This window comes from Bradysia coprophila, unplaced genomic scaffold (assembly GCF_014529535.1).
Source record: "Bradysia coprophila strain Holo2 unplaced genomic scaffold, BU_Bcop_v1 contig_24, whole genome shotgun sequence".
In the NCBI taxonomy this organism is placed as follows: domain Eukaryota; kingdom Metazoa; phylum Arthropoda; class Insecta; order Diptera; family Sciaridae; genus Bradysia; species Bradysia coprophila.
This window is the reverse complement of record NW_023503501.1, coordinates 3,607,281-3,729,162: the sequence shown is the minus strand read 5'-3', so window position 1 is coordinate 3,729,162 and position 121,882 is coordinate 3,607,281. Positions and strand designations below refer to the sequence as shown.

Below are 121,882 nucleotides of genomic sequence, written 5' to 3'. Positions count from 1 at the left end.
ACTAACTTGATACAGCCAGAAGATATCTCATAGAATTTTTTTTGTAGAGGGTAGACTGACGAAACGAACCAAAATTCTAAAATTTTACCTCATCAATTATTTGAAAATAGTAAATCGACCTCAAAATTGTTTTCCTGATTAGTTCCTGTTTCACCAACTCACATATATGTAAAACAAATTGCAGTTCTCAATATAAATCGATATAGTGCCTGGATGCAATGTATCGAGAAATTCCAATTTATATAATCACGTATTTTGGTTAGACAGAATTGATATAATAGGACGAACCTTTATCGGGTAGATCAGGAAAACAATTTTCCACTTCGGAGAAATATTTTCTAAGGGCCATGACAGCCCAACAAATTTTTCGGGAAAAAAATTGTTCCACGATACTCCCAGAATTGAACGACGATTCATTTGAGCCATACCTCGATCGGATCGTCGTCGGCTGCAATCCCGACTGTTCGAAGTTTTGGTGAATTCACTCTTATGCAATGCAGAAAATCGAATAAACCGAAGATAATTTTGGTGTGACTTCAGTAACACGTGGCTTTTATCGCACTAGTGCCCTATCTGTTGTGGTAAGACTAACATTATACGACCTGGAGAGGGAGTTTGAGTTTATCTTTGCATAGACACATAAAAAATGATCCTATGTCCAAATGTTTATTTTGACGCCTTTTGGCGCCTTCGTTCGGCTTAGGATCACAATCATCAACTCGTCAAAATAAACATTTGGACACAGGTGCATAATACTATTTCTGTTGACGGTTGTCAAAATAAGTGAGATGTACAAAATATACGAGATGCACAACGAAATATTCGAAATATATTGAGTATATTTCAGCATCGTGATTACCCTTAAGATATTCGTGTATACAGCCGAGACGTGGAATAATTTTAAATAATTAATTTGGTAACACATTACCATAATAGACGACAATAATGTCACAGTTATGTCGATCCTATAATTATATCTATCGATAAAAGAAAAAAACGCATCGTTTTTCTTTTGTTCCATTAATAATCTCTTTGTTAAACGGCCTCTTTCTATCTAATTATTTGTCAAATGCATTTTAAATTTCAATAGAACAAAAGAAAACCGAGTTCCGTAGTAAAATTGTAATTTACCTAATGCAACAGTCGGTCTCGTTATTGGTAGGGTGTTATTGGATCACAAAAGCGTAATCGTAATCACCCTTTTCTGACCGTTTGTTACTCAGTATATATATAATCAACGTTTATATCGGCTCAAGGATGCATTCCATTCGAATTCATAAAGTGATTGACGAAATGATATCGTTATTTTGTCGTATGGGCATCTGGCATGGGCAAGACGCTGCTACAGTTAGTCAACAGAGATTGAAGCCAGTTTACTTCATCTATTACGTGTCCTTTTTCGCTTCATTTTCGATTGGAGCGCTTACAAAGGAGTCCCTGGATGAAAGCATTTTCTTAGCGGAAGTGGCTATCCTTATTACGGTTTTGATGACTAAACTTTGGATGTTATTTTGGAAACAGAAGGAAATTATGGGATTGCTGAATCGAACGTGTGTCTTTTCAATTCGAGATGATGAAGAGTTGGCATTTTTCAATGACAAAGTGGAAAAATTAATCAAACTTGTGCTTGCATCCGGCTATGCTACTGTCATTGCTATTACTGGAAATTCAATTTTCCCATTTATTGGAAAAGAGAAACGACTGATTGTGGATATTGCGTTTCCGTTGGATTGGAAAAATAGTGAAATCGGATTCTGGCTGGCGTACTTTTTCTTTCTTACAGAAAATATTCTGTCATTCGCGGCGATGGTTATTGGGACCGCCATAATTTGGTACTTATTGCTGCATTGCTCTTTAAGATATAAAATTCTAGGGACGGATATAAGGAACATGAAACGAATCGCGGGTAAGCTAAAAATGACGGAAAAGGAACGACAGACCATTTTTCATCGGGACTTACTGGAAGCGATTGAGGGTCACCTTCACTTAAGAGAGTATGTGTACGTATATTACATGCTGTCGTGCCTGTTGAAAAGTCTTTCAATTTTTTAAAGAATAATCGACGAATTGGAATCCTTTTTATCAAAATTATTTCTGTTACAATTTGCCATCAGCGCCATCTGTATTTGCAGTGAAATTTATTGCTTGGCATTCGTATGACCACCATCAATTCCTACAACTTTGAACTAATTCGAGTTTATCTTTCAGGATATCAGTGTCAACTTTTTGCAACTATCTGTGCAGGTTTATACGCTTATGTACATCATTGCTGAACTGTTTATGATAACGTACTTCGGGAATGAGATTAAGCTGTACAGCAGCCATCTTACTTACAGTTTATTCGAATCCAACTGGGTCGACCAACCACTGGCAACCCAGAAATGCATACTCGTTTTTGGTGAATATTTGAAGCCATCGCATGAGGTGCTAATCGGCAAATTGTATCCACTAACTTTGGAGACATTTGTTAGAGTATGGTTTTGTTGGTTGCAAATTTTTTCGGTTTGGTGACGTTTTTCTTGCAGATTTTAAACTCATCTTACACCTTGTTCAACGTTTTACAAAACCTTAAAGAATAGCGATTGACGCAATAGTTTGATTGAGGATGTAGCCTGACACTAAACAGCTTTACCACTATACCGCGTAGAAATAGTCAAAAATGTACATTAGTGTTCACCATAAAGACTCGTTTACAATATCTAAATGGTCTTGGCACGTTTTTGATTCATTGAGGTTTCTTCGAGTTTCCATGGTAAAAGTACATTCATACATTGTATCCAATCCATGCATGTTCGACCTCATTGCAAAACTGATACTAATAACTACAAGGTAGACGGATTTTTTATCATTTAGTTTTTTTTTTGTCGACGCTGCGGAGCTATTCTAAAAGGTCACCGAAGTAGTCAGATCTCCCTATTTTTCAATAATTGAAGCTTTGTTGTTTTTGGGCTCTTCATTTCGAACGTGACGCAAGTCCACTATTACAAATATAAATCCAAAAATGTTTTTAGGAACTAAGGTAGTTGGTAGTTGATAGTTGAAGTAATAATGAGACTCAAATCGAAATTTCAACGTCTTAACGAATGAACTGAGGAACATATATACAACTTTTCGACTCCATTCCCTTGTCCCCCCAATAAATTTGAATATTCGGCATCCGCACGAGTTCATCAAGCTATCACGTCAAAATCGGTCAAGATTTGGACTCGATATTGAATTTTAAAGGATTTTCTGGGATTTTTCATTTTTTTTCGAGGGGTTCCGTTCTGGACATTTGGGATCATTCAGGTGGTGGTAGATTGATTTCTAAAAAAAATCTATGGCTCATTCGAGAACTCAAGGACTTTTAAGGTTTCTGAGGATTTGGGTGCTTCGATTCCGTTCTGGTAAACAAAAGAATGACGGACAGGATTAGGTGTTGCCTAGTAAAATATCTATAATTTCTTTGATCAACCCAAAAACTTACAAAATAACTAATATCTCAAAACCAATGAAGCTCGATTCAAAGCAAACTCCGTACGTGAATCAGGTGCTTTGCTCAATGCATTACCATCTCCGCAGCTTGGAACATATCAAACAAATGATGAGTAACGTGTTGCATTGTCAATACGACTTGGTGCAACAATCGTTCAGCCTCATGTCTGTATTTGTGGAGCCAAAGTCAATAAATATGATGGGTACCATGGTTTATCGTGCAGCAAAGCGAGTGATACGAATCCACGGCATGCGATTGGAAATAACATCAACGAATTAGCATCGATTTTGGGAACTATTCCGTCTTCGAAGGACTTAAGCGAATTATTCTATTTGTAATTTCGGATGATTATTAACATATCTCAAATGGTGATATGAACACAATGAACTAAATCCCATACAAGTAACGAACTTTCGATAATGTTTTAAACATTCCAATTTATTCCACAAGAATCGTACGCCATTTCACCACTGATAGTCCAGTCAATCAAATAATTTATTAATCGATAACAATTGAAGTACAAATTATGCGGCCACTTTCAAACTATTAATGATATCAATGCCATGATTTGTGTTATGGATCTTGGTGTCGTATGTGACGATCTCAGTTCTAGCAGTTGGGACAATGACTCTGCTGACTCTATTGTACAATGAGGGATGTGACCTACCCCTAACTAAAGGTGTTATCGTAAAGTTCCTCAAAAGTGATTGCTGTCGCACTAATTTGTTTTACCGGAAACTTATACACATTTAAGCTAAAGCGTTTCCGCAAAAACGTAATTTTTAAGATTACCGCCGACATTTTATTTCTACTGGGTCATCTCTTTTGAACTTCAGCATCACACCAAACGACAATATTGTTGTTTGTTTACATGATTGGTCAATGTAAATTTTTCGTAATTTCGGTGGTTTTGACGAATATTTTAAGTCAACCGTTGATTGCACTGTTAAAAAAACACAAGAAGCACATTTCCGCACAAAATCTGAATTAAATCACATCGAAATCACCGAAATTATTACACTTTTCACAGTCGACACTAAATTTTTGTGTTGGTGATTTGACGTTTCAAAAACAATACTCATGTTAAGATTAACGACTGTGACGACGATTTTCTTCGTTAAGCCATATTTGACTAAGTTCAGAGTGGATGTGATTTGGGTGTGAAATTGAGTGGGAAGTGCTATTTTCATCGATTTTCTTTTTGTAAAATCTTTTAAATGAGACAATATTTTGAGAATGCCCGATGTACCAGTTTCTTATTTTTCGTATTTCTACTGATATGTGACAAAAAATCGCGAAAAAAATCGATCCGTCCCTCCCTTATTGTACAGTGTCTTTCAATAAAACAGTTTCGACTTAAAGAATTCGTGAAGAGTTCGCAAAAGTGCAGTGAAGCCTGTTAAGAAGGTGAAAAGTTTTAAAACCAAAAAAAAACAGTTTCGATCTTTTACTTTTGAGGTTATGGCGGTAAGCAGACGGTAAGGGCAAAGTGTTTGCCTATGTTCATAGATAACGAATCCGCAATAAAAATTTTGTCTGTCCGTCTGTCCGTCTGTCACGTCGATATCTTGAGTAAATCAAATCCGATTTCAAAATTTTTTTTTCCCTGAAAGATAGTCAAAATAGTGAGGCTAAGTTCGAAGATGGGCATATTTGGGTCGGCCCTTCGTGAGTTAGGGCCGCCTAAGTGCTTTAAGGTCTTTTGGGGTTATTTACGGCAAAAAAAACGATGGAAATGCAAATGAAACGGCAAAAGATAGGTATTGTCGATACCGATCCAGGAAAAAAAGTGTATTAAAATCGGGTGAATGGACCGTGAGTTAGGGCCCTAGAAGTGAAAGGCTACTCGGCCCTAAGTGTATTTTGCATATAACTCGAGTAAATTTCATCCTTTTTTCCTAATTTTTGTTTCATTTGAAAGGTAATCGAAGCCCGAATATAATGTGGCGAAAAACGTTTTAAATTTGGGTCCTTGGACTGAGGCCGCTCCTCGGCCCTAAGTGTTTTTTGCGTATAGATCGAGTAAATATCATCCAATTTTGCTAGTTTTTGTCTTATATGAAAGGTAATTGAATACCGAATAGAATGTGGTGAGAAAAATGTTTGAAATTTGGGTCCTTGGACTGAGGCCGCTCCTCGGCCCTAAGTGTATTTTGCGTATAGATCGAGTAAATATCATCCAATTTTGCTAGTTTTTGTCTTATATGAAAGGTAATTGAATACCGAATAGAATGTGGTGAGAAAAATGTTTGAAATTTGGGTTCTTGGACTGAGGCCGCTCCTCGGCCCTAAGTGTATTTTGCATATAACTCGAGTAAATTTCATCCCTTTTTCCTAATTTTTGTTTCATTTAAAATGTAATTGAACACAGAATAGAATGTTGTGGAAAAAAATTTAAAATTTGGGTCCTTGGATTAAGGCCGCTCCACGGCCCTAAGTGTGTTTTGCATATAACTCGAGTAAATTTGATCCGATTTTCCTAATTTATTTTTCATTTGAAAGGTAATCGAACACTGAATAGAATGTTGTTGAAAAAATAAATAAATTTGGGTCCTGGGACTAAGGCCGCTACTCGGCCCTAAGTGTATTTTGCATATAACTCGAGTAAATTTCATCCGATTTTCCTAATTTTTTTTTTCATTTAAAAGGTAGTTGAACACCGAATAGAATGTTGTTGAAAAAAATCAAAATTTGGGTCGTGATCCGATTTATTGGTAATCAATTTATTGAAAAACATTAAATCAATCAAACAAACTAAACTATGTTCGAGATATTTGGTCATTTTTAGTGAAGAATAGGTCCTAGAATACGAAATTAACATCAAAGAGTCACGACTTATATCCATCTTAACTTTCAACGTTAAATAAATGAACTAAAGTACCTACTCACATGAAAATTGCACTAGTGCGATAAAACCCCTATCTGTTGTGGTAAGACTAACATTATACATCAGGTCGGAGAGGGAGTTTGAGTTTATCTTTGCATAGACACATAAAAAATGATCCTATGTCCAAATGTTTATTTTGACGCCTTTTGTCGCCTTCGGCTTAGGATCACAATCATCAACTCGTCAAAATAAACATTTGGACACAGGTGCATAATACTATTTCTGTTGACGGTTGTCAAAATAAGTGAGATATACAAAATATACGAGATGCACAACGAAATATTCGAAATATATTGAGTATATTTCAGCATCGTGATTTCCCTTCTATGTATATTCGAGTATACAGCCGAGACGTGGAAAATTTTAAATAAATAATTTGGTAACACATTACCATAATAGACGACAATAATGTCACAGTTATGTCGATCCTATAATTATATCTATCGATAAAAGAAAAAAACGCATCGTTTTTCTTTTGTTCCATTAATATTCTATTTGCTAAACGGCCTCTTTCTATCTAACTAGGCCCCACCTTTTGGGTGGGTCAGGTCCCTTGACTGACTGATATTTTCTCAATAGATTTTTGTAACTGTAACAAAAATATCATAGATTGATCTTGCTCAAAGTAGCTCTTTGTCCTGTATTGTCTTGTCATAAATTGTTCAATCCTTTTATTTTATTGAAAATCAATTTTCAGAATAACAAAAGGAACTTATTTCTTCATTTTTAAACAAAAGATGCGTCAGTATTATTGTCTGCTAACTAACGCTGCAAAGAGAACGTGTTTCTTGCCTACCTCTTCAATAAAAATTAAACTCGTGTGCATACGGCCCTCGCTTCACTCTGGCCTTAAAGGTCACACTCGCTGAAAGGATCTAGATTATAAGACTTTTTTAGGAAACAAATCTACTGAAAATTGGCCCCCTTTGCTCATGAATAAGGTAAGCAACTCGTGTGATTACGGCCCTCGCTTCGCTCTGGCCGCAAAGTTCACACTCGTTGAAAGGTTCTAGATTATAGGACTTTTTTAGTAAATAAATCTACTGAAAATTGACCCCTCTTATTCATGAATAAGGTATGCAACTCGTTTGATTATGGCCCTCGCTTCGCTCTGGCCGCAAAATTGACACTCGTTGATTTTTTTCTAGCTGTTTGAAAAGTTTTTGGAAAGCTGTCGAAAATTGCTCCATGTGATAAGGAGACTATAGATAGATAATCTATATAATTTTTGGAAATTATCAAGCGACGAGACAAACATTCTTTTGGGAATATCTCTAAGATCACTCGTTCGTAATAGCCCATCTTCGAACTTAACACGGGCCTGACACTATTCACGCTATTCTTCATTTTTTCAAATTCTGCTATTCGTAGAGTGTCCAGCCCGTGGAACTTAACCTCAGGAATTTATTTCTTCGTCGAATAAAAAAAAAAATTGGAAATCCGTTGAGAATTGCTCGAGTTATCGTGTTATCAAGCGACGAGACAAAAATTCTTTTGGGAATATCTCAGAAACCACTCGTCCGTTATAACTCATCTTCGAACTTAACCTGAAGAATTTAATTCCCCGTCGAATAAAAAATAATAATTGGAAATCCGTTGGGAATTGCTCGAGTTATCGTGTTATCAAACTACGAGACGAAAATTGTTTTGGGAATATCTCAGAGATCACTCGTCCTTTATAGCCCATCCTCGAACTTAACCTCAGGAATTTAATTCCCCGTCGAATAAAAAAAAGTTTTTGTAAATCCGTTGAGAATTACTCAAGTTATCGTGTTATCAAGAAATGAACAAAGTGTGATAAAAATTTTCGAGTGTTTATCATCCGTAAGACCCTTGACTTTCAGTCAAGGGAATTTTGTCAAATGCATTTTAAATTTCAATAGAACAAAAGAAAACCGAGGTTCATAGTAAAATTGTAATTTTCCTAATGCAACAGTCGGTCTCGTTATTGGTAGGGTGTAATCACCCTTTTCTGACCGTTTGCTTCTCAGTATATAATCAACGTTTATATCGGCTCAAGAATGCATTCCATTCGAATTCATAAAGTGATTGACGAAATGATTTCGTTGTTTCGTCGTATCGGCATCTGGCATGGGCAAGACGCTGCTACAGTTAGTCAACAGAGATTGAAGCCAGTTTACTTCATCTATTACGTGTCCTTTTTCGCTTCATTTTCGATTGGAGCGCTTACAAAGGAGTCCCTGGATGAAAGCATTTTCTTAGCGGAAGTGGCTATCCTTATTACGGTTTTGATGACTAAACTTTGGCTGTTATTTTGGAAACAGAAGGAAATTATGGGATTGCTGAATCGAACGTGTGTCTTTTCAATTCGAGATGATGAAGAGTTGGCATTTTTCAATGACAAAGTGGACAAATTAATGAACTTGATGGTTGGATTCGGCTATGCTGCTGTCATTGCTATTACTGGAAATTCAATTTTCCCATTTATTGGAAAAGAGAAACGATTGATTGTGGATATTGCGTTTCCGTTGGATTGTAAAAATAGTGAAATCGGATTCTGGCTGGCGTACATTTTCTTTCTTACCGAAAATATTCTGTCATTGGCGGCGATGGTTATTGTAACCGCCATAATTTGGTACTTATTGCTGCATTGCTCCTTGAGATATAAAATTCTAGGGACGGATATAAGGAACATGGGACGAATCAAGGGTAAGGTAAAAACGACGGAAAAGGAACGACAGACCATTTTTCATCGGGACTTACTGGAGGCGATTAAGGGCCACCTTCACTTAAGAGAGTATGTGCACGTATATTACATGCTGTCGTGCTTGTTGAAAGCTTTCTCAATTTTTTAAAGAATAATCGACGAAGTGGAATCCTTTTTATCAAAATTATTTCTGTTACAATTCGCCATCAGCGCCATTTGTATTTGCAGTGGAATTTATTGCTTGGCATTCGTATGACCACCATCAATTCGTACAGCTTTGAACTCATTCGATTTAATCTTTCAGGATATCAGTGTCAACTTTTTGCAACTCTCTGTGCACGTTTATACGCTTATGTACATCATTGCTGAACTGTTTCTGATAACGTACTTCGGGAATGAGATTAAGCTGTACAGCAGCCATCTTACTTACAGTTTATTCGAATCCAACTGGGTCGACCAACTACTGGCAACCAAGAAATGCATACTCGTTTTTGGTGAATATTTGAAGCCATCGCATGAGGTGCTGATTGGTAAATTGTATCCACTAACTTTGGAGACATTTGTTAGGGTACGGTCATTGTTGCATGTACATTTTGTCGGTTTGGTGACGTTTTTCTTGCAGATTTTAAACTCATCTTACACCTTGTTCAACGTTTTACAAAACCTTAAAGAATAGCGATTGACGCAATAGTTTGATTGAGGATGTAGCCTGACACTAAACAGCTTTAGGAATCACTATACCGCGTAGAGATAGTCAAAAATGTACATTAGTGTTCACCATAAAGACTCGCTTACAATATCTAAAAGGTGTTGGCACGTTTTTGATTCATTGTGGATTTCTACGAGTTTGCTTAGTAAAAGTACATTCCTTCATTGTATCCATGTATCTTCGACCTCATTGCAAAACTGATGCTAGTAACTACAAGGTAGACGGGTTTTTTATGGTCAGATCTTCCTATTTTTCAATAACTAAAGCGTTGTTGTTTTTGGGCTCTTCATTTCGAAGTCCACCATGTCCAAAAGTCCAAAAATGTTTTGAGGAACGAAGGTAGTTGAAAGTTGAAGTAATAACGAGTGAACTGAGGAACATATATACAACTTTTTGACTTCATTCCCTTGTCCCACAATAAATTTGAATATTCGGATTCCGTACGAGTTCAACAAGCTGTCACGTCAAAATCGGTCAAGATTTGGACTCGATATTGAATTTTAAAGGATTTTCTGAGAATTTTCATTTTTTTTCGAGGGGTTCCGTTCTGGACATTTGGGATCATTCAAGTGGTGGTAGATTGATTTCTAAAAAAAATCTATGGCTCATTCGAGAACTCAAGGACTTTTAAGGTTTCTGAGGATTTGGGTGCTTCGATTCCGTTCTGGTAAACAAAAGAATGACGGACAGGATTAGGTGTTGCCTAGTAAAATATCTATAATTTCTTTGATCAACCCAAAAACTTACAAAATAACTAATATCTCAAAACCAATGAAGCTCGATTCAAAGCAAACTCCGTACGTGAATCAGGTGCTTTGCTCAATGCATTACCATCTCCGCAGCTTGGAACATATTAAATAAACAGTGAGTAACGTGTTGCATTGTCATTACGACTTGGTGCAACAATCGTTCAGCCTCATGTCTGTATTTTTGGAGCCAAAGTCAATAAATATGGGTACCATGGTTCATCGTGTAGTACCAGGGCTTATTATTGAGAATTTTTTAAGAATTTTTTAAGAATTTTTAAGAATTTTTCAGAATTTTTAGGAATTTTTCAGAATTTTTAAAGAATTTTTTAAGATTTTTTTTTGTTTTTGCTGTAAAAAAAATTCATGCAATTCATTTGCTAATTACGGTTATAAAATCGAACAATTCAAAATTTAATTTTATTGGATGAAGTTGTGTCTGATACGACCATTAATTTATGTGAAGACTCTTAGGTGGGTAAGGTCGCTTGACTGATGACTGAATAAGTTTTCCAATAATTGCAGTCCCAGTTTTCTTACCATTTTTAAATAAGCTGGTGTTTTTAAGAACACAAAATTAAAGACAGATGAAAAAGCGATACAAGAATGGTCTATTTGCTACATCATTAATTGTGTATCTCTTTTATTGCCACTGGCCGTTTGGAAAACTCAAAATTAATTTAATTTTCTGAAGAAACAAAGTGAGCTGTGAGTTGAAGGTTCAGAATGATATCAGAATGTATCACCTTACATGTGAACTTCATTAAATGAGTCTATAACCACCTTATTTGATATTGGATATTGGACTGGATAAACTTTATTTCCGTTAAAATTGGAAACAAAAAAACTGCCTCAAAAATCTTTCGAGTAAGTCGACTTACTCACATATTTGTCATCGTAAGGAATGCAAGCCAGATAGCGAATAGGGCAAGTATGGTATTTTTGGAAAGGTGCGGTTTCAGACTATGAGATGTAGTAGCAACTGAAGGTTTTCCCATCAGTGGATGAGCTAGACATGACCAGAAAGCTTCCCGATGGTGAAAAAATTAGTGAAAGTTGTCCACATTCACAACTTTCCACACATTTCCATTAAAAAATCTGAGAAATGTGGGCACCCAGAAGAAAGTTTTTTAAGATTTTTTGAAAAAATTGAAAAACCCACTCTCAGTTTTTTGATATGTTAAATGGGATGTGCTAGCCTTCATTTTAAGCCAATAAAATGAAAAATCGGTTGGGGTGCTCATTGACAAAACCATAAAATTGGACTTTGTTGCCTCACACTTACTCACAGCTACAACCTTTCGACCCGACGATACTTTTATTAGAATCGTCTGTCAATTATCTACAAACTACCATTAGATAAACCATCGGGGTAAAATTTTCTGAAATAGTCATGATTTTGAAATTTTGAAATTTTCTTAGAGTCGCCCCGAGCCGGAGAGGTTGTTTAAAAAAAACATCTTCAACGAAATGATCACTTTGAAATTCCCTATCGATAGCACCATAAACGTCCGGAAACAAAAATGGTGTGTCCGATTCCAAAAATTTTTCACCATATACGAACCTAACCTCATGATTTCATTCTCCATCGATTAAAACCAAAATTTTGAAAATCAGTAGGTAAAGAATTACTTGAGTTATCGCGGTAACAAGTGTACGGATGTTTTCTGTATTTAACGTTTTAAGCCAATGTAGAACATTTTCAAAATCATATTGAACTTGTCGTTACGGACATTTAAGGTTATTTTGCATAAACCCTGACTTTCAGTCAAGGGAGTAAACGAAAAATTTAATCATATTACAGTCGAAGAAATATAAGAAACTGGCAATACAATCCAATCAATACTATTTATCCCACATTCATTACCAATGTTACGATATTTATGTATGTATATGTATTATAACTTGTAAATCTCATGTGGATTAAATAACATCGTTGAAAAAACCGAAATCTATTTTTCTTCGACTGTAAATGCAAAATATTTTTTAAGAATTTTTTGAATTTTGAGAACTGAAATTCCCAATATAAGCCCTGTCGTGTAGCAAAGCGAGTGATACGAATCCACGGCATGCTATTGGAAATAACATCCTACAACGTGCACTGACAGCCGATGGAGAAAAAACTGAACGGATTAACACTAATACCGTGGGCGAGAGGAAAATCGTTGCTGTGGGATTTTACGTTCTTACTTGAATTCGTCGTCACGAAATGCTGGTTCTAAGAAGAGCTGAGTCTAAAAAGATAGATCATTACTCTCACTTGGCTTCGTCGCCACTGAGACGTCTGGTGTTTTCTGAAAATTGGGATTGGAATTGATCAAGATAAAAGCAAAATCACGTACCTCATTCAACGAATTAGCATCGCTATCCCGGTAAAAGGGGAATGTAGCATCGATTTTGGGAACTATTCCGCCTTCGAAGGACTTAAGCGAAATATTCTATTTGTAATTTCGGATGATTATTAAATAAAAGCATATCTCAAATGGTGATATGAACACAATGAACTAAATCCCATACAAGTAACGAACTTTCGATAATGTTTTAAACATTCCAATTTATTCCACAAGAATCGTACGCCATTTCACCACTGATAGTCCAGTCAATCAAATAATTTATTAATCGATAACAATTGAAGTACAAATTATGCGGCCACTTTCAAACTATTAATGACATCAATGCCATGATTTGTGTTATGGATCTTGGTGTCGTTTGTGACGATCTCCGTTCTAGCAGTTGGGACAATGACTCTGCTGACTCTATTGTACAATTGTACAGTGTCTTTCAATAAAACAGTTTAGACTTAAAGAATTCGTGAAGAGTTCGCAAAAGGGCAGTGAAGCCTGTTAAGAAGGTGAAACGTTTTAAAACCAAAAAAAAACAGTTTCGATCTTTTACTTTTGAGGTTTTCGTTGTAGCCATTCTTTAAACTTAGGATTTACTTTTTTCAGTCCCATAAGCAGCAAGGGACCGTCCAGATATTAATTTGTTGGTGTTGACCAAATAGTTCAGATTTTAAGTATAAACTTAAGTATAAACTTGGGTTCAAGAGTAGATAATAATTGCAACTGTTTCTGTGGGTTATATATATTATGCACCTGTTGCCAAGATTGATATTTTGACGTGTGGGACATTATTGCCCTAGCCGAAGGCGTAAGCTATAATGTCTACACGTCAAAATAACAGTCTGGCAATAGGTGCATATCATATTTTATCTGTCGAGAACAGATATATCGAGATAAACAAAAACTCCCTAGAGGGATAAGCTCGAGATTATCGTTCTAGGCAGATAATAAATATTATGCACGTATGACAAAGCGGTCGAGGCTTGCCGAGACGGCTTGTCATACGTGCATATTCTTTTTTATTGCATTCGCGGTGTCATTCCCCGAAAAATTACTTATCTAGAGCGCTAATCCATACATTAATAGGTTGCTGTCAAAACAGTCATATGTTGTTGTCTCGTTTTCGCTCATGCAATAAAGCATTGTATTTCATCCTGCTTCATATGAAATAAAGTACTATTATCGCATAAGCGAAAACGAGACAACAAGATATGCGAATGACACTTTGACAATTTACAGAAGTATAATGTTTATTTATATATCCTAGGTGAATAATTTTTTCGGGGAATCACACCGCGTATGCGATAATATATATTACACACTTGTCACGAAGAAGTCGAGGCTTGCAGAGACTGATAGTGACAAGTGTGTACTCTATTTTATCACATAAGCGAAAACGAGACAACAACATAGAACTGAAGTGTAATTTTTGAATTAAACTTCTTAATTTTGACATCCGAACACCGCGCGTATGGGATAAAAAGTTTTATCGCATACGCGGTGTGATTCCCCGAAAAAATTATTCACCTAGGATATGTAAACAAACATTATACTTCTGTAAATTGTCAAAGTGTCATTCGCATATCTTGTTGTCTCGTTTTCGCTTATGCGATAAAAAAGAATATGCACGTATGACAAGCCGTCTCGGCAAGCCTCGACCGCCTTGTCATACGTGCATAATATTTATTAACTCTTTCGGTATACGTAACATATGGACGCTCCCCAAGCATTAGCATTGATTACATAAACGTGTAACAAATTCAAAATGTAAATGTTCATATTGTTGTAAATATAAGTGGCGAGTGCGAGCCGTTTCAATAATCGATATTGTTGCTACTCAATATTTATATCAACTCAAGGATGCATTCCATTCGAATTCATAAAGTGATCGACGAAATGATTTCTCTATTTCGTCGTATCGGCATCTGGCATGGGCAAGACGCTGCTACAGTTAGTCAACAGAGACTAAAGTCATTTTACTTCATCTATTACCTCTCCTTTTTCGCTTCATTTTCGATTGGAGCGGTTAAAAAGGAGTCCCTAGATGAAAGCATTTTCTTAGCGGAAGTGGCCATCATTATTACAGTTTTGACGACTAAAATTTGGATGCTGCTTTGGAAACAGAAGGAAATTATGGAATTGCTGAATCGAACGTGTGTCTTCTTAATTCGAGATGATGAAGAGTTAGCATTTTTCAATGACAAAGTGGAAAAATTAATCAAAATTGTGGTTCTATTCGGCTATGTTACTGCTGTTGCTATTTCGGGAAATTCAATTTTTCCCTTTATTGGGAAACAGAAACGACTGATTGTGGATATTGCGTTTCCGTTGGATTGTAAAAATAGTGAAATCGGATTCTGGCTGGCGTACTTTTTCTTTCTTACCGAAAATATTCTGTCATTCCCGGCGATAGTTATTGTGACCGCCATAATTTGGTACTTATTGCTGCATTGCTCCTTGAGATATAAAATTCTAGGGACGGATATAAGGAACATGGGACGAATCAAGGGTAAGGTAAATACGATGGAAAAGGAACGACAGACCATTTTTTATCAGGACTTACTGAAGACGATTAAGGACCAGCTTCATTTAAAAGAGTATGTCCACCAAGTATATATCAAACACTGTCGTGCCTGCTGAAAAGTCTTTCAATTTTTTAGAATAATCGACGAAGTGGAATCATTTTTATCGAAACTTTTTCTGTTACAATTCTCCACCAGCGCCGTCTGTATTTGCAGTGCAATTTATTGTTTGGCATTCGTATAATCTCCACCAATTTCTACAACTTCGAACTAATTCGAGTCTATCTTTCAGGATATCAGTGTCAACTTTGTTCAACGCTTAGTGCATGTCTATTCGCTTATTTACAGCATTGCTGAACTGTTTATGATAACGTACTTCGGGAATGAGATTAAGCTGTACAGCAGCCGTCTTACCTACAGTTTATTCGAATCGAACTGGGTCGACCAACCACTGGCAACCAAGAAATGCATAATAGTTTTTGGTGAATATTTGAAGCGATCGGATGAGATGCTAATCGGCAAATTGTATCCACTAACTTTGGAGACATTTGTTAGAGTACGGTTTTCTTTGTTGCACATTGTTTCGGTTTGGTGATGGCCACTTTTTTATTGCAGATTTTAAACTCGTCGTACACCTTGTTCCACCTTTTAAAAAACCTTAAACAATAGTGATGGATGCTGCATTGCTGCAAAGACTTAGGACTATGTTTTCCATGTATGCTGGAGCTGTGTCACAGCCGCTAACCCAAAGAGGTCATATCCAAAAATCCCTCAACATATTGTCGAAATTACATTTTCAAATAAATTAACTTGATTTAGTTAGAGGAGAGATAATTCCAGAAAAATTTGCTTGATCTGGATCGATTCACAACATATTGTCGAAATCATGGCCCTACGTTAGTGAAGTACCGTGACGCAAGTCCGGTTCCACTGAAAAATTTGACCAAAAAAGTTTTTCGTAGGACTGAGGATCATATATAAAACACTTTTTTGACTTTTCCCCCTTTGCTCCTACTACCCCCAAAGTATTTTATTCGTAATCTGGGCGTCCATACGAGTTCAACGAGCCTCATAAGGATAAGATTTGGTCGAGATATTAAATTTCAAAACTTGGAAATTTGTAGAAATTTGTATGAAGAAATGGATTTGTCAAGGACGTAATTCTGAGACACTAATTTGAGGGAATTTTCATAAAAGCTTATAATTTCGGAGCTATGAGAGTGTTAAGCTATGGGACCTATAACTCACATTCTAGCTATGAGCGTTTTAAGTGCGTCAAATTTTTGATTTTCGTCAAAGTTTTGATTTCCGTCAAAGTTTTGATTTTCGTCAAATTTTCGATTTTCATCAAATTTTCGAATTTCGTCAAATTTTCGATTTTTGTTAAATGAAAGCTGAGAGAAGGGCTGGAAGGTTCAGATCAAAGAGAAAGTAACTTTATTACAAATCATTCTACATAACCAATGAACCATACATAAGAAACGATAAAAAAAAAATAAAAGGAAAAGCAACAACTATTGAAGTAAATGAACTTCGTCCAGCTTGGTACTCTTTGGGATGCTAGAAATGACACACATAGCATTGCCGCGCTGTATGGATAAAGAAAACCTCTGAAACAGATAATAAAAGAGAAACTTATACAGTTTCGTAAGAGATTTTTTTCTTTCAAACTTCACAATATGATTGTCTATTATCTGCGACCAAATTCTAAAAAATCACAACTTTCAAAAGAGCTGATATCGCGCAAAACCACTTACAGTGACCAACTTATCATTTCTCTGGGTGTAGTGGAATTAAATTTTCTTTCCACGTCTCTATGACTGTTTGAAAATCACGTCTTTTCAACTTTAGCATGTCTCTGCCGGCTTCACTTGCACTTAGGGTGCCAACTTTTTGTACAATTGTTATTATATTTTCAGGCACTTTCGATTGAAACCACAACCAGTTTTCCACCACTCTCTCTGTATACAGGATGGGCTATGCACCAATGTCACTGACGGTACGGATGAAAGTCCAAAATTTTTGTGGAACCTTGTTCAGGGCTCCGAGTTGACTAATAATATCCAAAAATATCAAAAGTGCATCGAAATGCTCAGTTAAAATTCATTCAACCGTGGATAGGTTCTTCAAATGAAACAAATTTTCCTTGTCTTTTCTATAGAATTTATTTTCCATTTTTTTTCAACATTTTCAATTTTTTTATACAAAGTTAATGAGTGTTACGTTTTTGATATTAGAGATTTTTTTTAAAGTGAATTCGGTTTGTTTGGATTAATTTAATCATTTGACTGATTTTTGCTATGCAATTTCTGTATATAACTATTGAGATTTTAAGTTGATGGTGACAAGAATAAATATAACGACAAAGTGTAGTGTGGTGCTCGAAAAAATATATTTTTGTTTGTTTACGGAAGTCGTCGCTTTGATATATAAATTGCACTATTATAGACTATAATAATCAACAATCGTGTATTGCTCAATTCTCATATTGCTGTGGTTGATTTGGTTTTTGTTGTAAAAATGGTTTAAAAAAAATTCTTCAAAGAATTTACCATTCTACAACGGAAGAAATCGCTGCGGCATCTCTGTTCTTGTAGTTGTAAATAATATTTTTCTATTTGAAAGAAGAAAAAAAACGAAATCTTTGTCTTTCGTTCGCAATAGGTCTAGGACGAGAGTTTGTTTTCTTTTCAGATTTTGTAAATTAAAAATTTTATTGTAAAATAAAAATTATCGTTTAAGATTAGCACACGTTATATTTAGTACGGTTAGTTTTGGTTTTATACTTTGAGAGCATTTTTCGTATTTTATAATATTTCGCCTAAAATTAAATATCTATAACAAAGTCGGTTCGTGGAAAGATTTTTGATACTTCACTTGGAATGTCGCTAATTCACACATTGCACCGACGTTTCGACCAGGAGTGAATTTCCTTTTATTAAATATTGCTTTTATTTTGCCATAAATAACTCTGGGCAAAATAAAATCTTTTGCGAAACACATTTCTATATCGAAAAGAGTAACTTTCTACGATAAATGAAGTTGAAAGCATCATCTGCAGGGGTATGAGAGTTTTTAGAAGTAACACTGAGATATTTGTCATATTCGTAAGATGTTGGGTTTTTTATAAGTGGAACCGTTGTGTGTTCATTTTCTCTACACAGAAATTCGAGCCCCCATGTATCATGTGCAACATCACTAAATGGGGTATCTCCGAAATCTCAGGAACTACTGAACCGATTTTGATAAACTTTTTTTTTCCCTGCGGAGACACTGTAGAGAAACTGATAAAAATCAGGTTGTTTCAAAATGTTTTTGTAGGTTAGAGACATTGAAATTTCAGCATGAATCTGCTTCAGATGTTTTACAGCTGATTCACGCACACAATCAAAACTGTTTAAGTGTCCTGTTTTTCAGTGTCACCAGCAGATGGAAATCATTAATAACTCTATCTAATTTCGCTGAAATTTATGTCGGTCGGGCTCCAAATTCATTACTTTTTACTACCTTTCAGGGAAAGAAAAGTTTATCAGAATCGTTTCAGTAGTTCCGGATATATCGAACATACGCCCATTAGTGATGCTGCCTACGATATATAGCGTATTCTCTTAGATCCAAGGCTGCTCAAGGTGTACAATAAGGCCTTTATATTTTTGATAAAATGTGAAAAAGTGGCTATATGGGCATCCTTCGAAAAAGGCTTAAAGACAGCTTCTGGCTCGGGCTATTCAAAAGAACGAATTTCCAAGCAAATAACGTAATGGACTATTTTGAAGTTACTTCACTTTCAACTTTTGCACTTTCGATCTCGGTTGGTAAATTTTGGTAAACTCAGTAAATTTTTCACTCCACTGACCGATGCGGTCTGACATATAGCAAAACTCATGTTCGAAAAATTGAAGTAAAATATTTGAAATCAATCTATTGAAACTTCGATCAAAAGAAGTACTAGATCCGATAGTATAGAATGATATGCTTGCCATCTGTTAAAGTATTTAAAATGAACCAGTGACAACAGTTTTTTTCTATTTCAACCGAGAAAGCAATTGGCTGTTCGTAGCAAAAGATATGAAGTAAAAAACATTTCTGAATTTTAGTCATGCCGAGCAGACAATTTTTCTTTTTTTAAATTTTTTACTCGAATCTTGAGACGACTGGTGTAAACTTTCGCAGTAAATGATTGTTACGCGACCTAATATTTCACGTTTTTTTTACAACTCACTACATTGGGGTAGCTGACCCTATTTTTGGGAAATAAATTTCTAGAAATATGTTTTTTCGTGCATCAAGTAAATTTTCAAAAATCTTTCCATTCATCGGACACTAACAATTGCTTTTTTTGCTTTTTTCGCATATATAATTTAACATTTTCAAAACGAAGCCTATCTACGACATATTTATTATATCAAAAAAACAAAAATTAAAAAGTAAAAACAAAACACACAAAATATATAAATTAATTCTCATGGCTTTTCTATCAATAAAAATCGCATCTGATATATATACCCTGAATGTAAAGTTTTGGACGATCAATTTGATGTTTGTTTGTTTGTTTATTTTGTGACATTCATTTCGTTCTATCGGTTCAAATCTTCTCCTAACACTCTGGCGCTACTTACAATCGATAAGTACACCGGAAACAAAAAATACAAAAAAATATTTTCAATTTTTTCACATACAACCATGTCTCCCCGTCCACCCCGAGAAACGATTTTCCCTCTCTACTTCCCCTTAGCACCAGAAAATTTAGTCGAACTGGCTGTGGTTGGACGCATAAAATTGCTAACCCGTTGAATCTTACCGTTTCCGATCTGTGACGACTGTGTCGGCGTTGATAAACGTGACGTTACTTTAGCGGCTGCGTTACTAATTTGACTTGATATGGGCGGCGATGTTAGTCGATTTGGTGTGACCGATAAACTTCTTCCGATGCTTTTGCCTGGTTTGTTGGCTGTTTGATTTTCTTTGAAACTGGTGCTTACGGACGATGATGATGTGTTCTTGGCTGGCGGTCGCCGGACGGTAGGGCCAATGCTTGATCCACTAGAGCTACTGCGACTCGGCGTACGTGATGTGATCCGGCCGATTGTGGAATTGTTTTGTAGCACCAATGGTTTCTTGTATACGCTTTTGTCAATGGTAACGGGTGATCGTTGCGACTTTAATGGCATATTTTTAACGGTATTTGTTGAAGCGGCACTGTTCAATGACGATCGTGAACTTCGTAGACTAGTCCTGGAGCTGCTTCTTTCAACGTCTCGTCTATTCTGATTTGTAACGCTGCTTTGTGAGTCGGTCTTTCGTAGCGAGTTTGTTCGTTTAACCAGAGCGCTTCGGATGGGTGTGGGTGCAGCTGCGATGCGTAATGATCGGCTTCTTTCCAAACTTTGTCGATTCCGTTCGAGCAGACTTTGCACGTACGGTTTCGTTATTGTCTTCTTCCTGGACGTATCGCTACTCGTCGTCGCTGCACTATCCGACGAGGTCATGCGCAATGGGCGAATACGTTTACCGTCGGTTGGTTCGTTATTCGACGATGTGCTGTCTTTTCCATGGGACGGTGTGTCAGAGACGAGCGATTGTGTCTCTTCGAAGCCTTCGTCGTTCAGCTCGTGATGATTTAATGATTTGGTTGGAATGGTTTTGTCTTTAAGTATGTCACGCGGTGGCGACCAGACCCGTTCAGGAGTCTCCGTTGGTGACTTCAGATTTCTAATCGCTTCACGAACATCTTCTTGGTTGATCGAGCTGATATTTCTGCCAACCTTTCCGACTCTGGACAAAACCTGAATGGGGCTCAGCTTTGGATTATCTTCTTTATCCAAACTTTTCAGTCTTTCTTGCCACCGTTTCAGGCGCGCATCTTTATCCTCAATTTTCGGCAGAGTAATTTTGTCCAAGTCATCCTCCAACTTCGATTTGCTGGAGTATTTGTTGGTGTCCTTTTCGGCACTAGCATCTGGCGTTCCGTCGCCACGTTCCTCATTGCCACTACTATAGTCAGTTGGACGCTTGTACCGTCGTGTTCTACGTGCTATCGAATGTCTGTCGAATTGTCCAAGCGGTTCTGCTTCGGTGATAACCTTAGCATTGTCCAACTCTTCTTCTTCACGTCGTTTCGAATTTTCTTCAACTGTTTGCCGGTGTAGTGGTCTCGGGCTCTGTAATTTTCGACAAGGATTACTTGACGCCTTGTTTTCAGTGCTGATATTCCTTCTGGTCGATGGTGGTGTTTCGATATTTTCGGAATCGATTTCAATTTTATCCTCCGCACCGCTCGACGTCAGTCTTCTCACTCGCCGTGGTGCATTCGGCGTATCCAGCACCGATGTGGGCTGTGTCGTAATGGGCGGAATGTCGTTTGTAGGACGAATATAGATCGAATGATGATCGCTTGTCACTGCATCACTACCACTCGATATACTGAGAGATTTTGAATCCACCTCCGGTGAATCAGACGGACGACGAATGTAGATTTGTAATTTATCACTAGCTGGACGTTCTCCCAATTGCTGTATGACGTTCTTCCGGCGATCTTCTTCTATAATCGATTGTAATGGACTGTTTGCTGCTGAACTGATGCCTTCGCGTGAACGCTGTCGAGACAAGCGCAAAAATGAGTCGGTATTTTCGGAACTGTTCGGTACGTTAAGATTCGATTTTCTCCATGCCGATTTGTCGCGCGGTGTGCGTGGTTGAGCATCTTCTATCGCCTCGATGGTTCCGACTACATCAAGGGTTGTAGACGGCTTCCAATCCGGATAGACACGCTTGTATGTGTCATGCGCAGCGAAAGAAGATGTTGGTGTCGGTGCCGCTTTCTCTTCGGGCAAGGGATCGAGCTTGCTTCGTTCGGTTTCTGAAATGAAATTGAATTTGCAGGAATGTGGCATGGTGGCGAGTGATGGTCGATTGTGTTACCTGAATCGTTTTCAAAAGATCGCCTGTTCGTAGCAAGTCGTCTAGCCCTGCGACGATACTCTTCGTTTTGTTTTTCGTCTTGTTCGTTGGCCTGTAGCCATGATTCGATCTTTTGGCGCCATTCTCTGGAAATTCTGGTTAGCAAATCGGAAGAGAAATTTGTTGGCGAGTTAGTTTGGTGTGTTGTGTGTAAACTTGTGTTTTTCCGGAAGCAAATGATTGCGAGCGAGTTATGGGAATGACAACTGACTTGTATTGTAGGGGAAGATTTACTTTTGATAGAATTTGAAGCAAAAAAGTTTGAGGCCGGAAAGGTCTGGACTTAAGGACATTACTGCCCGAAGAAAAGTATGAAGTGAAAGTCGGAACAAAGAGGCAGAAGTGTTCTTTTGGTTGTTAGTACTGATTGTTGTCACATACCTCGGTTTAGCTTCTTCCGCTGGCAGTTGCTTTGTTTCAACCAACGGAGACGGGGAATTCGGCCCTGGAACCAGAAATAATTTTTTTAACTAAAATCTTATAAAACAATCTTTATCTTTCATTACGTTCTCGATCTGCACCAAAGTCTATGTTCAGCAAATCCGGACGCTTTTTATTCCCACTGCCCGACCGAGCCCGTCTAGCCCAAGATCGATCTGAAAAAATGTTCCGTTAGAATCTCTCCCTATTTTCGTTTCGAAATCGTCCCGTTACCTAAACTGCCATACGACGACGGTTTACGTTCTCTGGCACCATTATCGTGACCCGACGACCGCAAAAAGTCCATCAGACTTCCATCATCTTCTTCCGATAAGACTCGACTTCTGCGTCGCCGGAGACTACCTGTTGGGGTTATGTCCGGTGATGCTGTATCTTCGCGCAGCAACGAATCACCGGTACTGTTGAACGATCCCATTCGTCGGCGTGTCATTGCTGGACTGCCACGCATATCGAATTGCGATGGATCAAGTAATAAACTGTTTTCGGAGTCGGACACTGGGGTTCCGGCTTGACTAGCTGTATAGGAAGAGAAAATTGTGTGAGGAAAATAGCATCGACATCCGTCGTCCCAACAACTTACTTCTAGCTCTTTTGGCCAATTGCTCTTCTCGTTGCTTTCGTCGTATTGTTGCTTGCTCCTTTAATTAGTGGGAAATGAATGAAAGTTAGCGGAGAAACGATATTGAATGGAAGATTGACTGCAAAAGTACCTCTTGCATGCGTCGTCTTTCGTTTTCGTTGACAGCCTGTTTGAATTTCTCACAAAAATTATGGAATATTTTGAAGCATTCTTCCAGTTTAAAGCTGCTAGGATCTTCACAGAAGAATTCGGAGAGTTGTATTCGCAGTGCTTCAACTTCTTTCATACCACGTTGTAGCATGGATACTTCACGTTCGGCGACCTTTACGAAATCAAAATTATTTTCTCAAAATTGGTTTCTTTCAATGAACATTTTTCTGCTTCGATTCTCACCTGCAAAAATTCGGTCATTTGACTTTTCACGTCCTGCTCCGTCGTTGGCAGTTCGATTTGTTTTTTAATATTTTTAATTCTTGTGTCCAGTGCGGTTATTTCATTGTTTATTTGGTCGACAGTCGTCCTAATGAGCAAACAAAATTTGTATTAGACGACTGATCGGCAAAGTATCCCCGGTGCAACAACTCACTTGGAAGCATTTTCCAGTGTCGTCAGTTTCTCGGGAAACGTTAGCAGCTCTCGATTTTTCTTTCCCGCCTGCAGCGCAACAAAATGAATCAGATTCATTCCCGGCTTATTCGCTCTGATATCGGTAAGCTTTTGCAACGAGGACAATTTCACACCAACAGCATTGCCAGCATATCCGCCAGCGTTGAGGAAATTTCCCGCCACTACAACCATGTACAGGACCTCTCGCAGTAGAGTGTTGGTGGTAAGATCTGAGTGATTTGAGAGGATTATAATGGGCAAATTGATTGCGGACAATAAACTGTACCTTCCCCGGCGAATAACATTGCATTGATGCATGGCTCTAAGTAGCTCATATTTGTGGCGAATTCTTCCTTCAGCAGCATTCCCTCAATGCGTAGCTTGTAGCTGAAAGAGAATTTGTTAGCATGAAAGGGAAAGGCAAATTTTCATTGATGCTGTTCTCACTTGGTCACTTGAAGCAGTTGCAGTAGAAATTTCTCAGCATTACCCAACCGTTGAATGTCTCCATCAAATGATTTCAGCAAGGCCAACTCATCAACTTCGGGCAGAATTTTCAGGAAGCCTCTCAACTTCTCAGCCCCAATATCGTCATGATCGCCGTCTTTGATTAGTTGGATGATTTCTTCGTTGGATCTGCAGTAACATAAAATTTTGGATTCGTTTTCACTTATCCAGAACTAACTTTCCAATATTGACTTACGTTCTAAATTGCTTCAAGAAGATGTTAACGTTCAGACTTCGTTTGCCATCCAGTAATGTAATCTCCGAATTCTCCTTCCTAGCCTTTCGCTCTGGCGTATCCACATTATCTCGTCCCAGCTTCGGTGAGCCTTGAGTATTGGTTGCTTGCTGACAAAATAGTCCCTCCATTTCGCCCCAGTCCAAATCAGTCATCGGACTATCCTGATGCGAATCAGCCACAATTGTCCATATGTTGTGCTTGCCAACAACTTTATTGGGTGGAATTTTGTTCCAGTTGATTGTCTTCATTTTCGCTTTAGGCAATGGTGTCTCTTGTTGTGGCAGCAATTTTGCTGGATCGATACTCGGTTCCGGGGTTTTTGGTCGATTCGTTAGCGAACTATTTGCGCTGCTGTTCGGTGTTAACAGGCTTGGTGCTGGTGGAGGAATTGGTGCTGTTGAATTGTTGCTATTTGACATTGGTGGAGGCGGTGGAGGGATACAAGGTAATGGCGGCGGAATTGGCGGTGCTGATGGTGCATCAATGTTACTGTGTGGTGGTGGTATTGGAGGTGGAATCGGAATTCCCGTATTTGGTGCAATAGACTGTTTCCGACTCGGACTAGACGCTTCGCCGCGACAATGTGGACACGAAAATTTCTGCACACTTGGCGCTCGTAGCAAACGCGTCGAATCTTCCCGATTCTCCAGCAGTGTGGCACGATGCACTAACGTTTCGGTTGTGTCCCATATAATGTCACTGATGGCCTCTTTCGGATCGATGCGTAGCAAATGCTGTAAAATACTAAGAAATGGTATCTCCTGCGGAGTGTCCGCCACTTGACGCAATATGGCATAAAATACATCAAGATGGGAATTTAGATTGATTCCGTCCGGTCCCTGTAGACTTTGCGCTTCGTCGCATTCTCGTTGTTCGTCAAATACGTCAAGCTGTACGGCAATATCAGCAATTGTTCCCGACAAGCGTCTGAAAAATTATTTAAGTGTAAACAAAATGTGAAACTGTTATGGAAGTGAGCAATTAACGAGTTCAGTAGTATACACATAGAGGAATGCACAACTGACTGTCGACCTAATGTTCTCATAATGTTACGTTCAGTTCAATTCGCTCAATCACTCAACAACATGGTAACCAAAATATTCGCTTATGCATCGATCGAAAAACAAATCGAGCTTAACTCCTATACCACCTGACCTACATTAATAATTTCTCAGTTACGTGTTCCACCATACAACCGTTGTTGTTAATTGAATCGTTGTGCTCTACGTTTCTATGAATTCTTTAACATTTTTGGTCGAAATATGAGAACCCCAACACCAGTCTCGTCTTAATAATAATTCTTTCGTCAACTAACCTCAAACGAAAAGATCAATTTATGCAAAACAACTTGTCCAGAATTGAACACGGTGACAGCTTTTCCATAACGAAAATTCAATTCGTAATAAAATGTAGTCGTGTTTTAGCACAATAAATTAGTTCCACCCGGAAGAACAACAATTGGAAAATTCGGTGTGTGTAACGCAACAAAAGGTAAAATAAAAATGCCGATTCATTGGCCTAAACAGCCACAATTATTGATCTCTGTCACTATTATTATTATTAGCCCCATTTGACGCATTATGGAAAACACTTTATAAATTCACCACCGAACTGAATACCAAACTGTAATTAACAACCATACACAGCAGTAATTCAACCACTTCTTTGTTGCTTTTTTTCGAAACTTTATTGGCTGACTGAATTTGTATCCCGTGTCCCGAACAAAAAATATTCACGGAACGTTAACCAGTTCTTTTATCGAAATAATTTTTTTTTTAAGAGTTAAGTTTCATGTACAGAAATTAGAGAAAGAATTTTTCCAAATGAAAATGCAGCAATCGTGTTTTCCGAACAATATATAATGGAACTTCAATTCCGTATGTATAAGAGGCGAGATTATCATCGAAAGAGAGAGCATACACTGAAAATGAAAACAGTGCGGATAGGGGAACATGTCCAATAAAATGTTGGAAAAATTGAGAGTAAAATTCTGTTGACGGAAATCTAGCTGTTTTACACGTGCTGCGTGCGCACTATTACAGCTATGCATACGGATCTTAACACAAGGCCTTTCCTCGTTCGTGCAGTCGGTGAATTAATGTACATAGAATGGCTGAGCTGTTTCAGTGGCAGGACAGAAAAAGAGAATTTATTTATGTGGAATGGGGCGTCAGTCTGCCTCATAGTTTTGTGTTCGTCTGTCCCTATGATAGTAGACGATAGTTAATTTGAACATTAAAAAATTTATGGCAATTGCTTTCAGACAGCCAACTGCCAAGAGCCAATTACGTACGGATAGCTCAACCTTTTTAGAAATTCTGTTTGAACTGCTCGGTAGCTATAACAATATGTTTGGCGACATTTTTGATCAATAGAATAGAATGTCCTAAAACAGTGTAAAATCCAAGATATCACAATATATCGATTAAATCAGTTACTTCTTTTGTTTCAAGTGTCGCTTAGCGTTTTTGTTATCAAATCTTTTACTTCTTTAGTGTAGCAGTGCGTTTCATTATATATATGTGTATATCAGTCGAAGGACACCGTGTATTATTTGTGTCATCTTTGCCGATAACAGGTGTGCTTTCTAAGTTTTTGATCTCTTTAACCAAGGTTACATTTGAGAGATTATAGGAAAGAGATGTCGTTAACGTTGTGGTACATCGACGAATAGTTTGCAAAATCAAAAGTCTAAACCATAATGATCGAACTCAAGTGTAACCGATGCACTTGCATAATTCTTTCACGCATTCCATCGCAATTAATACCATTGAGGTGCGCATCACAATCTAAATTACGAAATTATTTCAAGCTGTAACCAAATTCTGAAACACAGAGTGAAGTAACTATGTCCGCTAAAATGCCACCAACAATATTTATCGTCACTCCGAAAACCTATCACCTTTTCTCGCAATCACATTGGGGTGTGTCTCGAGCATTCGCAAATTTTGTCGAGGTGAGGTCTGTGAATATGATCGCTAAATCGCGAAAAATGAACATGCAAAAAAAGAGCTAGGTTGTGTATGATAACAGCATTTAAATAAGTTATTTTTGCTATCAATAAATCAACTTCACTTAACATAAAGTGCTTAACATTTTATTTGTTGCTCTACACGGTGTGTCGGTCTGTAGAGCAACAGTATTTGCGTGTGTACCACAGTACCACATTGTCGAAATACCTATCTATATGCGCGGTGCATATAATACCGAGTTGTGTGTGCCTTTTTTTTCCTCTCTTAATTAATCATGCGTTAAAAATTGAAATGTTTGCAATAAAACTTTAAGTACATTCTTCGATACATACCTGAGATTACTTAAAACTGGTAAAAGATTTAAACCTGCAAAAGATAAAAGACATTTTCAATAAAAATTAACATGTTACCAAACAGTTGCATACATTTTTCTTGGTTATTATATGCATAGCATGGCATTATGCATATTATTATATTATATTCAGACTCACAGAACGAAAACGCTAATTGAACGTCATGGCGTGTAAATATATATTGTGAATGGTCAGTGTCGTTCGTCACAAGTGTACGTATAAAATAATTCAATTTATATTGATATTTCAATGTCCTTGCCTTCTCGATATGCATCAAAACCTCAATCTTGCTGTCAAGATAACCGTGTGTCCTAGGGCTGTCGATATTTTGACAATAATGAGTTTAGTTATTCTGTCGTCAACTGTAAGGTCATGGGAGAGATTTTTTCAATCTGTGTCGATCAATTCCCGAAGTCTTAACATGTTTTGCATGCTTCGATGAAAAAGAAATCTATTGATCACAGCTCATTGGTCAAAAATGCTAGAAACCGATAACAAATTGATAGTTCATCATTTAGCGCATTAGTCTTGCGGTGTTATACGATCTGCTTTACGAATAAAAATAGATCTAAAACAAATTCTGAAGACATACTACACCATTAAAGCGTCTCGATTGAAACTAAATCTTTTACTTCATTTGTCTTAACATTTTCCTCTCATTGGTTACTTCTTTCTTTTAGCCAACTGTAAAGGGCTTATGCAGCATGTTGTGCTTACATTGTGATTATGCATATAATGTGGACGATTTACCTTCCAGTAAACGGATTCACAGCTAATAGTTGATGGTTGAATAAAGCTTGTTAACTACTACACTACGTACGTGGCCAATGAGATACTAAAGTATGAAATCTCTCATCCCTCAATCCATGTTTCATTTAATGTTTTGGTGGGTATTCCAATTGAAACGAAACACATAAAGTGGATAAAGTCAGTGGAAAACAAATGAATTACCAGAAATCTGAAAGGACTAACGAAATTGCTGAACTCAGGGAAAATAGTCCAAGATCATTACTAATGCTCGGGACAGTCAAAACGGTCAATTTTATGTCTTTCTAAAAATTAAATCAATCAGACCTTCAATTGCCTTTTTAAGATGGTAACGAGACGAGATGGTAGCCGTCTGACAGTTGATGCAAATTACATTGTTGTTTATCAGTATCATTGGCTTTCCGTTGCATATACATCTATGCAACCGTAAGTTCATATGAATAGTTAAGTGCAAAAAGGCGACGTGCCGTATAATCGAATTATAAGAAAAATGAAAATTTAATATTTTTACTTCTTTTACATAGGTACGTCATGTGAGAAAAATGAGTTTGGTATTATATTATTGATAGAAAAGGAAAAAAGTACTTGCTCCGACAGCACAACTTTCAATTTTATTATAATTCGCTAATGCTGCATGTACCCTTTCTATTTGATTATTCATATGTAAACTTGAAAACCTGTAGACTTTGCAGAAGCCCAGTAAATCCTAATTTTTAATTTAAACTGCCGTCTAACAACCATGTCATTTACATTGACTGTAAGGCTTTTTATTAAACGATTGAATTATTCTTATACGATCTGTAATGGATCTTTTCCAAGCAACAGATACAATACAATTATCAGCCAGAATGCAACGTTGCTACGACAATTCGCTGGTAGCAATTTTTCGAACTTCGAGCTTCACAAAACTTGTACGCGTGAAATTAATGTAATAGTATTTTCGATTAATGTTTCAGATAAGTATAATACGGAGACCGACTTAATAGGATACTCCTTTCATGCCGCAGATATTATATTTGCAACGAATGATTGCAAACATTACAATGCGAAATATGTTAATATCTCGGTTAATATTTTCTTGTTTTCTCAGTCAGTCGCCGAGAATGGATTTCAGTTTTGAATAATGTGAGATACGAAAATGCCGGTCAATGTTTTGTTTACGATGCTAGCCTTGTAGGTGGTGTGTGCCTATTTTACTATACTAAATAAAAAGTTTTCTGTCGATAATTTATATTTTAGCAGATTGTCTTCACTTTAGAGATTTAAATAAATTAAAAAAACAAAACAGAAAAAATTTCCATTTTAATTGGTTTTCTATTCCAAGAAACGATATAATTCGTGTAGAATGTACACAGACAAGAGAGAGAGAGAGAGGCTGTGGTTCGTTTAGTTTGAAATTAGTGACTTATTAGATGCAAATCTTTATTGTTTTTGTGAATAAACATGACACGTTTTAAGCGTTCGATTATATTCTCTTACTGGCTTCGTATGGTCGAACATGGAAAAAATAATGTTTTACAATGATGTCCGATCAATAATTAAATTTTATTGGAATCTCTTTCAGCCGACCACCATTAGACAGAAACACCAATACAATTTAATTGCTGGATTCAATCTTTGTACATGCAAAATGTCATTGCGCTATAGACACTGCATAGAGTGCACATGCACAGAAATTATAATCTCGTTTACAGATATGAAAGCCGCTAAAAGGATCTTCGGCGGAAGCTAGTCGTTATAATAGTCGTTTGTGTTGCTCATCATGTCAGAACCGGCAGGGTTTCACAAAACATAATCATTAAATCTATAACTTCGTTTGTTGCAAAGTAACTCCTTGATACTAAATCTACTACTTCAATATTTTCATCATTTCGTTATATGTAAAAGAACAGGATTCAGAGCTAATCGCTTATTAACCTATCGTTGGACTCGTTGGACTTCGTTGGACTTCGTTGGGCTCGAAACTGCCATTAGGGCGTTGTATGAAGAAAATTCTTGAAAATTCCTTCATTGCTTTCCTTCATATAAAAATTAAAAGCCGGACCTGTTCGTTATTGATAACAGATGACTATGACAATTTCGATAACATTTGTTAAGAATATCTACTGCTTTATTGGGGACTGAGGTTTGACAGGATACAAAACCGGATGTACAGGTCGAGTACTACGTTCGGCTAGAGGGTACACAACACTGTTTCTATCATTATAGCAACACTCACCTATAAATTCGTTACGTATTCGTAGTCTATCCTGAAGACTTGGCGCTGAGATTATAATACAATTGATGAATGCTAACAACGCTGACTGATATTCGGGTGACGTAGCCTTTTCTAATTCTAAAACGATTAGCTTCAGCCGGTATCGGTCACTTTTGATATTCTGTTTGGAAAATTGGGTAAAAAAAATGGTTAAATCGATGAGCAGATCTTTCAATATCTTCTGCCATGCTTACCTTGTAATGGTCTAATGTTTCCAAAGCTCTGGCATAGCCGTCTGCAGAATATGCACACAATGCAGATAGTAGTTCAAATACTTGTTTCTTAACGGTAATATTATTCGTATCCAAAGCGGTTCCCAATTTGCCGACATATTCGCGATTCTCGACTATGTAATCCAAGCCAATGCGTGAGTCCATTTTTGGGCAGTCATTTATTTTCAGCGGAGTTTTTTATTCGTTTGATTTGTTTTCGTCTCTTGCCCCTCGTTCGTTATTCGCTTGGGAGCAAATTGGTATTTAAAAAAAAAATGTTCCGATGTGGAGGCGTTATGGTAAATCTGGAAATTAAAAATGTAAAAGAAACAAAACAAAAATTAATTTAGAGCCAACAGCAAAATGTGAATCGGAGATAATTTCTTCGATTTTTTATTTCATTTAGTTTCAGAAAATTAAAATGTATCCCAAAAAAATGGTAAATTGATTTCAACGATGGCCATTTGTTACATTGCAAAATGATATCGTTGTTGATGCACAAAATGTTGTAGGATTTTAGGTAAACGAACTTTGCGATGAAATGAAATGCTTTGCGTGCATAGGTAGGTCATAGATGCTTTTCCAGCAATAGGAAAAATAATGAAGTTGTAAGCCACTAAAGTGTACCATGTAATTTCACATGTTCAGACCAGACAAGGTGATGCGATTAGAGTAAAAATTACTCTATTTGACATAGGCAATATTCCCCTATTATCTGTAGGTGCTTTGCTAACAATCATTAGTACTACACAATCATATCAAAAGGGGTCATGCAATAACGACAACCACATTTTTCAGTGGTGTCATTAAATTTAAATCATCAATAACTCGACGAATATTTAGTTTATGACATCAAATGTGTGTTTTACCCGCCTAATTAGGAAGTAAGGTCACATCTGACTGCATAGACTGCAGTTTGGCGGTTAATAGATGATTTAAATTTACTGGCATCACTGAAAAATTTTGACGTCATTATTACACGACCCTGAGGGTTAATAAACCACGACCGAAACTTTTCTATTTTCTGTTCTTCTATTTTTAATCGATGCAATTCTTCATTGTGAGCAATGTGCCTAGAAAATGTAGCGTTTTTATATCGCTCCTCAAAGTCTAGTCCTTCAACACTAAAATCTTCAAATTTCCAACATTTGTTCTTTTAAAATTTAAATCTGAGCAAAAAATTGTTCAACGATTTTGCTATTTTTTTACCTTTGACGGAAAAGGGGCCTGTAGCTGTAGGAGGGCTAGTTCACTTTATTAAAATCGAACCTTATCTAGGTTGATTAATCTAAATATAAAAGCCAAATTAGGTACGGCAACAATGAAGATATAGTTAAGATTAAAAATTGGTCATAACAAAAGACGTCGAATCTTTATGATTCTTCATCTAACTATAACTTTCCCGCAGGAGCCAATATTCCAAAGAAAATCGAGAAAATTTTGGAAAATTGAGGATATCTAGGAAATTGGTCAAAAAACACTAGAGACTGAGGTTGACGCATTCTGCGCCTGAACGCAAAAGTCTTGTCAACAAAAAATTGACCCAAAATTTTTTAGAAATTGTACAAAAAAATGCGTCAGAAAGTGGCAGATGATTTGGTTTTCTTCCCCAAATATTTGGGGGTCGTTGGAGTCAAGGGGTGAAGTCAAAAAGGTGCTGTAAATATGTTCCTTCGTCCCTAAAAAAAATTTTTGGAAAATTTTGTGGTAGAGGACTTGCGTCACGCCAGCTTACAAATGTGCTGGTATGTTTTGAATGGTTTTCCTGAATTATCTTATTATCGAGAAAATTCACAAGGATTGGAAAAATTTGGAAAAATTCGAGAAAATCAGGAAAAAATTGAAAGATATGCAGTGCTAAAACCTGTGACGAAAAGACTCCAAAGTGCAAATAGGAAACATAAAAATAAATAATGAAGTGTCCTAGTATTTTGAACAGTTTTAAAATCAACAATGTCAAACAGCTGTTTGAAGAATTTCAGGAAAATTTTAAGTAGAACAATTGTTTCGAACGAAAGAAGTATGGACTGATGCAACTGTCTCGCTCTAATGAAAGTGTCTGCACATTTAAAAGAATTCCTTGCTCCTGGAAACAATTTTAAAATTATTCGAAAGTTGTTTTGGTTTATTTGACTTTGGTATTATCTAAAATCAACGTGAATTCATCTCACACAATCTTCATTTCTAAACGCTAAACGTTTTATCAATGAATAGAAATACTCAAGTACTTGTGTTTAAGTATCACCGTACCGCCTATGAACTGAACATTATACTTAACAAACACCATCGTACCAACCAAACTACACCCAACTATTTCATTCACAATTATACAGTCAGCGTACCGTTTATAGTATATGATGGTGTACACTCAATACACATCAACGTTTGTACACATCTTCGATTTCGTGTTGAAATGTTAAATGAATCACAATATGACGTCATAACTGTGAGCATTTCGTACTGAAATACAAACGAAGTATTAAGTTAAATGTGTTTGTGAATGTGTAGTACATTTAGCGCATTGGATACGTATGTCAGAATGGCCGAGTGGTCTAAGGCGCTGGTTTCAGGTACCAGTCTCATTCGAGGCGTGGGTTCGAATCCCACTTCTGACAATATTTTTTTTTTTATTTGTTCAGGTCAGGCTCACTTGTTTCACTTGTTCTCCGATAAAATTTTCATTTTATTCGTTTAAATAGAGTCGCTATCGCCACTTGGATAAATATTATCTAAGACAATTTGTATAGGATGGAATGTCATATTGTATCGTTTTCTTTGACTTTTTTTAATTGGATCTACCATCTAAAATTGTAATCTATTCCTGTATAGTAAAAACGATTTCAAATGAGTGACGAATTGAAGGAAATGTGTGGCTTGTCGCGTTCCTCAATAATGATTAATAATGGCTCGTCATATAAAAAAAATGGTTATATGCATAGCATAAGGTGAGGTTGCTGGTAAAAATAACAAAACAAAACAAAAAATGATTAACGAAAGCAAACCATTTGCCGTCTGTCTGTATTTAACACTCTAAACATTTTGTCTTGTCCACAATGAGTATTATATATGGGCTGTGTAAACAGTGTGAGACACACATAAGACTTTTTTTTTATTTCGAAGACACATTTCTCTGATGAATGAACGATATTATATAGGATTTAGTGATCACCCGAAATGAATGCGAGAGTGCGAATGACATGTTTTCCTGCTACACACATTCAACATTGTATTGTACCTTTATGAACAATTTTAACTCCTTATTTTACTATGAAGGATTTTGTAAGCCATGCAGCGTATCAGATCAGGTAATATATTATTATACGGTTGTTACGGTTGATAATGTGATTCAAAATGATGATGAAGAGAATCTACGAAAATGATGGTGAATAGTCTACGAAAATCTATAGTTTGTGGAATGGGGACATCATGCTATTCGACTCTTGTGATATATATTTATGCGATGTGTTTGTTTTAACATGAAACGAATAACTGGATGCAGGGCCTATTTTTATGAATATTATTTTGAAAAGTTCTGAAAATTCCAAAAAATTCGGAAAATTTAAAATAAATGCAAAAAGTTCTGAAAAATTTGAAAATTCCAAAAATTTGAAAAAAATTTTAAAATTCGGAAAATTCGGAAAATTTTGAAAATTTATAAAAATCTGGAAAATGCCGGAAAATTGTGAAATTTTCGACAAATTGGAAAAAGTTCAAAAAAATCCAGATTTTTCGAAATTTTCATAATTTTTTAGAAAATAAATTTTAAAAAATAGGCTCTTTCAGGAAATGAACAAAATTTGTGTTCTTGGCACTAATTTCAAAATTAGAATGGCTAGGAATGATTCAGTTTCAATTCAACTATTGACAACTTTTCGCTTAGTATCCAAATTCTTATGAACAGAGGAATTTATCCTCCATTGAATAACATAAAATGAAATATTTAGCAGAAAAACAAAGAGAGAAAAACTAATCGTCTCTCTACTCCTCTTATATCATCATAAAATGTTCAATTGACCCTAACAAAAACCACCATTACCGATCGGTAATACCATTCAAAGTAAAAACTAGACCTTACGGAATATTTTTTTAAGGAAATCTAACATTGAAGGATTATTGACATTTCAGATATCGCTGGCGTTTTTTTTTCTTCTCTGTTTCAATATTGAGGACATCCATGAAAAGCCATTTACAATTTCTATTGACAAATGTACGAAAAAAAAACGAATTATGGTCGTCCTTCTCAAAGTTCAATGCATTTAAAACAGAAATTTTTGTTGATTTTATTGAGAAATCTGCATGTCCATATTTAATATAATCTTTTTAGTTAACTCTACTCTTTGCGACTTAAAATACGTTGGTCGCTATGTCTATTATTTTTATGTAACATGATTAACTACTGTTCTTTAGTTCATTAAAAATATTTGATCTTGAAATAAAAAAAAGTTTTGCACATAACAGCACGTAAGATATAATACGACATACAATATGCAGCAACAGCAACGAATTATATAGTACACATACTACACGTTTTTTTGTAGCTCGCCACACATCGATCTACCTATATCGACAGGCTAACAGGTAGCTTATATCTTACTATACAGCGCGTGATATGAATTTCATTCCGTTGTTGTTATGTATGTTCGAACAAAGTGTGTGGATATGTACCAGGTACTTAAGGTTACAAGATTGTTATTAAAAACTAATGTGAATTGTCAAACAAAATCAGATAATTATTAAATTCCAATTTTTATAATTACACAATTAATTACATTGGTTGTTAATGTGACAAACTATATGAACAATAAACGACTATGTATATCTGAGGTGTGCTCTTTGATACGTAACAACTTAATTCACTCATCTTGTGTCAGCTTCAAAAAGAATTTCACTAAAATTAGTAAAGAAGCGGATGGAAAGAGACTCGAGCAAATTAAGTTTACTTAAAAATAACATTAATCAACGATAAAATTTGCAAAAAATCGATATCAATTGAACGTTTTATCAATAATCGATTATGTAATTTTCAATCGAATATTCATCAGTCGACATTTGTGGAAATATTAGTCGATATTTATCGATTATCGATTGTTTAGAAAATAATTGATATTTATCGATTGTCAGTCGATATTTATCTATTGTCAGTCGATATTTATCGATTGTCAGTCGATATATATCGATTGTCAGTCGATATATATCGATTGTCAGTCGATATTTATCGATTGTTAGTCGATATTTATCGATTATCGATTTAAAAAAAAATCGATATTTTATGAATCGATTGAATTATCGAGTATACCTAGAGCAAATACTGGGTAAGTAGAATATGTCTCGGTTTGAGAACTGAAGGTAGTTTATGCAGTACCTTTTGAGAATTTTAATTATGAAAAATACATAAAAAACTTTGTAAATTTTCAAAAATTGGCACTGCATGAACTCCCAAAAAAGCCTTGTGTTTACAGTGGAGACAGAATATTATAGTGTAGAAAATCAAAATTGTTGTCAAAATGAAGGTATTGTGCATGAAATTGGAAAAAATGTAAGGCCTGCCGTGCCTGACGGTTTAAAATTTCGGATTTTTAGCTTGACTGGCACGATAGAACTTTGAACAATTTCATTCGCCATTTGGAACCAATACCTTTACATATTGGAATTTTTTGGTATAACGACCCGAGGGTATATCTAGGTCTCTTTTTAGATCAAAAATTAAAATCGTGCAACAAATGTTTCTAGTATCGCAGGTTGTGCAACAATATGACAATATGACAACCGTAGCCATACGAGGAATTCAAAGTGTGACATCGCTTTTTGTGTTTGTGTTCTATATTTGACATGTGGAAATATATTGTCGCTGCTAGAGAGTGCTACAGTTTTACGGTAGTTGTAGCTTATGTGAGTAAAATTTTACTCTCCTTACAAAAGTCTGCACCTGATAAAGAACCGTGTTTTATGACTTCAATTTTGAGAGGTACACAGCACCTGCTAAGCTAAGTGAAATCTTTCCATGGAACTAGATTGGAAGTCGAACTAAATCGCACATATCGCAACTCATTACAATGTCAGTTTAGACAAATTAATTTAAAATATTTTATCTCTGGCAATTAGAATGCAAAATGTATGCAATTACACAGATTTCAATGATCATTTCTTCCTTATGAATGCAAATGATTATTAAGAAACAATCAAACAAACAAACAAGAAAACCAATCATCTTATCTCATGACAGGCTCTCCGTTAAATAATTCCAATAATTTCAATATAATATTGAGAATGCATTACACTGCAGCTTATGATATTATTGCGAGAATGAACCATCAAGTACACATATTTCATTAATTACAAATTTGATTAGTAAATTACATAGTTATTTCTTCGTGTTTCGTTTTGTATAATTATTAGCGCAAAATTAATTGAACCGCACAGTTCGTTCTACGCTGTTTTACGCTGTTTTATTGAGAAGAACACGGATTATTAACACAAGTACTGCTGATGGTTATTGTTAGTATCAATAGCTCTCGGTGCCATAAAGTGGCTAACATATATTCTGCACACATAAACGGTTTAGTCGCTCGTTCTACCATTATGAATTAGGGTGGGTCGATTTTTCACCTTTTTTTTAAACGCCTGAGTCCTGGTTTTATGCAGAATGGTCCAGAGAAAATGTTTTGTCCTTTGTCACACAAAAATGGTCAAAAGTAGCCCAAGTTTGTAGAAATCGTCACGTTTTCTAGAAGGTCCTGACGTCATTTGTGAAGCGACTGATAATAAAGTCTAAAAATCATGACATATAATATCGTGCTAGGTATGCCTGGTTTCCAGGAACATTCTTGTGAAGACATTTGTCCATATTTCTTGAATTCTCCCACGTTTTCACACATTTTGCCAAAAAAATGTTTTCCGGGAAATATCCATGCTGGTTTCATCTCACACATGTCAGAGATATTATACAGCCTTCTATGCAATTTCACTCTTCTAAGCTAATGAAATTCTAAAACTATTTTCTCTCTGGTCAATTCTGCGTTCAGACGTTTAAAAGCATCAAAGTGAAAATTTGAACCACCCTATATGAATACTGATACACACATGTGGGATCGGTTTTTCGTTTTTGTTTTTCAAAACGAAATTGCCCATAAAATTATTTATTGTTTTGTGATGCAACAATATCACTGGCTGGGTAAACCAATGCATAAAGTAATAAAAACAATTAGCATTTACAGTGACTCTCTGTGCGCCTCGTTTTCGCCGCGAGGGAACAAATTAATTAACGTCAAAAAATATTTCGAATAATTTTTAATGTTTATCTCGTCGGCTCTAACGAAATCATACACACAGTCACACAGGCTGTGATACACAAAATTAAAATGAATTTTCCAGTTGATCGAATTGGGTACTTGAATGTTAATTCATTCAAAACTTTATTTAAATTGTTCATCAATTAACATTTTCCGATAAAAATTGATTTAAATTAAGTGATTTGATTTGACGCTTTAGTTAAATATTGAATGGAATTCGAATTCAAACGAGGGATATAAAATATTGTGTAAGTGCTCTCTGTGAAATGATTGACGACTAGTGATGCATTTATATTAATATTTAAATGGTGATGTTAATTGACGCGGTGGCTGAATGTTAAAGAGGAATATGAACTCTGATTGACACACTCCAGTTTAATATATTGAATGAGACTTTTCACTGTAAAGCGACGGAAACAATTATCTTCTCAGCTTCGTTTCTATTAAGTAAACTGAAGCTTCGGAATGTTGGATCTCATTCGCATTTTATACCTTTTGAAGAAATGGTTAGGATTTTGCGTTTCCCTGTATATGTGAGTGTTAATGTGCTGAATATCTTCAGTCGTCAGTTGCTGGATAACTGTGATGGTAAGCACTTTACAGCGGGACACATTTTAACGGAATTCAATTCCCTAAAATTCCTCAATTTTTTTAGGCGTTTCGCTGACTTATTCACTTCTTATGATTTACGAGCAATTTTAAGGAAATCTAAGGAAATTAGGAAATCATGGCCCTACGTTAGTGAAGGGCCGTGACGCAAGTTCGTTCACACTGAAAAATTTGACCAAATATATACACGAACTTTTGGACTTTTCCCCCTTTGCTCCTACTACCCCCAAAGTAATTTTATTCGTATTCAGGGCGTCCATACGAGTTCAACGAGCTATCACACGTCTCATAAGGTTAAGATTTGACCGAGATATTAAATTTCAAAACTTGGAAATTTGTAGTTTGATTTTCATACATTTTGAAATTGATGAATTTTACCAACCTTTGTCACTCTGTTACTTTGTTGTTCAAACGAAACTTTTGAATTTACCGGTGAATTTGGCTGAAATTTTCAGGGTATGTACAGTGAACGACATCTCAAATGTCTCACTGTCAAATTTTTCTGAGAATTTTATTGTATCATTGCAAATTCACAATGACATTCTCTGAAAAAAATGACAATGAGACATTTGAGATGTCGTTCACTGTAAAGGACGTAATTCTTAAAAACAAATTTGAAGGAATTTTTATAAAAGCTTATAATTTCGGAGCAATGAGCGTGTTAAGCTATTGAGCTATGGGACCTATAACTCGGAAAATATGGCAGATAGAAAGTAAACGAACAAATTTGCGTCACAAGTGGCAGATGTTGAGGAAGCAAAATTTTTATAATTGTGAAATATATTTCTTTAAAGAATGGAATTCAAACTGAAGAAAGCCGAATCATCTGCCACTTTTTGACGTAATTTTTTTTTGTTATAATTTTCATCTTAAAATTTTTCGGGTAAACTTTTTGTTGATAAAATTTTCGCTTACTTTTCTCATCAGCTGCCATTTGTGACGCATATCTTTTTGCGTGTAGACTCTGTAAGCGTCACCTACACCGATATCAGTTCTTTTATAAGTGGATAACAGGACTTGCGTCACACCTCCACTGTAAGTGGAGGGGTTTTGGGCGATTTAATTTCCAATTTTGTCACTCATTCAAACTCGTGCAATCACTCCTTCGGCTTCGGGTAGAACCCTCCACTCGAAGATAAACAAAACAAATACAAAGAGGCAACGCTGCGTGTATTTTGGGGACTTTGGGAACGGATAGAGTAGATGATTTTTATGTTTTGTAACCTTTGATTTTTGAAAAGATCGTTTTTTTACGGGCTGCATCATTGTGAGCAGCCTTTTTTTTCGCATATTTAAATAAAGAGAAAAAAAATCTTCTCACGTAATGCGAAATGTATGTTATGGCTCACTAAATGGCCTTTCAGAAACGGTTGGTCGTCTGTTGTCGACAGCTACGACACAAATAAACGACTAGCTCTTTTAAATTTATCGAACACTAGGTGATACTTTAAACAGAAGAAGTAATAGATTTAAAATGGAAATACACCACTACCACGTCTGGACCGGTGTTATATCCTTTACATTTACATTATATTTCCAAAATTAAACCAAGAGACAAACGAGAATATTTTTTTCGATTCAAAAACATATTTCGTAATAGATTGGCGACTTGATTATTAGTTTTGTGCTTAACCTTATAACGATTAAATTGGAACTCTCTCATTCATAACAGAAAATTAATGAAAAAAAGCATTAAAAGTCTTTTAAATTTTTTTTATTAATTTATATATCCTCCACGAACAACAGTGAACAACAGCAGTCAAAGTAGCGAGCAACAGCAAATTGTATATGCGTTGTCTTTAGTTTCGATTATTTTTTCTCAAACTTGACTTGCAAAAGCATTACCTATTTTGGCGTTCATGAGGTCAAATCATTGATGAGTAAGTGAGAATGTTTATTTTCGATTATTTTTTTTTCCCATTCGAACTTCATTCAGAAGTAGAGTCAACAATATGGAACTTTAGAAGAAAAAAAACATGAAATTTTTATTATACGGTCCATGTAAACATGGTTAATTACATGGAATGGGTGAAAAAATAGCTTTTATGTTCGGTAAATGGTGTTTTGGAAATGTAAAAAAAATAATCTTCGGATCAAATTATCCAATTAACGGGCAAAGTAAATTGATTTCTCGATGGAATTCATTTTTTATTTTTTATCTGCAACGGCAGCTGCCGATTTTTATTTGGAAATTAAAATCAATAACAAATATGCAACTACACCTCTCAAAGTATTACACAGCAAAAAAAATAGCATTCGCTCGAACACTAACACGCCTTATGTTTCATAAAATGCCTCGGCCGCCCTCACAAATATACAATGATCTCTGCGGCGCGTATTAACAACACTGTAATAACCAAGAGATGTTTTGCTATTAATGATGATGATGACGATCGACGACGATGATTTGTTAATAAAATATTGAAATGGAATTTTGTTATGTTGGTTGGATTGTTATGTTAAATAATAAAATGTAATAAAACGCTGCGAGAGAAGAATAGGTCAAGGTTACTTCACTTTACAATTTATTTTACTTTTTAATTTATAGTCATGATAATTCAATATAATTCCAAACCGATCAACGAACATATGTACGTTTTGTGATCGGTTGTGTACACTCACGTTCGGAAAGGCCTGGTACTTTGGAGCCGTATATTTAATTAATTAATTAACACCTTGTCTAGGATAGTTATATCTCAATGTTTGATCTACGTATATAAAGTAACACAAGAGTTGCATCAAATTTGTATGTTTAGCGAATGGTGATTCTGAAATATCGTTTTTACGATGTGCTGATGGCTTAATGTTTCACACTTTTGTGGAGTTGCACCTGATAGTATATTTAAGTAATGCGTGGGATTTGTTAGTTGTACTAGTATATTATAACTATATTCAAAGGTGCCGTAAGAAAGGTATCTTTTCTTTGTTGATCGGGGACATCCAAGTCGAGCGTATAATCTTATAATCTTACCAAAAGAATATTGTTTTTAAACGTGGGTCTGCGTCTATTCTATACAAAAAAGAATCAATTCGTGATGCAATACATCCGAAACGAAAGTAACTTTGACGAAAATGTTCTGATTCGAAGATTCTTGCGTCTCCACTGTGAGGTATTAATAGATTAAGATTGGCTCGCCCAGTTCGTGTTTACTACGTAAGTTTCACGGAATTTGAGGGGGTAGAAGGGTCAGAACGAGGACACCTAGTTGGAATTCTATTTTGTCACACACTTTTTTCACATTGCCGGTTATTGCGACTTGTCCGGCACACCGGAAAGTGCTAAGGGAGTCGAGGAATACCTCCAAATAAATTTCTAAAAATCAAAAATTTGACTTTCGATTTTTAGAAATTTATTTGGAGAAGTAAAGTGCGACTTTTTGTACTTGAATCAATACTTGATATAATTTGAAGTTATATGTGAAGGTAGAGCAGGTCGGTGTATTTGAACATCATTTATCAACCATTAGGGTCGGTCAAATCAGTTACTTTATGTGAAAGCATTGCTGTTAATAAATCTCTTATCTTGAAGCTTTATCAAAGTAGCTAGCTCTAATACACATTTTATTGCCTGCCCCACGCCAAAGTGGACCAATACATAGCAGTTTGTGCTTTGCGAAAATGATCCATTACATGATGAATATTTTCTGTTCATTGGGTCAATTGGATGCTGCGAAAGTAATTCATTAAAACGGACACAACACAGACTCACTCGTGTCTTTTTGGAGCTACTTGCTTCGGTAACTGTTTTTCGACAGTTGCAAATGTAAACCTCGCTTTCGACTCGGATATACCAACTCTACAGATGAAATGTAATGAATTATTTTCGCAGCATCCCGCTATTACTATACATACATGAGAACATTACGCATCGCTCATTGTTTTTTTGCTCATTCTGTTTAATTCAGATAAATCTACTACTTCGTTTAAAAGGTTCATGTAAATAGTATACAGCCTATAACTACATTTTGTGTACACCATGGTTCAAATAATATCAAATTTAACATTAAACCAAATGCCCACACTCACAAAAACTTTTAATCGCAACTCTTTAACTATCATCAAAATTAATGTTCAATTAATGAACAGACAACAGATAATTACGATCAGCTGCTGAGTGAATGGCGCTATAAACACAATGCTTTACCGGATTCTTCGCGCCGAGGTATTTATACGATCAAATAACATGAAGTAAATCAATCAACAAACTCCGCAATAAAATACCAGTTCACATCGCGCTCATCCATCCAATAATATTTTCTTATTATTATTTTCTCATCGCACCACAACAATATTTTGCTATCAATTAAATTAGCAGCATAAAAACGCCATGTTAAATAAATCATAAAACAATATTTCGTTTAAATGAATGAAAAACGTTTAATGTGCAATCAAAAACCATAAACTAATAAAAATAATTGTAATAACAATTGTAAGTCAATGAAAATGACGAAAAAGCAACAAAAAAATGAAACGAAGGAAAAAATATAAGAAGAATTACATTAAACGAGGTCAGTACCAGCAGAGTGTTCATTGTACGAATGTTCACGTTACACATTATATTATACAATATTGGAGGAGTATCCCCGGCCTTACTCGGGATTACTAAAACGAACCAATATTTAAATATTTTCATGTGTCAAAGCTAAATTTTCCCCAGAAACAACATTTTCTTGACTCGTAAATTTTTTGTCTGCGCCAAAATTAAATTTTAATATGTGCACGCGTCAAAATGTTCACGCGTTAAAATGTTGACGCATCCAAAATTTTCACGCATTACAAAAACGAGAATTCGCTTAAATAATGCATCCACGACATAAACAGGCAACACATATTCACTCGTCATAAATATTTTCACGCATCGCAAGGTAATTTTTTTAAAAAATATTTTTACGCATTGAAATGTTACCGCGTCAAAATTCTAACGCATTGTTACGCGTTACAAAAATTTCAACAAAAAAAAACATTCACGCGTCAAATAACGCATGAAAATTAAACATTTTTTCAAATGTTCGTCCTAACATGTCTTCAGTTGGTATGTTTGTCACTAGAATTGTTTACCTGGGATCATTGTAGAGATACAAACAAAGCAACAAACATTAAACTTTATATTATAGATTGGTGTGGTGGATTTATGTTTTGTTGTTCTTTTTCTCAAGCTTCATAGTTGATAGTTTTTATATGCCATTTGGAAGCCTCGTAGTCGGTCAGTAATAAAACAAGTAGTCAATACCTATCAATATGAATTTTTTTCCTTGTATTATAATCCAATCGAATGCGCAACTTGATCAGCGGTCGTCGCTGGCTCATTGAATTTTATGATAGATTTTAATCATGCGGAATAATGCAATATGATTTTTCGTGTTTTTTTTTATTCTCAATATTATCTCTTTGCGTGTACTTTACTACCACAGAACACTGTAGCGTAGCACATGGCTTGTCGTTTTAATTTTTTTTTGTTCGGTTTACTTTCGATTTCAATATAAGTCTCTATAATGTTCCATTTTGACTGCTTAATGCTTTTCGATTCAATGGGTTTTTATGTGTGTTGTGAGCGCACAATGCTCGTTGAGAATTTAATGCGTTAATTTGATGTTTTGTTTTGGATTGATTGATTTAAGATTTACGCCGTTTTTTTTTCGTTCGTTCGTTCGTTGTCCAATAAAAAAACTTGTTTTCATTGTTTTTGTTTTCGTTAAGTACACATTCAACTTTTAAGTGATTATTATGCACGATAAGAGTTCATTTTGACTAAATAATATACACGTAATTCGACACACATTTCAAATGCTCGGAATGGATGCTTTTATCTTATACACCAATCTCGTTGACTATTTGCCAATAGTTTCACAGGTCGGTTGTTATTCTTCTCTAACACCTGTTTCTCATGTATACCTGCTACAATGTCTTTAAATGCTTTAAATGAGGCTATGGTGGATTATGGACTGTATTATGAATTTTGGTTTTATTTCGATCGTTTCTTTTAAAGTACGTAACGAGGGTGTTCACTGAGCTCGCTATTAGGTCAGCATGCGGAGGTCTCATTAACAATCCTTTAACTTTGACGCATTTTTAGAGGATATTTGAAGATATGAACTACTGAATATTGTGTCACACAAAATATTAGTGACTTATTCACAGGAACTATTTTCAAACCGTTTTCCCACAATTTCCCAGATTTTTCCAAATAAAAAAAATAGAAAAACTTCAAAAAATTTGTCAGCTTTTAAGAAAAGGTCGGAAAATATGGAAAATCCCTGCTTGCTTATCCCACAACACTACTAATTATTGAAAAAATATAAACACAAACCTTAAAAAACATCGCTCCCTTTCTGATCCAATCATGTGAGGATCGAAATCGAAAGCTGTTGATGATCGTTTTCCGTCAAGCCCAACATCGTTATGGTACGCCTATCGCATAAGTTTGTCAAAGATTGTAGTCAAAATCTACACTTTCAAATTGGCCTAAGTCAGAGGCTCGCCCATACGACCTTGCCTTAAGCTTGACTACGACTTTGACCCATACGACCAAAACGAAAGTCGGTGTCTCGGGCCCAAGTTGAATATATAGATATGTTAGTAGAAGCCAGTGACAACATTGAAAAAAACGTTTTCCCATTTTACCCAATTTTCCCATATTTTTCCCAAAAATCATTTTTAATAAAGACGAAGAGCGGTGAAAGGGCGATTTCTGCTCTAGGGTGTAGACTGTACAATTCCTTACCGAATGAGGTTAAGTTTGCTCAGCCGAATTGCTTTCAAGCTCGCCTGAAGGGTTGGCTTCTAGAGAATCAATACTGATATTTCTGTGACATTTGAGTGGGATAGTGTCGATGAGTTGATGGATCATCGGGGTTTTTTTTCATTGGATGCTGGATTTTTGGTACGTGAAGGATGCCTCTGCCTCCTGCTCCCCCACGGCAATGCCTCCTAGGCTTGCTCCAGCTTGTCTCCCCATTCCTTTCTGATTTATTATCGTATTAAATTTTTCATTTAATTCTATATTTTTGATTTCCATGCTTCATTTCAAGTAAATTTTTCCATCCTTATTTTTAGGCCAGCTATTGTAAATTGCAGGTCAAGTTTCATGCTATATTTCAAGGACAATATTTTTTTTTTATATAATTTTAATTGGTTACTCCTTTAAAGTGTCTCACAGTGGAGAACCGCAATGCGATTTGTTATATTAATTTCATGATGTTGAAATGTTTGAATAAACTGAATAAACTAATAAAATATGGAAAAATTTAAGGAAAAGTGGACAAACGTTTTGCTACCGCAAGCTATTCTTGCGAGATGTCTATTAATAGCTTGTATACCAACAGATATTATCAGATATCTATAGCAAAAGTAATCATTGTTTTGGTGGAAATGCAGAAAGTTTTTATATTTCCAGCCGTCTCAAAATAATAGTGAAAGGAACAATGAATTACTGTGAGTCATCTGTTAACGACTGCGACAATAAAAATAAACGCCAAACTCTGAAATAGGCGTTGAAGTAAATGAAGTAAAAGATTTGTTATCAGTTTATAATGAAAACTCGACTGAAATCAGTAACAAACCATAGCTTGTCTACTAGCAGTATGCATCTTTACGTTCATTCCTACAAGGATGCATAAAAACATTCTACCAAAAAAAAAATGTCCTTGAAACAATTGAAGTAAGGGGCCGTTCATAAATTACGTAACGCAAAAATCAACATTTTTCAGACCCCCCCCCCCGGGTCTGTAACGCTAAAAGGGTCAAGTTTGACCCAATTTTGTTAGAACCGTAACGCTTGCCTCATACCCCCCCCTCCCCCCTCTAGCGTTACGTAATTTATGAACGGCCCCTAATTGTCTCTCTGAGAACAAAATCTCGCAATGATTTCTAAGCACGAAATCGTCTCGCCTAATTACCAATTTTCAAAATAAATTAACGCAATCACCGTATAAGCTTTGTGAATAAACCTACGTCATAATTAATATGCACATAAAGTCACCGGATTGTATTTCCAAACAATTTTCAAATTAATTTATTCACGGAATATCTAATGAATTACCTTAAACTGTTTATAGACTTTGAGGTGCACGTCAGATTTTTTGTTATTTCATTTTCATTTTTTTTATGTCCAATAATACAATTTGTATCAAATGAATGCGATCAAACCGTCCGTATGCATAATCGTTTACAGATTCTACAAAGAATTTCCATTGACAATGATTGAATAATGATTTTTCTGTTCAATCGACTAAATAGAATCATTAGTCCGCTAAATTGCTTTGTACATTATACTGACATGACGTAGCCATTAAAATTTATCGATTTTTAATTCGGACTTTTTTGTATTTTATTTTGGTAAATGAATTTAACGGCAGATGAACAGTGCGTGCTAGAAATTCAATATTGAATGCACAACAGAAATAGAGATTTAAGAAAGAAAAACGTGTGTGGTCCGTTTACATTACGAAGAATTATTGGCAGATAACAGTGAGCTACTCTTCTACTTATTGTTTCTTTGTGACCCTAATGGAAGATGTTGAAGTTCTCAATCAAGATTCCCTAAAAAGTTCCCAACTAAAAGTCTAAAAATCGGTTTAAGTAAGTAAGTAGACCCGACTAGCTGATACTAGACTTGAGAAAGTTAAGTTATTGATGTTGTTCTTGTCCATGAAAACTGAAGGTCAGGTATTAGTAAAGTGGCTGACAAGTGTTTGTTATAATGTCAGGGCACCCAACTGAAGTAAAAGAGTTTGATACGATCTTTAAAAATTGTTTGCAGGACTCTGGACTGTAACAGAGCCGGTTAAAATAATCCGGCATGTTAAATAGGATAGTCGAAGGGATAAAAACAATATTCAGATTGGCGGCTATGTAAACCACTATAACTCTAATAAATTTCGCCCATAATTCAAAGATGGTGGATATAATGAGCTCAGATATGGCAAGCGTATTGCGATTTTGGAATTAATAAAATTGACGTATAGTATTTGGTGCGAAATCTTTTACTTCGTTTGCTTTAACATTCATTTTGCTAAGAAGACACTGCCTCAAGCTCATCGCTCTTTTTGGTGAATGTATACCACGACTGATGAGCAAACCGTTTTTAAATAGTGTACGTAACACTTTTTCAGTGGTGTCATCACAATTAAGCCTTTAATGATTCCAAGAATACGAACTCTACGAAATTGAAATTATGTTCTACCCCCAATACACCCCTCTAAATGGGGTAGTAAAACATAATTTACTCGTCGTAGAGTGCGTTTTTATCGAGTTATTAAAGATTCCATTATGATGACAGCACTAAAAAGCGTTACATAACTTAAGGTTATTACAATTGCAGTATTTAAACCATCTATAAACAACGTACTTAAGAGGAGACGGAAGGTCGAAATATGAGCTTATTAAAAATCGACTCTGAAAGAAGAAAGGGTTTCTCGAAAGCAATCCGTATTAGCTCTATAAAAGTATGGAAATGATTTCAAGAGACTTCAAGGCTGAAAGTTCGAAAATTGAAACCCAGATTTCTACTTCAAATCTTCCATATCATGGTCCCAATTCGCGTCTAAACATTTCGCGTCGATTTCTTTCTTCTCAAATGAGAATCAAAAGCGGTTTTTAATTAAAAACATTGACGTGATATATACGTGGCCAGAGAAATAAATAAGGATGCCATCACAACATGCAATGGTCGTATTTCAACGCTCTTCGTATGATCGGCAAAAGATCAAAACGCAAAATAAAAAGTGAGAGACATAAGTGCACCACTATTTTAATAAATAGTCTCCGATCAATTTTGATAATAAATTCAAATCAGATACCTGTACGCGCCTGTTGTACGTGTACACTAGACCAAACACGTATAAACTGTGTATTGCGAGAGCAAAATATGAAAAATTGTTAAACCAGCAAAATTAACGTTACCAATTGAATAAACATCACATCCAGTCTGGTACAGAAAAAATGTCGAACGTTAAACTAGCAAAAGCTTGAGAGAGCCTTCTCGTAGGCACAGACCGTAAATAACGAAAATTTATTAAAATATTATTAAGACAAATTCAGCCGTTTCCCATGTTAGTGTCGAACAATTTTAAAAATGAATCTTGCGGTGAATAGAGAAGTAAGCAGAACGAAGAAGAAAAAAAAAAACAAATTCATAACGAAACAAATCTGGTTTTGAACCCATATATCTGCGTGGGATTGTGTTCGAAACACACAGTTCTAGTTCAAAAATTTGTATTTAAAAGCAAAATGCAAAATATTGTACACAAATTTGTTCAGTAATCAATTAATATAAATTTCCATTGAGAATGTGTAATAGAGTCATATATACACACAAGCCAACCAGCCAGCCAGCGTTAACCAGAAATTATTTGTACATACGCAACGCGAATAGCAATATTATATGAACAGGTAGATGAATGTAGGAATTACTTCAATAAAAAACTCGGAATAAATCTAATTTATTAACGACCAGAGCTGGTGCTAGTCGGTGTTTTTTTTTCCTGCTGCTGCGTATACCCAAGATCAATGAAATAAGTTTACTTAATTGAGTGCAAATAAATGTCATGTACATGCGGTATGTATATGTATATTGGGCATTTTTCTGCTAGTTTATTCACAAACTAATGGCATTTCAGCGATGTTTTGCATTATTCAGCAACTTAATGTACACGTCGACACGTGAAGACGTAGAATAAATAAGGAAAAGATCTGTAACTTATGGCTATTGCAGAGTCTGTATTTTCAGAATATTTGCGTAGAAATACCTGGAATAGAACTAACACCTAGCGACCAGTCATCACCACTGATAAATCAATTGCAGTTTTGATAATTTCATTTTAAAATTCGTGAACCCATCATCGCGCTTTGTAAACAACAACTCTGATTCATTTTTATGTATTTGGTCAGATTATTTCTCTTTGCTCAGCTACTCCAGCCGATAAGAATTGAATTATTACTCAAATGCTCAGTTAAAATTTTCGGGGAATAAAATTAGGTAAACTTACACCTCCGGATATTTGGTAATGTGTTTTTTGCGAAAAGAATCAGTCACCAAAAAGCCTGTAAGAAAAATGATTTTTTTGTTATTCCAGAAACAAGTGGTCATAATCTGATTGCAAATGAGCAGAAATTAAGACTAAAACTTATTTTATTTACGGTAAGTCAATACCAGTAAAATCTTTCAATCTGTTACTTCTCTTGTTAGTACAATTGGTTTGAGTTTGATACAAAATCTACTACTTCGTTAACATGTAGTTTTGATTTTCCTGTGCTTATGTAGGACAATAATAGGTAGTGCTCGCTAGTTATATATGGCATCATTGTCATTAACAGCTGGACCAGCTGGATTAAATAAATTGAATTGTCTGAGCAATCAGAGTTTTTTTTTGTTTCAATAAATTGCTTCTTTTACTGGAGTCAATCAGAGCTAGTATCTCAGTGGGTGCCAAGTGGTAAATTTTGTTCGAATTGTTGAATCGAGATACCACCTGATATCCGTTATAATTTTTAAACATTGGCCTGTTTGTGGATTTTTGCAGAAATTACATATAACTTAAGGGTTGAAAACGTTGAGAAGTGTGAATCTTGCAGAAATTTGTAAAAACATGCTGTGGGAACGCTAGCTGTACCTTATAGATTTTCAGATAGATTCAGCGAAATTTAGACATTTAGACAAGCTGGTCCCTGTTTTCTCTATATTTACACATTCGTACGTGTCGTATTGTTGTTCTCATGAATCCTAAATACAGAGAATTACATTGAAATTATCGGTTCTTATCATTCTCTAACGGTACTGCAGGTCTGTCTCAGCTATTTCTAATGATATTTTGAAAGAATCTAAAGAAATGTGTTTGGAAGTTGCGGGAAAATGCTAGAAAATGTACGAAAAATGTCTCTATAATGATATGTCTCCGAAGGATGTTTCCTTGAAGTTCAATAAATGTAAAAAGGAGTCTTGTTTTGGTTTTCTGTGTACGGAAATTCGGTTCTTGCAATTTGCGCCCCTGAGCTTTTCGTTTCAGGCTAAGCAAAATTGGTATGTACGAAGAATAGATTAAGAAATTTGATGTATTGTCCGTTGACAAATGGATCGTCAGAGTTTCGGATGAATTTTGATTTTTTTGTTTTTTGTTTAATTTTTAAGATTTTTAAATGGTTACGCAGAATGCTAGGTGGAAAAGGACCCCACCCAGCACAAATTAAAGACCTTGGACATATATTTGACATTACAATATGTGAAACATGGAGAAATTTAATTTCAAGACCCGTCGAAACCCCGTCCGGGGTACATAAAAAACAACTATCAAACGAGATAATCTTAGGCTGGGCGCATAATAAATCCAATGCATGACATCGAACTCCTTTGAGGTAGGTAACGACTTTTTGAAGAACATAAAAAAATTATAAATTCATCGACTTGATTTGCTATTAAATTATCAGGTCTCGATTCATGCTGCTCGGTCGCGTTCTGGGAACCGATAAAAATTTCTAGTCAAATTAGTTTGTTCAGAAATACACAAATAAAATTATTATCTCGACAAGTCATTACTTCAGGCAACTTGGTATACAGCAAAGACCGAAATATTTTCCACCGGTTAAAAATATATTTTTATAAAATAAATATTTATAGCAAAATGAAAAAACCGCAGAAAATAACCAACAAAAAACGAAAACAAAAATGTTAAATTTTTGCAATAAATAAAATGGAAAACATAAATTTTTTTATCAAATAAAGTTCAAACATGTTCGTTCAGTGTTTTAAGTTGAGTTTTTATTTTCAATGCGGTAAATTGCAACAAGCCTTGTGTGTTATACTAAAGTCTACCTCAATTTTACATTAAATTGACTTGCGTTAAAAAAAACAACCAGCTTTTATGCAAATTAGTTTATGTTTAGATAATTTATATAATTTTTAACTCCTCGAGTATAATACGTATAATATACTTGAGCAGTGTCTAACTAATTTTTGTTGTTGCTTGTTGTTGCCTTTAAAATATAGAATGTTTCCATATGAGCTCTAGAAGTAATAGAATCGTGATGCAAAGACATCAGATTGATATTTCAATTTTAATTCCTATTATGATTTGTTGATGATAACAAAAATTGTTTCGAATATAAATTTTAATATGAAAATTAAATTAACGAAACCAATTGATTGGCGATATAAACAATACGTTTGTCGTGCGTTCGAGGCATAAATAATTTTCGATTTTTTTTTTTTGCAACAAATACAGTCGCGTTGATCTTCAGATTGAACAAATTTTTGAATCTGTTATTTGGTTATTTTTCAAGAAATGTGCGCACAAGTAGACCCTTTTCGGATATAACTTTATTCAACATTGAAAAAATGGACCGTCACGCGAGGCCAGAGCTTCTCAGGTAGTAAGTGCACTTTTCTGAGCAAAGAACTTCATTGATAGGAAACCTCCATTTGCCTATAGAGATGCAGCGATTTGTTGAAAACGCAACATCTGAATAATTGCATTACAATTACGAAAATTAAGTTTAAAACGTGTTGTGTCTATTGCTCTTTTAACTCTTCTAACATTCACAATTCTAATATCACTTTCCTACTAGCACTTACTCAATCGCTTATACCAAAAGTCGACTTGATTCGTTTTTATGATTCATTCTTCTCTTGTTCGAAGTCTTTGTGATTTGTGCAAAACAGTGTAAGTTTAGTAAGTTACTGTCGTAATTTGTCTAATAAACTTGTTAAAATTTGTCGCTAAGTTTCTTATGCAAATTAAGGTAGGTTACTACTACCGTAATATGGTATTAAATGAGATCGTTGTTCCTAAAGTTCCGGCATAGAGCTTAGTCTCAAACTGGTATATTTTCAAATGATTTCAATAATTTGCAATCAATTTCAATCATGTGGCCGATGCTAATTTAGATCTTTAACATAGCAACATGCGTTGACCCTATCTGTTCGTGAGATCTGCCCTCTGAGATTAATGGACATATCCTTATGGATTGTCTACTTTACACCAACCTCAGGCAATGCACCTTCGGGAATTATGATGTTTTAATGAGGATGTACCATATTTAGATGGAAAGCAACTTCTTATTGCAAACCGGGAAAGTTCAGACCAAGGAGTAGGAATCGTAGGAACTTTGATCTGAAGTTTCTGCTTCTCTGGAGGAAGCTTCACTGAACTCTAAATTCATTTAGAGACCAGCATGTCATTAGCCCAATTATGGAGTCCGCTACATCTGCTGGTAATCTTTGTATATTTTCAATGTAGTTTTGCCAAATCTTTTACTTCATTAGTTTTTTCATGCAATTTTGCCAAATCTTTTACTTCATTAGTTTTTTCATGCAATTTGCTATATAAAACCAGTTTCCATAGAGCTTATTGCTTAGTCTTGTCGTCCTTTTCGATAACAGATGATATACATGTTAAAAGACTAATCTTTCAGACAACTAGTTAAACACGTCTTTATTGAATGACTTCAAGAAACAGAATGAAAATTATTAGTTTCCTTATTTTGTACAGTCGAAGAAATTTAGTTTTCGGGTTTTCCAAAGGTATTAATCTTATTTAACCCACACTTTATCCCACAACAATGGAATCCACAAATTTAAATTTAGTTAACACAGCGGTCACAATGATGGCGCTGCAGTCACGATTTCAAAATGTGATATAGGGTGGATAAACTAAATTTTGGTTTTAGCTACATTTTCGCTTGGTTTTTATTACATTAGGCTTCTAAATTAAGAATATCTTTATGCAATATAAAACGTTTGAGTTTGAAAAAAGAGGTTTTGTATCAGTGAACAATATAGGAAAACGTTCAGTACGTCTCAACAAACAAAAGAACGTAAAACATATTTGTACATTTAGCCACCCTACGTCCGTCATAGCTTCTATTGTCTTCAAAAACATATTGTGCGCTTGTCATGATATGTATCAGAAGTTTGTTTATTTATGTGTCTCATCTAAAATGCTCGCCAGCAAAATTTTGATCATTAAATTCAACGACAAAATTGATCTAAATGTTACAATAGTTGTGAATAATAGTGAAGTTAATGTGATATAAAGGAATTTGCATCAGTTCGATGTAAAGTGCGGAGCACCGTTAGAAAAAAAACTTGTCGCTTAAGAATGATCAAAAAGTTGCTGGACGCAGTAGGTCCAACTAATGCTTTGCAGGATATAGAATAAAAATTAGAGAAACACCAAGAAACACCATTTGAAATCCTCATCATCATCATTTCGACTAAAGGTTTTTTTTTAACGAAACGGAAGTTCGCTTGTATATTCGGAACATTCTTTTTGCAAAATTACAATTTGGCATAGTAAATAAATTCAACTCTTTGTATAAGTGAAGCTCATGATTGAGCTCAATCATGAAAACAGAATCTGGTCAGGAATAAGATAAGAATATGAATATGACGAACTTCAATGTTCATGCAGTTATGCTTGCTGTTACGATTTCCAAAGAATTTTAATACCAAACAGAAGTACAATTTCCAAATCGGTTTTCTATTTATTTTATTGTATTTCCGACCTCGTTCTAGGGTAATAAAATTTTCTGTGGATCATTTGTAACTTCATGAAAATATTAAGATGGAAAACCTCAGAAACATTCACATAAAAATTATGTTTTCCTGACTAGTGTTGAAATGGCCTTTTTGCATTCATTTAGAAAATAACTACTGGACAGTCGAGACGGTTTACTTGTAGTCCGAAATTATATTTTGGCTTCGTAGAACACAGATAAACACAAGAGGAATTATATGATATGCGGTACATACTGTCCCGTACAATCTTTTTCTAAATAAAAAGTTGGACTAAGTGTTGCTTTTTTTGACAAAAAAATCTTCTGGAAGTTTATCCATCCACACAGCAGTGAAGTATCGCCAAAGTCAAATCTACAATATTGTATTATTTGGTGATTTGTCATATTTTGGAGTTTCTTCACACTTTGGCGATTTTTCTTGACAATTCATCATATTTAGTTGATTTGTTAAATCATCAAGAAAAGTCTCAGAAATGTGAAGATACGCCATAAAGACAAATTTTCAATTCTCTATGATCCTTGGAGTTTCTTTACTATTGGGCGATATTTCTTGGTTTTTCTTCACAATATGACGATTTTTCTTGTTGAGTTTTCAAATCAACCATAATCAACCATAATGATGAATTGCCAAGAAGAATCGATAGAGTGTTAAGAAGAGAAAGATCGCCAGAGTGTGAGGAAACGCCAAAGTGAAAAAATACGTTTTTGAAATGTCTTTACATTATCTTTCGTAAAATGATAGTTTCCTCGGGATCTTTCGTTAAAGTATGAATTGCCCAGGATCGAACAAGATGCCTTTACTTTACCTGACGTAAAATAAGAGTTTCCATAGGATCGAACCAGGCAGTATTTCGTAACCTTTATAAAAGGATAGATTCACTAGCATCGAACAAATACCGCCTTTGCGATACCTTTCGTAAAAGGATAAATTTCCAAGGATTTCCAACAAAATCATCATCATTTGTGGTTGATTTGTTTAATCACCACGAAGAATTGCCAAAGTGTGAAGACAAATTTATCATTCTTTGTTTCTGTCGGCGTTTCTTCACACTTTGCCGATTTTTTATTTTTGGCGATTCTTCACGGGAATCTTGATTCACGACGGCTACGAGCTTTAGCGAAAAAGAATGTTGTTCCGATCCAAATCTGAGAGCGAACTTCCGTTTCGTTAAAAAAAACCTTTAGTTGAAATGATGATGATGAGGATTTCAAATGGTGTTTCTTGGTGTTTCTCTAATTTTTATTCTATATCCTGCAAAGCATTAGTTGGACCTACTGCGTCCAGCAACTTTTTGATCATTCTTAAGCGACAAGTTTTTTTTCTAACGGTGCTCCGCACTTTACATCGAACTGATGCAAATTCCTTTATATCACATTAACTTCACTATTATTCACAACTATTGTAACATTTAGATCAATTTTGTCGTTGAATTTAATGATCAAAATTTTGCTGGCGAGCATTTTAGATGAGACACATAAATAAACAAACTTCTGATACATATCATGACAAGCGCACAATATGTTTTTGAAGACAATAGAAGCTATGACGGACGTAGGGTGGCTAAATGTACAAATATGTTTTACGTTCTTTTGTTTGTTGAGACGTACTGAACGTTTTCCTATATTGTTCACTGATACAAAACCTCTTTTTTCAAACTCAAACGTTTTATATTGCATAAAGATATTCTTAATTTAGAAGCCTAATGTAATAAAAACCAAGCGAAAATGTAGCTAAAACCAAAATTTAGTTTATCCACCCTATATCACATTTTGAAATCGTGACTGCAGCGCCATCATTGTGACCGCTGTGTTAACTAAATTTAAATTTGTGGATTCCATTGTTGTGGGATAAAGTGTGGGTTAAATAAGATTAATACCTTTGGAAAACCCGAAAACTAAATTTCTTCGACTGTACAAGTAAATTTGGTTCCTTTGATTGAATGTAAATTGTACTGTCAACACTCCTCCTCAATTTACAAAAACACAACTCCTGCTAAATTCGCTGAATCATAGAATTCCGCTACACCTTCAAAACGAATAATCGGTCTGGTAGGACTCATCGTACATGACTGTCTTCTTGGCTGTGTGGTTGGATGTGTCTTCATTTTCCTTTTCACCTTGCTTTGATAGCCATGTTTTGTACCGACTACAGTCCTTCTTTATGTGACTCATTCTCTTGCAGAAGTAGCATTCGGTTGATACAGCCAACACCGATTCCGATTCATCATAATTTGAATATTTTGAACGCCGTTGATATTCGCCTCGGTTTGTTGAACAAACCCGAATGATAAGTCATCTTCTTCCCTTGCTTCCAATGCAGTAATAAGTGTATCGTAACTTCTTGGTAAACTACTTAACAGCATTGCCACATTCCACGACTCCGAGATTTCTTTCTCACCAATATCAACCAATTTTTGAAACAAATTGCTCATTTCGTTTATGTGAGTTTCAGCATTACCGTTCTCTGCCATTTTCAAGCTGCAAATTTGTCGCATGATATGAACTTTGTTGCTTAGAGTTGCTTTTTCATGGTATTTTCGTAACGCTTCCCACGAGTCCCAGGCTGTAGCCTTTCTTCGAATGTGAGCGAGCTGATCATCCTCAACAGCCAAATCAATTAGTGCTCGGGCTTTGTTATCAAGCTTTTTCCACTCTACTTCCTCCGCTGCTGCTGCTGCCACACCATTTGCACCTACCACTACTGCATTTTGTACCACTCGAATTTTCATTACTTTTTCCCATAGATCTTCTTTGATGAGAATTAGTTCCAATTTGTACTTCCAGGTTAAGTAATTCGAATTGTTTAATTTTACAATCCTGGATTCTTTTAAATCTGGCATTTTGTTTCCACTGTTTTCCTTATTTGCATCCGCCGTTTTACCTTAGTTTGCATCCGCCGTTTTCCTTAGTTTGCATCCGCAGTTCCAGAGTTTTCCTTATCGAAAAATAACAGATGATTTTTTACTGCTTTTGTAATTATTCCCATCCCATCCGTATGCGGATTTACTCATTGTAAATCAAAAGTAAAAAAAAAACAATCCGTAAAAATCACTCATATCCTGAGGTTGTACTCAGTTTGTATTATCAAAATCCATTTGACTCATAAAAAACATTTCAATTTTCTATTGAAAATGGTGTCTATATACCTTCCAGGAAGATAAATCAATTGCCAATTAGAGGTGCGATTTTTCACCATGAAACAGAAAATTGCGTCTTTCCGATGAAAACGCTTGAGGTCGCTTGATTCAGATTAATAGATTTTTTTTTGCGAATCGTAATGCTCTACAAGGCGTATAATTAGCGAGTAATTTATTGTGTGTGAATCACATTGTGAACATAATATTCCGATCTATTAATTTAAAGTGAGAGGGGAATCGAGACGAAAACGACACACGTTACAGTCAAACGGTTTTTTTTAAAAATAATTTTAGGTGTTGATTGTGTAATATGAAACGGAATATTATGTGAAGTGCAGTACCTTAAAATTATGTTTATATCGAAAGCCAAGCCTTGTCACGCATGCTGCGAGGCATCCCATTCCTAGTTATATTTACGAAAGCAAACTGCTTCAACAATGAGATGTACTTACACAGATAATAAGTGTCATATTCGCACTATTACAGTCGGTGATCTTTATAACTTTCAAAAATAATGGTTGAGGTGTTGAATAAAAAAAAAACATAAATTATCCCATGTCCCTAGTGAATCCCATCTTCGTAGAAGATCCGATGTCCGTAGTATATCCAATGTCCTTAGTAACTCCCATGTCCCTAGTAAATCCCATCTCTCTAGTAAATTTCATGTGCCTAGTAAATCCCATGACCCTAGAAAATCACATGTCCCTAGGAAAACCCATGTTCACAGTTCATCAAAAGCATTAAAATGAGAGAAATGATAACAGATGGCGCTGAGACATCGGTTACCATTTCTCTGATTAAAATATTATTCAGCTGAAACATATTTATCCTAATCACACGATCCACATTACTTAAATTTGGACTTCCTTTTGTTTAAGTTCAACTAAATTATTCACATCATATGAGATCAAATAAGCCAAACAATAAACAGAGTTATTACCTATTCGTTTGGCGACAAACGACGACCGTGCCAACAAAGAAATATCGTTCGTCTTTGGTCTTTTGTTTCAAAATTAACGACGAAATTCTTCTCTATATTACCGAAACAAGACACCACAGAGAAATGATAATAAACGACATTTCGTATGGTATGCAAAACAAATGTTTAATCGAGTAAAAGAATAAATCGTCATTGCAGTTTGTTAAAATCAATCAATATTTGGTTCACAGAGTGAATTGTGTAAAACAATGAGGAATATTTTGCAAGTTTAGTTATTGTGTTACATGAATCGGTTTTTTCGTTGTTGTTATTGTTGTAAGCCAATCGCGACTCATATATAAAGTGGATATAAGTTGCGTTATTTTCAAAATTGTTGGTCTATTCTTACACATTCACTTCTTATAATATTAGTATGTGAAAATATATCTAGAGCTGGCTCTCGATTTATTTTTATTGATTTTGAGAAAATGAAACGATATTTTGTAAACTTTTCATTGTTTAGACTTTGTTTGGACTTAGCAACAAGTTATAACGGTTTTTCTGTTGTTTCAATTAACCATTCAATGGGCACAATGGGCACGCACTTTTTCGTTTCGTGTTTTGACGAGTGGGAAGTGCCATAGAGTCAAAACATTTATTGCCCATCAATTGCACAATTTATTTTCCTCGTTCGCTGTAATTTCACGGAATTGAATTCAGTTCAGAATAACCCTGTGGATGTCAGGGAAATAAGCAAAATCTGAATGTCTGTAATATCCCATGTTGTAAGACATTCAAGGAGGTTTTTCGTAAAGAAACGATTTAGGAACCTTCTTGTTGGATCTGGATCATGGTTTATTATTGGTGATTTTAAGCGAGAAAACTCCGAAAAATTTCTGAATTTTATTTTGTGAATTTTCTGAGAATTATTAGGAAATTTCAGAATTCAAGTTCCCAATTGTAAGCTCTGAGCTGGACGAAGCGTTAGGTCTACTTCTTGTTTAGGAACTATCGGTCTGGCAGTCTAACACTTTACGTCTTAATTCGTTTGTTGAAACCGGGAGAGTCTTTGATAAAAATTTCAGAACTGGAGCAGTACTAGGTACATCTGGCAGCCAGATTCTGGCTAGAGACTAAACGATCTACAATTACACTGATCTAGAACTAAATAGAACTGAGCAATCCGAAACTAAAAGTTAACGTACTCGTTGTTATGTCATATTTTCGTTGTATTTGACTCTAGCCAACGGACTTCAAGCAAAAGTGCTATTCATGACAGCTGCCAAATAGAGTACTATTTTGTATGAAATTTTATCCCCACTATTTTTACAGTGTAAAATTTTGTATGGAGCACTGTCAAGTTTCAGTACCCTATTTAGAGTACCACTTTTGCTTGAAGTGCGTTGCTCTAGCATATCGTGGTAACGGAATGAGTGTGCAATGTTAGATTTTGAAGGAATCCATGGATATGCACGACCTTTCAAAGATGATTGACTTTTTGAGAAAAGCTTACAGACTGAAATTTCAAGCTCTCAGATTGAACTTTTTAAATCTGGATGAAAAGGTTGGATCTTCGGGTCATTTTTACCTGATCATTTGCTGAAGTAGGACATAACTAAACCGATAGAAATGTAAGTTTCACCGCTGTGAACGGTGAAGTAATCAAACAGTTTTTACTGTTGAAGGAAATTGACAGTTTTCCATTTTCGATTTCAATATTACACTGCCTGTGTTTGCACTGTGTATGTGCAAGTGATGGTAATAGCGAGTTTATTATATGCACTTAATCGTTTATCCTAAGGGCTACAAAATCAAAAACGTTATAATACGAATGATGAAGTAATGATTGTAGCTCGGGAGAATAATGTTGTTCGTTGTGCCTAAGATGTAACCAATTTTACTGTGGTTTAATAAAATAAAACGGAGGAAAAAAAACGAGTTAGTTTACTCTTAATGTCTTGTGAAATGGAAATGGTATTAAACGATGGATGCCAGGCACTTCGGAATATTGGTTCGAACATTTTACGTTGTTTTATGATGCAATGAAAAATGATCTTCACGACTTTGGGCTTTCGAGTGTTAAGAAGAGACGTTCTCTGGGTAAAACGTTTTTGTTTTTTGCGTAATCTGTTCAACACATGATATTCGAAATGGGGAAATTAAATATTTTACGCAAACGTTGATTGATTTGAGGAGAAAGGAATTGTATCTTTTGCTAGGTGATTTTTGTTTCCACTTCTTTCGTTGAATGTGCAACAAAATCCGAAAAGATTTTTTTTTTGTTTTGTCACACACTCATTTGGTTCAATATAAGAGGGTTCAATGATTCTCCTATTCATCTGTTTCGACTTTAATGTATCCGGTAACGGTTGTTCATTCATAACAAACAGTAATTAATGCATGACCACGCTTCCAGCAATGCATTAGAGTGTGTGTGTTGATGTATCACCTTTGTTAACAGTTTTGCCTTGACACTGAACCCACTGAACGTAGCAAAAATGGTTTTCATTATTAGGCAAAATGACATCACCATAAATTTATAAATCGATGTAAAGGTCATCTAAACATTGCCTAGGCTAGGTAATCAAGATTTAAAAGAGCAAATTATAAAAATTGAAATGGATAGTGATCGACAAGACGACGACAAAAACAAATGACGACGTCTGGATTAAACCGTCTCTATAATAGCATCAAAACTTAATGCTGAGACAAATGAAGTAATAGATTTTTTATCAGTCATTTAGCGAAATTGTAATAAGACGAAGATGAACATAAAATATTGCATTTTTCCTGATGAAATTTGAATAAATTGTATGAAACAATGAGACTCCGGGACTACGCTACACTACCAGATCACAATGAACTTTGAGAATAAACTCCTGAAATGTTACCGTCTCTACGAGAAAGTAAAAAAAAAATTGGTGAAGTATATGGAGTGGTTGTAGATCTTTTTCAACAGATGGAAATCCTTCTGACTTACAAAACACGGCTAAGTTATTGTCTAACGAAATGAAAATGCTGGAATTTCCTCTGACTTAACCATGAAATTCAAACCGGAAAAACAAAATATGTTTGTCCATAAATGCGCCTTTGTCTTTAGAAGAAAAAACAACAAAACCGCAATTTTATGTGTGTTTAAAAACATATAAATCTATTTAACAAACAAAAATGTATAATAAACTTTTGGGTTCTATACAAAAAAAAATTGTTTTTAACTAATTGTTTTAAGGCATGTGCAAATACACAAGACGGCGACGAGGTAGACATTTTATTCAAAAGTAACTATATTTCAGCTCACTTATGGGAAATATTGAAACACAAAAAAGACTTCAGAAATAAAAGCAAAAGTTTGTTATTTCTGCTTTTATTCAACGAAAATAAACATGTGTATTAAAGTGTACGTCTACCTATACGATACGAAAATGGTTATAATGCAAAATCAAACAAAACGAATTCATGCTATCGAACGAAATGAACCGTCACTAATTTTACCATAACGAAAAAATAAAAACAAATTTTAAACAAAAAATAAAATCGCGCGATACAATAAGTTAAGACACAGCCAGGGCCGTATTGGCACTCGCAGTGCCCTGGACAATGTACGAAATATGTGTCCTGAGCAAAACACATTACAGTTCCACACACAAAAATGTATCGAGATTTGGTCATTACTTTCTTGGCGCCCCTAATTCTCCCACTTTACTCGTGAGCCAATCCAACCCAAGACACATCCAGAGAGCGTATAATAAGAAGCTCTCGTGCAGGGTATTATTGGATATTGAATTGAATTTGACCTTAGTGGCGAAAAGAGTTGTTTATTTTGATTTTATGAGACAAGTGGATTTTAATTGAGATTTTTTTTTGTAAAGGTTCGGTTGTCGTTTTTTCTTCTTCTTATTGAACACACGCTTTTTGGTTGAGATGTTTCGTGTGGTCAAGGTGACATAAGTACATAAGTCTTTAGAGCATTAAATTGATCGTAATGTTGGATATATTGGAGACACCTATAATTCAGTATAGAATGTCAACAAGGAAATCTGAAACAATTCACAGTCAGATTTCCTTGTAGACATAACTTCAGTCAATATAATACACAAATGTTGTTGTACCTATGTCTGTAGATGGCAGAAGAGAGACATCAACAGTTTTAACGAATTTAATTGACTGGAACTTTTTCCGACAATTATTACTTTTACAGGCCGAAAACACACTGTTCAATTTTGAATTGATGAAACCGACAATTACAGTGGACGTCAGTGAGATTTAGACATCTATTTTTTAGCTGATGCTCTGCTGCTCCACTCATCCACGTGATCAATACTTATTTATAAGGGTAAAATAGTTGCACGCACGCGCAAGGTAGTGGTAAAACTGTATAAAGACGTGAACACTTTACTTTGTATGAATGGACCAGCTGAAAAACAGCTGATGCAAAGGTATATCTAAATTTCACTGTAAGTGTCGGTTTCAGCTATTTAAAATTGACAGTGTATTTGTGGACCTTCGACTTCAAACACACTATCGGTTTTCAGTTGGCTGGAATCGTCAATTATGCTGGGTTGTCCATTATTTTTCCTGTGTAGCATAATTGAATAACGGAGCATAATTCACGATTCTATCAATGCAAAGGTGATCGCGTATTTTCGTCTTTATCCTCAGGTATCAGTACAATTGAAAAGACAGCATAATTGTAGGTTTTAGCAATTCAAAACTAAACAGTGTATTTTCGGCTGTATGTTAAATCTTACTGCACCGCATGGTGTCCAATTTTAAATTACCGAAAAACGAAATTGCTTCAATCAAATTCAGCCAGATCATTGTTCCAATTCAGTTTTTATAAAACAATTGCATTTCGTACATTGTCTTCTGTGTTGTTGTTGTTGCTGTTGCATACACACGACTGTCCAAAGGAAACATAAATTGTTTCAAATAATGTCTCTCTAATGCACAATTAAACCTACTTGCAACCAATAAATAACCAATAGAAATAATCATGAAAAATGTTTTTTTGATGGAAAACGATTTATTGTGATAAGTGCGATACGATAGAGAGCTCTGTGTGTATGGATACGAATACGACGTCCTATATTATATAACGTCACTTATAATACCGTCTTGCAAAGTGCAGTATGCGATATTCTTTTTGTTTGCTTGTGCTGTATGTATTCGGTCACTCATTAAATTTAATTGAATTATTCAAATCATGGGCGCGGATTTCCGATTGTCTATAATTGAGTGTTGTATGGTTGCCTCAATTGTTGGTGGATATACATATATGTGCGTGAGGTGTCCATTGATATCAATGTGACGATTTTTATTATGCTAATTCCATTTAGAACAGCTATTTTCGACTGCATTTATTTGTTTGGAAACGCTTCGTTCCGACACTTGAACGCGATGCATTAGGAATTAATTGATTCGTTTTGTATCCCGTTAAATTTGATTGTTTCAATTTTATGAGAGTTTAATAGTTCCTAATGAGTTAGATTCGGAGTAAGGTGTTACATACAAGTGAATCTCGAAACTAATGAAGCAAGAGGTTTTAGTCTGTTGAAATCATTTATATCAAAAGAAGTAGTAGATTCTATTTTTTTGATTGTTCAAACGGTAACTAGATAACTGAGGCGTTTTCAGATTCAATAGGATTTTTTGTCCCATTGATGGTATTAAAGTTTCGTTTTACACTTGAACTGGTTTAATGGTCTGGCCTCAAAGGAGAAACTAAAATTGATAAGGAATTGGTCCCTACAGTGGAAAAGTTTTATTATTAAAAGAAAACAACCATCACACACACTGTTTATATGAACAACAAACTTAAATTGATGTTGCCTAACGCAGCACCAACCTAAACGAAGAATAAAAAAAAGTTGCTTGACACATTACCGTGCCAGCAATAAATCAAAAATTGATGAACATAAAAATATCTTTTATCAAATATGATCACCAAAAAATATTGTCCATTGAGGCACTAGCACCAGCAACAAAAAATGTTTTTATTTGTCCATCAATTTCATAACCACCGATCAAAATCAAATCAAAATAGAAATTCGAGAAATTCACCCGTGTATTAAACCCATCAATATAAAAGCGCGAGCAACAATAATAAATGTACGACGAGACAACCTGAGAAAACAATTAGCATGGAAATTTATGTATAAAACGTCGTCGAACGGTTGTTATGAACGAATATAATACAAAACTATGTAAATGATACACAAACAACTAACAGCCTCTTATTCAAAATCGAAAAAATTTAATTCACTTAAAGCCGCCTGAGGTGATAAGAAAGGGCCACTTTATGCGCTCAACCGAATGCAATGTTAAGATTATAAACCGAGAGAAGAAATAGTTATTTGTGTAACGCGAATCGTATGAAGATGTATTGAAGTACTAGATATTTTCACTCGGCTCCGCCTTGGCTAGGCAAAAATACACTCAATATAAGGAGACTAGTCTTAGCTTTATGCATGGACATGTTAAGCGAATCATGAGAAAAATGTAACTGAATTTTCTTTTGCAATTTTCAATGGTAAAAATTTGTAACATTTTACTTATGATTCGCTTAACATGCACATACATGAAGCTAACACTAGTATTCTCATATTGAGGGTATTTTTGGCACAGACTAAACCTGCGTGTAATAACCTTCCTCATTACGATAAATCACCAAGAGGCAAGAAACAGTCCAATTCCGCCACGGACTTAAAAATGAAAAAAATTATTTATGTGACAAGAAGGGCACTTCTGTGTAATAGAAAACAAGCCTCTCTACACAAATCCAACAAAATTTTATGTAAATTAGTCAAAGAGAAATTTATTTCTGATTTTTTTTTATTTATTATTTTGATAATAATTCAACAAACAAACATTGTACATTCATATGTTAAACACTCATAATAAATATACCAATGGGATATATAGGTGGCAATAATGTGCAATCAATACACCTTTTTGTTGAGATAGCTTCAAAGCTTTTGTGTGTACATGAAGTTTTCGTTTCCGAAAATAAAGAAGATATGAAAAAAATGGTGCGTATTATTTGGGCAAACAAAACTAATTAGCAATAACGAAGTCTGATGTGTTAAGATGATGAGTTCTTTTTTCAGTCCGGTTCGTCTTTACTTTTTTGTGAATAAAATATTATTAATGGCGCCAATTGGCTATTTAATTTCTTATCTAAATATGGCTGGGAATTATCGTAAAAAAATTTCGCGAGATTTCTGCGGGTTAAGCGACGAGCTTATTTATTTATGGATAAAAATTTTGGTATTTATGTCTTTTTATTTATTCGTTGGAGTAAAGAAAAAAAAAACAAAACGAACCAGTTGAAGGTTGCGGTTAATCTTGATGGACCAGGTACGAAACTGAACCCACTGTGTAGCATTCAGCACTTTACATTTTTATTTTTAAGTTTTTCGTAGAAATTCTTCTTCTTCGTAACTCCTAAAAAGGAAAAGCATTCAAAAGACACATTTCAATGCTACAGTTTTCCCTCTTTTATTGGGTCCCTCAAGTGAAAGACAGACACAAAAATAATTGGAGAAAGGCCGCTTGTTAAACCATAGACATCAATGAGAAAAACAAATGATGAGCTCTGGCTAATTTACGTTTTTATGGAAAGATGTTTGTTAAAACATTTGGGGTAGTAGAGAAAACGTGATTCCAAAATTTTCAAAGCCTTTGGTAGAGTTTTAGCAAGTAAATTTTCCAAAAATAGGCCCTGAAATATTTACTGGTTTGCTGCTTTCGTATCTCAGTTTCTCCAATTTTTCTCATTTGTCGTTTGAAATAACATAAGAAATGAGAAAACCGAAAAATAACAGTAAGAACGCTCAGATCCAAAAAAAGTGTCAGTTGTTACTGGAGCAAAACAATTGTCCAAATGAAGTAATAGATTCGTACATTACACCGTAAAAGTACTGCTATGCACAGTGGAACCTTCACATTAATACAAAATTTCAATTTACGTCTCAGAACCGTTGAACTTCTAAACTTCTAAGTATTTGTAGACTTTCCTGAATTAATTCTTGGTATGAGAAACTGACTGTTGAGTGGATTTATTCTCGCACTTCTTCCATCTAACCAGAACGTAGTACACGATTGAATATTCAATGAGCTACTTAACATTGGTGACTTTGGATATGTTTCGTGAAAAACACACCAACAACACATAAAAAAAACGTCTAACTGCTTCCAGGTAAATTAATTAATTCAAGTCATTAAACAAACAACAACATCGAAATTATATATACATTTTGATGTATCGGTACACCGACTGTAAAATACGGTTGATAAAACGCGTTATCGTTATCACGTTTGTTTCTCGCGTTATAAATTGTTTTCTTAGTGTGTTTGCAACCATACACCCAGAGATAACAATTATGAACATTGTTTCGGTATTATTATGGTCCTTCGAATTGTATGTTTATGCAAATTACAATATGAGTTAAACGATATAATAATATAATACGCAACACACACATGACACACATGCATAGTAATAGTCACATTGAATTCATATAAATATATTTCTTAAAATGTGAGTTTTTCCGTTGGCGTAGAATATGGTAAGTGCATAATCGCGGAGTGTGGAGTTTTTCTTGCTGTCTTCGTATTACTTATTTCTTTCATAATATTTTTTTGAAATAATTTCAATTTTGTTTATTTTATCGATTTACAAGTGATTCATGCATTTTATTTAAAAAAAAAATTATTCGTTGACCTTGGTCTGTTTTTTCTGCATCAATTTTTGTAAAGTTCAAAACCACAAAACATATAAAACCATATGGTCGCTTTGCGTTCGTGTTTTTTTTTCTTTCTTTCTTTCTCAAAGTAAGAAGGTAATGTAATGCAACATGAAGTGGAATATTACAGCATCTCAAAAACGTTGACTAGATGGTTGTGAGACATCAGAAGCGATTATAGGCAGAGATGTTTTTTTTTGCTTTTCATTTTTTTTCTCGAGGATTTTAAAAATAACTCGAACTCGATTTTTGTCATGTCTCTTCAATCTTTTTGGTAAAAAGTCAATATTTTTGGCTAAATATGTTCTCAAGATATGTCACTGGAGATGGTATGTTTATTTAAAGATGATTTTCGTTTATGTTGAATTTTAGATACATTTTAAAGAAATGAATATTTGGTGTTCGAGGAAGTTTTAAATTGATTTTTTTATTTTAACGTTTAGGTGTGGCTCGTCACAAATTTATGTTTGAAGATCATAATGGACATTAATTTTGATATTATTTAGCTATGGTCTAACTACTTTTGATATTACCACTTTGAAAATGTTTAGACGAGTAACTGTGCTTAGTTCCCGTGCTTCTTTAGAATTTCAAAAAAAAATCAAAATTTGTCATTTTTCAGAAAATTTTGAGACCTGAATCGAAGATTTGGATCCTCCATTTCGTAATTTTTCTATGGGCGACTGAACGTTTCTTCGAAGTTTAGACGAATTTATAAAAGATATCTGTACATTTTGGAAGCAGACCGTAGAACAATTTTTTGCTTAGAATCAATATTAGAGTCAATTAAAAATAACTTGTGTGTATGCTCCGAGGGGCTCACGCACTCCTTCAAATTTAATCCATTTAATACATTTAATCCAAGAAATACATGGGATTAAATGGATTTAAAACCATTTCCCCTCGGTATGCTCTAACCTCGATTATAGTCTAATTTAAGTTAAGCCTCCTAAATGGAGCGATTTCTTCTTTTAAAAAAGACAAACATTTAATTAAAGAATCTATTACTTCATTTGATCTAAATATATTTAAGAGATTGAAATTTCTAATCTTTTACTTCATTTTTTTCACATGTATTTGCTGACAGGCTAGCACCGCAATCTGTTGTACACAATTTTCATTTGAATCTAAGTTCATCATCGGAGGAAAGAGACAAAAAAAAATATAAGTCAGCTTTACTATGTTGGGACCGTAGGGATGATGTAACTGTTTACCGTTTAAAAAAAAAAGATCAGTTGATGCTGAGTTATCTGTTGTCGAAATCCCCGACATATATAAAGCAATGAGTTCTGGATAAAGGCTCTTTATAGTAAAGAGGTCTTAGCAAAGAAAAATGGATGTTTAAACAATCGAAGTAAAAGACTGCATCAATTGGTTGAAAAATTCTTATATCAAAAGAAGGAACAGATGACTCCATATACTGGTATAAATTAATGTACTTGCCGCGTTTGCCAAGTGATTATTGAAAATGCAAGTGAACTAAGTAACAACCAAATACGTAAAATTGGCGCCAAATGCATTTTAATAAAATTCAAGTCTGACATCAAAATTGTAGCGCGAAAAGCTATCCGACTTATATGCGAATGTTGTAAACTGTTAAATGAGACTGTTTTAATAAATCGAATATTTTAATACTTCGAATCCGATTCCGAAACAACATTTTCGTCTTGTCATCATTTGATATTGTAATTTTCGTTTCTTTTGTACATTTAATTAGCACACAATAAACTTAATCTCGAGTTATACTAATAATAATACAGAAAAACGTCTACTCACTTTTCGATTCAGCGTCTATGTCATTTACACACTATCGGCAATGCATGAAAATGTTAATCCATCCCAGAATGTTATTCCACATTGGCGTATGTTAAACTTTTTTCTTTCTGACAAGCACTACTCACTAGTTGCAATTATTTCTAATTACACAAGTAACTATACAGCACCGCTGCAGATATATTCAACTCTTTTTTTCCAATTCTTTAATTTTGTATAATTTGAATTATAGTAACAGAATTTCAATTTATTTTAATTTATTATTTAATACGAACACTAAGAATAAACAAAACAAAAAATATAATTTGTGTAATAAAATGTCTATTATCCTACACACTGGTGTACACACTGTAATGTTTTGTTGTTTCTATTGAAGAAAAAAAAATCAGGTTGCACCACGAATGCTGCACATATCCACGGCATGCCGTTTGTTTGCCATTGAATCTACAAATAAATAAATTAATTAATTGATTTGAGTTAAATTTTTACATTTCAATTTAGAAACAAGTTTGAATTTTTTCAGAGCAGTTTTACTATGTAATCTAGTACTTCATTTGATCTACATATTTTCCATTAATCTGTTTTCGAATCTTTTACTTCTGTTTTTTTGATATGCTTTTCTATATAAGTCAGCATCAGTCAGATAGCTTGTCATTTACTCTTGAAATCATTATCGATAACAGATGACAGCTGTCCGCAACTTGTTCAATTCATTACCTTAATGTTCGTATGTGGATCTCGAAAATTCGAGTTTCATTTAGCATAGCATTGCATAGCATAGCATTGCTATAATTCTAGTGTTGCTACTGTTTCTGTGCCTTCGCTTTTAAAGAGCTTTCGATAGCTTCAAACTAGTTTTTTTTCCACTTTTCCCATGGCAATCAAAAGAAGCCTTAAGATTTTGAAAGCTGTCCAATGAGATAAGGTGGGTGTTTTGGTTTAACAAAACATTAAAGGTCCTACCATTAAAATAGTTTTCTCACGAAGGAAACTTTTATCAACACGAAAAACAATTTTTGACAAGATATGAACTCAATGGAAGAAGCAGAGAATCTATCACTAGTGTTTCATACTGTTGAAAAAAAGAATTATTTGCCGTAACTCTTTGTGCAGAAAAACTTTTGTTCGACCAAATCCAAAATAGTGTCAGGAAAAGATTATTTTTTTAAAGGTCTGATGACGTTGTGAAGCGGTTACTTGGTTAACAGTAATTTGTTGCACTTTCCCGCATCATTCTACCTTTCAATTTGTATACCAAATTCTATTCGGCGCCCAACCATCTGAGTACAACACTAAATGATTCATATAAAACAATTTGTATGTTGCTCAACATCTGTTTCGAATCAATTTTGAGCAATTAATTTCTTCCAAGTTGAAGAGAAAAAATAAATATTCAAAGTGACAAACCCTATATGACAGTACAATGCAAAACATAATTGAATTTATAGTTTAAAATATTATATGCAGCCGAAAAAGACACGATGTGTTCCACCACCAGTTGTAATAAATAAATGAAATGTTTAGGAAAATTACAAATAGATTTTTCGTTGTATTCGATTTCGATTAATGGGATATTCTAACAACAAAATAGTTCTGCTTGTGGTATACCCATATAGATATACCTTGTACTTACACATGCCCATGGTTAATTTTAATAATAAAAAAAATTCACAAAACCACAAATGAACGTAAGCTCATGTTTCGAATCGAATTGAATATAGAAATGTAACCATGTGCGATAGATCTTAAACTCTTTGTACAAGCAATAATGAGAATGTGTATTAAGACAAATTAGTTTAACCGCACTCGCTGGTCGGTTATACGAGAGAGCTAAACATTTTTGTTAAATTGTTTTAAGGTTCTTTCATTTGGCTTTTAATTCTTTTAAATAGTTAATAAACGAGTGACAATCAAAATTCAATAAATTATCTTTTATTGAAATGAACAGTGAAAAATACGAACAGATTAATCAAACCAACAAATAAAGAAAAATGGTTTGCGGTTTGAATTTTCATTCGGATTTTGCATTTCGTTTTTGTTCAACTTCTCGCTTTTTTTTCTAATTCTACATTCAGTGCGTTGGTCATACATTATTATATGTGTGATCAGATAACATAAAACCATTTTCAGAAAAACGTACTCGACATTTTATGCCTTATGACTACAAATTTGTTTCATTTGGTAAAATGTTTTGTTCGTAATAGTCGACCAATGTTAAAAATGTGAAGCAGAAACTCTGAATCATCACCATAGACAATATTGCTTGTTCTTTTAGTTATAACATCTTTGTCGTCCCTAGAGTAGAATAGACAAGAGGCGCTCAACGAGAGTGAAACTACGTGAGTAAATTGTGTTCAAGCATAGCTATTTCAGTATCGCGTCAATGGCGTAAACTGTTTCATTATTAACAGAAGACCTCAAAAAAATGTAAGCTTTAAAACCCTACATATTTTTGGCGATTTTTTTTCGGGTAGAATCTAATTGTGGTGGGGAAAATTGAATTTGATGTATCTGTTCGCTGCAGGGCATATTTTTGAGAAAATGTTTTTTTAATTTTTCTCGAATTTCTCGAATTGCCTGGAACTCGAGAAAATCGAGAGAAAATTCCAAGAAAAATTGCTTAATTTTGTCGAAACGTTTACTAAAAAGTAAAGAAAGTGAGAATGGGGAAAAAATCCTGATGGTAAGTGTTTCGTCTTTTCCTCAACAGTGAAAACAATAAATTTGTCACACCGATGAAAACATAAAGTGAAACGGGAAATTAGGATACAGCCTATAAATTCTCTCACTTTCTTCCCGAGCACATTATACTAAACTGTTGACCTTGCTTTGCAAATTATTTAAAAAAAAATTCACCAAATTTTCGATATAATTTCCAACGAACACCCGGTAATGACACAATAATCTTCCGCGATCAGTACAACTGACAAAACTTTTTTTTTTTTAAATTTAAGTCAATCAATCAAAGCCCAGGCAAAATAAATATCATCTTCGCTGATGATCAGTGTACATCGTTAGCACACAAAGGTAAATTAAGCATAAATTTATGCAAAAAAAATTGCGTGGGCTTTTCTTTTGATCAAGTGTGGAAACAGCTGACTCAGGGCTGGAAAAAATATCTATACCGTGACCATGGAGGAGTATACAAGATAAATCGCTTTAAATGAACAATGTTTTTTTTTCTTCCGCTGTGTGTAAAAGACTAACGAAATTCGATACAATGTGTGGATCATTGAAATAAATTATGATCACGAGAAGAAGTAAGAAAAAAAATATTCAGCAAACAGCTAAATGAATCGGAAAAAAATATTAAAAAGTAAAAAAAAAATATTGAAAATTCTATGACTCAAGAGTTAAGAGGCAGTCTACCCACTCGTCAAAACCAGAATCCATTTCATGAAATCGCTTCAATATATTCTATTAGACCGAGGTTCATTGATGGCGTTAATGTTGTTTTTTTTGCCGTTTTGAAGTAAAAATAAAAAAATTTATTAATCAACTAAGTTGAGTTGAAAAAGAAACGAATTTTGCTTAACTTTTATGAGTCCAGTTCACATCTCATGAAGATCTCATGATCTTTTTACTTCACACCGTAAGTCTATGTTGTAATTTAAAATTCGAACTCTTGCCAGTCATTTTCAACAATTTTTAGAGACGATAGGCCTTTTTTAAATTTACCGAATCTAGTACCTCTTTTGACCTTAAAAATTGTTAACCACTTGGATCAAAATCTTTTCATTACTTGTAATCTGTCACAGACGACAAGCATATTAACAGTTTTACTATCTGATCTATTACTTCATTTGATCGAAGTTTTTCAGAGATTGATTTCAGCAATCTTTTACTTCATTTGTTTTGAACATGCTTTTTGCTATATAAGACCTTATTAGTCAGAGCATGTTGTTTATTATTGCTGTCGATAATGATGACAGTCATCTGTTACAGGTTAACATAGATGCGTTTCTTATGACTCATACGTCATACGCGTGTAATGGAGCTTATGTAAAGAGAGGCACGTGGAATGAATGCTACGAAAAAAACGAGTGAAATAGTAAAAACTTATCTTGGGGTCCCTTTATGACCACATTAGCCAGAGCTTATCGTTTATTTTTATCGCCGTCGCCATATCGATAACAGATTGGTGTAAATGTGAGCGGTTTTGTACTATTACTTTTTATGTTGTTGTTTTTCGAAGATGCCAGTAAAGTAATACGAACTTGAACAAAGTATTTGCACTGCAAGTTACCAGAACGATAAACTTACAAGCAGGGACGTAATATACTATTATTGTGTTCGGGTATTATAAACGTACAATAAATGCACATTTCGGGTATTCAATCTGACATTAAATCTGTCACTGTTGCTATTGTTGTGCGATGTGCATGACGTCATAATATTATCCTAGGATTCATAAAAGACCGTTAAGCATTCGTTAGGCGTTCCTTTTTTTTTTGATGTATTGATTATCGAGTATATACTATAAGATAGTCGTATATGGATAGTGCGGGTGATAAGTTTTTGGTTTATGCAAAAAAAATGTGTAGGGTCACAGCACTGCTACTAGCATGAACACTGAATTGACAAGTGTCAAATTTGGAGACTTTAGTGATAACCACATATGGTTTTTGTATTGTGTGTTTTCAATCATACAACGACAGCAGGTCAAAGGAACCGCAGTGCCTACTGTGATTTCATCAGCCTCCGAATATGTTCTATGTTCATGCTAGAAGCAGGGCTGCGCTAGGGTTGGATCTTGTTAAACAAAAATGGACTTGCTCAACTCTATCATTTGTTCATTGTCTGTTGGATGTACTCGGTCCACATTCATACAAAAAAAACAAAGTTTTTGAAATTATCGCGTATCTACGATGTGAATTCCATTGGGAAGTTGTATTACATATACAAATAACAATTCGATCTAACTTTTACAGAGAAAAAAAAAATTATTGAGAAAAAAAAACGTTTCGTTGCAAACAAAATGAAATACAAAACAAAACAAAAAAAAATCTAAAATTAAAAATATTAAATTTACATATAAGGCGATAAATCGAACATTGAAGGACCATTATTTAATATAGAAACATGTTGCAGATGTTTTAACCGTTTATGGTCGTATATATATATGCCCCGTTCAAATAATTAAAATTGTTTTTAAGGTTATCTATAAACAATAAATTTTAACTCATGAAAAAAATATAATCGTACAGCACGTCACAATTCATTACAGGACTTTAACGATGATTTTTTTGTTGTTTTGTTGCATTTCAATAAAAAAAAACTTCCAATGTCGAACTTTTATAGCTCGATAGTCATAACAATGCCTGCTCAATTATTGGTATCAAATTATCATTAAAATTACCACATACGAACTCTCACTTTTTTCGACAATAAAAAAAACGTTTTTTTTCACGCAAGGGTCTCTCTGTCGCTTAAAATTAATTTTCAGACATTTTTTAATAGTAATTTAATGATTTATCATTTATCACTCTCTTATATGGTGAAAATTAATCTACAAAACAAAAAATATTTTAATTGCCAATAATTATGTCACCTCCTCTTTTTTTAATAAATCAATTTGCAATCAACCAAAAAAAATTAATTCTTCTTTCAACCAAAAAAAAATTAATTCTTCTTTCAACAATACCGATAAATAAATAAACTAAAAACTCACATTTTTTGTATATTATTGTTAATATTGTGTAATAATATCGCTTTAACAACACTACAAGGCTTAACCCTAACACACAAGAACTTAAATCATACCGCGCAGACGGTTCGCGACTTACTAAACTTTATGTCGCGCAAAATCTAAAACAACGTTACTACACACAACACCAAAGAATATACAAACTTTACAAAGAAATAAAGAAAAAACACAACAAAATCCATCGATACCATACGCGCTAAGCTAACACACAACATTTTCATTTTTTTTTCTTTTTTTTTTCTTTAAAGTGTTGAGTCTCTCTGTATCTTACACTGTTATACGATAGTGTGGATCGAGTTATGTCTACATAGATTTTCTGTTTATTCGGTTTGATATAAAACCTCTATATATCGCATTCAACGGGTACTATCCTATACGAAAATATTGTAATAACCGCGAACAGTCTTGGCACTACCTACACACATATCTTTCCGCGTGAATTGGATGTAAAATATGTGTGTAAAAATGAATGGAAGTTGTTTTAGCTGCTGGAATGAATGAACTTCTTTCATTGTCAGACGAAATCCTGTCAGGTTTGTTTTTATTATTTCTTATTGTCAATTTTACTTCCTCTTACTGGTTTTCGTTTTCCATTTGAATTTGTTTAGAAGAGGGAACGCACAGTTGGAAAATATTAAATTTGTAATTCATGGAAATGAGTTGCTGGATGGCACACGATTTTTGTCATCGTTGGTGGTATACTGAGACTATTTTTGAATATTTTCCGTTTTGCCGAATAGCCGAAATGAGAGAGAAAGTGTATTTCTGTTGGTACGGTCTTTTGGAAGTTCCAAAATTGCTCCAGAATAGTACTCAAATTTTTCATGTTATTCATGAAGTTATCTGCTATCGACACCGACTGCAGGATCTGACTAATGTGGTCTTATATACAAAAAAACATATTCAGAACAATTGAAGTACAAGATTGCGAAATTTCAATCTTTTGAAAATACTCAGCACAAATGAAGTAATAGATCCGATGGTAAATTTTCTGAAATGCTTGCCGAATGTGAGTACATAAAACAAAAATGTTTCAAAAAAATCCACCCATTGAAACATTGATGATATGCGTGCCTTCTGTCAAAGGTGAAATTTTCCAAATAATCCCACATCCCTCAGCGTTACTTATTGACTCTCGCTTCAATTCCTATTATCGCTTAACGACTTGAAAACCAACTCTTCCACTATCTACCCAATCCATTCACTTTGGCTTAGGTCAAGAATGATTTCCATACCATCAAAATTAACACTTTAAAATCCCCTCGTTCCATTTCTATTTTCGGATGTGCACTTTTGTCGAAATAGACCGATAAAAGTCTTATCGCTTAATTGAGTGGAAACATTTATATTTTGTAGGTGTAAATTGTTACAACTTACTGCATTGGGTGCTTAATGTAGAAATTATTATGTTGTGTTATCAGTCGTGTTTATAAAAAATGATTAAAAATTGCGTGTTTTCATGTACGACATACGTAACACTTTGTTGATCACCTAAATGCAATAATTTAGGCTATCACCTGTTATTGATAATGACTTCAGGAATAAACGAGAAGCTCGAACAAATTAGGTCTATTATAGCAAAATGCAAGTCCAAAAATATGAAGTAAAAGATTTGAAATTTCAGTTCGTTGAAAATACCAAAATACTTAGATCAAATGAAGTAATAGATCCAATAGTGAATCAGTTGATTGTTTGTCATCTAAGAAGAGTTAATTCGAGCTATCCCATACAGTCACAGTTTTAGAACTCGCAGAATTATGAAGTGTGTTTCCTGACATATCTTCTCTTATTAGGGTTTTATACTGGAACAGGATATGCAAAGGGCTTAGTAGATCTGCTTCCCAATACCTAGTGGTCATTATTTTTGTCCTTTTTTCAGTAATAATTATCTTTCCTGAAACTTGAAATTGTTTGAATTCCATTGTAGATGGACCGTCTAAATGGTAGCAAGTTCTTTCGTTAGTAATTTCACATTTTACGTATCGTATCAATGTTATTAATCGACGGTCTCCCAACTATACACATATCATACGGTTCGATGTTGATACTCGAGTTCATTTATATTTCGGTATCAAAAGAAACTGCCGCGAAGACAGACACACAAATTATAAAACAATTAGACAAACGCTTTTTTATCAGATAATTTGTCAAGCACACCTGACGAAACGCGATTTTATTCCGAAATTATACTTGTATTATACCGTGTTGAGTTGATGGGTGTAGTTGATATAGCCAGAGAGAGACCCATCATCGTCGTCCGTATCAAGTGTATAAATGTTTCATAAAATTTCATTATTTTTTTATGATCACCTCGTAAGGTGTAAACGTAATGCAATCAATCATATTCGTATATAAATAGTCAAAAGTTAAGATACATTAACACTGCGAATTGCGTTTGGCTTTATTGCGCTGTGCGCTCTGGTTGTGTATCTTTTGACTTCTGTTTACATTTTGTTTACATTAAACTTAGTGAAGCAACAAGTTTTTGAACTGTTCATATTGATGTAATAAGATAATTGGAACAGGTACTTGATACTCAGTATATAAGGAGCATACACCGTATTTTTAACATTGCGCTTTAACAGCTGACTATTCAAACTCGTAGTCGATAGTCAGCGGGAAAATCAACCTTCTAATGTCAGAAGCGTACACAATACTAAGTACTAACAGAGTCTTTCGACTAGCTTCAACCGAATTTCACAACTCTTCCTATTTCCATTCCTAATATTCACGTTTAGTGAATTATGAGAGGAAAACCACTGAAGTTTTCTATCGACTCGGAGACATTGCTTCGACCTCAGAACACTATATGGCTCACCATCATCGGTTGTTCAGTAGTTCTCCGTCACAATGAACAGTTGGAACTAATGTTTAGTTCTACTGCAGCAGAAAAAAGTTTGAGAAATAATTCTCGAAATGTCCTCTCTTAAAAGTCATCAAAACTAAAGGAATTGAAACTAAAAAGATCCAATTGAACTGGGCAAGAATAAGAACAAATGGCAAATCCGAATTATTATTTTTAAGGTTCTTTAGTACTTAAAATATCTTACCGTGGTTCTTCATCACGAAAAGATCTTTGATCCAATCAATTCTCTTCTCAGCTGCCAACAGATAAAGGTACATGTCGCTGGCACCGCCACCATTTAGGGCTGTGTCGAGTTATGGCTCATTTTAAAGGGCTCGTTTAGGGCTGACGAATAAAACCGGTCCCGAGTTTAGGGCTGTCGATTTACGTGAGTTATACCGTTTTGAAGTTTTCAAGCATGTCACTTAAGTGTTTTGTCATAAACTGAATAGGTTTTTGACTTTCCACTCAATCTATGATTTGGGGCTAGTTTAGGGCTGACGATTGAAACCGGTCCCGAGTTTAGGGCTGCTCAAATACCATAGTTTTTCAATTTTTTCTCGAAAAAACATGTCATATTGGCAGTTTTGGATGTTATTCATAGTGTTCCTAGTTGAAAGTATATATTAACGTTTGGGGCTAGCTTAGGGCTGACAATTGAAGCCAATCCTGAGTTTAGGGCTGCTATCCCGCCAATGATATTCAGCTTTCTCCATTAGCTCTTTCAACGATATTTAAAAAGCGTCTGACTAAAATTATAGTCTATCGTTTAGGGCTCATTTAGGGCTGATGATTGAAACCGGTCCAGAGTTTGGAGCCAAGACTTCGGGCGATTATGGAACAAGCGGTCTCCGATTTTTATCGTCAGCCCTAAACGAGCCCTTTAAAATGAGCCATAACTCGACACAGCCCTAAATGGTGGCGGTGCCAGCGACATGTACCTAACAGATAATGCTTCAAAACCGCGAAAAAAAATCAGAACTTCGACACAATACATTCAAAGCCCACTTAGAAATCGAAATCAAATAAATAATTACACGGACGAGTTTATTGACTGTACGATAACAGGCTAAATTTAGTCAGACCCTTCAACAGAGATAAATCTTCTATTCTTCGACGAATTTAACGCTTGCAAGCTTAAACTTGTAGAATCTACAATGTATCTACCGAGTGAAGTGAAGGATTTGTTCACAGCACTGCTACAGTAGCTGTGCTGATGTTTGTTCTAATTTCAGCAATGATTCATCAGAAATTTAGAGACCAATTTTCATTTTGAGGGATTCTTTTGAAAAACGACCTGCCGAAATCGGACGCATTTTAAAGTGGACTTTTTGATGTGTGCCTTAACTATCTAGGTAAGCTGTATTTGCACGTCAAGCTTGCGGTCATTATACCAGTACCCATACATGTGTGGTGTCATTCGCAAAGACCAGTACCAATTAGGGAAAAGAGTTTTTTTATGTTTTTGTTGCTTTTTGGATGCACAGGAACCGTCACAAGTTCGCCTAAATAATTAAACTTTTACCCATACTTTCAACTGCTCTTAACTCGTCAGGGTTGCGTTCTACACCCCGTGATCGACAGATCGACTATTTGCCCCGAACGTACATTCAATTACCTTTCCAAGAACACCCCACCCACACGCCCATGTAACTGTCATGCAGCCGGAGAAATTTCCAGATGAAAAGTGCATGTTTTCGGTTTTTGATTTTTGAAAAGTTATTTCTCGACAGTTCCGAAGGTCCTCTATCCAAATCTGCAATACGATTTTTTTTAATATGTCTTACGTCTTCTCTCGTCTTGTTACAAAAATTATTTTTCATACGTTCTGGCTACAGGGGAACGTTCACCCAAAATTTAAAACAAATAACAAACAGACCGAGGGAGGGATTTGAAGTTAATTTTTTAATGGAACTAACAGAACACAAAGTAACGATGAAAGATTTATAGTTCGGCCCAACGCACTCCAATAACGAACAGATTTTTTTAACGATCGGTTTGGCCGTTTTTGTATGGAACGTCCGTAACGCATTTACCAACATACAAAAACTGAATTTTTATTTAATTTTGTTCTCGTACTACGGCGTCGTGGAGGCCTCTTATTTAATTCTGTTCTCGTGCCTGTTCTTGGAGTGCGTTGCTCGGCCAAATCTCCACCAAATTTGACGAGCGACAGTTCTTTGAACTCGTACGGACGACCAGCCTTTTTTTAATAGTTTGGGGCCATCTGGTGCTAAATTCGAGAATTTTAAATTTTTCGCTATATGGTTCCGCACAGCAGTCGCAGTCTACGACAAACAAAAAATTCGAAATGTTTTCCTATCACACCCGTTCAATGCTAACCCGTGTTCGAACAAACACCCCATCAATGTCATGATATTGGTATGTACAAAACCAAAATTGTTTGGCTACAAGTCTAGCCGACGATGTGCTCTCACCTGAATGCTCTGATTTTAGACTTGTTAATTTGTCAATTCGTTTCGCTGCCTCTGCAGAAACTATTTTTGACGATAAAACGAAAAGACTGGAACAGCTGACTAACAGTAAAGAAACCTATTTTTATTGTTCACAATCTGAATCATATTCTGACCAAGGTAAATTTTCGGGATCCAAATTCTTCTGTTTCAAGTAAACGTTGAACTGTTCTGGGATGCTCATAAATTTTCGAATTTTCGCTCGCAATTGTTTCCACGTTTCTTGATCGTAATTTTTCTCGTCCTTGACCATTGCTTTGTAATTCAGTCCGTATTTGTCCAGCAAGTAGCTCGCATATTTTACAACTCCTTTGGGAAGCCTAAACAACGAATCGTTTTAGCTAATCCCATTGTACGTTTACAACACAACAGCCATACCTGAACTGACTTTCGCGATATTCATTCGCTTCCTGCTCCAATTGTTCCACCAATTTAGTTTTCGGCCGAGCCACCTCTTCATCCAGTTCTTCTTCGACAAAACCATTGGCCAATTTGATCATTCGGAGACGTTTCTGTTTCGTTGACGGTACGGCTAAAATTTCATTCGGATCTCGACTGATGCCCATTGCAACCAAATTCTTCGTCAGTGTTTTGCGTTCATCCCAGGCCTTGCGAATGGCTGGACTGTAAGCAGATTCAATAGGTTGATGTGACGATCTGTTCAATCGGAAACTGTCACTGTTCTACACTCACTCTTTTATTGTTCCGGTGCCGCGTCTTTGATTGTTTACACGTTTCCTGTTGACATTGTAGCGGAACGATTTTCCACGTTTAACTTTCTTGATTTTCATTTTGATTCACAGAATTGTCCAGATAAACTATTACAGCCAAACTTGCATCGAGAGTTGTGCCTCCCGTCTTTAGAATTATTGTCGCTTTTACGCAGACAGGCCTCTTTTTACTTCGTTTCGTCCAGGCAGTTATACCAATCCAACTCCTGAAAAATCGTAAGTCTTTGAATGGTGTGGTTTGTCCTCTAGTTTCTTGTGAAAATTGTTAAACGAAATTAGCACATCGTCGGCTGTGTAGTGTCTAACTAATGTCCAAGTTGAACTTACAATTAAATTAATTCAAATCAGATGGAGAAGACCAAGAAAACTGTATTCCGAAATTCACACGTGCGTCGTTTCACATTTGACTTGACATTTCTAGGAATGTTTAAGTCAACGATCAATAGATGGCAGTATTTTATGGATGGAGCCGGTTTTGAAATAGTAGGTGTATTCAAGGTTCTGAAAGAACAGGTTTAGACACTACTGAGTTGATCACGAAGGCGATGACACTCATGATTTGACAAATAGATGCTTTTTATTGAACCGACTCATTACAGATTGTTTGAAATGTCAACTTGATAAAAACTTTTTTTTTTCTTCAAGTTCATATTTTAAACAATCTGTAATGAGTGTGTTCAACAATAGTTATTTACGTATCGATTGAGGAGGTCGAAAGAGTTACGTATTAAGTTTTATATGCTGCCTACTGGGGACGAAAGTTGAAAAATGTAAGCCCAAGGGCCGAAAGTGACAGAAAAATGTAAGCCAAAGGGGCGAAAGCGAAGCTTTCGCCGCGTGGGCTTACATATCTGTCACTTTCGGCCCGTGGGTTTACATTTTTTTCTTTCGTCCCGCAGTAGGAAGCATATAAAATGTATTTATTTGTCAAAAGGTGTGTGTCACCCCGCCTTCGTGGGTGTCCTAACCTGTTCTTTCAGAACATTAAATGTATTCCCATCAGATTTATCCAGTGGCTGATAAATTTAACTTACCGATAAGTTTAATAAATTTGAAAGCCGTAAGTGCGGTTGAAATTGAAAATCTTTCTCACGCAAGTCTTTCTAACGCAACGCCATTTTCATACAATGAAGCGTTGAAATGTATTTTTCAGTTCACTTTTTCATCGAATCGTTCACTTGAAATTCAAATTTTAGGCACACTTACGGTGTGAATTTCGACACAAAAAGCAATTCACGCCGAAAGTGTGCCTAAAATTTGAATTTTAAGTGAACGACTCGATGAAAAAGTGAACTGAAAAATACATTTCAACGTGTCCAACGTTTCCTTGTATGAAAATGACGCAACGTTAGAAAGACCTTCGCACTTTCCATTTTGAATTTCGACCGCACTTATGATGGCGTGAATTGTATATTTAGAGATAAAATCAACTTTACCAACAAATAAGTTCATAATAATAATTCGTCACTACTTACTCCTTACATTCATACCGATACACAAATTTTAAACTTCGTACGATGTTTATCTCAATAAAATTAACAAAAAAGTAGCTCACAAATTATTTTGTTACATTTTCAGAAATTGTACTTGATTCCGTTTTTGCCTCTGCGTACGTGACAGTTGTCATTTCAATAAAATTCATTGTTTGAAATGACAATTCACGTACACGGAGGCAACGGGATGAAAACATGACTGTTTATTCAGACTAAAGGTTTTTGACTGGTATAAATTTTGAGTGATTTTGAGTGTGACATCGTTTAGATGGATAGCGGGAATATGTCGAATGACGGCTGGTTTTTTGAGATAGACTTCGATACATTTTCTCTCGACCAAATTCAAAATCATTCGACATATAGGTTTCTTTCAAGGGCGTTCAAAATGACAAACATCATCCACATAGAAGTCGACACAGCCTCACTTTGAAATTTTAACGAACAAAGTTTAAGTTGCGGTTATGTTTGCTTCTATGGATTCCCCCCATCCGTCAAAACGACCCAGGCGTCATATTAGCATCTCCGTGAAATTTTGTTGGGAGGATTTAAACAGTTTCCAAAGTTCGCCGATAGTAGAGAATGAGAAGATTTCAAAAATTTTGCCAGTGTTGTAAGATACAAAGTATATAAACACTGAAGGTAATGCAGACCCTCAGCGGATCAGAGAAATTACGGATCCAAACTTTCAGGTGAATTCATTTTCGTATGTTGTCTAACTTAGACTTGTGCAACATGACGGCCCTAAATCCTTCCAATTCACCACTAAATACAACTTGACGCAAACGAATTTTATATGAGTGCAACATAACCCCGCTAAATAGTTCCAAATTCACCACTAGATGCAACTTGACGCAAACGAATTCAATAAGTGTGCAACATGATGGAGCTAAAATTCACCTGAAAGTTTGGATCTTTGTGTAACTGCGGATTTGCATTACCTGCAGTGTTTATATACTTTGGTAAGATATACCGCTTTAGTACTTTTGTTGGATAAGTGACCAGGAGAAAAACAGCTGAAGCGACCTTATGTCTTTTCATTGACGTTGACTGACCATCATTCAGAATTATCATTCGCATAACAAGTGGAACATTCCTCATCCAATTTTACATTACCACGTGTTCATTGAATCAATGTCAATTATCTTATTCTCTCATCCTTAGTGTAATGTATGGTTTGCACTCAACAAAAAGTACTCCGTGAGAGAGTAAACAAATCAAAAATGGAAAAAAATGTAAATTTTGTCTTTCACACGGAGTACTATTTCGTTAAGTGAAAATTAAGCATATGGTCGCTGATAAAATTTGAGTAAACATTCCCTAACTTAAATGTAATTTGATTTCAAAACAATTTCGCGCTCTTTATCATTTTATAGCAACGCCATTGTTATGGATATTTTCGTCACGTGACCAGCGACGCTCGGCCATTTTAACATTTCAAGCAATTTTGTGAAGCATTTTCTACCTGCGCTGCTAGAAAATACTTTTAATAAATTGTTAAAACGCGTTTGAATTTTTAAAATTTCTCACTAATTATCGTGCAAACGCCAGTCGATTCATTGAATTTGACAGAAGTGGAATACAAACCGTGAAAATGTCTGATAATCACGCAGAAAGTCCTCAACAACAAGATGCCGAAAATGATATCGCTGGCGTAAGTATACATGGCAGTTGTATTGTTGCTCCAAAAAATTGAAAAAATACCTGAAATTTCCGTCGAGGTAATTTGTTCGCGTGCATTGTGTGGAATTGTTTTTACAATGCATTGAATGCTTTACGTGGAATTGATTACAGATCTTTGTGATTGTGATGAATATAACGATTCGCTTTAATTACCTAATCAAAATTGATGCACAATAATAGGATATGGGATGGATGTGTTTGTGAATATGTGTCGGTTGAATGTGCGGCATTTTTTTTTTCGTATAGTCGTTGATGTTTGTTTGTTGACTGTAATGATCGTAATCGTTTTGGTGGGAAAAAAATTTGTTCGGCAAGTTTGCCATGACGATAACAAGTTCGATTCAATAGATTACCGTCTCGAGAGCGATGATTCAACATTAATTTTTGAACTCAACTCGAACGGGGGTAGGGGATAGTAGACAGTTTGATGTTCCCATATGATGTGAATTGCCGGCATTGGCATGACATTTGAAATTATTCGTTTCGAAACAAAGATTTTAAAAATAGTGAGGATTGTGGCGATATTTTTGATGAGTTCACAGATTGTGAAGAATGTAATCTGTCAAACATTTTTCATGTAAACCTGTTGTAAACGCTTATTCTTCATGCATTTTGCACGGTCTCACAAACTGTGCACTAGCCTTTAAAATCGACATTGGTTCATTACGTAGATAATATCTTCGTCGCGTTTAGTGCGACATCGGCTTATGCCAAAGTATATTGGAGTTTATGACGCAACGAATATTTTATAAGGCAGACCATGTTCAACAGGTTGTGCATCTCTTCTTGAAATTCAAACCAAAGCCAAAGTGGATCTCAAAATTTGAAATTCGTTATTATACGCTGTGAGTGTAATGACTCAGCTGATCGGTAATGCTTTCTTCAATGCTTGGAACGAGTCAGGCTCGGTCTGACCGGATCCCAAACTAATATTTCTGGTTTCTGGTTCGGATAACCAGAAATTTTTAGTGAAAATTAGTGATTTCTGGTGAAACAATTCTGAGTTACCCGAACCCGAGCTGATCCATTCTGAAAATTTCAAGTACAGCTCAGGGTCTGGCCAAACCCGAAGGTGAAATTTTAGGTTCTGGTCCGATTCAGGTACGGGTTGAACCCGAAATCGAAAATTGAAACGAGTCAATCCGAACCCAATCTGAGCCTTATTCTTTATGTTACGTTTTCAAGACTGTTACGTTAGCTTATAGTGTGTTGTGATAATAATCTCAGGGACTAAATGTACGTCATTTCCTTCAAACAATAGTGATCGAGATTTTAATTTCGATGCTTTTAACAATGGTTACCGATATTGTAGTTGAGGGATAGAACAAAAAGCGTTCTGCTATGTTAGGTCTGTAAAGTAGATGCAAAATGAAACCATTGCAGAAAATTACTCTGAAATCGACACCTTTTCCATTTATTTTTACTTGATTAAAAGTAGAACGGAATGGAATAATTCTATTCAAACACAGTCGTGAACGATTGTAAAATCACAAACACATAAAGTAATTTTGCTCGGCGGTCAAGTTTATTAATGGAAAATTCAAATAATTTATTTTTGTCGAAAAGAAGGCTGCTGAATGGCACAGTCAGTAAAAAATTGAATGACTATTTCACATCCGATACTTGCGATTTACTTCCGTTCATTAACAAAATAATTTTCTCGCAGAAAAAAACGGCGGCTCGAACTCCGTCGAAAAGGAAATCAAAATTAGAAAGAGAACGTGAGGAAAGCGAAGAAATAATTAAATCAATGGGCGGAGCTGTCGAAGAAGGTGGTCGTCGCACTAGGTCAAGCGCCAGAGGATCCGTAACAACTACACCAGTAACACCAGCTCCGAAAAAGCCGAGAGTTGCACGAGGCAGAGCAAAACCGAAGAAAATTGATGTCGATGACGAAGCGAACGATGTCGAAGAGGTATGCGTTGCAAAATTCGAAATGTGGAAAAATGTTTTACTTTTGACTGTTTTTAGGATGCCGAAGAACAGCCGGCTGAGGACAAACAGGAAAGCAAAGAAAATGCCGAAAGTATGGAAGTTGATGGAACGACCGATGATGCGGAAACCAATGACACTGTATCGCAAAACGACGACGGTAAAGACAAACAGTCAGAGGTCGAGCAAGCGAAAGAGAAAAACAGTGAATCCGGCAATTCGTTAACTGATGAAAGTGCTAAGTCTACAGTTCAAAATGACGTAGCGCCGAAAGAGGATGCCATAGAAAAGCCAAAAGTAGAAACACCTCCCTCGCCAGCGAAAGACTCTCCAGTCACGCGACCGATCGAAGAAGCTGCCATTCCTGATGCGGCCAAAGAAGCTGCCGAAGTCAATGAGAAGGCGAATGACAATTCACATACGAATAATGAGTCTGTTGATGCGGTCGTTAAGGACAATAAGACGGAGGAGAAAATCGATGATGCACCATCCAGTGAGTTAAAATCATTTTTTTGTATTATTTTACTGTCAGTATTCCAATAACTTATCGGCTCAAAAACGGTTTATTTTCGCCAAACGTTTAGTTCGGGAAACATGTTTGATTCAATCCAATGTTTTCAGTGATACGTATACATTGTCAAACACTGAACTTGACCCAAATTTTTGGTAGTCGATGATGATGAACCACTTTCACAATGTTACATGAAAGACGAAACTGTCTCATGTCTTGAATTGTGCATTGCTGAAGACTAAATGTGGCCTCTGCGGTTACAAAACTGTATTTCTGGGTGTTTCATAAGAGAAATTCAGTTTCCAGATCTTTGATCTTCCTATCATTCCCTTCAATCGTCGCTTAATTCATTTTTGGTCCCATTTTACTAATTTTTGTTGTTCAATGACTCCAAGACAAGTGATTATTCACCTTTTGAGAAACAGCCAACCGGCATCGGACGAATTTTCCTAGAAGCCAAAAGCCCTTCCAAAAATCGAAAACACTTTTCTTACTGAAATTGTTCCAGGTACTTGCAATATAGAAGGTCGTCTAGGCTGTCATTAGAATAGAAAGCATGTACTTTCGAGGGAAAGAGGGTCTTATTGGTTCTAAAATTTATCCGGACTGAGAAAAGCAATGGAGAAAATGTGAAAAAATTGAACGATTTAGGTGTACTTCTAACTGTTCCTCTGCATCCAAAACGCAACGAAAACATCAATAAACTGATCGCTACTGGACTTAGCTTAGTAATGACACCAAACATACATGGGTAGTGTCACGGTAGATGTACCTTTGAATTATAAATTTGTGACTCAGTTCCTCACGTCCCTTTGTCCAGACAGAAGATTTGATGTTATCGTTGCGTTTCGGATTCAGAAGAACCGCTAGAACGTCAACGAAATAGTCAGATTTACATATTTTTTCAACTGCTCTTTTCTCACTCTGGATGAATTTGAAACCCCAATAAGATCTTAACTGCCCCGAAAGAACATGCAATTTTCTTTCTGAAAACAGCCCACACGAACCTTTCATTGATGTTCACAGTCAATTAAAAGTCTATGATATTTTAGCGCGAAATTTGAATTCACTAAGCCATATTCAAATTTTGCGCCGAAATATTTTAGACGGGAAATACTTAATTGACTGGGAACATTGATGACGTTTAAAACTCTTAAAAATCTGTCAAATGTGTTTTTTAAGAATGAACCACCTCCCACTTACCACACAAGCGTCTACGATTTTTTTTTGAAAGTCGTTCAAGTTTCTACGTACCAATGCCAAGGCACATATAAAAATCCACTGAGGCGTCTGACTTCATAAGAATTCCTCATTAAGTATAACAAGCGCCCTCAACATATAAAATCCATTATATAACCTGGGGAAAAAAAGATGATAAGTCTCGTTTCCGTATGTTTATTGACCTCGGCTTTGCCTCGGATCAACAAAATTCACACGAAAACTCTATTGTTCATCTTTTTATCACTAGTGATATAAAAGACTATTGATCGCGCACAAAAAAAAATTGAAAAATGCGAAATTTGTTTTGACACCGCCATGACACCATATTTTCAGATGCAGAACCAACTATAAAGCCAACCGAATCAGCTCAGGAGATAGCGACCGCATTGTAATTTCATCATACAGCACAATCGATCACAAGAAATTTAAATTTTAAAATCTTAAGGTGTAATCGTATTAACGATTATCCAACAGAAATGAAAAAGTTTTTTTTTTAGTAATTTTTATACTTGCATTTCCACCCCTCCCACTCTTAACCGTAAGATTTACTGAGACTAAAATGTACATTGAACATTTTTTTTTATATTAAAATGCAATCGTTAATGGACTTGATGAATGAATGTGGTTGTCAAGTCGCATTACTAATAATATTAGTATAGATGATGGATATGTGTACCAAAATTAAATTCGCGTTAATTTTGTTAGAACTCGTAAAACAAATGAACATTTTTCAAAGTAAACAAGTGCATGTACATACGATTTCCAAAATGTAAAAAAAAACAAACAGAAATTGAGAAAATTATCGATAATTCAAAATATTTAATATTACACAATCAGCAAAGCAAGGTACAAACAGATATAAATTAAAAATTCAAAAATTCGTGACAAAATGACTAAATTTCTTTGGGTTTTTCTTTTCGATTTCTTTTTCGTTTTTTTGGGTTAGAAAATTGTTTCTTTTACTGAACGGATTTTTTTTCTTCATTATGACTATGACTATACATTGAATTTTTGATTTTAAATCAAGTAATAAAATAGGAAGAGAGAAGTTTTAAAGTAAATTTAAGAAAATAAATTTGTAATTTTAAAAATAAAAAAAAAGAATTTGAAATTATAGACGACATTTTCAATGAATTTTAATTTTGAGATGCAGTATCACAGGGTGCCGATTCTCGTGAATTTTTAGAATGCGTAACTTGATAGTTGTCATCTTAAAACTTTCAATCGAATCGTATGGACCACTCTGAAGAGGCATCGATGCCCAGCTAAAATTGTAGGCTATATTTGCGTGAATCGTATCTCATTTTTGATGATTTATTGTTGTGGTCGTACATTTCTGAAAAAGTCTTCTGGTGGAATTCATCAATAGTGAACTAAAATCCAGTAGTTAAAAAACGGGATTTTTTGAAAGTGGACCAGGCTCCGTCGGAGTTTTTTTTTAGCGACGCGTTGCTTACATGCCCAGATAGCCCTTGACCCAAATAGTCGAAATCGAAAACCGCAGACGTTTTACTTTAATATATTGGCTTTATAGCTTCCCCCAAGAGTCGAAAAAGGGTGTTTTTTGTCCGTGATTCACTGCCGCTACAGGCTATGGACATACATCTGTGTGAGCTCATTGGATAGGTATTGTCCAGGAGATACGGAGAAAGCACAGATACCTTACATGCCCTGTACGGGGTTTGAAAATACCAAAAAAGTTTGTGTCAGTCAAAGGCTGTAAATTTTGATGAACTTCAAGAGGTGATATCTCGCACCTGGCGAATGTTTATGGTTAGATCAGTGGTTTCCCTGATAGAACCTAGCTTCACAATGATACCCCATTTGACATAGAAGCGATAGGTTCAGGTAACGTTTTGTGTACAAAGTGACTCTATCCTTCTCCTTCACTCGAAAGCAAAATAATAATTTTAGAAAATTATACGAAAAATGATGTTTTTGATGTCTTTATTCACTGATCTAAAAAATACCTCCGACGGAGCCCGTCAAACCATTTTCTTGTCGTAGGCTGCGGAATCATTTACAGCAAATTCTCCAATTTAACTCGAAACGGCCCCAAATTATCATTAAAATAGGCATCGATGCTTTGCTGAAAGCATACATTCGGATATCTTCGGATATCTTTCCACCTGAATCCTTTCTCAAAAATATAGGACCGCAATAACGACCAAGAATGTGTTAGCTTTCAACAGAAAATACATTTGGCTTTGTAGCAGTCTGTAAACTTCTCTCAGAGCTGGTCAAACGACTACAAGCAAAACTAATTTTTATTTAAAGCTAAAGCTAGCAAGTGGTCGGAATTGCGGTCGTACATTTTTCAAAAAAGATTCTGATGAAAAGATTTCATCAAAAATGAAATGCGAGACACTCAAATGTAGGCTACGATTTTAGCTATGTATCGATACCTCCGTACCTAGGAATGTAAAATCTTAAGGCGTCGGAAGCATTCAAAAGTTTGTGTTACATATTCGGATATAAGATCTTCTGAACTGCGGAGAAATCACTTCTTCGGAACAAGTTCGTTCCCAAAATTCCGAAATATCAGGAAATCAATGCCGAAATTTTTCACACCTCGATAACTTCACAGGTATGTATTCTACAGGTTTGGTTGGGCAGGAGCAATTATAAAGTTCATTGTCACAAACTTGCCAAAGAGAGTGGATTTCTATCTCATCATACCGAGAAGCTACAGCTGGGAATATAGTTGGAAGTGACAAAAAATGTTGGTACTTCAGGGATTTGTTGTAGGAACTGCATGTCTGTGGTTAAGTACGGAAGAATGACGAAGAAAGGGTTCCTCTTCCACCACTACCACTTCTAGAATTTTTCAAGTTTAAACGTTTTTTCGGACTCACGTCTGGGCTTTCGGTATTATGGAGGTGGTAGTAGGTTGGTTCTTATAATTCCATCACTTCACCAACTTCCCAATTCTGGAACATTAAAATTTTAAGGATTATTCAGATTTTTGTTACACTTTCTGGACTTTTGGGAATAATGCTGTGATTGGTTCCTACTACAGCAGTTGACTCATATTTCCCTTATTAAGGGTTCTGAATGACTAGAAATATGAGAATTTGATGGCATTGATTACGAACTTTATTACGCTAACATGAGTACGTTCTATTACTCGGTGAAACCCCAAAATTTTAGCCCCGACTCCCACAGTAATTTTTGCACTGGATGTGTAATTTTCACAATACACAAATCGCGTAATACCCAGTTTAATGCAATACTTTCGAGAGAATCACATAGCGTCTTACTTCATACAAAACACTCATCACAACTGGCACAAATTATTTAATTCTTGTTCAAGTTCAACAATGGTTTCCGTGACGGTCCACAATCAAACTCACTGTTGACACGATTGAATTCGGTCTTCAATGCCGTTCCACATGCATTGAACCGTCTTGTTAACTCTTCCTGAGCGGCTTGTGCATCTTTCCAACGATTTTCTTGCACCGCTGCGTACACCGCCTGCCCCAATTCGGGGAATACATTCAACGACACCAATATAGCTGAATCGAATCCCAATGCTAACGCACCGCAAAAGACTGTGTTCGATCCAAGAAACACTTTTCGACCGGCTTTCAGACACGCTGTACCTTCGTTCAGATCGCTGTTACTGAATTTAATGCCTCCGAAAGTTGGGATTTCTTTTTCGGCTAAATCGCATACTCTTGGCATCCACACTAAATGTAACAAAATAGAAAATGTTAGGATTCGAATTCGTCATTAGAGTGTGTGATTTTCATATTCGATACGAACAGTTTACTTTACTGAATGCAGGAAAATGATAATAGAACAGCGGACGAGTCGGACAGTGTTCAGCAACCTTTTTTAGATAATCGACCAGATCCTCTTCACATTGCGGTTTAAAAAATAGTTCCGGCAAACACAAAACCGCATCCACACCACTCTGTTCGGCATGTTCGGCCAAATCATAGACATTTGCTACGGCCGTACCACCAATGTGTACCATACATTTCAGATCATATTTCCGACACGCTTTCAACCATTCCTCCAAAGATCGCATTCTTTCGTCGATACGCTGACAAACTCCCTCGCCCGTTGTACCATTCACCAAAACTCCATTCACTCCTTTCTGCTTCAACCAGGCAGCATATTTATCAATGACGTCGAATCGAATTGTTCGTTTGCTGAATAATTGAGTTTCATTGAATCGATTAAGTTACTTGGACAACATTGGCATTACCTATCGTTAGCGAATGCACTGAAGACTGGACACATAAGGCCAGAATAGTTGAATTTTACAGGTTCCATTCCGTTTTTTTTCACGGAATTCAATTTAAAATCTTGAAAATTTCTAAGCCTGAGTTACAATCACCAGTAAACACCACCTACAGAATGACTGATAAAAATGATTTTAATTCCATTGTATATACGTTGTGTGTCGGTATAAATTCTAATATTAACACAATATCATCTAAATTTTGGTGTTGATTGGTTAAAATATTTTGAAAATAGTCTGGGTTAACGCGTCGTCAGTCGTTGTTAATTATAGAATATTTTTCTCAGATCAATGTTACGTTAACAGAAGAGACTAAGTTTCTTATTGGAAATAAAATTGTTTTCGCAACAAGTGACGAAAAATAGGACTTTCCTTTGCCTTTATTGCGAAAAACGTTGTATACAACTCGATGATAAATGCTTTTTCGGCACACGATGTGTATTGTCACACTTGGCCTACGGTCTCGATTGACATTATACACATCTAGTGCCTAAATAGTTATTTATCTACCAAGGTAGGTATGAAGGTATTTTTTCGCACTAGATGTCGATTGTCGACCCGAGGCAAAATTGTTCTTTAGCCTAGATAAATTGATCAATCCAGGGATGGTGTACTCTAACATAGGCTTATGGAAATTCTTCAGTAATCCTTAACAGAGCTTTAGCTCTTCCCTTTCCCACCTTTGTCATTGTAGAGATCATTTTGATAGTTAAACTATCGAGCAACGAGAGAGCTGTTTCGGCCTCGGAAATTTCTTTGTTCTGGCGGCCCTGGTTGGAAAGCTCCAACGCTCATCAGTTGTTCGAATACTTTTCCTTTACAAGACAGCTGCTTTGTGTTCAAAAACCTTTTGGTGTCGGGGGTTCGATTTCTGGTCAATGCAAGACTTTTATTTATAAAAATTTAGTCTTCGTTGAAGGTAATAGGTTCTTTAGCGTGCGAAAAAAAAAATTAATATCGCACTGTGTCCAGAAATACGGTGAAATAAATACCTTCAAAACGACATTAAATGGATGCATGGAAAGGTGATGATTATGGACCGGAATTGCGAAAAAAGCATTTATCACTCGGTTGTATAAATAACTAATTCAGGATAATTGTAGATACTGGTATCGACATATTTGTTGAAAAAAAATCTCAACGGGTCAAAGTAGTATGTCTTAGTCAATCATATAAGAAATGGAAACATATATTGAAGCAACAAAGTTTCTGAGTTTACAAAAAAAAATTCTTTTGCAAATATTTTTGAGCACTTCACCGTTATTTCTCTCCATTTTGACCAATATCAGGAAAATATACTGGTATGGCGTAAGTTACCAAAGACCCACCAAAGACTGTGCGATAAAATGTTTCGATATGCGTTATGCGATGTGTTGAAATGGACGGCGCACTTACGACGTGAACTCCATTCAATATAATGTGAATCGTAAATAAAATAACGTTCGACAAATACCATCATATAAGTAATGGCGTCTCTCTCAAACATAATTACTCCTTAAATACCAGACTAAACCGTAAGAATCTTGAGTTAGACATACGCTAAACACTGTCAAGCATGTGTTGATGCAGATTAAAATGTAAATTATTTATAGTTACACTGAATGCTGCTGAATACTGTTCACATCCAACATTTTTTGAGTACCAAAAGTACTGTGAATATTCGAAACTTTTGAGATAAAAAGTGAAAATTCAGTTGAGATAAGAAGTTGTAAAGTTGATCCGAGACATTCCAGAGCGCAAAGCAGATGTTTACCTCGCAAACGACATATTTGGAATAGACACACACGAAAAAGATATGTCCCTCCTTTCGCTGTTTCCTGAATCTCTTATGGATGTTAGATGTTACTCACCGTGACCCTGACCTTTATTCGATTTGTGCAAATATCTCTCTGTTTCGGTTGACTGGAACTTTTAATGACTATTGGCACCCGGTGTAATTTACAGAGTGAGAAAATAGGAAATTCTCGCAAGAGCGATGCTTGCATAATTTCGCTCGAGTTGGAATTTCCTATTTGATGAACAAAGGTTTTCGTGTGTGCATGTTGTGTTTTTCTCCACCGAATGAAACCATCGATTCGCCATACCATTTTCGAAAACATAAACAAAATGAAAGTTCGAATGAGAAATAGTTCAATTACGTCCTTGTTTGGACATTTTTCGCCGAGAGGGTGCTGCTGCAAGTAAAGTTCTATTTTCTTCCCACAGGAGATAAAGTGCTGCACTTTTCTAACTAAAAATTCCATTCGAACAGTCGTCAAGAAAATGCATTTTTCTCATGGTCTATTGAGGGGAGAAATTAGGGATTAGCGCGCATGAAATAGTTATCTGTTAACCAAGGGGAGAAAATAGGAAATTCCACCAAGAGCGAAAGGTGTAATTTTCTATTTCTCCACGAGGTGAACACAACGTTTTCATGCTTGCGTTTTGCGAAACTCCCCATTTTTGTCAACTTTGAAGAAAATAAAACAAATAACTTGCTTCGGGATTCAGCCATTTTAGGTAAGAGAATAGTCATTTTATCACCCAATATGGCTGAATCAGCCATTTTAGGTATCAGAATGACAACAAAAAGCCATTTTCACAACACTTCATAGTGAACAAAATGAGGATTTTCGCATCGCTAGCATGAAAAATCAGTTTGCCTTTGTCGTAACAACTACGTCAGGCTCAACAAAAAATCAATTTTCCTGTGATGTACCCCTTTTTTGGCCAGGGTGGAAACAGTTTCATAAAGACCATTTGCACCTTCTGATGCAAGTAATGCATGTGGAATGAATAAATCGAAATGGAAATAAAGTGTGACTCGTTATTCTTCGGCGCCCGTATTTAATTCAAAGAAGACAATTCTGTGTATGGGGAACACATAAAGTAGATGATCGGATACAATAAAAATAAACTCGGAAAATGGTTGATATTTCATCATCATTTTATGTATTAAAAATATTGCATTCAAATAAAAAAGAATTTCGTTTCACTAAGAAATGAACAAATTACAATAAAACACAGATTGACCACTTACTATTGACTTAATCTAACTTTAATTTGTAAACAAAATATTTTTATTTTATCTTTGGTGTAGAAAAAAATCTCTATTGCTTTATCCTATTCCAAGAATAGGTTTATATCTCCTACGGTATCATCATCATTATAAAATTAAATAAAGAAAGAAAAATGTTTGGTAAATTAACCAAACATTTATGACAAGATATATAGCTACCTTTGTATGGTGTGAGTTTTAGTATCGTTAGTACACAGAATACCTTAATTTACGTTCCTAAGTAAAAATAAATTTTAGTCTCCATAAATGCTGCAAATCGGCGAGATTGAAGGAAGAACCATGTAGGCGGACGTTAATATTAAATGAAACAGTATAGTTATGTCAACTACGTTGAACCTATATTTTTGGAAAATTGATTTTCTAAGATTTTCCAAAATTTGTCAAAAAAACTTTTTGCAAATTTTGGGAAAATTAATAGATTTTCCAAAAACGACTTTTTACGGCTGGTAATTAATTTGATGCTGAAGTTTATCAGTTGCACTGTCGATTTGTAAAGTTCGGAATAGGTCAACCAAAGTTAACCGCGGCCGAAAAACAGTTCACTTCAGGACTTGTAAGAAAAATGACCTTACTTGGACTTGAAACTAATGGTTACATTCGAAGCTGTGACGCCAGGCTTCAGCTCAAATTCTCATTCAGATAACCTGCCTTGCTGGAAGGAATGTTTTCACATTTTATCTATATAGAACGTCCGAAGGGTCTTTGAATAACCAGTCCGTTCATTGACGAGATCACATTCAAGTTTCAGGTCAGTTTAAATTGACCTTTTCTAAGCTTCATACGTTTCACAGGTGCTGGCTAAAGCTATTTGTGAATGGGGAATGTTTTGTTGGAAATGTACTTGCTCCACATAATCCAACCACAACCATCCACTCTACGAAACATTCGCAATATCAGTATGAGCAAATGCTCTCAAACTTGTATGTATGGTTTAGAACGCTACAGTTCATCTCGCTATTATTAACGAAGAGATATTAAGGCTCAGTTAAGCGTAACTGACCTTGAGGGAAACGTCAAAATGAGAGAAAAGCACATCCAAAAGTGTTTCGAAAATTCGAATTTTAAATTTCGATTTACTTTCATTCACAAAACCTTTGACATTTCCCTCAATTCCAGTTAAATTTAAGTTTATAGCAAAGCACTGCAAATGTCTGAATGATCAAAAGTTGACGTAGCGCCCTACATGGTTCAAAGAATGAGTATTCCGACTATATATACTGAAAGTGGTGGTAAACCAAAACTAAAGCTAAAACTGGACTCTGATCCCTGCTCAAATTTAAAAATGAAAAATACTATGTCACTGATCTAGTTACTACCCACTACGCACTACTTATGGGAAAAAATGTTCTCATTTTCCCAAGTTTTTCAAAAGTTTTCCAGAAATAATTTCTGTGAAAAGTTGATACAAAAAGCACTCCCTGCCATTAACGTACTGTACCTTGATACGCACTCGATTGTTTGACGACAATTTGCGGTTCGGATCTCAGAGTGTCGGTTAAATACCTCGTTTTGAACACTTGCTGGAAATATCGCTTTTCATTCGGCGAATTTACTGAATAAACAACGGGATGAACACCGGCATTTCTCCACAGGTTTTTGACGCTCCTAAAACAAGAACATGAACTTGATTGAATTAAGTAAATTTTTAGAGACCGCCGTCCGTCGACCTTACTCGTTAAATTCATTTTTATCGATGAACACAACACTGATTCCGATAACTGGTGCCAAAATACTTTGAAAGAAGGCACTGTATAGGGACATAATGATTGTCTTCGGTCGTAAGATGTACTGATTTTCCAGTTTCGGTGTTCTATCCATCCATAAACCACAAACTAGATCTGGGCAGGATTTGCGCATCTGAAACGTGTGTTTAGAAATTTATGAAAATTGCTTGCAATAGTCCAAGGCTCAGTATAAATTGTATGATTGGCCGACTCAATTCCAACATGCGTGAACTGAAACTCACTTGGTAAATAGCGAAAGCGGAGCTGGAGCACAAGATAATCTTTTTCGTAAAATTTTCATTCGATTGAACGACTCGTTTAACGGTATCGATGCATTTCGATGATGTCGACGACAGCAGTAGAAACACTGTGACATCCATTCCTTCCAATAAGGTCAATAGATTCGGCAGACTTAGTATTTTCTCTGGTGGAAATTGGTTGCTGTTTATGAGAAGTCAATGATTTTAGAAAATTACGTCTCGTTTCCTATGCAGTGCATGCAGCATATTTACCCTAATGGATGGTGTTCGGAGATGTTAAAATTTTTCAACGAATCAAAAGTGATCTTCTCAATGGGTTCATAAATGTTCCCCTTTTCGATTGTCGATTTATGGACCACAATTAACTCGCCACATTTTGTCATTGCGAGGTCCAGTAGAATTGACTTGCATTTGAACTTTTCACACTGGAAACATGGATAAATTGAACACTGCAATCGTTTGTAAAATAGGAATTTCGTGAATTACCGATTTTAATGCGAAATGTGAATTTTCCGGAACATCAAAACTACTTCCTCGATTCGCTATGGGCCAACACAAACAACTATTGTCGTTTTCGTTCACATTTTCGAATTTATCGATGAAACTCTTCAAGTGCGGACTTCGCTTCAATGCGACAAATTTCGATACGATACACACCAAAATCAACAAAATTATCAACCATGGCATGCCACCACCGATGATGAGCAATAGAGTCCATAAAAGATGACACAAAAATGAAATTAATGACGAGGCGTAATAAAATAAAGAGTAAACCATTTTCACTGTTTTGATTAGGAATGATATAGCCATGCAGTTTTAGGCAATAAAATCCTTATGGATCCTAAAAGAAAGAAAAAAAAGTTTCTATTTTGACGTCGCCCTTTATATCTGTTCTTCTTTAACATCAAAAAATGAATGGAAGTTCCATATAGTCACCTAATGTCACTAGAAAATTGTTGTTTGGATCGCTAGGATATAAATGTTGCGTAACAAGGATCAATAAAGAAGGTAGTTTGATGCCTCCCCATTTACAGTACAATTTAAAATTTAATCAAATCATTTGTCCAGGGGGACAAGACACTCCAGCTTTCCCTTTAAATACTTATGGTTTTCCAAAGCATTTCTCACTGTGTATGTGGCTCATTACTAAGTATTGTAATATGAAAACGAGAAGAAGAATAACATAAAGAAACACAAAAGAGTGACAGAATGTCAACAAACAGTCCAAAACCCAATAAATTCTCAATTAAATTCAATAAAAACCCTCTGAGTGCGAACCGAATACCGAAGACTGGTCAAAATGAACCAGACAGTAAAAACGTTTGCAAGGAACAATCAACCAGCGAAGACATCTTGACAAAGTACTTATTACAATAAACCACAAAAAAACACCTCAACAAAACCATTTCAAACCTTCCTCAGGATGGCCGTCGCAGAAATTCTCAAAGAAACATCTAAAGGGGCAATCAGAGCCGAACAAGTTGGACCTTCCGGCTGGCTACCTTGTCCGCTCATGAAGACAAACAAAAGATTTTTGCGCAACACAATCAAATCGGTGATCAGTCACAATCGATCCAGTGTCAACAAACCAAAGAAATCGAACGATGAATTGGACGAGATTATTCGACGAGGACAGAAAAGAAAACCGAAATTTGGTGAGAGAAAACACTGTTTCAGGCGACCGCGACCTACTCATGACAGAGATCGTGAAAGTAGTACAAGTAGTAGATCGAAAGGAGTGAGTGGCAGTACTTAGAAGTTGGATGATTGGACGTCAGATGACTGTGTATGTGAGGCAGCTGGTAGCTAGTAGTATACACAGTCGACTACTAATTTCCATTTTGTAAATAAATGAGTCATCGAACAGCATCTTTGATAGTTTCACTCACTTTACTGACTAAGCTTGAGTCCTAAGCCTTGGGCTTTGTGCTACAATTCACCTATTCGCAGTAAGCCAAGATACGAGCAGGGGCTCCAGTTCCTCCGACAATGTTTAACGGCAGAATGAATAGACGAAGCGAACAATTAGACTTCGTTTCTGACAATAATGTTCTAAGGTTGGCCACATTTTCCAAACTGAAAATTTGTTCTTTCGCCAACAGTACATGTGTTGAGAATGCCTGCGCAAGTTTGAAGAATGAGTGACTGGACTATTTTAATGTGGGTACAATTCTAACCTGATTCGCTCCTGGATCAACCGATGCCGTATCCAGACCAATTCCATTGATTTGTCGAGCCTTAATTAACATTTCCACTGCCTTTTCGGAAAGACCTTCAATTGCAAATTCGAACAGTTTTAGTAAAATTGGTGTGCCGTCAAAAATTGTTCTACGAAAAATTACCGGGAAAATTCAATGACTCTGTGGCATTGTCCCATCCAAGATATTTAATTTTATCCGGCCAGAATTTTGACCAACCAGTGTGTACTAACACAACTGACCCGCTGCGTATGGTTCCATGCGATTTTTCGTGTGCTTCAATGTGACTTAAACCGAAAACGAATTCGTGTGGCCTCACCAGTGCATTGACATCATTTTCCACATCAATTAAAACCGCTGGCACATCAATTAAATTCGCCAGTGGAATCTGATCGAGTGTCCAACCGTTTCGGTTGAAATGAATCGGGGCGTCCAAATGAGTTCCACCATGCTCGCCCATACAAAATGAATAAGCGGAATATCTGCAAATATAAATATCGTTGGCTAGGTAAATATAACTTGTCCTGGTCAAACGAGTAACTTAAGAGCAATGGACCCCTTGCAAATTTGTAGCCTACATTTATGCGGAAGATCATTCGTTTTTTCATGATTGCTTCAAGTGGGATAAGTTATCACCCACAAACCAATTTTTCCTTTAAAAGTAACACGCTTTTGCGTGCTTTAATGGTTTTTTCAAAAAAAGATTTTGCCTAAGAGAAATCATCAAAAAGCGAATATTTTTCCGCCTAAATGTAGGCCACAAATTTGCAAAGGGTCCATTGCTCTTAAGAGGCATCGATGTTTAGCTAAAATTGTAGCCTACATTTGCGTGTCTCATATTTCATTTTTGATGATATCTTTCCATCAGAAACCTTTTCCAAAAATGTACGACCGCAATTACGACCACGAATGTGTTAGCTTTCAACAAAAAATAGATTTGGTTGTAGTCATTTGACCGGCTCTGAGAAACGTGAGCAGTTTAACGAAATTTTCATAAACTGCTCAGTTTTCTCAGAGCTGGTCAAGCTGCTACAACCAAAACTATTTTCTTTTGAAAGCTAACACATTCGTGATCGTTATTGCTGTCGTACACTTTTGAAAATAAATTCTGTTTGAAAGATATCATCAAAAGTAAAGTAAAATTTAGTATTTAAAAAACGCCTAAATGTATGCTTTTCAGCAATAAAGCACCGATGCCGATGCCCCTTAAGTGGAATCTACATATGGCTAAATTGTTGCCTACATTTCGGGGCAAAATTATTATTATTTTGATGATAATTTTTAAATCGCATTCTTTTTGGAAAAAGTACGACCATCGTTTCACCACAAACATTTATCAATGTTTCTCAAAGCCAACACTCTACTTGACATAAAACGCACAAAACGATGGTCCACTTTTACGAAGCTATCATCAAAAATCGCACAAATTTAGACTACAATTTAGCGTTGTGTTGATTTTTCTTAAATCAAAGTAGGGTACGGACCCCAGTATTCGGCATAGTTTAGAATATCGGCCATCTATTGTTTAGAACAATGAAACCCAATGAAACCCATTGTTGTGGCCGATATTCTAAACTATGCCGAATACTGGGGTCCGTACCCTATTGCTCTGCATTTTGAAAGTTATAATCTAAAAATGACCGAAATGGAAGCAGTAGTCAAAATTGATGCTGCTGTGTTTTGATAGTGTTCTCTCAATCAGAAAATGAAAGATATAGGCTGTATTGTGAACGGTAACGAGAAAGAATATTTACCGAAGAAATGAACTTTATTCCTACATCATTGACATGAGCGGTAAAACTCATTTCCCGGTGCTTAGAAAACTTAGTGAACTTGGTAACATAGAAAGTTCCGACAAGGACGTAATCTACTATTACAGAATTATCGATATAAAAGAAGGTTTCACCTACAAGTTAAAACAGGATATTGCACTGGCTCGGATTCCCTTCGGAATATAATTTTTATTAGTATTGTACTCTCCTGATGCTCATACAATTAAACAATGAGGAACAGACTACAATAAGTCCAGCGATTTAACGTTACTTGACAGATAAGAGAAATTGTATCAGCGTCGATAAACTTTGACATGAATTAGTGTTTTGTTTTATATTAAATTTCGTCTTCTGTACTAACTTTACCGGGCGGTCCTAGTTTTTTAACTGGGTTTGAAAAAGAGATAACTGATCAATAACTGTCGGAATTTGATCACCCCTATTCAGGACTATATTAAGCAGTTGAGTTTAGATTAGGAACACCGTTTTTGAAAACCTTACATAAATCCATTCCTCGATACATTTGCATAATCCATGCGTAATTCATATTGACGTTGTCCGGGGAAATATTGTGTCCTTGTCAAATGGGTGACTCAAATCGAAGTATTGCTTTGACGAAGCGCATGGAACACTCACAGCAACGAATATCAAAATACACACAAATGCAATGAATTTGATCTGCATTTTGTAAACTTAATCTTAAGATGACTGAATTTACAGTAATAAATAAAACTGATGCTGCTCTTCGTCTATTACACTATAATGTATTCTCTGATTAAATTATCAGAATACGACAACTATTGTCGTATTGTATATACTCAATACGAAAATACACTGAAAGTAAATAAAGAATTAGCACAATTTTAATAGTTCTGTTCCAAGGTTTTTTCAACTGTCAAAATGTCATCCATAGAGACATAATGAAAAAAATATTGTTGGAGAAAAATATCAAGGTTCTGAAAGAACAGGTTAAGACAACTCTGATTTGATCACGAAGGCGGTGACACACAATTGCGTCATCGGCTTCGAAATTTATACGTAAAAAGGAACTTAACAAAAACAAAATTCTGAATTTTCGAGAAAAACATTTTCTTCAAGTTGATTTCTCACACTATCTGTTTATAAAATTTGGTGTCACCTGCCTTCGTGTTGTCTTTACCTGTTCTTTCAGAACTTTGAAAAATATTAGCAAAAGCGTTGAGGTTATGGCTCTAATTTTGACAGTACTATGACACAGACCTATTCGAACAACAAAGAAAAAACATCATAAACCCCTACAATCAAAATATTTTACAATAAATCATTCTAAGTCATCATCAAACTGACATTTTGGGTGTTACCAGCCTTCGACACCTTCGAAAGCTACCAAAAATTCAGTCTCTCAGAGGTTTTCAGTCTTTTTCCGTGTTTTCCGCGCCTTTACAGACATTTGATAAAAAAAGTAATCTTAAAAATTTTTCTGAGTTTGTCTTTAGATTCTAACCATAAAAAGTTGCCATCAAAGTAAAACTAATAAGTAAAATGATATTTACGCCGTAAGTGTGCCTAAAATTTGAATTTCAAGTGAACGATTCGATGAAAAAGTGAACCGAGAAGTAAATTTCAACGCTTCCTTGTATGAAAATGACGCTGCGTTAGAAAGACTTGCATGAGAAAGAAAGATATTGTAAAGGGACATAACCTATTCAATATTTATCAGAAAAGTGGTCTACATGGATAAAATAGGCCAAATGGACCAGGAAAATTCATGTTCACAGTTATACGCAACAAACCTATAAAGCCATAGAGTTTTACAGCATGTTTAAAAATGACAGCGCCATCATGCCATCTCTAGATTGTAACTCTAACATTTCTTCTTCTTCTTCGCCGCTTTATTTTTGCCTACCTAATTTTCTAGCCATTTAGACTTTCAGGGTCAGCGTTAATAGTTATTTACGTAATTCTGGTAGCCTCGCTAGTGCCTAATATAAAGTCCAAGGCTGTATACTTGGGGAGGTCACGCAGATGTCATAAATTAGATACGCTAGAATAGACCTTTTAAGTTGAAAAAAAGACTAGATGCTCTGGGGGGCTGAATTGACAACTGACAGCTGTAATCGGTTCGCTTTTCATTATTTTCGTTCACTTTAACTTATGATTTAACGAAAGTGAACGAAAATAATGAAAAGCGAACCGATTACAGCTGTCAATTCAGCCCCCAGACCACCTAGCCTTTTTTCAACTGAAAAGGTCTATAGGTTGTTTCGGATTAATACTGAAATGTAATAGGTTTTTCTCTGAGAGTATTACATTTGATTATGTTTTGTTATGTGTCACTGCTGTGACAATTCATTGGAATGAATCAATGTGAAGTTATTACACAAAAAATAGTCCAATGAGAATGAAGTACTAGGCGAATACATAAAAAAGAATTAATCTACTGTGAAGTTGCCAAATTTAAGAATCCACCTACTACGAAAATGTATGAAATTGTCAAATTTTGTGTGTGCCACCCGTGTATCTCCATGATCTCCCCGACCTCCCCAATTATACAGCCTTGCCTAAACTCAACCGTCCACAAGAGATACGCATAAATCGTATCGTGCAGAGGGCCTAAATTAAAAATTCTGAAATTTATGCCCAAGGCGTGAAAATATTATAATTTAATTTATGGCTGGGAATACACATGGATTTCACTTTTTTATGCGTCGAACGTAAACTAATTTGTTGTGAGAATGTACAACAAATGACACTTATAAAGTACGCATGCGTCGTTAAATTTCAGCCTTTACCAAGAATTTTTTATTCTTTTTGTCATTTGTCCATAATGCTGATAATGCTCATTGATAAAATCTACCTGTCGGTCATTTCTAACAGGCTTTGACAAATGCATGGCTTCGGTATTTGACATATTGACAAACCATAATTTTATAGCAAAAATCGTTGATAACTTCACGCGACAAAATCTACTTCCTTTTCCACGAAGTTGCTGTACGAAAGAAATCATGCCGGTGGGTTGCCTGGACAAAATTTGTCAATTTTTCCTATTTAAACCGAGTTTTAGTTACAAAAACATTTGTAAACGTGTTGTTAAAACGATTAGTGTGAAATTTGTGCTAAAAATTCGATTCGAAATGGTTTTCAATTGTCTCTAAGTGCCAATCTAAATTTCTGGTTTACACATGGCTAAACAAGACATTTGTTTTGCTCACAAAAAACTCTTTTGGTTTCGGATTTTGCAATTAGCGTTGATTAATTAGTGTGTTTCAATTGGTTGCAATACATTGGCTGGAGAATTGTGATTTCATTCGATCGAATTATTTCACATTTTTCTCTCTCGTTTTTGACACATCAACATAACCTCGAAATAAATTTCGTCAGACATTGCAATTTGTTTGCACTAAAAAAATTTCGTTTATTTTCAGCTCGCTAAAGATTTACTTCACCCATTACCAGCCGAAGAAAAGAAGAAGCACAAACTAAAACGTTTGGTGCAACATCCAAAGTCCTATTTCATGGATGTCAAGTGCCCCGGCTGCTTTAAGATCACAACCGTTTTCAGCCATGCCCAAGGCGTCGTTGTCTGCGCTGGATGCTCGACAATTTTGTGTCAACCGACTGGTGGACGTGCAAAACTAACAGAAGGTACGTTCCCATTGAATCTGATTGGTCATAACAAGATCCGGAAATAAAACCAAAAATTCATTTTGTCCGTTGCAGGTTCTTCATTCAGAAAGAAGCCATACTAAATCAATGCTTCGGTTAAGATGTTTTTAAACTATCCGTTCCAGAGGGCATATCCTTTAATTTTTGGGAGCTTAAAATAAGGCGGACAATAATGTGAAAATGTTCAAATTTGCTTAAAATTGCATTGATTAAAGGTTTGTTCAATGGACGCTGCATCTTTTTTTCAATTATTTTGTTAAACGTTGTGAAAGGTGTGAAAGACTATTTTCGGAGGTCGATTTGTCTATTCGGACGAACGCTGTTCAGGAATTTTTCTCTTTCGGATTGTTAAGTTGACGAAAGTGACTTCTGTTGGGATAAGTTCAAACATCTAAATTGAATCAACCCAACCGAACCTCGTGCATTTCGTAATTATTTGTCGATGTTTATGGCTAATTTGTTTACTTCGAAGAACCAACATTCTAAGTGCACGGTATTTACATGGTATCAGAGTAGAAAGTATCATTATTCTCATAACTCGCTGAAAAATTTAACTGTATCCACCAATGTATTGAAAGTACGTTCTTCATCAGCCGAAAATGGGAAAATTTCATCGGGGTGAAGTTAGCCCAAAGCCAAAATCTGGAACCAAGTCCGACCAAAATTCACAACAGTCAAGAGAACTCAATTTCTTGACGAACCAAAATTCACAACAGTTAAGAGTACTGACCATATTGGGCCGACCAAAATACACAGCAATCAAGAGTTACTAAATATTTTGTCAGACAATCGGATTATCGAATGTATCATCCGTAGTAAATAACAGAACATGCCGTAGCATTAACTTTTATGTAACAGGACACATCCATACATCATGCACACACACTTAAGCTTAACTTGTTACTAGTACAGATTGTGGCTTCGCCGCGATAAAATTTCTGCAATGTTCTCGAGTTTACGACGCTTCACATGAAAAAAAGTGTGTGTCTGCCTTGGCCGAAGGGAAAACTACTTCGAAAAACGTTGTACCATGAACTTGTAAGAAGCTGAGTGTCAAGCTGAGTGTCAAGCTGAGCAAATGAATCTTTATTTGTTCAGTGACTTTCTGGGCCCTGTACCATGACTTTCCGGAGCAGTTTTCCCTCGGTACCATCTCACCTGACAGACACTCGAATACTGTTGTTCCCCGGAAAACAAATTCTAAAAATGTTGTTTCGACCATTCAATCTAAAAATGTTTATCATCAACATGCTCATCGATAGCGTTGTCTGTGAAGTTACGTAGAGGGATTCTTTTGAAAACCAGCCAAAACCAAAATCGCACGTATCTGCGACTCTGGTTTGGCTAGCGGGAGGAGAACGAAAACATTCACTTTTCTCATGGAAATGTCACCAGGTACATGAAACGTAAATGGTCGTATGGGTATGAAATTCATTCAGAGTGAGAACATCCGAAACATAGTCCCTCAATGTCATGTAACGTTGACATTATCATCTTTTCATCGAAAGTTGTTTCATCGAAGATGCAAGCCTCTGATGCTATTGAAAAACAATAATTCTACCAACATTATCAAAAATCCTCCAAATTTTCATATATTTTCGTATACTTGCATGAGTGTGTGTGATTTAACCTTAGACAAAATTATACCGGGACTCCCAGCCGTCTGAAAGACAGAAAACCAAACAATTTAGCAAGAATCCGTAAGGCGCTTTCCATCTAAAGATGAAAAATACGCATCGTGCAGTTGGTAAAACCTGAAGGTGTTAAACCTGAGACCGGTGTAAAGAGGTAAATATCTAAGGATGGGTACACCAGTCTCAGGCGAGAGACCGTAAGAACAGATAAGATCGACCGACCTATTTTATGGAGATGATCCTTAAGCTTACAGTGGTCGGTCAGTTCCCCAACTACTCAGTCCATATCTTGTCAGATTCAAAAGCTCATCGTGCCCCTTATAGCTACACACTTCATGTGCTCTTCATGTGACAAGTTACGCATTGTTGCTGGAATGCTTTGAGCTGGCTTTCTGTAAATATGAAAAATTTTGCTCGTGTCGAATGATCGTTAAAAAAATCTGTTCTTGTGCCTGTTATTGGAGTACGTTGAATAAACACGCGAAAGCAAGCTAATCTTAATCTATTGTTTACACCGTAAGTCGTCGAAGTGTCGGATTCATAGCCAAGATTTCAACCCCTTGTCAGCCCAACATCTCTCTGTTCGGCGGAAATTTACATATTCCTCAAATATTCTACGACAATTAACTGTCTTAGCAATCAGATTAAATATACCAATTGATGAAGTATTAATTAGTTTATGCGCTTGGCTACTGTCCTAAAATAAAGCACTGCTCATAATTGCACAGTTAATTGAAATTCATAATTCATTGTTATCTCTCTTCGTATGATTACACTAATTATTCAATTGTAATCATGCACGCATGTTAGTAAGCGGGCGTGTCGCAAGTCCACTACTATACAAAAGAAAATCCGAAATTGAAATATATTAAGAACTTTATACAGAAACTTTTTGACTCCGTCCTCTGTTACAACGAATTACTTACAACAATTGTCCGATGACAATTCCAGTTTGTATGAAAATCTGCCAAATTTCGTATTTTGAGATAACTAAAATGTTCTACGAGTCAGTTAGTCAATTCCTATAGATTTTCTTGAAATTTGGCATGTAGGTCAACCTAGGACTCTAGAGTTTTGAAAAAAGTATAGTTCTCGGCCTCATTTTGTAGCCAGGGCTCCCGGAAGTTTTCATAAAATTGCCATATGAGGTCACTTACATTGTAAGTCTTACAAGCCCTTGTGTCTTTACTTTTAAAATAATCAAACATTTATTTTCTAAGTAAAGACAACATAAGAGTGATATCGCCAAGACTTCAGGTGATTGGGGAACAAGCGGTCTCCGATTTAACCTTTTTTCAAGATTTCTGTAGGCTTGCAGCACAAAAGAACTGGGTTGATTTATATGTGGAACGATAGTGGGTGAGGCCAGCTCAGTTCCGTGGAACATCGAAGCTGCAGAGAAGGCGGACTCTCCGAACATTCACTATATTTTTTAGTCATAAATATCGTGGATGTACTCGCACCAACCAGTGCGTATACTCTACCTGTAGGTCTTTCCAAGGCCGACATTCGTACAACGTTACAATTAATTTTTTTTTCTTGAGTTATTACCGAAAAACTGTTTTCGGTACCCTCTGACATGTCTTTACTTTTGAGCTCTTTTCACAGAAAATATTTTTGTTTTTTGAAAAAGTGAAAGATATGTGTTTCCTAGAATTGAAAGACGGATCCAACGAGCTATCACCCATTAAAATTGGAGACCGCTTGTTCCCAATGTTAAATAAATCACCTGAAGTACATCACTTATAAGTACTTGCGACACCACCACCCCTTACGGTTGTTATGACTGATCGTAATTAATATTTGATTCACGAAACGCATATCGCACGTTACATTATACGCATTGTGCGGTCATTTTGTGAAAATACTCTCCGTATTTATACGTCGCATCGAGAAATCGAGAATGGGGTCTTGTTCACATACATGTGTTTGGTTAGTTTAGCATCAATGTTCATTAGCAGTATATGTATGCACCCGTTCCCGTATAACAATGGCCACGTATATGTGTTTTACATGCTTAATACATGGGGTTTATTGGCAAACCCCTTCAATAAATTTGAATAACAACGAAAGTAACAAGGGACGAATTTAGTTACTCCCACACTCGTTCTGAATCCATTTATGTTTGAACAACAACAACATTATTGATTGTTCATTGTAAATGCAATGGGAGTTTGTTTCAATTGTTTCCCTTTATGTTTAATCATTGTCGCAGTTAATGTGTGCTCAAGCAGATCGTGTGCTTGCTCATAAATATATTGATCGTTTCTTTTGATAGTACAAAGTGTGTATTTGTACTAGCTCAGCAACATGTTGCCGTGACAATCTGTTAATATTTTTGGATGTTTTGTATTTTGTATCTTGCCGAGAATCATTTCGACGTGAGATATTTCCTTACATCTGAAGCGTAAAACGGTGCCACCATAAAATAGACACAACTTTCTAGAAGTACTTAGAAATCATCTCTAGTACGCCGACAGCTGGGCATAATTAATTTTCATACAAAAATGTAGCGCAATTTCAGTAACGTTGAAATTTCGTACTGAAATGCAGTTAGAGTTACCAATAGCCCCCTATGTTTTTTTGTGACACTACCACAGTGAAAAAATTGCAATATATCTGTCTTAAGTCTATATGGGACGGTTTAAGCTCATAACATTCTGCAACCAGTGAATAAACATTTGATTTGTTCGCTAAGGAACCGTTCACGGCCAATAACAAGTACAGTCAAGACCACTGGCTTAACGTGACTTCCAAACCACACCTCGAAGTATGCAAATACTCTCTGAGTAAAGTTAGGTGTTTAATTGATATTACACCTAAATCTAGGCTAGACAAATTAATCGTATTTGGGTTACATCATACGAGTCATTCAGTGTGTACATCGTTGCAGCCACCAAACACACTGCAATTACCCAAATTATGAAGCTTGAGTGAATTTGAGGACATTACTAATGCCATATAAGAAGGTAAGACCTGCTGGGGTCAGTGTCATATTGTATACAGAATGATACGGTTTCATCCTTGACAAACAATCAACGAAATGCCAAATTCGCTGTTCATTGCACATAAAATAAACCGCAAAAGGAAAATGGGACAGACTTTACAGATCAAGTGCTACTTGCACAATAAAAAGAACGAATACTACGACTTTCAACGAAAGAGCTTTTAGCTCAGCATTAGGATTGTTCGTTGTTTATTTTTGTGATAACTTAATGGTGAATGGTACCTTCATTCCACTTTAAACATACAAAAATACGAGTTATTGTATCTTCACCAGTTATGTTGTTCCTTGTGGAGAGCACATAGAGCATTGTATACCATCTAATAAACAGAAACATAAATTCAGCCAGACACATTACTTAAAGTTGAAAAATAAAATTACAAAATGTATGGAAAGGCATGGGATGCACTTAAAAAACTTCATATATCACGATTATGTCAACCATATGATAACATAGTGTTTCTGTTAACATTTACAACATCTTTCCATTTCATTGTAGTAAACGAACGTGTGTCTTCAATTCTCATAAACTAGCCAAAGAACTTAAATAACTGATAGAATATACCAAGGTTGTGTATGAAGAGGTTACACCAATAGTCATTATTTCACTGGAGCCACATCGAAAAAAAAACATGGCGGCTATTGGTAACTCTAACTGTATTTCAGTACGACATTTCAACTGAACTGAAATCGGCTTACAATTTTTAAGGAAAATTACGGTAGAGTTCAGTGGATTTTGCGATAATGGTCCCAGTGATCGATGTACCCTCCTTAGATAAAACCTAACAATGTGTCAGTTTTGCACTTATTACAAAAATATCTGTAACTATTGCTGCAATTGCCATCTTTACTTCTAGTACAATTCCAGTTTTCATACTAAAATACAGTTAAATTACCGACTTTTTGATCATGTCCGGAGCGATAGCGGAGGACTTGACGCAGTCTACCTTCCAAAAAAAGAACGAAGAAATTTTTTCGAGACGCGGCAACTATGTATAGCCGAACATTTCAGTTTCTGCTTTTTAGACTTTATCACCACAAAACCTATTCTATCATATTCTCGCTTCAAATACGAGTAAAACTCGCCCAAATCACAAAAATTTTACCAAAAAAATCTGCGTCGCATGTGGCAGATAAATTTTCTTGCTGGTCTGTTCCTGAACATTTGCCACTTTGTGACGCAGATTTTTTTGGTAAAATTTTGGTTGTTTCCAGTCAAATTTTTTTTTTGGTAAAAATTATTTGGCAGATGATGAGAAAAACTAAGCCAGCTTGTTTGAACTAATTGGGTGTAAAATTTAATTTTTGCGTAACGAAGCTGAAAGCGTACTCTAGCGATATCATTCATTTTAGAAATTGTACTTCATAGACTGCGTCACACTTTTCTCGAAGAGATTTTTGTTGGGATATACTTTTACAGTAAAAAAGTGAGGATTGACGTAACCTCCTCATATGAGACCTTGGAATTTACATTTGTAAAAAGCGCATTCTTTATTCGACATCCTTCCTTCTATCAATTATTTGAGCTCTTTGAAACTGAACTGAACAGGACGTGCCCAAATCTAAAATTTATATCTTAAAATTAAATTTCGCGATTTTAATCAATTATTTTGTTACTCCGTCACGCTGTCGTGTAATTCTGATACTAATTACCAACAACGCAAAATATGTCGCCTCTATCCTTGTCCACTTATGTGACATAATTCGATATGGTACACAACCCGTCACGAAGATGATGCTTAACAAACGTGCTAAGTAATTTTAATTCAGTTATTGGGTAAGTTTCGGTGGCGAACCCTCTAACTACAATTTATGAAAACCCTGTTAACGCACTGTATAATTAAATCGCTGGAAAAGTTTTGTTACAGAAGTTTTTCCCGTTAAATGGATTGCCAAATAATTAAATTCAATGAGACAGAAACAATAATTATTAAGCTCGAAATAAATTACAGGGTTTCCTTTTCCTTTCTGTAACATTTTAATGATGGTGTATGTGGACAATAGAAAATAAAATCGAGTAATTCTGAAACAATATTTTGGCCATGACACAAGACAAAAATAATGGGTAAGTATGAAGCGCTGCTGTAATAAATATGTCCTAATATTTATTAACATTGGGAACATTGTGCATTCGATTTATGAAGTAGTAGTTTGTTAACCTAGGGACAAAAAAAGTTGGGAAATTCATTTCGATAGTGTTGTCTCGAGTCACTAAAAAAGTCCCTATTTCTTTCCAAAGCAAGGTAGTAAATGGCGCACTAGGCGCACCACTCGCTTCGCTCATATCAGCAACACATCGTATGCTCAAAGCCCCCATTTACCAACGTGTTAGTAACAAGATTTTATCCAAATTATATGTCATAATCACCATAAAAAACAAACTTAAACTAAAAATTGACATTATAGACTTAAATCTAGTCCATTTTGGTGCTAAAAGTGTCACAGCTGTCGTCGTTTTAAAAGGTGATAGTTTATCAGAGACATGCTAAGACCCTTCATCTGCTTGGCTCAGATCTTTGCAAATTGAGCTCATACCAAAACCAGCGAAACTTGATCTTACAACTTCGGATTTCTAATCGATAATTCTCGCTGTCGCCTGCAAATAGTCAAAATATTATAAGGCAACTGCAAATGCTTTAAATACCGTTTGCAGGTAAGAATACAATATTTAATAGACTGATCGCAAGTGCCTGCAAATAGCCAAAATATTATAAAGAGCCTATTTGCAGGCGCCTGGTGAATGGTCGGTTTATTGGTTGAGATCAATTTTATTCTGTCTCTCAGATTTCATATTGTAGGTGAATGACTAGAAATTGACTTCTCACTTCTGCGTAAACCGTCACGCCGTTTTGGTACATTTGTAAACCATCGACACTACCGAAACTCTCTAAGATCATAAGCAAGATGAATTTGAAACTGTTCCTCCCTTTGTTAAAATAACCAAATGAAATGTGTGTAACAACATGAAATTGGTGGTCTTTCCGTTTTAATCATAGGCCACAAAACGTTAACGTTACCCGTTTGTTAATTACATAATGTTTTCGGTTACATGGAATTCAATTAGTGAAAATTCATAAATTTATGTTCTGTGGTATCGTCAACAAAACCATAAACAGTCTGGAGGGTTAAGTTTTAAGTTTAATAATAATCTTTGGATCGTTAAATCTGTCTTTTTAATTTGACATTGTGACTGTATAAGGAAAGAGATGATACAATAAGATTTCGTACAGATATCATCTCTATTTTACATGAGAAAATTTCAATGTCAGACTCTTCTCTGTAATATTAAATCTGAAAATTCCAATATAACCAGCCGATATCCCAAGAAACAATGCTTCGTTTAATATAATATTATGCAAACCCTTGAACGGACTAAGTACCTTGAAAGTTTCTTCTTCTTCTTTCTTTTTTCACATTCCAAATTAATGATTGCGTGAGTCCTTCTTGATATGGGTGTTGTGCGGAATGTCGATTTCACTTTGATGTGGGTACGTCGACATTACGGTATGGGATTTGTGTAAATTTCATTTCGCATGGAAGGGTAAAGAAAACTCATCGTTTTGTTGAATCTTTTTATTTATCTTTAGAAAATAGACGGAGCGATAATAAATTGAAACAAATGTCTTTAATGGAGTTTGTGTTTGGCTGGAAATATTACTTCTTATTAGGCAGTCTAGATTACTTTTCAGAATATTAAAGTGAATTTGTTGTGGGCCATAACGGTTTATTATCTGAGCGTAAACAAAAGTCGGGTTCAGAAATGAGACTCAAACTTTTTGAATTTATATTTTGGCTCGTAAAATTTGGAAGTGAAATTCTGGAAGATTTCGAAATTTATTTAAATTAATTGCTTTTTAGCAAACAGACATTGGGCAACTTGTTTTTATATCGATTCTTCTCAGTAACTAATTAATTTCAACTAATATTTAAAATGATATTTTACCTTTGAATTATTTAAAGTTACCATGGATATCGAATGTGGAGCAGGTTGGAATTTAAACGTTTAATAGGCGAACCTCTTATTTTTTTTTTCAAATTTCTTATTTTTCAGTCGAACATTACGTTCTAAATGGCTACAGATTGTTTGTAATTATCAAAATAATTGGAGAGTAGCCGGTGCCGGCATTAATATCTACGGTACATTACTTAACAACGTCGTGTATCTTCACTGACCTCGGCTTCGCCTCGAATCGGTAAACTTAACAAAAATAGTGCCTATGATTTCCTCAATTGCAAAGTAACACATTTGACTCAAAAACGTCAGGTGAAGTTTTGACATCGGGCAGGTAACTTACATCCCGTTTTTGAGTAAAGAAAATTGTGCTTCAGAAGTAATTTTAATCTCCAATGGACGCAAATCGATACTAATGAGTATGCTTTTTTAAGCTGGGGGCAAGTGAAGTTACGTTAATTCATTTGTTGAACTCGATAGATTTGGAGAATTTGTTGAACTCGATAGATTTGGTGAATATAAATTGAAAATGAGTTCGTCCTAGGATGAAATATAGGCAAAATCGTCATTTCCTTCAGCTTATGTAGACCTGTTTTTTATACTTTCATTGATTCGAGCAATTTTATAGTCACTAAAGAGTATTTTATGTTCGAGGAATTGTAACTGGTTTGAGGTATTTTTACAGTTGCAGTTTACAGTTTGTGGACTTTACAGTGGACAGTTATATAAATGGCCTTTATTGAGCGAGAAACATATACAATTAATTGCATAATAGCCATAGTCAATTTACTTTGTGCAGATTTAAAATACAAAAATCTGCTTTAAAAAATGCGTCGTTTTATTTGATTTTTCCGCCGAGTGAAAAACAAACAAATAGTAGTAAACATTACGAATGTATTTTTGAGCATGACTGCATTATTAAATAATAAAAAATTTGTGTTGCAGTTAAATATCCACGTTCCATATGTGCCGTAAAATTATTGTTGTTTTTCCCCTCATATGTTTAAATGAAACAAATGTTCCGTATATTACGCTGATAATGTCGTGCATGTAAACAATTGTAAAAAAACGAACTATTGTACCATTGCACATTTGGAATGCATTGTGGATTAAATTTAATTTTCTATATTTTCTGCAATTTTTGCTAGTAAAACGTTTTTATTTTATGTTAGGTACAAGAATAACGATTGAATGTAAATTCGAGGCAGGACGTATTTTACCAGTTTTTATTCCATACCTTCCATGTAGTCTCGACAGAGAGGTACCTTGTTTCCAGCCCGTTCGAATTTTGAAAGAATGTGATCTATGCGAGGAAAGTGGATGAGTATTCTAGCATCGAAATGTACTCGAAATTGGATGACAACGAGAAAAAAAAGCAATACATCTCTCTAATCGTACGTGCGTACTGCAATTATTCATTCATTCACTTGCGGAATTTGGACAGTTTTAAGAAAGCTACCCATATCGCAGCCATAGATAGATTAGATATATAGGTAGATGGTGAACTTTGACAGTTGTCACTTAACGAAAACAAATGTTGTACGTGTTGTGTCCAGTGCAGCGATGTTCTAAAACCGTAATATATTTCGTTTGATGCAACATTTTAAACATTTTTTTCAGCAATTTTGTAGATAAAGGTCCAAACTTTAAGACTATTTAAGCTGCCAAGTGCCACAACGTAAATTACACGTGAAAATGGATTTCCAAAATGAGTTATTTTGCAAATATTTTTCATACAAAAGTGAGTGTTTACATGAAGTTTTCCACAGATGGCTCTTTATAACCTAGGCTGCCTTCTTACCTTCAGTGCGATTCAAAGCATTTAAATTACATAAATCAAATTCAGCTTCCAAGCTTCGTCAATAATCATTCAACATCAATAAATTAATTCAATTAAAGGAAACAACCTTCTATTCAATAATATCACAGTTTATCATCCTCAGCCAACCTCTTCCCCATATATCACATTCTTAAGTCACAATTTCGTGTCACAGTTCAATCAAGTCACCGAATACCTCATCTGGTAGCTTCATGATTTCGCATTTGAAACTGTTGAACGGTAATGTTGGATCCACGATGGTCACAGCACAATTGAATGAACGGCAAGCATTGTTAAATGGCGAACTCGTTCCGTATTCAGTCCGCGAATATTTCATCCTTATAAATTCCGGGTAACAATTGTTATTAGAATTTCAGGCACTATCGATTGCAACCACAACCAGTTTGCCACCACTCTCTCTCTTTCTCTGTACACAGGATGGGCTATGCACCAATGTCACCGACGGTACAGATGAAAATTAAAAATTTTTGTGGAACCTTGTCAGGGCTACGAGCTGACTAATAATATCCAAAAATATCAAAAGTGCATCGAAATCCTCAGTTTAAAATTCATTCAACCACACCGTGACTGGGGACGAAAGTTGAAAAATATAAGTCAAAGGGGCGAAAGCGAACGCTTCGGATCCACTCGTCTCACAAACATTCACCCTCGGATATATACTCACGTACACATTTAAACTTGTGCACTCATGACTCACTTACCTGATCAAGTAAGTAACATACCGTTTCACCTTGCGAAACTAAATCACAACTCGATTTTGTTATTACGAAAAATGTATTTTCACTAACTATAGTGTTACGATGATGCTAGTGCCTGCAATCCGTATTATATTAAAGGGAAACGAGTCGAAAGAAACCAAATACTTTCGGTCGATTTGATCTATCGTTATAAAATATCGTCCCGAATAAATCAATTTAAAACCTTACACATATATCAGTTTGTGTCGCCGAGATTATACTCTGTTCGTCATTTTGATGTCATATCCCACTGTAGGGTATAATGGAATATTGTTTCGTAACTTCGATAGAACGAGGAAAAAAAACTAATCTGCAAACCTTTATTTTCTCGATACATATAATACGGCATGTGTTTCCCCGTTGCAGTGTGTCTATCTATACTATACACTGTCTACTTCTACTAGTTGTATGGCTGCTGAATGATGATGTTTGTGTTTATATAGATCATCTATGTTTAGACAGCAATTTCAGGAAAAATCAATCTTCTGGAATCAACTGTTGTGTTTCTGTCAGCCTGTCGGATTTAACTTTGAATATATAGGGATAATGATTTATTCGCTTTTTTGCTGAGAGTTGCTAACAATTTAGACATTGCTGGTATTGCGATTGAAATCGATTTAAATAAGGGAATCGGATTTTTTTTTTTCGTATTTCGTATTCTTAACGCGATGCCATATAGGACCTTGGATTGTCATTAGGCTTCTCTTTTCTTCTAACTAGAGTATCGTTGTAATACAACGACGTTGTATACCATGTTACCTGTACTCTTATGTATGTAAAGTTAACTAATACTTACTTTTTGCCTATATCAACTGTTACAGAAACTTTTGATGAAAATGCATCTTATGTTTTACACGTAGCTATAATCAAGAATCAAGACCCAATATAAACAATTCCTATACCTTCAACTTATGCAGCTGATATTTATTTAACGAAGAATAATTTTGGTATAATTGTATTTATAAGTGAAGTATTGCCCGGGGTTTTATGTTCCTCTATTTTCGGTTTACATTACAAGGAAATTAGTCTTTACTCAGCCATTGCTTCAGCGTCTTCTCTCTGTACCACTTTGCCACCTATGAAAGGTTGGTCTTTTGCTTATTATTACGAAGTTTTCGGATTGTGTTTGAGGAAATTTTCTATCTTATCAGGTTAATTAGTAATTGTGGCCCGAGTGTATAACAAATAGAGTTCATAGTTCACTGTACTCCTATTTTATGAAACAAATACGTTTGGTAGTAGAGTAACCTATATAAGATTATATATTTGAGAGTACGTAATAAAGGGGTTTGCACATAACGTATGTAGACGTATGAAAGTTTTTTCAAACCTTCATATGCCAAACACACCTATGCGACTTGAGTTTTTGATTCTTCTAATTATTCGCCTAGTCGGTTGGCCTGTAGAGGCGCCACATTTTTTTATAGTACTTCTTTTTGTGTAACAACTTCACATTGATTCATTCCCATGAAATGTCACTGCAGTGAAGTTTGTTCATGAAAAAATAATTCAGTGACAGCAGTCTTTTTACGAAGAAAAGTACTAAAGTATTTAATAGATTTTACCCTTAGTTTCTAAACTCCATTCTCCTATAGAAGGGAAATGCATTCATACATTCATTTAATTTCCTAACAGTATCAAATCCATTGCATTGACGTTAACAAAAGAGACAAATGTAGTTTTTTTTTTTAAAATGTTAGAAAAAGAAAGACGATGATTGGATTTGGTACTATTTGGAAATTATCTACTCGTGAATTGTCAATCAACAGACGACTAACCCTCATTCTACGTGATTAACTCAACAAATGGCAAGTTTGGCAATAAGTTGGAATTACATTTCATTCGCTAGACTTGTTCTTGTAAAAATTGGCATATAGTGTTCGTGCACAATGAAAGTAGAGAACAGGTATGGTCGATCGCCGAATTCGTCTTAAACGCACTCACATTTTATGTCAAGGTAATATGAAAATGAGTGCGTTTAAGTACGAAAATCAAATTTTTATGTCCTCCGGGCGGACAAAGACCATACCTGTTTTACACGGTCATTGTTCGTACAAACACACCACATACTGACCACGAGTCAGCAAATTTGGTGATGGAATCAAGTTTAATTTCAGCAATGATTCTCCAGACTTGCACGTGTGGTGTAGTGTTCTTTGACGAGACATGCAAGAATCGTTAAGTCTACTTGTTATATATGCTGGGCAGGTAGAACTCAAGATAAACGTATGACGAAGACGAAATTGATGCGTATATACACAACTGCACAGTGTAACCTGAAAATCGAAGGAGAAACAATAGGCGAAGTTTAGAGCTTCTGTTATCTGGGAAGTTTTTTAGCAAAGGCTGGCGAGGCCGTTATAGACGTTAAAAGTCGAATTAAAAATGCGCGACAAGCTTTCATCTCTCTAAACAATATATGGAACTCGACACAACTAACGAGAAACTTGAAGCTGAAATTCTTCAAATCAAATTGCATCTCAATATTACTCTACGGCTGCGAAACTTGGAAAATGGCATCGATAATCGAGAACCAAATACAAGTCTTTGTCAATCCTATGCCTTGGAAGAATCCTGAGAATACACTGGCCAGAAAACATTTCAAACATCGAGTTGTTTAACCTAACCAAATTCGAGAAAATGAAAGTGATGATCAAACGTCGGAAATGGAATTGGATCGGCCACACAATTCGACGCCCTGCGGGAAGCATCGCGAAAGCCGCACTGGACTGGAACCCACAGGGAATGCAGAAAATCACGTGAAAACGAACAGTCTTCGACGAAGCGAGGAAAGCCGAGAAAGAATGGACGGAAGTCAAGGCCAAGGTAAATATAGTATATTTACCTTGGTCAAGGCACTCGCACCGAACCGAATACGATGGCGAAAATTTGCAAACTCTAAACTCTGTATGCTCCCTCGAGGAGTAAGACAACAGACGATGATAAACGCCATCACCTGATGAGAAATGGTATTTTGAACTACAAATTAATACCAAAAGTCGACAGACCGTACAAAATTTTCTCGCAGATCTAAACTGCTGCTTGTTATTCTACGATAATTCTGTTGTTGAAATCACAAATTAGATTCAGTTATGCCTTCAACGTAATGAAAATTAAACTTACATTCAGCCGAACACGAATGTTTTAATAACAATGTTACTAACAGTGCGAATATATATGGGGTGCCATTTAGGAATACATTGTTTCCAGTTACAGCGACATGAAACTAATGAAAAAATATTACGAAACGCGTACGACAGCAATTCATCACGACGGCCTTATAAGCTTCACATACATCCTATTCATCTTATGCGATTAAAGTACTTTGCTGCATAAAACCGAAAGCAGCTTAAGGTTAAGCTTGTTATTCTTTCTCGCTGCGTTGCGATATTTTTATCAACGCTTTTATGTGTTTCGAATAATAATCGTAAATAATTTGAGAACCGTAAATGTGTAGTAGACACAAAATATGATACGTTCATTGCCGATTCGCGGCACTAAAAATAAGGAATTATTATTTTCAATGTGGACTCAGAGAGCACTAAAAATAATCATGGAACAGCTGTGTGTAATACTGTCGATAGGAAAATGATTGAAGTTCATTGGGTATTTGGCAAATGTTCGACGATAAGTATACACAAAATGTGATAAATCTTAAATGAAAGTTTTCATCTAATTCAAAGACGTTTGAAAGGGAAATGATCGATTTGTTTCATTTATTGTTCCAATCTAATAAAGAATTGCCTTTTGTATTTGTTCGTTTCATAATAATCAAATATATAAATATAGAACACCCAAACTCCAAACTCAAACGCACTGAGAAACACATGAAAAATATAAATGGAATATATTTCGTTCACCCAATGTATATATATGGGGAAGGTCGAAATCGGACAACGAATTAGGTTTGCTATTGAAAAGGTATTGATTGGTTCGTAAAAGTGTGTGGATGGGAAATGATTAATGGGACGACAACTTCACCTAAATATTTTACATAATGAGCTCCAATTTGTATCTAATGTTCTACAACCGAATTAATCTGGATTTAAATTTAATGAAAAAAGGGCAATTTATTGATGTGGATTATTAATTTCGAGAATATTATAGATTCGACGGCTGGGACGTAGAATATTGTGTCGATGGGAGTTGGGGTAGTATATTTCAATCTGCTTCGGATCTCATCACCATCGGCATTTACATTGAGTGTGAGAAAATATCTGTAATTTTGAGGACAATTTTGAATTTTAAATGAAAATTTTATCCAATGCGATGGATTTCACACAGCACATTCACCTCAAAGTAGCAAAAAATTCATGTATATTTGGTTCACGAGAAAAGGAACGAAATGTTCGATGCCAATTCGATATAAAAACTGTGTATCGAATTGGTAGTCAAATCGAATTTTTATTGAAAGCTAACACAGTTGTGACGGTGATTGTCGTCTCATATTTTTCAAGAAAAGATTTCTGTAAAAAGACATCATCAAAGATCTTGACGTTAAAAAACGCCCTAATGTACACTTTTCAACAAAGCATCCACACCTCTTAAGAGCTTAAGAGCTTTGATGATTTCTATGAACCAAAATCTCTTTTTTTTTGAAAAAGTAAAACTATTTTGGTACGCAAAAATGTGTTACTTTTGAAGGAAAAATTGGTTTGTGAGTCATAACTTAATAACCAACTTGGAGAAACCTGTGCAGATTACATAAATTTACACAATCTGCAAAGGTTTCTGCAAGTGGGATAAAGCAACACATTTTTGCTTGCTTTAATGGTTTTACCTTTTCAAAAAAATATTTTGGTTCAGAAAAATCATCAAAAAAATGAATATTTTTTCGCGAGGGGTGAGTCACTTCTAGATTAAATGGATTAAATGGTATTAAATGGATTTAATGGATTTAATGGATTTAATGGATTAAATGGATTAAATGGATTAAATGGATTTAATGGATTAAATGGATTAAATGGAATAAAAATTGGATTAAATGGATTAAATAGGAAAATACGTAATTTTACCAAATACTGTAAAAGTCTTAAAAATTGTTGATTTTGATTGAACGACGTACTACAACTCATACTACAATGTTAAAAAGCGAAAAATTCCACTTTTAGAAGTTTTTGGTGTAAAGTGGAATAAATGGATTAAATGGATTAAATAAATTTAATACCATTTTTAACAAAAAAAGTTTTTCTATATCTCACGAGTACTTAAACGCCCTGGAGATCGTGCAGATCTAATTTTCGTAATTAGTTTACAAATTTTTTAGGTGGGTAGCCTAATTATTTCGGTAAAACTAAAAAACTTTTTTTTGATTAAATGGATTTAATGGATTTAATGGATTAAATGGAAGTGAGTCACCCCTCGTTTTTTCGCCTAAATATAGGCTACAAATTTGCAACTGGTCAATTGCTCTTAATATGCATCAGAGCCTTTTATAACATATAAGCTCGGGGGAAAAGTGCACCCCAGTCCCCCGTCGGTGCGACCCAGTGGTTCTAGGTGCGACCCAGTGCACCACAGTACTACAAAATAATATTTTAGGATCCCTATAATTCAAATAAATCGTATATAATGACATAAAACGCACCCACTCGAACGTTAGCATTTACAGTTATTCCGAATATTCTATCAAACGTCAAAATATCGTCAGCCATACATTCCACGCTTGATCTAAAAAAATGTCTCCGATGAAAAAACTAAGCAGGGCAAAAAAAGAAACTCAAACGGGACACATTGATAAAACAAGTGCCCAGCAATGAAAGTATACAGAAGGTATGGTCCAATGTCAAAATTTGTATGGAGCGGAGCAAATAGCTATTTCGTTTATTTCGTCCTCAGACGAACTCAGTTCTCTTTTAAATTTCACCAAAATTATCAAACTCACCAAATGGTTTAACGTAACCTCACACACAGAAAATTTAAAATTTTGTACATTTTTGCAATTATCGCAGCTAGAACCCATTTGATCACATTTATTTTGATTCAAACCGATAA

At 35.4% G+C, this 121,882-nt stretch overlaps 9 protein-coding genes, 1 long non-coding RNA gene and 1 other non-coding gene across 19 annotated transcripts; 6 read left to right on the top strand and 5 right to left on the bottom strand.

The window, feature by feature from the left end:
- The first annotated feature begins 8,383 nt into the window (after positions 1 to 8,383).
- On the top strand, positions 8,384 to 16,018 carry LOC119078147 (odorant receptor 94b-like). The gene is made up of 4 exons (XM_037185622.1): positions 8,384 to 9,120; positions 9,181 to 9,280; positions 15,642 to 15,905; positions 15,965 to 16,018. The coding sequence occupies exons 1-4, from the start codon at positions 8,384 to 8,386 to the stop codon at positions 16,016 to 16,018; spliced, it is 1,155 nt and encodes a 384-aa protein (XP_037041517.1).
- A 1,524-nt stretch (positions 16,019 to 17,542) lies between these two features.
- Positions 17,543 to 75,021, bottom strand: LOC119077846. Of its 4 annotated transcripts, XM_037185168.1 has the most exons (19): positions 74,893 to 75,021; positions 69,571 to 69,665; positions 69,225 to 69,411; positions 50,127 to 50,181; positions 31,226 to 31,548; positions 30,993 to 31,152; positions 27,986 to 28,019; positions 24,640 to 25,608; positions 24,384 to 24,572; positions 24,223 to 24,323; positions 23,917 to 24,166; positions 23,724 to 23,850; positions 23,461 to 23,652; positions 23,331 to 23,388; positions 22,964 to 23,266; positions 22,816 to 22,905; positions 22,691 to 22,754; positions 22,271 to 22,404; positions 17,543 to 22,208 (listed from the first exon to the last, which is right to left on the bottom strand). In XM_037185168.1, exons 5-19 carry the CDS (start codon positions 31,406 to 31,408, stop codon positions 20,071 to 20,073), a joined length of 4,992 nt encoding a protein of 1,663 aa, XP_037041063.1. In that variant the 5' UTR covers positions 31,409 to 31,548; positions 50,127 to 50,181; positions 69,225 to 69,411; positions 69,571 to 69,665; positions 74,893 to 75,021; the 3' UTR covers positions 17,543 to 20,070. The 4 variants fall into 4 exon arrangements, with proteins under 4 accessions (XP_037041063.1, XP_037041061.1, XP_037041065.1 ...); XM_037185166.1 differs by having other exon boundaries at positions 69,225 to 69,665; XM_037185170.1 differs by having other exon boundaries at positions 22,271 to 22,395; positions 69,225 to 69,665.
- Trnal-cag lies at positions 33,777 to 33,858 on the top strand. The gene has a single exon. It is a non-coding gene; the product is annotated as a tRNA-Leu (tRNA).
- Positions 75,022 to 80,309: 5,288 nt separating the features above from the next.
- Positions 80,310 to 81,429, bottom strand: LOC119077921 (nucleolar protein 16). 2 transcript variants are annotated; one of them, XM_037185302.1, is made up of 4 exons: positions 81,306 to 81,429; positions 80,941 to 81,184; positions 80,626 to 80,871; positions 80,310 to 80,567 (listed from the first exon to the last, which is right to left on the bottom strand). In XM_037185302.1, exons 2-4 carry the CDS (start codon positions 81,036 to 81,038, stop codon positions 80,333 to 80,335), a joined length of 579 nt encoding a protein of 192 aa, XP_037041197.1. In that variant the 5' UTR covers positions 81,039 to 81,184; positions 81,306 to 81,429; the 3' UTR covers positions 80,310 to 80,332. The 2 variants fall into 2 exon arrangements, with proteins under 2 accessions (XP_037041197.1, XP_037041198.1); XM_037185303.1 differs by having other exon boundaries at positions 80,941 to 81,230; positions 81,306 to 81,387.
- Positions 81,430 to 83,898: 2,469 nt separating this feature from the next.
- On the top strand, positions 83,899 to 88,701 carry LOC119077913 (bacchus-like). Of its 4 annotated transcripts, none has more exons than XM_037185288.1 (4): positions 83,899 to 84,122; positions 85,818 to 86,066; positions 86,123 to 86,576; positions 88,149 to 88,701. In XM_037185288.1, exons 1-4 carry the CDS (start codon positions 84,063 to 84,065, stop codon positions 88,205 to 88,207), a joined length of 822 nt encoding a protein of 273 aa, XP_037041183.1. In that variant the 5' UTR covers positions 83,899 to 84,062; the 3' UTR covers positions 88,208 to 88,701. The 4 variants fall into 4 exon arrangements, with proteins under 4 accessions (XP_037041183.1, XP_037041185.1, XP_037041186.1 ...); XM_037185290.1 differs by having other exon boundaries at positions 83,990 to 84,122; positions 85,818 to 86,060; XM_037185291.1 differs by having other exon boundaries at positions 83,994 to 84,126.
- Positions 88,702 to 90,044: 1,343 nt separating this feature from the next.
- LOC119077940 lies at positions 90,045 to 107,515 on the top strand. Its single transcript, XR_005087901.1, has 3 exons — positions 90,045 to 90,210; positions 100,097 to 100,104; positions 107,504 to 107,515. It is a non-coding gene; the product is annotated as an uncharacterized LOC119077940 (long non-coding RNA).
- On the bottom strand, positions 91,095 to 92,200 carry LOC119077911 (N-acetylneuraminate lyase-like). The gene is made up of 3 exons (XM_037185286.1): positions 92,029 to 92,200; positions 91,581 to 91,972; positions 91,095 to 91,504 (listed from the first exon to the last, which is right to left on the bottom strand). Exons 1-3 carry the CDS (start codon positions 92,094 to 92,096, stop codon positions 91,113 to 91,115), a joined length of 852 nt encoding a protein of 283 aa, XP_037041181.1. The 5' UTR covers positions 92,097 to 92,200; the 3' UTR covers positions 91,095 to 91,112.
- LOC119077901 (glycerophosphodiester phosphodiesterase 1) lies at positions 94,973 to 97,997 on the bottom strand. Its single transcript, XM_037185272.1, has 5 exons — positions 97,593 to 97,997; positions 97,359 to 97,531; positions 97,089 to 97,287; positions 96,795 to 96,979; positions 94,973 to 96,727 (listed from the first exon to the last, which is right to left on the bottom strand). The coding sequence occupies exons 1-5, from the start codon at positions 97,914 to 97,916 to the stop codon at positions 96,547 to 96,549; spliced, it is 1,062 nt and encodes a 353-aa protein (XP_037041167.1). The 5' UTR covers positions 97,917 to 97,997; the 3' UTR covers positions 94,973 to 96,546.
- LOC119077927 (protein POLR1D-like) lies at positions 98,279 to 98,975 on the top strand. The gene is made up of 2 exons (XM_037185307.1): positions 98,279 to 98,467; positions 98,529 to 98,975. The coding sequence occupies exons 1-2, from the start codon at positions 98,316 to 98,318 to the stop codon at positions 98,860 to 98,862; spliced, it is 486 nt and encodes a 161-aa protein (XP_037041202.1). The 5' UTR covers positions 98,279 to 98,315; the 3' UTR covers positions 98,863 to 98,975.
- Positions 98,975 to 101,957, bottom strand: LOC119077919 (isatin hydrolase-like). Of its 2 annotated transcripts, none has more exons than XM_037185300.1 (4): positions 101,578 to 101,957; positions 99,449 to 99,786; positions 99,284 to 99,360; positions 98,975 to 99,226 (listed from the first exon to the last, which is right to left on the bottom strand). In XM_037185300.1, exons 1-4 carry the CDS (start codon positions 101,610 to 101,612, stop codon positions 99,047 to 99,049), a joined length of 630 nt encoding a protein of 209 aa, XP_037041195.1. In that variant the 5' UTR covers positions 101,613 to 101,957; the 3' UTR covers positions 98,975 to 99,046. The 2 variants fall into 2 exon arrangements, with proteins under 2 accessions (XP_037041195.1, XP_037041193.1); XM_037185298.1 differs by having other exon boundaries at positions 99,284 to 99,378; positions 101,578 to 101,952.
- On the top strand, positions 103,962 to 104,950 carry LOC119077932 (40S ribosomal protein S27). Its single transcript, XM_037185314.1, has 3 exons — positions 103,962 to 104,066; positions 104,481 to 104,700; positions 104,776 to 104,950. The coding sequence occupies exons 1-3, from the start codon at positions 104,061 to 104,063 to the stop codon at positions 104,802 to 104,804; spliced, it is 255 nt and encodes an 84-aa protein (XP_037041209.1). The 5' UTR covers positions 103,962 to 104,060; the 3' UTR covers positions 104,805 to 104,950.
- Positions 107,516 to 121,882: the final 14,367 nt, after the last annotated feature.

What these genes read in the sequence shown, in the direction of transcription:
- LOC119078147 (XM_037185622.1), top strand. Translation starts at nt 8,384, where the DNA reads ATGCATTCCATTCGAATTCATAAAGTGATTGACGAAATGATTTCGTTG. An exon ending in GGCCACCTTCACTTAAGAGA is followed by an intron (nt 9,121 to 9,180) that starts GTATGTGCACGT and finishes AATTTTTTAAAG; the next exon opens with AATAATCGACGAAGTGGAAT. An exon ending in GAATTTATTGCTTGGCATTC is followed by an intron (nt 9,281 to 15,641) that starts GTATGACCACCA and finishes TCTATCTTTCAG; the next exon opens with GATATCAGTGTCAACTTTGT.
- LOC119077846 (XM_037185166.1), bottom strand. Translation starts at nt 31,408, where the DNA reads ATGGACTCACGCATTGGCTTGGATTACATAGTCGAGAATCGCGAATAT. An exon ending in CAACTGCTTCAAGTGACCAA is followed by an intron (nt 24,324 to 24,383) that starts GTGAGAACAGCA and finishes ATTCTCTTTCAG; the next exon opens with CTACAAGCTACGCATTGAGG. An exon ending in ACACTGGAAAATGCTTCCAA is followed by an intron (nt 23,851 to 23,916) that starts GTGAGTTGTTGC and finishes TTTGCTCATTAG; the next exon opens with GACGACTGTCGACCAAATAA.
- LOC119077921 (XM_037185302.1), bottom strand. Translation starts at nt 81,038, where the DNA reads ATGAAAATCAAGAAAGTTAAACGTGGAAAATCGTTCCGCTACAATGTC. An exon ending in GGCACCGGAACAATAAAAGA is followed by an intron (nt 80,872 to 80,940) that starts GTGAGTGTAGAA and finishes ATCTGCTTACAG; the next exon opens with TCCAGCCATTCGCAAGGCCT. An exon ending in TATCGCGAAAGTCAGTTCAG is followed by an intron (nt 80,568 to 80,625) that starts GTATGGCTGTTG and finishes TTCGTTGTTTAG; the next exon opens with GCTTCCCAAAGGAGTTGTAA.
- LOC119077913 (XM_037185288.1), top strand. Translation starts at nt 84,063, where the DNA reads ATGTCTGATAATCACGCAGAAAGTCCTCAACAACAAGATGCCGAAAAT. An exon ending in CCGAAAATGATATCGCTGGC is followed by an intron (nt 84,123 to 85,817) that starts GTAAGTATACAT and finishes ATTTTCTCGCAG; the next exon opens with AAAAAAACGGCGGCTCGAAC. An exon ending in AATCGATGATGCACCATCCA is followed by an intron (nt 86,577 to 88,148) that starts GTGAGTTAAAAT and finishes CCATATTTTCAG; the next exon opens with ATGCAGAACCAACTATAAAG.
- LOC119077911 (XM_037185286.1), bottom strand. Translation starts at nt 92,096, where the DNA reads ATGGAACCTGTAAAATTCAACTATTCTGGCCTTATGTGTCCAGTCTTC. An exon ending in AGTGCATTCGCTAACGATAG is followed by an intron (nt 91,973 to 92,028) that starts GTAATGCCAATG and finishes TCAATTATTCAG; the next exon opens with CAAACGAACAATTCGATTCG. An exon ending in TGCATTCAGTAAAGTAAACT is followed by an intron (nt 91,505 to 91,580) that starts GTTCGTATCGAA and finishes TGTTACATTTAG; the next exon opens with TGTGGATGCCAAGAGTATGC.
- LOC119077901 (XM_037185272.1), bottom strand. Translation starts at nt 97,916, where the DNA reads ATGGCTATATCATTCCTAATCAAAACAGTGAAAATGGTTTACTCTTTA. An exon ending in CCGCTTTCGCTATTTACCAA is followed by an intron (nt 96,980 to 97,088) that starts GTGAGTTTCAGT and finishes CACACGTTTCAG; the next exon opens with ATGCGCAAATCCTGCCCAGA. An exon ending in GATAAAAATGAATTTAACGA is followed by an intron (nt 96,728 to 96,794) that starts GTAAGGTCGACG and finishes TTCTTGTTTTAG; the next exon opens with GAGCGTCAAAAACCTGTGGA.
- LOC119077927 (XM_037185307.1), top strand. Translation starts at nt 98,316, where the DNA reads ATGTCAACAAACAGTCCAAAACCCAATAAATTCTCAATTAAATTCAAT. An exon ending in AGCGAAGACATCTTGACAAA is followed by an intron (nt 98,468 to 98,528) that starts GTACTTATTACA and finishes AACCTTCCTCAG; the next exon opens with GATGGCCGTCGCAGAAATTC.
- LOC119077919 (XM_037185298.1), bottom strand. Translation starts at nt 101,612, where the DNA reads ATGGATTATGCAAATGTATCGAGGAATGGATTTAT. An exon ending in GTATCGAGGAATGGATTTAT is followed by an intron (nt 99,787 to 101,577) that starts GTAAGGTTTTCA and finishes TTATATTTGCAG; the next exon opens with ATATTCCGCTTATTCATTTT. An exon ending in AGAGTCATTGAATTTTCCCG is followed by an intron (nt 99,379 to 99,448) that starts GTAATTTTTCGT and finishes TTGCAATTGAAG; the next exon opens with GTCTTTCCGAAAAGGCAGTG.
- LOC119077932 (XM_037185314.1), top strand. An exon ending in ACGTGCAAAACTAACAGAAG is followed by an intron (nt 104,701 to 104,775) that starts GTACGTTCCCAT and finishes TGTCCGTTGCAG; the next exon opens with GTTCTTCATTCAGAAAGAAG.